Source organism: Cucumis melo, chromosome 8 (assembly GCF_025177605.1).
Source record: "Cucumis melo cultivar AY chromosome 8, USDA_Cmelo_AY_1.0, whole genome shotgun sequence".
Classification (NCBI taxonomy): Eukaryota; Viridiplantae; Streptophyta; class Magnoliopsida; order Cucurbitales; family Cucurbitaceae; genus Cucumis; species Cucumis melo.
The window spans coordinates 32,592,083-32,736,261 of NC_066864.1; the positions used below are offsets into that span (position 1 = coordinate 32,592,083).

At 36.0% G+C, this 144,179-nt stretch overlaps 2 protein-coding genes, 1 long non-coding RNA gene and 2 pseudogenes across 3 annotated transcripts; 1 reads left to right on the forward strand and 4 right to left on the reverse strand.

Moving 5' to 3' along the window:
- Window positions 1–10,674: 10,674 nt before the first annotated feature.
- On the reverse strand, window positions 10,675–89,038 carry LOC103491317 (translation factor GUF1 homolog, chloroplastic). Its single transcript, XM_051089157.1, has 22 exons — window positions 88,687–89,038; window positions 88,388–88,568; window positions 82,511–82,593; window positions 72,223–72,279; window positions 71,958–72,023; window positions 53,808–53,870; window positions 47,431–47,475; window positions 47,186–47,286; window positions 41,777–41,873; window positions 41,590–41,661; window positions 40,053–40,207; window positions 39,887–39,944; window positions 39,304–39,384; window positions 34,057–34,143; window positions 33,256–33,327; window positions 33,039–33,173; window positions 29,016–29,089; window positions 19,969–20,056; window positions 12,960–13,037; window positions 11,266–11,341; window positions 11,061–11,101; window positions 10,675–10,957 (listed from the first exon to the last, which is right to left on the reverse strand). The coding sequence occupies exons 1-22, from the start codon at window positions 88,927–88,929 to the stop codon at window positions 10,862–10,864; spliced, it is 2,049 nt and encodes a 682-aa protein (XP_050945114.1). The 5' UTR covers window positions 88,930–89,038; the 3' UTR covers window positions 10,675–10,861.
- On the reverse strand, window positions 33,265–38,381 carry LOC103491308 (60S ribosomal protein L14-1-like; annotated as a pseudogene).
- On the forward strand, window positions 73,906–77,630 carry LOC103491695 (phosphatidylserine decarboxylase proenzyme 2-like; annotated as a pseudogene).
- An 11,229-nt stretch (window positions 89,039–100,267) lies between the features above and the next one.
- Window positions 100,268–103,056, reverse strand: LOC103491345 (uncharacterized). Its single transcript, XR_007822943.1, has 4 exons — window positions 102,581–103,056; window positions 102,393–102,473; window positions 102,210–102,297; window positions 100,268–101,997 (listed from the first exon to the last, which is right to left on the reverse strand). It is a non-coding gene; the product is annotated as an uncharacterized LOC103491345 (long non-coding RNA).
- Window positions 103,057–107,717: 4,661 nt separating this feature from the next.
- On the reverse strand, window positions 107,718–119,921 carry LOC103491359 (protein FRIGIDA). Its single transcript, XM_008451267.3, has 3 exons — window positions 118,592–119,921; window positions 112,216–112,391; window positions 107,718–109,021 (listed from the first exon to the last, which is right to left on the reverse strand). Exons 1-3 carry the CDS (start codon window positions 119,613–119,615, stop codon window positions 108,179–108,181), a joined length of 2,043 nt encoding a protein of 680 aa, XP_008449489.1. The 5' UTR covers window positions 119,616–119,921; the 3' UTR covers window positions 107,718–108,178.
- Window positions 119,922–144,179: the final 24,258 nt, after the last annotated feature.

Sequence of the window (144,179 nt, forward strand, 5' to 3'; positions counted from 1 at the left end):
AATTAGCTTGTAGAAAAAAAAAGAAAATCAATCTAAGTAGGGAGAAATTCAAATGTGGGGTAAGAAAATGGTTGAAGATATGTCTTTATATATCGTTGAAGAAAATAAATGGTTACAAAGTCATTTGAAATTTTTCATCATTAAATATAAATTCATAACCTTTAGAAATTAAATTATTGAAATAAATAGATAAAAACCTTTCCTATTCTATAATGGAGTGAGAATTTGAAAAGATAATCAACCATTATTATTGATTTTATTCTTTATAATAAATAAATAAAAATAATTATAAATAATATAATTAATAAATTTCTTTTAGAAAACTCATGAAGTATAAATGGCTTGTTTTCTCTCTCTCTTTCTTTTTTTTTTAAATTAAATAATAACTAATATTTATTTTAAAATATAGAATAATGTTGTAAATTTAAAATTTGGCAAAAGGTAGAATCGTCCAAAAATGATTTTTCTCTTAAGCCACTTTTAATATAGTAAAGATAAAGATAATTAGGCCGTTAAAAAACTTAGAATAATAAAAAGTTAGATTTTAACCTTTGTACAAAGTTACTCCAAGATCCAATAGGGCCTGAAATAATAACTCAGGTACAGAGTAATGTTTTAAAACATGAACTTGATAGCTTAAATCAACTTGCAACTCATGATTTGCAACTCATGATTTGAAAACTTACTTGCAAAGCATACTCATCTCAAATGCTTGGGTAATTCTCCTTCTTTGAATCTTAGCAAACAAAGAAATGATTCTTAAACTAACTTATGCTAAGTATAAAAGAATTCTTAATTTCTTACACTTGAAAATCATGCTTTTAAATTGTTTTAAGATAAACTTTGAAAACATTTTGTCACTCATAGCTCTTAGCTAACCCCTTGGCTTGTAAATTTGTCCACTTTCTTTTTTATATGAAATATATGGAATTGACCTTCAATCAACATTTTTTATCTTAGATAATATTAAAAAATAGCTTAGAAACTCCAAAAATATCAAATTATGTTGAAGACAACTAAAAAAGACCTTAGGTACACCAAACACACTACGCAAGCTAGGTTAGACGCATGCCTTGCATGTTGGCCAAGGGGTGCACACAATAACCTCGTAGATGGTAACCCGTGCAGCGCACACATTGCTTGGCCTTGTGACTTTACTTTTTACACACAACACCACCTGGCCACACACTTTTGATGCCTGCCTATGCTGCACACAAAGCCCTTCACGCCTCTCCCTTGGTCACACGCTTGCTTGAGTTTGGATGCAAGCCCTCTAGTGTCATGAGTATGCTTGTCCAAGGTGTTTGCCCATGGCCACATGTCCGGACATCTTCAAACCACCTCATCTTTATGTTTTATACTTAGTTTAGTTTATTGCTTTCATTTTGTTGTCGTCGAGCTAGAGCGTGACATTTCGACATTTTTATATGCAAGCTTGTCAAAGCTAAAATTGTTAAAAATGTACTATAGGGGAGACATAGTAGTTGAATCCCCGACCAAGCCTTCTTGTACTCTTTGCAATCTAAGCTTTCCTTGCAATTGACAGTCTTCAATGCTTTCTTTAACGATGTTTTCAATGACTTTCTTTCTCTCTCATGTTTAAAACCATTTTCTCTTAAAACACGAAGGGAGACTACATCGTACTGCGAGTTTGTCTGCGACTTTCAGATTTTAGATAGCTGACTTGTTCACCAAGTTAGAAAAAGTGCCGCACAATCGCCTGTCCCGTGTTTGAAAGTTGCGATTGTGACAAGTGGTATTAGAGCTTTGTTAGCTCCTTGGCTAAGTGAGACGCAAGTATGTCGACTGTTAAAAAACTATGGAAGTTGCAGTCTGAGCGACTGACTGAGATTGAGGAGCAATTCTTGTATCTAAGAGAATTGCCAGATGAAGTAAGATTTCTCAAGACTCGGCTAGAGGGGTGGGAAGAAAAAGTCAGAGAAGTAGATGCCTTGAATGCCCGAGTAGATAGGCTACCCATAAGTGAACTGGCATTAAGGGTTGATTCGTTCAAATGTAAAACCACCTAAGCAGACAGTTTTGAACATAGGGGTAGCTCTTCGAGTTCTGTTGCACACATGGAAAAGCACATCGAAGAGCTTGACTGTTCCCAAAAGACCATGCTAAAGTTATTCATGAAGGGATGAAAACCCTTTACAGCGGAAAAATTACAGAAACTCAATTTTAATTGGAACCTTAAAAATACAAATACATTGGCAAAAAATAGAAAAAAAATTTATGGTTAAACATGCTTTGAAAAAATACAGTGAAGAAAAAAACTTACAATCGTTGACGACTCAGAATCTACCAATCACCAAATTTTGGGGCACCACCACTTGAAAACCTTCCTATTCTCTGATTGAGATGGTTTGTGGGAACCAAAATTGAAATAAGGGAATGGAGAGAATTTTTTCAGAGAGAATGGAGAGTCTTCTTCGCAGAACTCACTGTTGTGATTGTTACGCAAAGAATTCCCACTTCTTCTGACGAAAGAAGTGGGAAGTTGGAGATAATAAATGGGAACGTGGAAAAACTACCCACGTTCCCCATTAACTTAATAATAATTATTAAATTAATATATATATTAAATTAATTAATTAAATCATATTTAATTAATATTTTCATTTAAATCATATTTAAATGAATATCTCCCACATAACCTATAATTTTAATTTAATTAATTTAATTAAATCAAATTAAACTAAACTATTAATTAATTCTCCAATTAATTAATTTCTAAATTAAATATAAGATATTTAATTTAATCCATAATTTGAATCATATTCAAATATAAATTTCTCTCATAACCTATAGTTTTAATATGTATCAAATATAAATTTCTCTCATAACCTATAGTTCTAATATTTGAACTTATTCAAATATTTTATTCTCTCGTAATTTAATTTTGAATCATATCCAAAATTAAATTTATATAATAAAGTCTAATAAACTTTATATTATAATGTATCAATATACATTATATTAATTCCCAAAGTAAATTTGAACATTTCAAATTACAACCAATATAAATAAATCCATTACTCTTTATGAGCTAGGAACGGGACCTAATGGACCTACAAATCAGAAGCTACAACGATATGAGATTAATTAGCTAAACTCATTAACTACATTAATCAATATTCGTTAACTATGTGTACACTCCACTAAAGACTCACAGCTGAACTCTTCTCACTGTAGATATATTTCTGTGTCCACGGATATAGACCAATACTAGTAAGTTAGTCCTTGACAAGTGTTCGTAACACCAGTTGGGTCAAATTACCATTTGACCCATGGGTTACCTCTAATCCTTAAATACCAGTGCTCCTCTAATGAACAATATGTTTATGGTCCAACCACTAAACAGAAAATCCTCTCGTGCATAGAGAGAGTAGGGCCCTTTGTTCAAGTCCCGGAGACACCATTTAAGGGAACACTTATCTACTTACCCTAAAGGTGGGAAGGAGTGTATTCCATCTTGTGTGATTATGTTCCGAACTCCCCACTCGGTCTTGTCCCCAAAATGATAAGCATATTGAGTCGGTAATTTAGCCACTCTCACCCGTACAAATCAAAGGACAATCCCTCGCAAACAGGATTTCATAATACACTCAGGACTAAGACTAAGTCACCTAGGTCATCCTAATGAAATAGAAATCCAACTAGTTAACGGAGTTACATTTAGTGATTACTATTTTGTGGTCCAGTCTTATGCAAACTCATTGCATAGGATACCCTCACTCGCATGTCGCATACATGAAAACATTGGATCAATGTATTTTTATCAAATACAAAGTGAGTCGTATCCATAGTGTTAACAGGATAAGGTACCCAACCTTAACCCTATACTATAGACCCTTTAAGCTGATCTTGAACATTGATCCCCATATGTCTCTACATACTGTTCAAGACTCATCAAACAGCTTAGGATGTTAGTTTATTGGATTTAGGTTATTAAGACAAAACTAATAATATAATTAATAACACTTATTGAAATTATAATAATAAAACACTTTATTAATGGCAGTCAATTGATTATATTTACTATCTACGAGTTTTAGGACATAAAACTCAACAATTCAGCGACCTATCAGACGACTTTAGAGCAACGATGGAGACGATCAAGGTCGAGATAGCTAAGATGAAAATGCAAGTGAATTTAATGATGCAAGTGGGGAACTGACCCTGAATCAAGTATGTAATGTTTCAAGTAGGATCAAGATCCCAAAACCCAAGGCCTTCAATTGGAACCATGATGCTAATAAGCTTGAAACTTTCATCTTCTATATGGAGTAGTACTTTAAAGTTAGTGGAGCCAATTCTGATGAAACCAAGGTGACATTAGCCTTCATGCATCTTTTTTATAATGGAAAACTCTAGTGGAGGTCAAAAGTGAACGACGCCCAGAATGGTTGATGTACCATTAACACGTGGGAAGATCTAAAGAGAGAATAAAGGACTCGATTCTTCCTTGAAAATGTTGAACTTATTGCTAGAAGAAAACTACGGGAATTCAAACACATTGGAACTATTAGAGAGTATGTGAAATAGTTCTCCAGTATTATGTTGGATTTGGAAAAAGATAAAGTATTCTATTTTGTAGAAGGGCTCAAGCCATGAGCGAGGACTAAGTTATATGAACAGAAAGTTCAAAATCTTACCTCTACTCTTGCTGCTGCAAAGAGACTGTTTGACTACAGTGGCAACCAAGGGTCCTAAAAGAAGAATGTGACCACACTGAATCCTGGGAATAAGATCTCAAAGCCTAATCCTCCAAGAAACTTCATAAACGATAAGAAACCACATACCTCAAGTTCTAGAATGGGTGCATTAAAATTCTTATCAACAATCCAAAAGAAGGCATCTCACTAAATTGCAAAGAGCACCATGGTGGATTCAGGTGCAACTCACAACTTTATTTCTCAATAAGAAGCGCGTTGGTTAGAATTGAAAATCGAGAAGGATACAAGCAAGATGAAAGCTGTGAACTCCGAAGCCTTGCCAATTGTTGAGGTATCAAAAAGAGTATCTCTAAAATTAGGTGAATGGAGAGGAGACATTGACTTAGTCGTGGTCCGTATGGATGATTTTCATGCAGTACTCAGTATAGAATTTCTCTTACAACATAAAGTCATCCCCATGCCATTAGCTTAGTGTATGATAGTAACGAGCAGTAACCCAACAGTGATTCAAAAAAAAGTCAAACAACCGAGTGGGATGAGAATGATTTCAGCCCTAAAACTGGAAAAGGGCCTCAAAAGAGACGAGTCGGCCTTCATGACCATCCCGTTGGTGGATGAGCAGTACTGTCCTAACAGAGATCTAGAAAGTTTTGAGTGAATATGTTGATATCATGTTGCCTAAACTGCCTAAGACACTGCCTCCTCGATGGAGGATCGATCACGAGATTGAACTTATCCTAGGAACCAAGCCTCCAACAAAGAATGATTACCGGATGGCTTCACCTGAGTAAGCTGAGCTCAGAAAACAATTGACGAGTTATTAACTGCCAGATTTATCAGACCTGCGAAAGTGCCTTATGAGGCTCCTGTGCTATTTCAAAAGAAGAAAGATGAGACTTTACGACTATGCATACACTACCGAGCTTTAAACAAAGTCATAGTTCGAAATAGATATCCCCTCTCGATCATAAATGATTTGTTTGACCAATTTAATGAAGCTTAATACTTCAAAAAGCTCGATCTCCAGTTAGACTACTACCAAGTTTGCATAGCACAAGGGGATTAAATGAAGACCACATGTATAACAAGGTACGCGGCCTTCGAATTTCTCGTAATGTCCTCCGGCTTAACCAATGCCCCTGCAACCTTTTGCACCTTAATGAATCAAGTATTTCACGAGTATCTAGATCAATTTGTGGTGGTCTATCTCGACGACATTGTGTTTTTCAGTTCTAGCCTTGAAGAACACCGATCTATCTACGACTAGTCTTTGATAAGCTCTGGCAGAATCAGTTGTATGTTAAGGAAGAGAAATGTACTTTTTCTCAACAATGTATTAATTTTCTAGATCACGTCATCAAAATGTGGAAAGATTCAAATGGAAAAAGAAAAACTACGAGCCATTAAGGAGTGGAGAACCCCCACTTCTGTAACAAAGTTACGTTCTTTCCTTGGATTGACTAATTACTATTGCCAGTTCATTAAAGGATTCTCAAGAAGGATTGCACCATTGACCGGTTGTTAAAGAAAGGTACAATTTGGAGATGGCCAGTCGAATGTCAAACTGCATTTGACGATTTAAAGGTGACAATGACAAGCGATCTTGTCCTCGGATTAGTGGACGTGTCTAAGCTATTTATAGTTGAGATCGACGTGTTAGACTTTACCCTTGGAGGCGTCCTTACCCAAGAGGGTCATCTAATAGCTTACGAGAGTCATAAGCTTAATAGTGCATGAGGTACATTGTCTTCGAGAAGGAAATGCTTGTTGTGGTCCATTATCTAAGGGTCTGAACGCAATATTTATTGGGATCACCATTCGTGGTGAAATCTGACGACAACGCCATCTGTCACTTCTCAGCCAGTCTAAGTTGACTTCTAAGCAAGCGAGATGACAAGAATTCTTTTGCTGAATTCAACTTCAAATTCAAGCACAAAAGAGAACCAACAATCAAGCTGCCAACGCTCTCAATCGTAAATACCAGCATGCGATCCTATGTATGCTAGCCCCCATGCATTCGAGTAAAATTGATACATCAATGCACAACATAATTAGGGAGTTCATTCAGAAGGATCCCTTTGCCCAAGTTGTGGTTTTGCTCTAGCCAAAGCCGACAAAACAAGACTGTTTTGGGTTGAAGAAGACTTGTTGTTGATAAAAGGAAACAGATTATATGTTCCAAGAGCAGGTGACCTGAGGAAAAAGGTACTGCACAAATGTCATGACATGTTGTGGGCAGGCCATGATCCTGGGTGGCAGAGGACGTATGCGCTATTGAAGAAAGGCTACTTCTGGCCTAGCATGCAAGATGACGTCATGCAATATAAAGACATGCATCATCTTCCAACAGGATAAGGTCAAGAAAGTGAAAGTTACTGAACTTCTCAAACCTTTGCCTGTTTCGATGAGATTGTAGGAGAGTGTCTCTATGGACTTCATTACACATCTTCCGAAAGTGGGTGACCTTAAGGTCATCCTAGTTATCATTGATCGATTCTCGAAGTACGCCACTTTCATTCACACTACCAAGCTTTGTTCTATCGAGTTGACTACACAACTATTCTTCAAGCATGTCCTGAAGTTGTGGGAAGTCCCAACGAGCATCGTCAGCGACTGTTATGGTAGGTCCATTATTACCTTCTAGATCGAGTTATTTACTTTCTTGGGGACGAGCCTGAACATATCCTCAAGCTACCACCCTTATACTGATGGCTAGATAGAATGATTCAATTGTATACTAGAGGAATATCTACGCCATTTTATCGATGCAAGACAAAAGAATTGGGTCCTGTTACTAGATGTGGCTCAATTTTGTTTTAATGCTCAAACTAGCTCGTCAATAGCGAAGAGCCCCTTTGAAATTGTGAGTGGAAGACAACCCTTGCTACCTCATATTGTTTACCATCCTTATGCAGGAAAGAATCTGCAAACTCACAACTTTACGAAAGAATAGAAGTAGACTACAGATATCGCTTGAGCTTACTTAGAGAAAGCCTCGAAGCGGATGAAGAAGTGGGCTGATAAAAAGCGGCACCCTCTCGAGTTTTGTGCAAGAGATCAAGTCCTTATCAAGCTGAAAGCAGCACGAATTCAATTTAGAGGGCATAAAAACCAACGCCTCATCAGGAAATATGAGGCGCTTGTGGAAGTCCTCAAGAAGATAGGAAACACATCATATAGGGTGGTGTTGCCTGCATAGATGAAAATCCATCCAATAGTTCATGTAAGCAACTTAAAACCCTACCATCAAGACTTCGATGACAAGCAGCACAACGGTTGTGTTCGACCATCCGTCGATCTAAAACAAAAGAAAAAAAGAAGTCGAAGAGATCGTTGCTGATAGAGTAAGGAAAGGTAGAAGACCTACGAGGAGAATCCACAAATTTCTGGTCAAGTGGAAGAACCTCCCTGTGGAAGAATCAAGTTGGGAACGTGTCGAAGACCTTAAAGCGTGAAAGCAGAAGATCAAAGATTTCCAACTTCGCCAGTCGATAGGGATGTCAACTGTTTAAGTGGAGGAGAATGTCACGAGCATGCTTGCCCAAGGCATTGTTTGCCCATGGCCGCATGCCCGAACATCCTAAAGCCACCTTATCTTTATGTTTTGTACTTAGTTTACTTATTACTTTCACTTTGTTGTCGCTAAGCTAGAGTGTGACATTTCGACATTTTGATATGCAAGCTTGTCAAAGCTAAAATTGGTAAAAATGTACTATGAAGGAGACATAGTAGTTGAATCCCCGACCAAGCCTTGTTGTACTCTTTGCAATCTAAGCTTCCCTTGCAATTGACAGTCTTTAATGCTTTCTTTAATGATGTTTTCAATGATTTTTTTCTCTCTCTCATATTTTATAAAACCATTTTCTCTTGAAACGTAACGGGAGGCTACATCGCACCGCGAGTTTGTCGGTGACTTTCGAATTTTTGATGGTTGACTTGTTCACCGAGTTAAAACAAATGTCATACAATCGCTCGTCCCATGTATGAAACGTTGCGATTGTGACACCCAACACCTCCAACAATTCCAACACCTCCTAAACTTGACAGATATAAGTAATCACTATCCACATCACTTGAAAAGTCTTAGTGGTAAGTTGTCATTTGGTAGCCAAGCTGCGAGCCGATAGTATTTATCATTGCAATTACTACGGTTTTGTTTTTTTTTTCTTAATTTTCCAAGGTTATTTTTTCTTCTTTAACCACCATTTTTTACTTTATCTTCTTTTGCTTTTCCTTTATTTGTCTTTATGTTGGTTATAAAATTGAATATCCTTATGAGATTTTTTCAAAAACATAACAAATCACAAAATATTTACATTGTATAAAATAATTTTGGAAATAGAAAAATCACATAGGCTCACAATGTAAAATAACAGAACTACCCCAGTCAACACACGATAAAATGACCACACGCACACGATACACAATCGTATAGATTTTGATACACGATCTAAAGCATACCATTCCTCGAGATGCCACAGAATGAAAGAATTTTTCTTTTAGTTATTGGATCTAAGGCCTTAGTGGCATTGAGATGACACATAATTCCGCCTTTATTCTATTTGATCTCAAGCATACATTGCCCAAAGATTCCCCATGATGAAAGAATTCTGGCTTTAGTTATTTGATCTCGAACATGCATATGATGCACCGAGATGGTATGAGATGAAAGATAAAAGTGTAGATCTACACGATCCTGTACTTTATTTTAAATGATGAGTTTCAAATTTAAATGATTGTGTAGATCATAATACACAATCTCAAGCCTTAGTTGAACCGAGATGTCTCAAGATTAAAAAATTCTGCCTTTAATTCATTCGATCTTGGGTATACAATGGCCCAAGATACCCCGAGATGAAAGAAATCTTTTTTTAGTTATTGGATCTCGAGCTTTAGTAGCATCGAGATGCTCCGAGATGATAGGATTCTACCTTTATTTATTAAATATCGAGCATACATTTGCCCCGAGATACTCCAAGATGAAAGACTCCCTCCTTTAGTTATTCAATATCAAGCCTTAATTCCACGAAATGACCCGAGATTAATAAATCACAAGGGCATATATGAAATTTTTTTAAAAAATGATTGCATCGTGGACTTCTTTTATTTTGTTATACAAACCGTAAATATTTTTTTGGATTTGGTTTATTTAAATTAACACACTTTTATTATTATTTATTTTTGAAAAAATTAGTTAGCAAAATGAGTCCAACCACACTCTAGATGCATTGATAGTAGCTATATAATCGGCTATGAATATCACGTTTTACCATAGTTTTATCAGTCTCTCAGTATCATTATATTTTTTAACTTAAAAACATTTTCTTGCATGAATCTGATGATGAGAAAAAATAAAAGCAAGAAAATTAAATCAAAACAAACAAGTGACAATAAATTTTGTTTTAACCTAATAGTTTGATGGTCATGTTTAGCCATGTTTTTTACAATATTACAATGATAGAAGACTATCTCTAACTATTTTTGGTTCAAAATTGACAAGAAATAAAATGTCTATTACTGATTTACTTTCATCATTCTATTAATAACATCAAACATCAGTCTGATTTGATAACCTTTTAACTTTTTCCTTTTAGTTTTTAAAAGTTAAGGATTTTAACACTCATTGCACGCCTAAATTTATTTATTTATTATTATTATTTATTTTATTTTATTTTATTTTATTACTTTTGATCATTACTTTAAAACATAATTTAGAACTTCGAATAGAAATATTTTTATGGCTGGCTGGCTAGATTTGCTTACTATTATTTTAGGTAAAACAGGTTTGACCGACCCTTCAATTTATAAATTTATTGCCCCTCTTGAATACAAAAATATAATTTTTTAAACAAACAAAAATATCAGTTATCAATATAAAAATTATAATTTTCAGGTATCCACAATAATCCAACGATCAATGATTTCTAGCTATCCCATTAAGAGATTTTAGTTTTAGGCATATATCTATTATTATGATCATAGAACAAGCCCCGACTCAAATTGGTAATTTAAAGGTTTTTTTGTTGGCGAAAAACGGTACACTTTTTTTTTTTTTTCCTTTTGTGAAATTATATACATAAATTACAAAATAGTTATTGGGAGGGAGGGAAAAAAATTCATTAGTCACTGGAAAATTATATACAATAGCTAAAGAATAAAAATGATCCCAAGGAACAACATTACAAAACCTCCTTTTCAAGTTTCAAAACAGCCATGAAAGCTTCTTGAGGTACATCAACTCTCCCAATCGCTTTCATTCTCTTTTTTCCTTCAGCCTACACATTAGAAGTTGATAGTGTAAATGTAAAGGCAAAATGGGAAAAGAAAATGGATAGTTATTGTCATAATTAGTCTCATAGCTAATAATGTCAAACACACCTGTTTCCTAAGTAATTTCTTCTTCCTTGTAATGTCTCCGCCTGCAAACAAAAGCAAACACGAGAATTTACCAGCTACCCTCTAATATTGTCAACTTTTCGATGATATCAATAAGGACCGAACCCCAAACTAATGAGAAAGCATTAAAAATTAATGCTGAAATATTAAAAATGGATATTCTTCAACTGCAAGAACTGTTTCTCACCGTAGCATTTTGCAAGGACATCCTTTCTAATCGCTGATATAGTTTCACTAGCTATAACTTTTGAGCCAATACATGCCTGTCAGATAACGGGGAAAAAACAAGAAAAGGGGTGCTCCATGAAAATAAAACAAAACAAAAAAAGTGTGATTTCAATGGTTACGTATGACTGACATTTTTTTTCTCTAAATAACGAGATTTCTTTTAACAAGAACAAATCACGTAGAAATGCTAATTGTGCAGTTACCGTTTGAGGTTGACACTGAGGGGCACAAAACCGTTATGTTTTGGCAATAGATTAAAATTAGTCAGTGCTACTTAGATTTGATTTTGTATAATATATTGAATAAATCAAAGTACATAATAACTTTTACGTTGGTGAATAAATAGAGCCAAAATACTAATAAAGGAAAAACAAAAATATGGAAAATATTAAATAGAAATATACCCAATAAACCCTGATTTCCTTTAACAAAGGTGATCATGTTCCACATGATCGAATGGGATTTACTTCTCATAAAATTTCACAAGGAAGCTTGTCAATTCTCTTGGTAGAAAATGGCATGGCGGGACATCATTGGCCACAGGATTTTATTCCCAATCATTGTTCCATTTCCTGATCTGGAACATTAGACTCTGGGGTTGAGGAATCTCCATTTGGGCAATGGAGATCCTTTTAGGGAGAAAACATTGTCTCCCATTAATCTCCTTGATCCTATTTTGAAAATGAAAAACTAATCTAGTTTTCAATATTTTACCTTTGGAAAAAGGCCATGCTCTAGTGAATTTTGAATTATATCTTCCCAGTAGGAGGCTAGAGATTGCTTCCAATAGGCAAGGCATATTAAGATAAGAGAGAACTGTTAGGCCTCCAATTATATTACATTATCAAAGGAGGGGTGAGAAAGAGAATAGAGAATGTAAGTGGGGCCAGAGTTGGTAAGAAGAGAGAAGAGTTTATGTGTGCTGAGAAAAAGGAAGGGTAGTTAGTTAATGATTGAAGTCTCGAGTATCTGAGGATATCAGGCAGATTGTAACTTGCTCGAGGCGAGAGTTTCTTTGCAGTTTCCACTAAATAATGGAAAGGAGAAATGATACCTTTCAGGAACCTCTTTGCAATTCCAAATGCCATTCACCATATCCAACTCTGCATTTGGGTTGTGCACACCTGTAGCCAATGGGTTGATGCATGCCTAACAACAAATGCTGCACCAACAAGTGTCTAGTACATGTCCAACAAGTGTTGTAGTGTGCCTGCACTAACAAGTATCTAGTACATGTCCAACAAGTGTCGTAGTGTGCAACATGTGTTGGACATGAACATGCTAACGAAACTGAAGCGTTTGTACTTCTTAGAAGGAGATACCTTACACATGTTATACAGGGAGTCTAAAATATGTTAATTGCCGTTTGGAAAGGAAATAAAAAAGGTAAACAGGTGGTACATTTGGTTGGGGTTGAAATGCGTTTTTCAAAATAATGCTAGGGTTTTTTTTTTTTTTTAAATAATTTTTTTAAAAAAGGGTACCTCAATCGGAAAAATTCAAGAAATTCAAGAAATTCAAGAAAAAGAAATTTAAGAAGAGTGGAAGAAATTCACGACTTCTACACCAGAAAAACACATAACTAAGTTATAAAACAGTTCATGTCAATCATCAATGTTAGCATGTCACTGCGAAAGGAAACACTAATTTTACCTGAATAGGCACTTTAAACATTTGTCGTGGTATCAGCTCCTTTAGCTTCTGAGTCAAAGCTCTTCCGACAGAATAAGCCTGAAAATGGTATTTATTGTCAACTTCATAGCAGAGCAAGTTTGTCTAAGGCAGATAAGCATTGAAGAATGTAGGTTGATCAGCTGACTGACAAAAGACAATCGCCTAGTGACAATTTCAAAACTAATCAGACAAAATAAAGTCTAAAACCATTGTTATAAAAATTCATTGTCTTCCGTCTAGAACAGGAGGAAAGACAACCAATCTGAGACAGGAGGGAAACCTCCTAAGGAAAATGTTCGAATTATATGATTTGCTCACTAACTATCAAATTATACTGAGGCCGATTCTTGATTAAATGCCCTAATGAAAATTTGTTGACCTTAAACTTTTGGGTTGATCCATGAATTATGGATGTATGATTGAAAAAGAAAGAAGTGAACGAAAGTATTTTTACATTGATAATTGACATCATGAAAATACTACCTTATTGAAGACGTGGAAGCACGAAAGGTCATAACTTTATCAAACCCTCAACCTAGATGGTTCTTGAAGGAGATTTAAGAATTCTTGTGTGGCCCTAAGAATGATTTTCTTCTTCGAAACAGTTTTGATGATTTTGGAAGTACAAGACTTTTAAAGTAGGGTTATGAAGTGTGTAGCTTGGAAGAGGAAAAAAGAACAATCCTTCATCCATATCTGTTCGGGTGTCTCTTGACAGGAGTGGAAATCCAATCGGGCTGGAAATCCTTTCACTAAATGTTGGAAAGTTTCTTGATGAAGCATAATTATTTGAACTGGTATCAGATACATCTCCTGACCTCCTCACAGCTTCCTTCTGAGTCACAAAGGACAAGTTATGCTGAAATGGTGAAGCTTAATGGATCCTTTGATCAGAAGTTGGTAAAATAGAACACTTCTTCCTTGTTTTGACCACAACAAATCAGAGTGCAACTCAATATTGAGTAATAAAAAGTTAAGAAGTTTCAAAGACGACTTTGATAATTTATGGATTGTTTGAAGATCATTTGCATTTAATTATTTGAAGGAAGTTAGAAAAACCTTGGAGGATTTTTTTTAAATAAAGAAAAGTTATTAATCCATGTTTGTAGAGAATGCTTTGATTACATAGGCCCAAGGTTATTGTTAGACCTCAAATCATTTACACCTACTAAAAGGAAGAAGTCAGGCAAGGGTATGATGGGTGTTAGATTTTTGTATTTATGGAAAACTTACCATTAATATTTCTTTTCCTCTTTCTTTGCCCTTTGTATTCTATTTAAGTTCCTCAATTGTACCTCTGTAACTACGAGAAAACAATAAAACAAAACATCGTGGTTTTTCTTTCGGTTCTCGGTTTCCAAATAAATCGGTGTGCTCTTTGTCTTACTTTCAATATGGTATCAGAGCGAGACATTGAACACACCCTAGAAACCCAAGAAAACACAACCAATGATGGAAATCAAATAGAGGAGACAATCGATAGTTTTAGTGCCGTCGTTGCCGTTGTCGTCGCCGTCGATGCTCGGATAAGTGCTGCCATGGATGAATGGTTCCGCCGCATTTAGAAAATGACAAAAATTTCATTCTCGTCAAATCTGCAATCAACCGCACCGCCAACAACCCCTCACTCACCGCCACGCACCACCTACGCGCCGCCACCGGAGATACACGCGTCGGTCCTTCCTCCACAGATGGCGCCGACCAACCCATCTGTGTAACCCTTTTCTTCATCCACGGCCTACACGCCCCGATTTGAGTACTGCCACCTAAATCCAGCTGACAACCATCGCTTCTGCCGTCAAATCTGTATGCCTTACCACCCATTGACCTAAGTTATCATCCCGATGTTAAGAATCCTCAAATTCACTTAACATTTGAGGTTGGTGAATCTTCAGCACATTCCAATCCTAACGTGCAAGCTTCCTCGAGAATAGCTCAACAGCAACTAGAAGGGCTTCGACAACAGATTGCAGCAATTGAGACTATCTTAACGACGATATCCAATACTCATGTAACAATGCATTCTGAGAATCCGATAGCCTCGTTCCCTACTTTATCCTCTCCTTATGTAACTAATACAGTGGCTCACTCTATAGGATATCACCTTTCAAGGAAAAAGTTGAATGACAATAACTATTTCTCATGGTTTAAATCAGTGAAGATGGTCCTTAAAGGACGACATAAATTTGGCTTTCTGACAGGGGAAATACCTCGCCCTCCACCGAGCGACCCACAAGAACGATACTGGAAGGCAGAGGACTCTATTCGTCGATCCATATTGATCAACAATATGGAACCCAGATTGACAAGCCATTATTGTTTGCTACAGCCGCCAAAGATATTTGGGATATAGCCCGAACACTTTACTCCAAACGTCATAATGCCTATCGCCTATACACGTTGAGGAAGCAGCTTCATGAATGCAAGCAAGGAGCCATGGATGTACCATCCTTTTTTAATAAGCTTTCTCTTATCTGGCAAGAGATGGATCTATACAGAGAACTAGTCTGGAGAGATCCCATTGATGGTTTGCAATATTCTAGAATTGAAGAGGTTGATAGGATTTACGACTTTCTTGCTTGTCTTAATCCTAAGTTTGACGTAGTTCGAGGGCGTATACTAAGCCAGAGACCGATTCCCTCCCTGATGGAAGTATGTTATGAAATCCGCCTCAAGGAAGATCACACAAGTGCTATGAATATCTCTGCAACTCCTTCTATTGGCTCAACTGCTTTTAGTGTGAGGTCCTCTACCAGTGGCAATGACAAGCACAATGGAAAACCAATTCCTATCTGTGAGCATTGCAAAAAACAATGGTATACCAAAGAACAGTGTTGAAAGTTACATGGTCGTCCCCAGGAGGTAAGAAACGCCCTCCTAAAGACAAATAGAACACAGGGCAGGCATATGTGAATGAGTCTGCTGGACCTTCTCAACCAGCTGAGTCACGTGGGAACCAGATCGATCACGGTCCCGCTACTTTAGGTACGATTGTCCAATCAGGTATACCTCAATCCTTCGGTCTTATTAATGTTGATGGGAAGAACCCTTGGATTCTGGATTCTGGATTCTGGCACCACAGATCATTTGACTGGATCCTCTGAACATTTTGTGTCTTATATTCCTTGTGCTAGGTACGAAACAATTAGAAGGCTCCTTGGCCCTCATTGTCGGAAAGGGGAAGATTTCTCTATGTGCAGGGCTCTTCTCAAATATCCTTTTAAACCCCATACTATCTGTTAGAATTAGCGGGCTTGTTGTATGTTGAAAGCTCGAAGGTTTTTTAATCTTATATGTTGCCCTAATTATCTTTCATTATTTTAATTTTTTTAAAAAGGAAACAAGTCTCACTATCATTAATATTGAAAAATAGAGAGACAAAAGCTCAATGTACAAGAGGTTATACAATGACCAATTTTGGGGGGATCAACAGGCGCACCTGGACATCTCAACTAGGTTGACACCCCCTTAGCCAATATAGAGATAAAGAAAATCTTTCGTTATTTTAATTAGGCTTATATTGCCAAATAAATTAATGCTACCCTCGTATCATTAGTTTTATAAGAAAATAATAAAAAGAGATTTGCACTGTGGTTTTTCTCCTTGAACTAGGGTTTCCACGTAAAACTTGTGTCTGTTCTTCGTCTCTACTTTCTATATGGTATCAGAGCATGATATTGACCAAACTCAAGACAACACAACTCTTGTTTGAATCCAAACACAAGAGACAACTGCTGGTATTAGCGTCGCATCGCTGCCGCCATCGATGCTGAGATTAGCACTGCCATGGATGAGTGGTTCTGCCACCTTCGAATAACGCCAACCAACATGATTCCGTTACCCTTTCCTCCTTCACGTCTCCACACGCCACCATTGAGCTCCACGTGTCGTCGCCAGGGACCTCCGGACCAACCCATCCATTTCAGATCACACCGGCCAATCCTTCTCTACCATCCTTGTCTTCATCTGCGACCTATAATGTCCCTACTGCTCCATGTCCCCTACCTTTGTCTGTGAAAATTACTGTTTTGGTAGTCTAAGTTGATGACATTGTTTTATCTGAAGATGACACCAATGAGATTCTCCAACTAAAAAAGATGATGAGGGATGAGTTTGAAATTAAAGACTTGGGGAATTTGAAATACCTTCTTAGGATGGAAATTGCCAGATCTAGAGAGGGCATCTTTGTATCCCAGAGAAAATACATCATTGATTTGTTAACTAAGACATGTATGTTAGGATGTCGTTCTGCTGATACACCTATTGAGTTCAATGTCAAACTCAGGGATATAGATGACAAAGTTTCAATTAAAAAAAAGAAATATCAGCGCCTGGTGGGAAAATTGATTCATTTATCTCACACTAGGCATGACATCTCATATGCTGTGAGCACTGTTAGTCAATTCATGCAGACTCCTTACGTGGAACACATAGAGGCAGTAAACAAAACTCTGAGGATTTTAAAATCAACTCCAAGCAAGGGGTTGAGATTCAGGAAAACTAATAAAAGGTGTATAGAGATCTATAGAAATTTTGACTAAGTAGGGTCTATTATTGATAGAAAATCCACATCTGAGTACTGTACTTTTGTGTGACAAACTCGTTACTTAGAGAAGTACGAAAGCAAGAGGTTGTTGCCAGGAGCAGTGTTGAAATTGAGTATATAGCCATGAGATTGGGAAATTGTGAGGAAATTTGGTGAGGGTTTTATCTAATCTTCGTTAGAACTATAAGGTGCCTACGAAATGTTTTTACGATAATAAGGCGGTTATCGGCATTGCTAATAACCCGGTCCAACATGACAAAACTAAGAGATTGGTACACACTTTATCAAAGAAAAATCGGACAGTAGTAGCATCTGAATTCCTTACATACCTAGAGCCAACAAATTGCTGATATTCCCACAAAAGTGCTTCTTAGACAAAGCTTCAAGTCTTGTGTTAGGAAGTTGGATCTTTCTGACACTTATGGCCCAACTTGAGGAGGAGGGTTAGAATTAGTAGCTTGTATGTTGAAAGCCCAAAGGTTTTTTAGTCTTTTATGTTGCCCTAATTATCTTTCATTATTTTAATTAGGCTTCTAATCCCTATAAATTAATGTTCCCTTGTATCATTAGTTTTATAAGAAAATAATTAGACAAATTTTGCATCATGGTTTTTCTCCTTGAAGTAGGTTTTCAACGTAAAACATTTGCTCCAATTAACATTTGCAACTATGGAGTTGATTATCAAGAAACATTTGCTCCAGTTGCCAAAATCAATTCTATTAGAACTTTGTTGTTTGTCACACTTAACTTTGATTGGCTTCTTTATCAATTGGATGTTAAGAATGTCTTTCTCAATGGAGAACTAGAAGAAGAGGTATTTATGGACTTGCCACCTAGAATTGAGGCAGATGTCGGGATTAAAAGAGTGTGCAAGTTAAAGAGATCATTATACAGTCTTAAACAATCTCCTAAAGCCTGGTTTGAATGCTTCAAAAAAGTAGTCAAGAGCTATGGATTTAGTGAAAATCAAGCCGATCACACAATTTCTACAAATATACAAGGAGTGACAAGGTTATGGTTTTGATAGTCTTATCATAACATTCTTACATACAATCATGAGACAATATTGACTTTCATGAAGAAAAAGTTTAGCAAATGATTTCCAAATCAAAGACCTAGAAATTTTAAAGTACGTTCTAAGCATGGAGTTTGCCATGTCCAAAAGTGGCATTCTTGTCGATCAAATGAAGTATATTTTTGATCTGCTAAAGAGACAGGTTTACATGGTACGGTAGCAAAAACTCCTATTGAGCAAAATCTGACATTGGAAGCTGCAACCAAGAATGAGATAAAGGAAAGGGAGAAGTACCATGGACTTGTGGGGAAACTTGTATCTTTGTCACACATGTCCAACTCACTTTGATGCAATTTATAAAATCCCAAGAGTTTGTTTGGAAATGAATTTGGATTATGTTTTATGTTTTTCAGATTCAATGAGTTCAACATATATGTGTTTGGCAGACAATCCAGATTTCATTTGTGAAAACCGTTCTCAGATTCTATGATCCAAACATTCAAATTCCGAAAATAGCTTTTTATGTTTTCATCTTATCCAAAATTTGAATTTTACATTTTAAAAAGTAGAATTATATCTCTTTATCTCGGCCTTCTATATTAAGCTGGAAATTGATTATCAGTATTTTGGTTTTCGTTCTTGTTTTGATTGGGATATGATGTTTTGGCACTAAGGGGGTGTTAACCTAGTTGAGATGTCCAGGTACGCCTTCTAATCCCCTAGTTTTTTGCTCTTTAGGCTTCTTTATTACGGTCATTGTATAATTCTCTTGTACTTTGAGTTCTTATCATTAATAAAAAAGTTTGTCTCCGTTTAAAAAAAAGTAGAATTATATTAAATACATATAAAGAGATTTAAAAATACAATATCTCATGTTATAAACTCAATTCATTTTTTTAATATAATATAAATTATGTAATATATTATAAATTATATAATAATACAAAATAAAAATTACATAAATTTTTAGGCTAAATTACAAAATTGGTCCCTATGAATTGAAAAGGATAGAATTTAGTCTCTATAGTTTATAAATAGAAAGTTATTGAAACTAGGAAATGGGAAACTCTTAAGCCACCCGTTTACCAAGAGGCTTAAGCTAGTGAGTAAAAGAAAATTTAATTATATATCACTAACGCTCCCTTTCCCTTGTGGGCTTAAAATATTTTGAAGTGAAAATCAATTTTAATTGGGGAGGAAACAATAATGCAGGGGTTTCTCTGATACCATCTTAAATTGCTGATTTACCTAAAAGTTTAAGCCAGTAGATAAAGAAAAATTTAATTATATATCACCAAAAAAAACTATATATTCTTATTCACTGATGATGAGAAAGACTCAATTAATAGAACTGTCAATTTACAATAGAATAATTTAGCAATATTTACCACAGTTTTGACAGCAAGTATTGTTCATATAAGTATTACCTTATTGTTGTGCACTATAGTCGACAATGGTTCCACTCGATCACCATTTATCTGAATGTCCAGTTTTATCAATTCACTTTCTCTGTACCTGAAAGTTATTCCCCCCATCCACCCCACACACATAAAAAGAAAAAAAAAAAAAAAAAACCAATCTTAGCAAGTGTTACGTACTGGAAGATACCTGCACATCTTTTTTATTTTGAAAACAAGATCGCCCTCGTTATTAAAACTAAATCAAAGTACAAGAAAACTATAGAATGAGCAAAGATAAGAAACCAAAATAAGGATTGAGGAGGGCACCCGGACATATAAACTAGGTTGACACCTCAACATATCAAAGAACACACCAAACATGGAATAAGAGTGCATAGACACTCCTAAGAATACAGAATAACCCTCCTAAGAATACAGAGTAACCCTCAAACAAAACAAAACAAAGAAATAACAATAAAGCAGAAACATGACAGCTTCAAAAATTGTTCAAAAAGAAAACTCAAATGGAAACAATGGAAAAGCAAGAAGTAGGAGGTCTTCAGCGATTTCTTCATGGACCTTGAGGATCTTGGTCTGCCAAATTAAGACAGAGATCTGAAAAGCACCGAAAAAGCCAAGTACAACAACTGTAAGAGCTATGAAGGTTCTGCGATGAAGGACAGCCAATTTAAGCACAAGTCCTCAATGAAGTAGTTATTGTTGGAATAAATGGTTATTGTTCGTGTTTCTTCATGAACGGATGTATTATGAATGGATGCATCACTTCATGAAAACCGATAACTATTTGTGTTTCTTCATGAATGGATGCATCAAGAGTGAATGCATCGCTTCATGAAAAGTGTTACAGAAAAAAGGACACGACTTTTCGAATGGCCACGAATAAGTCTATAAATAGGTCCTTTTCTATTTGGTTGTACAAAGAAAAATTTTCATTATCATTTGTCTTCTTCCAAAAACTATTTTCTCTCCATTATCCACAATCTTCACGTTCGGTAGATCCACAAAGTTTTGTTCGCTGATCTTCTAGACGGAGTGCTACTCTTAGAAAAAAGGTAATCCGTTCAATCAGGGAGACAATTACTCTAAAAACTCAAGCACTAGAGTGAGTAAATTTGTCTTAAGGAGACAACGTGAATTCGTTGGGCTCATATTTATATATATATATGTTTTCCTATTTTGTTGTATTGATAATTTTCATAACAATCTTAAGACAAATTTAGTATATCTTCTTTAGTTCGAATTTCAAACAAAACAGATATTTCTTTTTTTTATTTTCTTCATAGTGGTCTTATATGTGTCGATAATGGTTCAATTACAGTGACGTAATTTTTCTTTCTATTAGGAATTCTTCTAATTTTTTTATTCATAGTTATTTTCCATCCTTCACACAGCAAAACACTTCTGTTTTTTTAGGATACATCCTTTCTGTATTATTTTCTTTTGTTTAGATTTTGTTTAATTTTTACTTTGTTAAATATCTTTGTTTGTTTAATACATAAATATATATAAATAGTTTGTTATATATATATATATATATATATATTGTTTAGATTTTTTTTTTAATTCAAAAATCACAGTAGCATATTAACTTAAGTGCTTTTAATTTGTTTCTTTTTTAATTCAAATATTACTAGCATATTAGCTTGAGTGATTTTTATTTTTTTCTTTGCATTAGTTTGTATGTGAGAGATTTGCTTTAATTACTTGTTTAAAATTTTCTTGTTTTGAAGATATGACTTTAACAAACTTTAATTCAGTTCCTGTAACTGGTGTTGCTCATAGGGAGAAACCTGAAAAATTTGGTGGTGTTGATTTCAAACGTTGACAACAAAAAATGTTGTTCTATCTCACCACTTTAAATTTGGCAAAGTTTCTCACAGTTGATGCTCCCATTTTACCTGCGGGAGAAACTGACAAAGAAAAGCAACTTTCAGTTGATGCATGGAAACATGTAGAATATCTTTGCAAGAATTACATTCTGAATGGATTGGACAACACGCTGTACAATGTGTATAGTAGTGTTGATTCAGAAAAAAAATCTCTGGACTTCATTAGAGAAGAAGTACAAAACTGAAGTTGTTGGTGCAAATAAATTTATCGTTGAAAAATTTCTGGATTACAAAATAGTGGACTTCAAAACTGTAATCAGTCAGGTTCATGAAATCCAGGTAATCCTACATGATATACATGTTGAGAATATGACTTTGAGTGAGCCTTTTCAGGTAGCATCAATAATTGAAAAATTGTCACCCTCATGGAAGGACTTCAAAAATTATCTCAAGCATAAACGCAAAGAGATAAAGCTTGAGGAACTTGTAGTTCGACTTGGGATTGAAGAGAATAATAGAAAGGCAGAAAAGTGTACTATAAATAATACAATAGATCCCAAGGCCAACATTGTGGAAAATAGACCACAAAGTAACAAGAAAAAGAAATTTTCTGGTGAAGTGTCAAATAAAAAACCGCGATTCACGAAAAAGTTCAATGACAAGTGCTTCAACTGCAATAAAATGGGACATCAATCTAAGGATTGTCGTAAGTCAAAGAACTTTAAGAAAAAACATGCTCAAGCTCATATCGCAGAAGTTGATGAAGTGTCAGATGGTGTTGCAGATATTGACCTTTGTGCAGTCATTTCAGAGTGCAACATGGTGGGCAATTCCAAGAAATGGTGGGTAGACACTGGTGCTACTCATCATATTTGTGCCAACAAGAATATGTTCACTGTATATGTGTCAGTCTCTAATGGAGAACAATTATTTATGGGTAACTCCTCTACGTCAAAGGTCGAGGGACAAGGAAAAGTAATTCTTAAGATGAGCTCTGGGAAGGAACTCATTCTCAACAATGTGCTTCATGTTTTTGACATTCGCAAGAACTTAGTTTCTGGTTCATTACTTAATAAAAATGGCTTTAAGTTGGTCTTTGTATATGATAATAGGTTATCTGAGTGATGGTCTGTTTAAATTAAATATACTCGTACCCAAAAGTATTATTAATAATAAAGTATCTACTTTTGCTTATATTGTTGAGTCATTTGTTTGGCATGACAGACTAGGACATGTCAACTTCAATTCTTTGCGTAGGCTGATTAATATGAACTTGATTCCAGAATTCACTTTTGATACAAATCATAGTTGTGAAGTATGTGTGGAATAAAAAATGATCAAAACACCTTTTCATTCCACTGAGAAAATGACCAAATCTTTAGAGTTAATTCACAATGGTATTTGTGACTTGAAATTTGTGCAAACTAAAAGTGGGAAAAATTATTTTATTACTTTTATAGATGATTGCACAAGATATTGTTACGTTTATCTGCTGAAAAGCAAATATGAGGTAGTTAAAGTGTTTAAGTTTTATAAAAAATGGGTCAAAAATCAACTTAGCACAAAAATTAAGGCAATAAAAAGTGATCAAGGTGGTGAATATGGTTTTCCTTTTGAACAATTTTGTTCTGAACATGACATTATTCACCAAACTACTGCTCCCTACTCACCTCAATCTAATGGAATCGCTGAACGAAAAAATCGAACACTTATGAAAATGATGAACGCAATACTTATAAGTTCAGGTTTATCCCAAAATTTGTGGGGAGAGAAGCTTTGTTGACAGCAAATTACTTATTAAACAGGATACCTCATAAGAAGTCACAAAATATTCCTTATGAAAAATGGAAAGGAAGAAAACCTTCATACAGATTCTTAAAAATGTGAGGGTGCCTAGCAAAGATTGCAGTGCCTAAACTCAAAATGGTTAAAATAGGACCAAAAACTGTTGATTACATATTTATTGGTTATGCTAGCAACAGTTGTGCATATCGATTCCTAGTTTATCAATCAGGTATCTCAGTTATACATGTTCATACGATCATGGAATCAAGGAATGCAACATTCTTTGAGAATGTTTTTCCACACAAAATGTCTTGTGAAGCAAGGTTACAAAAACGTTCTTTTGATGCTATAACAAGTGAATATCAAAATAGATTAAATGATGAGTTAAACAAGGATGAGGAACTTAGACAAAGTAAAAGGATGAAGATTTCAAAATCATTTAGGCCTGATTTTTTAACCCTCAAACATTTAAAGAGACCATGTCCTCCCCTAAAGCTCCATATTGGAAAGAGGCTGTGAATAGTGAAATTGAGTTCGTTATGCATAACCAACTTGGGAGCTAGTTGATCTTCCATTAGGAAGTAAACTACTTGGTTGCAAATGGATTTTCAAACGAAAGATGAAGACCGATGGGTCAATAGATAAATATAAGGCAAGACTTGTTGCCAAAGGTTATAAGCAATAAGAAGGACTTGACTATTTTGATACATACTCACCAGTTACTAGAATTACTTCCATTTGCATGCTCATAGCAATATCAGCTTTGCATGGATTTGAGATACATCATATGGATGTCAAAACAACATTTTTAAATGGTGAGTTAAATGAAGAGATCTACATGCAACAACTTGAAGGGTTTGTTTTCCCCGGTTAAGAAAAGAAAGTTTGCAAATTAACTAGGTCTCTTTATGGACTAAAACAAGCACCAAAACAATAGCATGAAAAATTTGACAATGTAATGATGGCCAATGGATTTAAAATCAATGAATGTGACAAATGTGTATATGTCAAAAGGAATCAGAATGACCATGTCATTGTGTGCCTGTATGTTGATGATATGCTAATTATAGGTAGCAATATCAACATTATTAAGACTATCAAATAAATGTTTGCCAATAAATTTGAGATGAAAGACATGGATGTTTCAGACGTTATTCTAGGTATTAAAATTTCTAAAACCCCACAAGGGTTAATGCTGTCTCAATCACATTATGTTGATACAATATTGAAGAAATATAAAAAATATGACATTGTGATTGCAAAGACCCCAATTGATGCTAGTCTCCATTTAGGTAAAAATAATGGAGATAGTATAGCACAATTAGAATACTCTCACATCATTGGTAGTTTAATGTACATTATGAGTTGTACACGTCCTGATATAGCGTATGTTGTAAGCAAGTTAAGTCGCTATACAAGTAATCCAGGTCAAGATCATCGGAAAGCTATCTTGAGAATTTTAGGATACTTAAAGCATACTAAAAATTATGGATTACACTATACTCATTATCCTGCTGTACTTAGAGGTGATAGTGATGCCAACTGGATATCAAGCACTAAAGACTCTAAATCCACAAGTGGTTACATTTTTATCCTTGGCGGTGGGGTTGTATCTTGAAAATCTTCCAAACAAACATGTATAACACGATCTACAATGGAATCTGAATTTATAGCTCTAGACAAGGCTGAGGAAGAAGTAGAATGGTTTCATAATTTTTTAGAAGATATTCCCAATTGGTCTAAACCGATGCCTGCAATATGTATACATAGTGATAGCCAGACAGCTATTGGAAGGGTACGAAATATTATGTATAATGGTAAGTCTCGATATATACGATGAAGACATAATACAATCAGACAACTACTCTCTAGTGGAATTATCACAATTGACCTTGTGAGGTCAAAAGATAATATTGTGGATCCACTTACTAAAGGTCCAACTAGAGAGTTGGTTGAAAGTTCATAAAAAAGAATGGGATTAAAGCCTGTAACATGAAGTTACCTAAAGAGGCAACCCAACCTAGTTGACTGGAGATCACAAAATCTAGGTTCAATGGGAAAACCGATTTCTAGATAACATAATGAGCACTGCATTAACATCTTTCACCCATTCTACGAACGATGAAGTAGTGCTAGTATGAGTTTAGGGTAAGCATCGTGCTTTTAGTGATTTTTATGAGTGATAATTATTAATAATAATAATAATAAAAAGAGCATATACGATGTTCTGTACAGAAATCACCTATGTGAGTGTGAAGGGGCTGCTTCTATGAGAATTTTAAGGCGAATTCTCTAAAACACTCATGAGACTAGGCGGTGTTCAAGACCAAAACGAACACAATCATGAGAACAAACTTTGTTATAATGAGAAGTTGTGTGATATCTATTGTTTTAGTTTACTCTAGAACGGTTAACAGTTCAAGGCATCATGTCCACTGATTAACCAAGTAAACTCGATTGATGTTCACTAGGGAAAGTTCAAAGTTTATACTACTTATCCTCATACAAGTTCTCCATTAGAAAATACCGAACGCTTATTTTCTTCCATTTGCCAACTTACCATTTATGGGAGAATTATTGGAATAAATGATTATTATTCGTGTTTCTTCATGAACGGATGTATCATGAATGGATGCATTACTTCATGAAAACCGATAACTATTTGTGTTTCTTCATGAATAGATGCATCATGAGTGGATACATCGCTTCATGAAAAGTGTTATAGAAAAAAGAATACGACTTTTCGAATGACCACGAATAAGTCTATCAATAGGTCCTTTTCTATTTGGTTGAAGAAGAGGAAAATTTTCATTATCATCTGTCTTCTTCCAAAAACTATCTCTCCATTATCCACAATCTTCACGTTCGGTAGATCAACAAAGTTTTGTTCGTTGATCTTCTAAATGGGGCGCTACTCTTAGAAGAAAGGTAATTTGTTCTATCCTGGGAGACAATTACTCTAAAAACTCAAGCACTAGGGTGAGTAAATTTGTCTTAAGGAGACAACGTGAATTCGTTGGGCTCAGATATATATATATATATATATATATGCACATGTTTTCCTGTTTTGTTGTATTGATAATTTTCATAACAGTTATTAAATTCCTTGTTCAAAGTGCCCCAAGTATCAACATTTCTTTTACCAATATCTAGTCGTTCAGGCCAGCCCATTGCCATGAAGTGGAAGATTTGTTGGTTGCGTTCAAACTAAAGTTGCACGAACAGGGCTTTAGACATGTTATCCCAAATAATTCTCAACCTCTTCATCAAAACTGGAACCCTAAACAACCGAACATCAAAAACCCAAGCAACTTTGAAAAGAGAAGTTCCCCCAACAGTTAGCTGAATAAGAGCAATTAACTGAAAAACTGCTCGCTGGATCTGATGACCAATGTCTTCTGTCATCAGAATCTAACACCCACTTATGTGAGAGTAGGTGAAGCAAAGATTGGAAGCCTGAAATTTCGTCCTCTTTTAAAAGTCTTCAAAAAAACAATTCACCAAAACATGGTGGAATGGTCCCACTGTGCAGCGACAAAAACCACTTGGTAGCAATTCTAAATAACTTTAGAAATTGAAGACCAAGGGGAATATCATCGAACCAAAAATCAGACCAGAAATCGTTTTTGTTGGCCCTTTAGAGCTTGAATAAGGCCAAGGATTCCACCTTCCTCGAAGCTTTTGAGATGCTAATCCACCTTTAGTAATCACAAACATTTCCTTTCCTTTATTTAGTGACATTTCTTGCGTATCCTTCAACAGCTTCTCGATGTTTCTACTCATGATCAACATTGTTAAACGGTAAAAAAAGAAAACACTAGGTTTATGCGGAAAACCCTAGAACAGGGAGAAAAAACTACGATAAACACTTTTTATTATTTTCACATACTAGGAAAGATCCAAAAAGAGACAACTTTACAGGCTCTAGCAAACCCTAATACAAAAAAGAAATAAATTTACTAATACAAAAAAAGAAATAAATTTAGGGTAAAGTAAAATACTAACATACCTTCGGAACTAAAAACTATATACAAAGCCCCTTATTTCCATCAAACATCATTTCTTCGAGGATCTTGACCTCCTCATTCCTGTCTAATCGTTGTTCCAACTGTTTTTGTGTCATTCTCATTTGCTTGGGATTAACGTGCTTTCACCCAAAAGCTTAAGCTGGTGGTTGAAGGCCCAAAAGCTTAAGCCGGTGGTTGAAGCAAATATTTGAAAAGCCCAACAAGTGAAAATCAATTTTACTTCACTTGTGGGCTTGAAATATTTGAAAAATCCAACAAGTGGAAATTAATTTTAATTGGGGAGGAAACGACATTATCTCACTTGTGGGCTTGAAATATTTGAAATGCCCAACAAGTGGAAATTAATTTTATTTGGGGAGAAAACAACAATGCAACATGTTAGGACCTCCCTAGACCACTTGCTCTGGTACTATATTAAACTACAAATTTACCCAAAAGTTTAAGCTGGTGGTTGAAGGCAAATTTAATTATATATCACCAACACCAATTATTAGGTTTTCACCTATTAGAACTTGGAAGCGTGTGATGAACCCTCCAAATAAATAATCACCAAATAAAATATTTGAGAGGAAATAAAAACACTTATTGGAAGACTTCAACTCTTTTTGTGTGTATTCTACTTGTACACTTGGATGATATAGATTACAACATTTCAATCCTATTTATAGGATTGTCATGAGCATAACTCATACCACAATTAAACACAACAATTTAAATCCTACACTTAATTAATGCGAAACTCTCACTAAATTAACTCTAACATTTGAACTGACATCCTTTAATTTTTTCCAAACTCTCATAAATCAATTCACATATAACTTATTTACTTAAAACATGTTTAATTTTCAACACCACCGTAACTTCTGCACTAAGAAAAAAGCCATCAGTGCAAAAACAATAGAGGGAAAAAGCTCTTTTGGATGATTCGAAGGCACTAATATCCTCTCCTCCAAGCAAACTTCTATAGCCAAAATGAACCCTGCATAAACCTCACCCCTCCCCCTCTTCACAAACTTGTACGTTCTTCCTTTCGTTCCACTAACGATACAGTCTGGTTTCCACTAACCATCTGTCAAAGGTGAAATTCCTTCTGACCCCGTCCTTATTCCGCCTCTCATAGATATGCAAAATAGGAGACCTTGCAATTTTCTGTAGAAGCCCCCTCTTTTATTCCTCCATTCTATCAATTTCTCCATTGCAATTACTTCGTTCCTTGTTTGTAGGAATGGGCTAATTTCTATATCGTTGTCAATTAAGGAGGATTCTGATTTCTGAATATAAGAAATGTTCAAAATACTAATTCTATTATGCGAATAAGCAAAAACACACTAGGAACAATGATTGCGTCCTTCTGAAAAAAAGAAACACACTCGAATTTAGAAAACTGTATACTAAAATTATGTGCTTTTACCCAATAAAGGAGTACTCCATGCTTGCATAACCTTTGCTTCTGGATTTCAGTTGGTCAAAGAAATCACCTACCATCTGAGGAGAGGGAAGTAAATAAATATAAATACCTACCAGAAAAATAAAACAAGAAAAAGAGTGAAAAGATGCCGGGATAATGAGAATAAAATTTTTATAGATGTTGAAATTTGCAGTTTCTTTTAATTAAAATTACTTTTATCATTTTCATTTCTTTTTTAAGTTTCTTTTAGTGCTATTAGATTTAATTTTCAGTGTTTGTCTTTCCACTTCCAGTTTTACATTTAATATTTGTTAGAATTAGTAGGCTCAAGCCCGAGGAAAGATATGGATATTCTTTCCTTTTTTATAATAAGCTCTTGTTGTCTATTTATTTTCCCCCACTGTATCTTTTGTAAATATGAGAAAATAATAAGAAGAATTTGTTCGTGGTTTTTCTCCTGGTTCTTGAATTTCCACGTAACTAGGTGTTATTTTTCCTTTTTACCGCTTTCAATATGGTAACAGGGAGGAATAATGACGAAACCCTAGACATCAGTATTGATGGAACCCAAACAGAGGAAAACCACGAGACAGTCGCTGTCAGAATCAGCACCATTGTTGCCGCTGCCAAGGACAACCTGCTCCGTCAACTTCAGACACCGTCGACGAGCAGTCCTAACCTACCCTTACAGCCAGCCATGTCGTGTAGTGGGGTTTACCAGCCGCACACGCCAAGCAGATCCGTCCATGCACTGCCGCTGCCAAACGCATTTGTCCATGCACCACCGCCGATAAACTCTGTAATTCAGCCAGTGCAATCCCAACCGTATTCCTCTGTCCAGCCGCAACACCCTTCTGCTCTGCCGCCAATCCACACACCACAAACCCGCCCCTGCCAAACACGTTTGTCCATGCGCTGCCGCTGATTAACTCCGCAATTCAGCTAGTGCCAGTCCAGCGGCAACACCCTTCTGTTCAGCCGCCAGTCCACACGCTGCAAACCCAGTCGGGACCATATGTCCATGAGCTGCTGCTGCCTTCTGTTCAAGCACCTCAGCTGTGTATCTCATAAATCGAATGCCAACTAAAGTTTTGAATTTCAAAACTCCCCTGAATCACTTCAAAGATTTTTTTTCCTGCTGTTTACGTTGTTTTCTGGCTTACCAATAAAAGTTTTCAGGTGTACAGCTTATGTTCATACTCCTACCCCTACACTAACTAGACTTGATCCTCAAGTTGTTAAATGCATTTTCGTCCATAAAAAGGCTTACAAATGTTTTCACCCTTCAACTAAAATGTTTCTTGAGAGTATGGATGTGTCTTTTGTAGAAAATCAACCTTTTTTTAGCCCAAATTTTCTCAAGGGGAAGACATCTAACCTTGAAGATAATTTTCGGAGCATTTCCCCTCCCTCAAACATCACTAGTCCTGAAATTATGAGTTGTAATCCTTTCATGCCAAGTGTGGAAAGGTCTTCTTCGAGGGGAGAAATACTCATAGAAACCTGAACTTTGGGTTTATACTAGAAGAAACTTGCCTCAAAATAACCGAGAACAAACGGTTGATCTTTCACAGAACCAATATAATTCTCTGATGAATGATTCTACAAATCTAGGTAACATACATTCTCCTCCTCATGATTCATAATTTTCCTAATCCTCCTCAAAACTTCTTAATTGATGTCTCTGATCTTGACATTCCAATTGCCCACAAGAAAGGTACCCATCAATGTACAAAACATCACATTGCAAACTCTCTTTCTTATCACAAAATGTCTCACAGTCATAAAGCTTTCACATCCAAAATAACCGACATATTTGTTCCAAGGAATGTACAGGACGCCTTAAATGATTTGAATTGGAAATTGGCAGTAACGGAAGTGATGAATGCACTGAAACAAAATTGCACATGGTACAAAAGACAAGAAAATAGTTGGATGCAAGTGGGTGTTCACTGTAAAATGTGATGCTGATGGTAGTATTGAAAAATACAACGCCAGATTGGTTGCTAAAGGGTTTACTCAGACCTATAGAGTTGATTATTAAGAGACATTTGCTCTAGTTGCTAAAATTAATTCCATCAGAATTTTGCTATCTGTTGCAATTAATTTTGATCGACTTCTTTATCAACTGGATGATAAGAATGACTTTCTCAATGGGAATCTTGAAAAAGAGGTATCTATGGACTTGCCACATAGTTTTGAGGTAGATCTCGGGATTAACAAAGTGTGCAAGTTAAAGAAATCAATATACGATCTTAAACGGTCTCCTAGAGCCTGGTTTGAACATTTTGAAAAAGCAATCATGATTTATAGATTTAGCCAAAGTCAAGCTGATCGTACTATGCTCAACATACACAAAAGTATTGGTTATGGTTTTGATAGCTTACGTTGATGAAATCATTCTTACAAGCAAAAATGAGATTCGACTGAATTTCATGAAGAAAAAGCTAGCTAATGATCTTTATTAATAGCCAAAAGGAAAGATGAGCTCAAAGTACAAGAGAGTTAGACAAGAGCTAATGATTTCCAAATCAAAGACCTAGGAACTTTAAAATATTTCCTTGGCATGGAGTTTTCCAAGTATAAAAGTGACATTCTAACCAAAGGAAATATATTCTTGAGCAGCATAGCTGAAACTCTCATCGAGCAGAGCCTAAAATTGGAAGTTGCTACTGAAAAAGAAATAAAAGAAAAAGAAAAGTATCAGAGATTTGTGGGGAGACTTATATATCTCTCTCACACACATCCTGACATCACTTTGCAGTTACTACGGTAGGTAAGTCAGTTCATGCAGGCTCCTGAACCAGCTTATTTTGATGTTGTTTATAGAATCCTAAGATATTTGAAAGATGCTCCAGGAAAAGGCATATTGTTTAAAAAACACGACCACCTATAAGTGTCGAAGTGTACACTAAAGCTGATTGGACAGGTAGTACAACTGACTGAAGATCCACTTCAGGTTATTACTTCTTTGTTGGAGGAAATCTAGTTACTTGCAAAGTGAAAAGCAGAGTATGGTTGCAGGAAGTAGTGCAAAAGAAGAATTTAGGGCCGGCCCACGGTATTTGTGAGGGCATATGGATAAGAAGACTATTGGAAGAATTGACATTCTCCTAGACAATGCCTATGAACATTTATTGTGATAACAAGACAACAATTTCCATTGCCCACAATCCACTCCTTCATGATCGGAAGAAACATATTCAAGTTGATAAACACTTCATAAAATTGAAGATTGTTCAAGGAATAATATGCATTCCTTATCTTCCAACAACATAACAAATTGCAGATGTGTTAACTAAAGGTCTTCCAAAATGGTAATTCAATAACTTAATTAACAAGCTAGCTATGGATGATATCTTCAAACCAGCTTGAGGGGGAGTGTCGATTATTTCTTTTGTTAATTCTTTCCTTTATTGTTAATATTTTCATTGTTTTTAAAGATATATTTGTGTATTTATTAATTTTTCCTTATTTTGTATTTTCCTACTTTGTATTGGGTATTTCTTCTATTTAAGAAAACCCTTTTCTTTCTAAGTGAAATAAGAGAAAATACATTCTACACAAGAACCAATTACAAATAAGGAAAACATAATTTTCGCAAATATAATACAACCAATCCAATCAAATATAATGCAAAAAAGGAAATAATCAACATGTTCCATGTGTTCATGTTGAAGAAGTATATTCTGAATCCTTCGCATCTATTACAAGCACAGCCAGTGAGATTGAAGGAGAACCTGTCCTATGAGGAAGAACCAGTGAAGATCTTAAACAGAAGGGAACAAGGGAATTAACTTAACTTTCGCCCAATTACCCAATTTAACCCCTTTCTACTTACATCAACAACCTACACAAGTTCAACAACTGAAGGATCTGAATTAAAATTCCAATGTTCCTGAAATATTACATGATACAACACAAGATGATATGGACAGACACATTGATGTAAGGAAAGTTGTTCGCTCATTACAAATAAAGAATGAGAATAATAATAAAAACGAAAAATATTGACAATAAACTTACTTCTGCTAGTGGCAGTGCATAAGTGATTGACGCTCTAACTTCTGTAATAAATTTCATTTCTTGAAACTCTCCTCTTCTTTCCTGGGCTAATTCCATCAGGGGTCCAATATACTCTTTTGGTGTAAGCATCTCAATCTATGATTAGATTGAAACAACATATCATATTACTACATACAATAATTAGATATGATAAGTGCGTCCGAGCATAGAAAAAGACCTTCACAAATGGCTCTTCAATTGACCTCCTTTTTCCAGGCTCAGGAAGTAGGGATGGATTTGAGCATTCAACCTTAAGAAATGAAAATTTTGTCATAAGGTTAGCATGAGATAACAAAAAGTTTTAATTTCCAAAGGTCAATAATTATTTGTCCCATCTTAAGTTATGCGCACATACCCACATATGCAGTTGCATTCAATGAACAAAAACATTAGAGGAAGGAGCATTAATATTTCTACATTGGTAAATGGAGAAACAAGTAAAGTGTAAAAGTTTAATCTTAATTTTATAGAAGTGTCAGTTAAATTGAAAGCTGGAGTGGAGCAAACATCAGCTATCACCAAACACCATTAAAGTGTCACCGTAAAAAAAAAAAAAAAAAAAAAAAAAAAAGTAGATAATAAAAATTAATTCACTCTTTAATTGAAACGAATTTCTCTTTAGCTTATTTTTATAAAAGTGAAATCTCTTCTTATTTCTTTGATTTATTAGTTGCCTCATTGGATTAAAAGTTCCAATATTTTTGTCATGTCCTCTCCCCACCACGTTTTTCAAGATTTAATTGATCCTTCTCGTAAACATGCAAAGGAACATGAACGCTAAGGTTGTATTCAACCCAAGCTTTTGGGTTTTGCAAACAAAGTTTTTTAGGTCATCAAGTTTTTTGAGCAACTGAATAGAACTTTAAGTAACATGTTGCTCTAGATTCACAATAAAAACAAGTAGTATGACATACTATTTCCATTCTTCCAACTACTATAAAATAATGAAGCATAAGCCTTGGAAAAGAGGAGAAATTACAGTATCACCGTTTACACAGTTAACTCTATATACAACACTTGGAGCCGTTGTTATCAGGCTTAGGTTGTATTCCCTTTCAAGTCTTTCCTGCATAAAAGAGCCATTTGTAAGAGTGATAGCTAGTGCAAAATAAGAAGGCATTCTCTCACTTCATTCTATACAATAGAATTCAATACATATAAGCATACGTGGAGACCCTAAATAAGGACTAGCAAATTACAATAAAGGACAAAAGACTAAAACCTTCCATAATTACATATACATACCATAACACTCACCCTCAAGTTGGAGCATATTGAAATCCAAATAAGAAATAGGCGTAATAAGATTAAAAATGGAAGAAGTTGAAACACAATGACTTAAGGCAATAATAATAATACAAAAATGTTTGAACTATAAATCAACAACCTATAGAAGTTAAAAGAAAGTCGTAAGAGCAAAATGAGAAAATCCCTTCAAACAATGAACCTCTAAGCCTCGGCCTCCTTCAACTTTGCAAGCTCTTGCCTAACCAATCCAGCCCTTTTAATCTTTGCGAACATAAGCTTGAACCTCCCGAAGTCATTGAATGAGGCTCTTCTCTTCTTAACAATCAAATTTCTGCCCCAAGAGATTCTCCCATTTCTTCTGAACATCCCCAGCTTTCATGGCTTCAATCAGTTCCTTCTTCTTCGGGACCCGCTTAATATCAATTTTGATATCGGTCAAGGAGAGTCTCTTAAAGTTCATTTGAGAACACTCCATATCAAGGGCATCGACCAAAGCCCGATTCTGGTGAATTACATCAACGATTACAACAAGCTTCCCGTAATCCTCACCGTAGTTGATGAGGGCAATCCTCCCGATCTCAACATACTGCTGGAAAGGCATTTTTGGTGGCTAAGGGTTAGCAACTACGAAAAGCAGTGGCGCCAATGGAGCCCCCTCAAGCTGGAGCATATATAAATATATTAGTCATGTACAGCTTGTTGCATAGGTACTCTACTCGAAATACATTCAAAGTTTTTGTAAAAAATCCTAATTTTTCTCCGATCTTCACACATCTAGTAAACTCCAGGCCTTGTATTTTTCCCGAAGAAAATGACTTGTACGAAAGTGTTCTCCTCTTATTTCTCTTAGAAAGAACAGGTTTTCTTAAATAGAAGAAATGGCCAATACAAAGTAGGAAAACACAAAGAAAGAAAAAATAAATACATAAATGTCTTAGATACAATGGAAATATTAACAATAAATGAAACAATCAACACTCCACCCCAACCTGGTTTGAAGATATCATCCATAGCCAGCTTGTCACTTGGACTCAAAAAGACAGGGTGCAGCTTGTGGGTTCATTACTCTGAAGCTAAGATCTCTTATTAGATCTTCCTTATGCAACTTGGGGTTCACAGTAACAGTGAGGTGTTTTTTATTCTTAAAGGAAACAAGTCTCTTTATTAATAAAAACAATGAGACTAATGCTCAAAGTACAGGAGGATTACACAATGAACATAAAAGAAATTTAGGACTCTTGGACATCTCAACTAGCTTGACACTCCTTTAGTGCCTTCATCACACCCCATAAGAAAGCATAGTAAAGAGTACAATAGTTTTGAAGCCATACAAACAAAAAAAGCCAAACATCCAGCCACAGCTTGTACCAAATCTAATCTAAAAAGAGAAAGCTAAACCAGAAAATACAAGGAACAGTGAGGTGTTTATGGAAGATTTCAGCAACCTGTGGGTCACTACTCGGCTGTTTTTGTTTAATAATTGGAAAGACATCGTAAAAACTTTGGAGGATTACTTTCACACGAAAATTATCATAAACCCATTGTCTACAAATAAAGCTCTTATCAGATCTTCCTTATGCAACTTTGAAGAGCTGGCAGAGAACCCAGTAAGTGGCAGAGGTTTGGGTCATTTCACTTCTTCTTGAGAAGTGTAACAGCTTCAAGAATAGTAGATAGGAAGTAGTAAAAGGGGGTGTGGCAGCTGGATCTACATAAAAAACCTACATTTGTATTAGTGGAGCATCGGAGTTTAGGGTTTAGGGTTGACTTTGGAGGCCTCAAAAGCATTTCTTTAGACACTTTGAATATGATTAATTGCTCGTAAGCTAAAATCGAGGTTAGTCATAATCTCTATGTTTTTGCCAGCAACAGTTGAATTAAGAGATGAAAATTGGGGTCATATACTACTTAATTTTGAGGCCATTTAACTGCTTAAGATCCTAAGGCTATTGAAGAAACATTGTTTCTTGAAGATTTCACTAATCTGATTGACTAGGAAATATTAAATTAAGTTCTTGTTGACAAAGGGGAAGAGATGAATTCTTTGAAAGCTGAATGGACTTTTCTATCTTCGACATTTTCGAAACCAGGATTTTCAAGGAATCACTTATTGGGACGTCAAAAAGAGGAAATATTGAGGAAACTTAAAAAAGACGCTTGAAATGTTTGAGTGGTGTTCCAGGCAAAATGGGAGAAGTCAACCATTTGCGGTGTTAATATTGAGGACAATAAGATCTCCTTGGCGGCATCCATGTTGAATTGCAAACTAGAAGAACTCCCTTTGATGTACCTATATCTTCCTTTGGGAGGATATCCAGAAAGTGCTCCCTTAGACTTACTCTTTGCTCATCTGGCTCTCCAATCTACCCATCTGCTTCAGGTCCAGTTTTCTCATGCCAGAAAACATCTAATTCTATTGAAAGAACCATGAGGAACTTCTTTTGGGAAGGAAACAAGGGCAGAAAATTGAACCACCTAGTGAAATGGAATTTATCTCCAAACCCCAAGGAGATGGAGTATTAGGTTGGACAAGCTAAAATTTAGAAATATGGCTCTCCTTGCCAAGTGGGGGTGGAGTTCCATAGTAGAACAAAATTCACTTTGGTGTAAGGTGGTTCGTAGTATCCACAGCAGTAGCAACTTCCATTGATACACAAGTGGAAAAAAGAACTCAAGTTTAAGTCCTTGGATAAATATTACTAGGGTTAGACGAGCCAAGTCGATTGGGTTGGAAAAATCTTTTATAACTAAAGCACCTTTAACTTTTATCGAGGGTTCCAAACATTCAATATATCCAAAATTAAAAAAGATGTTACCTCTTTTTTCATCTGAATTTCTATAGTAGATGGCATAAAACCACATAAATTTTTCTGAACATGAAGTTTTGCTTCAGCAACATTAACAACGTTCAATGTTTCATTTGCCCTAGGGACTAGTCCACCAAAATATGATGCAATAGCTTCAAAGGTATGCTGGCTCCAGTAATATAAAGGTAAGTTTTTAATCGAGATCGACCCGCCATAACCCTTCACTACTTTCGGACCATGTACCTGCTTGTTCTACCTTTCAAATTCTAAATGAAAAATGATGACAAACTTGCCATTTCCTCGAGTATTCAACAAAACCGTCCAACTCACCTTGATCCAAAAAGAGCAAATCACTTGCAGAAAATGGATTGATAATGACATCAAATTCAAAGTAGAATTTTAGAGTGCTAGCTATTTCTGTCCATTCGTCGAACCAAAACAGTCTTGTAACAGTCCAAAGATTGTTGAAACCGATTTTACAAACTTCAGAATTCTAGATAATCTAATAACAACTTGTACTCCGTTTTTTGGGTGCTAGAACAGAGAAATGAATGTAACTCATTGGCTTCACCTTCTCTGCATAACTATCTTTCAACTCCTTAAAAGTTTGCTCCTCAATCTTCTTGTTGCTGATTGATGACTTAATTGAGACGAGTTCATCTTTGATTAGTTTGTTTGGATGACGTTGTCTTTTGCTTGTTTTACTCTTAATATAATACTCTTGTATTTTGAGCATTAGTCTCATTTATTAATAATAAAGAGGCTTGTCACCATTTGAGAAAAAAAATTGGGTTGAGTACCAAGTCATGTATTCATGTTTTGACTTGAAGCCTCCTAACATTTTGCTGAAGAAAACCCCAACCCGCCTTATCTTGACCTGAGGGAATACAAATGAAGGATGTACCACTTGTACGGGACCAAACAACCCATCTCATTACCCAACCACACTGAGCTCTGAATTTAGAAACTTCAACCATTCCATTTTCAACTGTTCCATTTTTGAAATAAGAATCTATCTTCTGGTTTTTGGCTCAATTCTGAAATGGCTTTGTCAAACTATATAAGCTGGGGGATTGATAAGGGCAGTTTTATGTTGGCTTCAACATCTTCCACTTGAAATGATCCATCCTCGTACGAAATGCAGAAAAACAAGTTATCAATATTACAACTCTCCACTTCCAGTCTCAAAACACACTCGCTGGGAAACTGATAGATGAGTGGTGTCGAAAAGGGGAGGGAAGGGGAAGGGAGAGCGGAGAGAGAACTTACCTCAGTTATCAAGTGATTCCCGTAATTGAACTAAATTAGACATCACTATGGGATCATATTCGGCCATAGGATAGTAACAACCACACCCTGAAGCCACACCAAACGAAATGAACAAATAACAGTCAAAGAACGAGCATAAAATAGCCACAAAATAGAACACAGGCACAACCCCTAGAAACAATTAAATTTCTTTGAAATATCATGACACCCAAATGGATTTGAATGGAACCAAAGGCACAAACTGACCGGAACAAAGATCTGAGATGCACCCAACCAAATTGGAACACAACAAACCCAAGCAAAAGAGGGCATTTTTCCAAAGAACCTCACACCCGTTTAGATTTCGGAGGAACCAAATGCACGAACCAAATGGAAAACACTAGTGGAGACAAACTCAGTCGATGCGCTTGTGTGTGGGGGACTAGGAAGTGTCTTCTACCAGTGCATGAAGCTCACACCCAGCTTCTTCTGGCGAGCAACGAACTCAGATAAGGGCAAACAGTGAAAGCACCTATCTGAGGTGGACGGTGTCAACAGACAATCACTTGAACTCGGTGACACAAACTTAAACCCTACCGAAATGAAGTTTTCAAAAAATAAACAAATAGACGCTCTAAACCCTAGATGTCTCTGATACTATGTTGTAGTTAGAGTGAAATATGAAATAACACCCTTCCTTCCTTCTATAAAATAGAGTTCAATGTATATAGGCATACATGGAAACCCTAAATAAAGACTAGTAAATTACAGTAAAGGACAAAAGACTAAATAGCTCCTATAGTTATATATTCTATGACAACTATAACAATAAGAAAATTTATCTTTCAACGCTGAAAATACATACTAAGGATAAGGATAAGAAGCAGATACATTTCTTTATGAAAAGATAAAAGAAAACGAACCTGGACAATTTCCATGTGGAGAAGACCCAGGAAACCACACCTGAAGCCAAAACCCATTGCATTCGATGTTTCAGGCTCAAACTGTATGAAGTTGAAGTGTCAGAATGATTAAAATTCATATTAGATATTGTTGCAACCAATCAGATTGGTGATTTCCCATCCTGCTATAGTATGAATAATAGGTGGTGTTGATTGTAAATAAGATAATTAGCTGTAGAAACATCAAGGGCTTTATTTTATTCTCAATATAATTATTTCCTTTTATGAATAGCCCTTCTTTCTCCTATATACAAAGGCTATGTATCTTACACTTGAATGTTGGAATACAAAACGAAAAATGATTCCCTGATACAAAAAGAATAGAAGTTTGCTATAAAAAAACCTATTGTCGAACTAAATGCTAAAAACCTCCTTTGGCATAAGAATATGAACTAGCTAATCCTCCCCTGTAAATATTTAACAATTTCTACACCTTCTCGCCGATCTAATCGTATTAAGCAAATCAAATCATCGAGCAATTTAAACTATGTAAAGAATCAACTTAAAACTGAAATATACAAAATAAAATAGATGGCTCAATAACCTTCAACGCAGCATCATTAAGTTGTAGCTTTTCAAGGGCATCACGTAACTCTGGGAACCTGAAAATGCAAAGCACAAAAGTTTAGATTAAGAAGAAACCAAGCCAACCATGATTTTGTAAATTTCAGAACATAGTAAATAAATGAGAATAAGTAGGGGATTAATACTGGTCTGCATCAACTGGAAAAAGGCCACAGAATACCATTGGTGTGGCCTCTTCATATCCAGGTAGAGAGTCTTCGGCTTTTCTACCATGGTGAGTAATGGTGTCCCCGACTCTTGCATCAGCTACTGATCTTATAGAAGCTGAAAGATAGCCAACCTGAAAATGAAAAGGGCAAGAAAATAGAAGAATAATATTGAAATGAGCATCAAAGTTAGATGGAAACATAAAGAAAGAAAAGGTAAGTTCTCTCCCCTCTCTCCTTTCTCCTCTCTCCTCATCATTCCTTTCCAGTAGTCTGTCCTTTCCAATGAGCATCAAAGTTCAGAAGGAAGATTGTCTGTTGTAAAATCAATCGGTCGCATTACTGATGGTAATTGTATCATTGAAGATGTGGAAGCTAATAGATCTATTTCTATTTCTGATGATCAACTCCGATGGACTCAGTCTGCTATATCTATATCAAAACTCCTCAGACCTCCAGTTGATCGATAAAGGACAGCTGAAGGTTTCCATATTTCAAGCAAAGTCCAGGTGGGTCCTTAGTTGTGATCATTGGCCTTATTCAGGTCACCAATTTAAGGGATGAATCAACAAAAAGTCCTTGATCATATTAAGAAATGAAGACCCATCCTTTCTTATGACCTGAAAAGATGTGAAGAAAGGAGAAGTCCCTATATCCCTTTTGTGCTACACACCTCATGAACCACCCTGAAGGAGTTCGAAATTTAGTTAGCCTTGCTCATTCACGTCCTTCATTTCTGTTGTCCAAAAAGAACTTCCATTCTGGTTCTTTCACTAGATTCGCAATAGCTTCCACAAACCATTCAAGTTGGAGCTTAGACACTTTGAGAATTTTTTTGAAATCTACATCCTCAATATGGAAATATCCTCTTTCAAACCATATGCAGTAAAATGAATCTTGGATTTTGCAGCTTTTCACCTCCATGTCTGAAACTATTTATCTTTCCGGAATTAGAGGATGCTGAAGCCTGGGAGAAGCCGTGGAGTGGGGGAGGAGGAGAGAGGACTTACCTTCTCATTTTTGCCAATAGAAGTTGCTGCATATTCTTTTCCAATTACCAACTCCATTTTCTATTTCCTACTTAACCAACAATATGTCTAAAAGAGAAGTTTCCAGCAAAACCACGGCACCCATTCTTTCGGGCATTCAGGAAAGCACATAAGCAAGCTTTATTTTGCAGTCCTAGTTCACAAAGAATTTCAATTATAGCCTAACTTAGTTAACCACCTATCTTCCCTTTGTTCATTTAAGAACTCAAGAGCTTTTTGATCCAATATCACAATGAACTTTTGCCCCAGCAAGTAGTGGAGCCATTTTTGCGCTAACAATGCCTCAGCCATCAGTTCAACCTACTCTCCTTATCGACGACTTACTTTAGAGTTATAAATTAGGGTTGTATCATGTTTAAGGTATACAATAGATTAAATTTTTAAACCCAACTATGAAGAACAGTGAAATAAAAAAGAAAATTGCAGATAATTTCAACAGAGAAACAATAGTTCAGTCAATCATCTACCTCTCCAGCATAAAGTTCCTCCACTTCCAACTGATTGGGAGATAAAACTCCAACTTCATCAGCAAAATAATCCTGTCAGTATAGTGGTTTTAAATTAAATGTATTAGAGAAAAGGAACTCCATTAACTTAAAGTGTAGGAAGAAAGCAAAGGTGGGTAAACAGTTTTTTGAGTATCTAGAAAATTACCTTGTCACTTGCCATGAAATATATTCTATCGCCTCTCTTTATTCGCCCATCAACCACCCGAAAATAAACTATAACACCTCTATATGGATCATAATAACTGCACAAAAACAAGGTAGCCTCATAAAAGATTCAGTAAGTTCATCAACATTTAGATTTTACTGGCAGAACAACGAAGTCCAAGCATTTTTATCAGCAAACTATTTAGTTGAAATTTCTTCTACTTGTGTGTATATTAGTTGATAAAATTTAGTCTTTCTCTATTAAATCACTAATTGACTCAAAATCTGATGTAAACTACCAAAGGGATTTCGAATGAATATTATTCTACCTGCCAAAGGGAGGGCAGTAGAAGATTTAATACAAAGTTAGTTACTAAGTAACTAAGTAACTAACTGGTAACTAACTCAATTGTTTACACCATAATCCACCCCTTTAACACTAGACTTGTCCTCGAGCTGGGTCAGCAAGCTAGAACTCATCGGGGCTTTAGTTTTGTAGTGTTGCTGGGATTTTTCTTTTGAAACGGAGATAAAAACCTCTTTATTAATAAGAACTCAATGTACAAGAGATTTATACAAAGAAAGCAATAAAGAAGTAGTAATCAAGGGAGTTCTATAGGGATCAGGAGGCACACCCGGACATTTCAACTAGGTTAACACCCCCTAATGCCAAGCATCATATCCCGAGTACAAACATAAACAAACCAACATAGAAACAATAATAAAAGCATCCAGCTTGCGACAAAGGTCCAGAAAACAAAATGGGACTAGAAAAAACAGCAAGAAACAAATGGGGAGGCCCAAAAAAAAAAACAATCTCAAAATTAACGACTAAAACAGGGGCAATCCTTCAAGTCTTAAAAAGCAATAGAGAGCTTCAGGTTGTGTAATCTGCAAACAATGAATCTGATGCAGTAACAATTAGGCAAGTTGAGAAAGAAAAAGCAGCCTAGTTAGGGTAAATGTAGTGTTGCTGGGATTTATTTTGTATTTATACATTTGTTTTATTACTTTTCAGCTTTGCATCTGCCTACCATTAGGTATTATATTGTTACTTTTCGATCTTTGCATGACCTTAGCATTGTTCGTTTAATTTGGATATGATAAGGATGCTAAGGGGTGTCAACCTAGTTGAGATGTCTGGGTGCACCTATTGATCCTCTCTCTCTCCCATTTCTAGGCTTCTCTATTATTCTCACTATATAACTCTCTTGTACTTTGAGTTTATTTTTAATAAAGAAGTTTGTATCTGTTTCAAGAAAAAATAAGTCACCCACATTAAAAACTCGGTTGATATTCAACTCTTCTGATAGTTCAATCTTGCAGGCATTAGTATCATATTTTGCTAGCACTTTGCAAGGGCATCTGCTTATCTTTCAACTTTCCGTAAGTTCGGGCTGGGAACCTATCTTATCTTTAGTGTGCCATAACAAGGTCTCCCGCTTGGAAGTGAAGATCTCTTCTCATCTTTCTCTTCTTTATAAAATGCTGTATTTTTTATTAAGTGATCATAATCATATTTATGAAGCATCTGTACACGGTCTGCCATATCTTCTGCTTCATTTTGTATATCCACACCAATATGTAAGTTGGCTATATCAAAAGTGAGTCTAGGAGATTTAGTATAGACAACATCAAAGGAACATTTGAAGGTGGTTCTGTCCTTTTTTTTTTTTTTTTTTTTTTTTTGAAATGAGACGGCCTCTTTAATATAATAATAATGAGACAAAAGCTCATACAAGAGAATTATACACTAAGCATGTAACCATAGATCAGGAGGTGCACCTAGCAACTCAACTAGGTTGACACCCCATAGCACCCTCATCATATCCAAAAAAGCTAAAAACCAAAGGAATAATGTCCAAAGGCAAAAAAAAAAAAAAAAAAAAAAAACCAAAAGAAGTACAAAGAAATACAAATAAAAAGACTAAAAGACTATATCAAACTAAACATCCATCAACTCGCACTGAGACAAAATCGAAATCCTTGGAGAAGGAACACGAGGAGGCTAAAAGTTGATGACTCAGATGTTGGTTTAGGATGGTATATTCATTTAGGCTCATTCTGTAATGAGGAAGCAATGATCTAGGCAAGAGATAAATACTATGTTGAATATCCTGCAAAGATGGGAGCTTTGAAGGTTCATCTTTGATACTTGGATATTGATCCAATAGATCTTAGTTTTTTAGAGGAATATTTCCAGAGGAGTCATTTAAAGCATGGCCTGCAATAACAAGACACAAAATATTAGTTTCTTTCTCTATATCAAATTGCTTTCCACTTACGGTGATGAAGAGGTGGTTGCCCAAATGCTTTGCATTGATCCCATCCTCATTCTTTTCAATGACCGGAAGTAAAACTATTTTTTTGTTCATCCACATGTTCTCTCGCCTTATGTATTGAGTGTCATAGTCCATAACAAGCACATCACTCACAATCTAGTCTTTGTAGCTTCCTCCAATCGATAATGGAACTGAGCAAATTTCATTTACTTGTGTGTCTCATCCCTTCTTGATCCAGCCAATTTTACAACAGTTTAGATGAGGTTCCGTTTTGAGGTTAAGTGCAAAAATCAGCTTCTTGGCTACAAATCTCACTGCTGCCACTATCAATTATCACATTGCAGACTTTAACCAGAATAGTGCATCTAGTTTTAAACAGGCTATGCCTTTGTTGGTGAGAAATATCTCCTCTTGGTGCTATGAAGACTTCTTGAAGAACACAAAAAAGTCTCTCCCCATCATTTGATTCAAGGAACTCTTCTTCTTGTTGAAGAACATCCTCTTGATCATTGTTTGACTCTTCTCCTTCATTCGTTGATGACAAGAATTAGAGAGATGCCCTGTTTGCCCACATTGAAAACACTTGCTTAAATGGGGCAGTTGATAGGGATTCTCAACCTGCTTCTTGGATGTAGTTTCGGCCTTCTTTCCATTTAGATCAAGGGTCTTCTCCTTCTCCTGGTCTTTCCTGGATTGGGGATGAGGAGTATTACTCTTTGCTAATACAGATCGTCTACTATTCAAGTTGTCCCATGGACTTCGCCTAGTAGTCATTATCTAAATTGTCTCAATCAACTCTTTTACTGATTCTGTATAGCTGATAGCTTCAGATAATGTCAGAAATGGCTGAAGCTTAACCTTCTCCTTGATGTCAAACCATAGTCCACCAACAAAACGGGTAACCAGTTGTTGCTCATTCTCCATCAGATTTATACGGGCTCCCAAACGGTGGAATTCTTCAATATAATCAGCCATAGCCCAACCTCCCTATCGACAGCTTCGATATTGATTATAAAGTGTGTGTTCATAGTTAGAAGGGAGAAATCTTGCCTATATCAGTTTCTTCATTTTCTCCCATGCAATAATAGGTCTTTTACCATTTCTTCTCCTATTCATCTCTACTTTCTCCCACCATGCTGATGCGTCAACTTTTAGCTTTAGTGCTACTAAGTGAACCTTCTTTTTTTCAGGCATATTCATATAGTTGAAGAAGTTCTCGATAATCTTTAGCCAATCCAGAAAAATGTCATTGTTCCTCTTGTCATCATAGCTAGGTAAATCAATCTTCAACTTATATTCAATGGGTTCTTCTCTCTTTTCACCATAATGAGCTTGAAATCTTCTCCCATAGCCCTCGTTTTCTCTATCTTCCTCCTCATCATTCGAAGAACTCCAATCTTGGAATTCTTGGTTGCATTCTTGGAATCTTGGAAGTGATTCTTGATGTTCTTGATTGGGTCTTCTTCGATCTTGAGTCCCGTAACTTCCTTCTTGATCATTTTGTCCCAATCTCTGTTGTCCAGCTCCACAAACGTCACGTTGTCCCAACTAATGAACCATCTCTGGTCACTCTTCAGGGATTTCTTGGAGCGGAGTTGTCGCATCTAACATTTGCAAGGCCTCATTAAATGCTCTCTCAATTCTCCCCATCGAATCTTCCATGGACAACAAGCGTCTTGAGAAGGTTCTTGGAGAGAGGGCGGGGGTATCTTCCGCCTCGAGCAGGTTACTCAATTGCCACCAGTTGCATTCCATGCCGAATAACCATAGGTCCCGAGAGCGTAAATGCTCTGATACCAATTTCATGTAAAGTACTATTAGTTTATGAAAAAATTAGTTATAGAAAGTTTACCAAAAATATTTTTTTCTTTTTTTTCTTTTATCCTTGTGTATTCTATTTAATCTCCCTTGTTGTACCTTTGTAATTGATCAAAAAATAATAAGAACAACATATCGTGGTTTTTCTCTCGGTACTCAGGTTTTCACATAAATCGGTGTGGCTTTGTCTCTACTCTCAATATAGTATCAGAGCGAGACATTGAACACACACTAGAAACCCTAGAAGACACAACCAATGATGGAAATCAAATAGAGGAACAGCTACCAGTTTTAGTGCTATCGTCGCCACCGCTGTCAATCATCGTATCGGTGCTGCCATGGACGAATGGTTCTGCCACCTTCAAACAACGCCGGAAAATGTGATCCAGTTGATTCCATCATCGTCCGCACCTCCGTCAGAGCTATACGCGTTGGTCCTTCCTCCTCAGAAAGTGTCGGCCATCCCATCTGTGCAACCCTTTTCTTCTTCCACGGCTTATATTGCTCCCCACGCCCGATTTATGTATTGCCACCTAATTTCGATCGGCCACCACCACTCCTGTCGTCAAATCTGTATGCCCTACCACCCACTGACCTAAGTTACATCCCGATGTTTAAAATCCTCAAAGTCACTCAACATTTGAGGTTGGTGAATCTTCGACACATTCCAATCCTAACGTGCAAGCTTCCTCAAGAATAGCTCAACAGCAACTAGAAGGGCTTCAACAACATATTACAGCAATTGAGGCTATCTTAGGGACGACATTCAATACTCACGATGTATTTTGAGAATCCAATAACCTCGTCCCCTACTTTATGCTCTCCTTATGTAACTAATACAGTGGCTCACTCTACAAGATATCACCTTTCAGGGAAAAAGTTGAATGGCAATAACTATTTCCTATGGTCTCAATCAATGAAGATGGTCCTTAAAGGACGACATAAATTTGGCTTTCTAATGGGAGAAATACCTCGCCCTCCACCAGGCAATCCACAGAAACAATACTGAAAAGCAAAGGACTCTATTGTTCGATCCATACTGATCAACAATATGGAACCCTAGATTGGCAAGTCGTTACTATAGGCTGCAACAGCCAAAGATATATGGGACACAGTCAAGACACTTTAATCCAAACGTCAAAATGCTTCTCACCAATACACGCTAAGGAAGGAGGTTCATGAATGCAAAAAGATCCACCAAATAAACAAAAATGATAAAGCAGACCTCAAATTAATAATATCTAGGGTAAAAAAGAGTCATTTGATCATAAACATAAATAAAGTAGAGATAACCAAGCTAGTTTATATACCTATCAAATATTAATGCTCGGAGTGGTCTATTAGCGGTATTACGTGGTGGAGGAACTCTTTCAACAATCGCATTTAAAATTTCAACTATACCTATCCCCTCCTGCAAAAGAATAAAAGTCATAAAAAGATTAATACTTTTAAGTAAGCAGTATTAATTATTCACCTCTATGGAATAGCAATAACAAGTTATTTACTGGTCAAGCGGAGCAACCACAAATAATAACAAAAATATTTGAAAACTAACCTTTGCTGAGCATTGGATTGCATTGCTACAATCAAGACCCACGATCTGCAACAATCGTGAAACAATAAGTTCAATTTTGGGAAGACAATATAATTACTACCCTTCTTTTCACAAGTGAATCAAATACAAATACAAATTAGAAATAAGGGAAAAAATATATACAACAAATTCTTATTTACGACTTCGAACTCAATGGAGGTGATGTGTCGTATTTACAACTCTTATTTTTGGATATAGTGTGAGAAGAACATGTTTATTATTAAGGACTCGAGTAATAATCAGAGGATTTCCCTTCTTATCTCTCATTTGTATTGGTTTAAACTAACCTGGATAATTTCTAGTAGGATCTGGCCACATGTTCTTTGTTAGGCAACCTATTATATTGCAATATTGTAGGAGAGGTAACAAGGGAGAAGCACGTGTGATGGGAAGTGTGGCTGCTGAGGCTGGGTCCCACTGTTAGTTAGGCTTGGGAAGTGGTTTATATTGCGGGAAAGGTTGGTAGGTAGGGTCATGTTCATTTTGTTGTGGTAAAGTCTTTCTCTGGAGAGTGAGAAGAGGTGGAAGAGTCTTATACTTGGTTCCATTGTTGAGAGGAGGTAGGAGAGTCTGGTGCTTGGTTCCATAGGTAGGCCTGACTTCTTGACATTTGCCCTCCTTACCAATGAAATCCTCAATTGAAACTTGATCCAAACTCATCATTGCCTTCTGAAGCAAATTATGCCAAAAATCTGCTATGCGCTGCAGTTACTGTTCAATATATTTCAAGACTGTATAGGTTTCTATCTCTTCTCGCTGGCCAACCTTCAAGTGGCTTTGTATTTGAGACAGCATGGGCAAATTTTGTCATCAATCTTTTGACCTTTATGTTGGCTGGTCACATTGTTGGGTCTTTCTGGATTGAAAAGCAAATAACAATATCCAGGAAAGTTCTCTCCCTTTCTCTTCCCTTCTCTTTTCTTCTCCCCTCGTCGTCATCTCTCCCCCTCCATTCATCCTTCTCAATTCTCCAGCAAGCGTGTTGCCATTTTCCCTCGACCGCTCCTCCAGATTCAAAGATGGAAATAGAAAGTTGCAGAATAGTTGACTCGTTTTATTATATTTGGTTTTTTTCAACAAGAAACAAGCCTCATTTAGATAATTATATCAAACTTAATGCTCAGAGCACAATGGAAACAACAAGCATAAAGATACGAATCAGGAGGTTACCACGAGCATCTTAGCTAGGTTGACATCCCCTTAGCACCATCATCGCCTCCAAAAAGAAACTTACAAATAACTAGATAAAGACTTAAAAATTACGATCATTGCCAGGAATAATCAAAAATAACAAAACAAGCCAATGGATTGTAGTTGAGGAAGAGAGTCATCTTATCCGTTGTTGCTATCAACGTGGAGGCAAACTTCTTTATTAAAGTAAAACTCAATGTACAAGAGAGTTATACAATGAATGTAATAAAGGAGCCTAGAAAGCACTAAGTAAAAGAGATCAGAAGATGCACCCGGACATCTCAACTAGGTTGACACCCCCTTAGCACTAAAACAGCATATTCCAAAATAAAGCAAGAATAAAATTAAAGCCAAATACAATGAAAACAAAGTCCAGCTTGGCTGAGACAGAGAAATAAATGAAGGGAATAGAAGCAAAACAGTACAAAGACAAGCCTAAAACAAAACAGCTACTCTGTAAACAAAACAAAATGAAAACGTAAGCTATGCTCTAAAAAAGGCTGGCCAAAACTGGGAAAGACAAAGCTGTAAAAGTGCAGACAAAGTCACCAAAACAAAAACTAGGCCTAGGGGACTGGTTGAGAGAGAAAGACTGCCCCGTTGAGACAAAGATTCTGAGTGGAGTAATTCACAAACTCCTTGGTTCGAGAGCACCAAGCAGCTACGTTGCGTCTGGGATAGAGATAAGATGAGGACTCCCAACCATGGACCTAAGCCATTGTATTCTACTCTTCCCTTCTTTTCCTCCACTGTTACTGCCAGGAACGACATAAATTGGTATGAAAACCTCTACCTTCTATCTCCAGCTTATCAATCTTAGGGACACCTTGTAACACTGATGAAGTCTCAGCATAGGTTGGCTCAGTTGATCTTCCAAATGAATCTATCACAATGCACTCACATCTTAAGCAATGACCAATGTCTTCAAGACGAACTTTGTAAGAACACGAGCGTTTTGTAGGTAAAAGCTCAAAAGACTTGGTATCTCCTACTTCAGCTGAACTGGGCCATTGGTACGTTACTTCTTTTATATACTTATTCCAGACAAATTGCTAATGATCACCCTTTGGGATCACTTCTACTACGGTTAGGACTTCACCTACAATTGCCTTTCCTGTGAGAGCAAGCATTTCCCCATTAGGAAGCTCCGGAAGAATAATGCCTGTTGGATCAGACAACACAAGTTCTCCAACAATAGAATCTGAACGAACTAGTGTGAACCCAAATATCAAATGGCAATTATAATCAGCTTCAGTGACTTTATAGTTCAAAGATGTTGCTCCCTTAATGAGAACGAATGTTCCATCAATCTTCTCTTGATACCAACTAAAGAGGCTTGCTCCCTCATGACCACCAAAATATTTACCTTCTCTAGGATAAATACCAAATGACAATTCTTTGACACAAACACCAGAAACCACTGGTAAGGCTGGGATTACAGATGAACTTGAAATTGCGACTAATGGCTTTCTACATTTTTCATCTACACAAGTGGGAAGCCAATACAAGGATAAATATGTCCCCCACATTATTAAGAGATGGATTATATGTTAGCGTCTTTTCACATATGACAGCATCTTCACAAGAATTCAACGACTCCCCTAATTCGAACTCTTTCAGCTTATGCCTTATCCTGTACCAGATATACTGTCCAGCACCTTCATGCCCACCAAAATACAACTTGATTGAAACTACCCATTCACCCTCGCAGCAATCTGTATTCCAAGAAATTATCTTCATGGGACTAGATGAGCGAAATTAAGACTAAGCTATCTCTTTAGATCAAGATGATGCCACAGTCGTTGACTAAGGACATAAGATCCTTAGGCAATTTCAAGGGGACTTGGATTGGAAGGGTGACAGCTTCATCAATAAGGCAGTAAGGTCTGCCCCTTCAATTTCTACATTACTCTTGTGATCAAAACCATTAGGAAACCCACAGACTCCTCACTACTGACGCTGAAAGGTGAATCCAAAGTCTCGGTCGATAGCTTCTCAAAGAAATTGGTAACATGACGAGGGGAGCCTTGCAACAAAGTTATTTTAGTGTTAGAGTTTGGAAGCTGTCAAAATGCTTGGTGGGAGAGACTGAATGTAAGACCTGCACCTAAGTGGGTCGTTTTGTTAAACAGGAGTTTTGGAGAAGGTTTTTGAAGAAGTATTTTGTTGAATCGTGTAGGAAAGCTGAACGATTATGTGAAAAGTTGAATGATTATGTGAAAAGTTGAACGATCATGTAGGAAAGTTAAACGATCGTGTAAGAAGTTTAACAAAAGTTTAAAGAAGTATTTAGTTAAACGATCGTGTAAGAAAGATAGACGATCGTATAAGAACAAAACGATCATTTTAAAAGGATAAATGATCGTGTAAGAGGATTGAACCATCGTATAAGAGGGTAAAGGATCGTGTAAGTGGTTGAAAGATTGTGTAGATAGCTAAACAACTGTTTAGGAGGAAATAGGCATCTCTGATGTTGTTTTGTAAGGAAAAAGTCGGATGATAAAAAGTTGGACATTTCGAGAAGATAAGTATAACATTTCAAGGCAATGTCAAATTTTGCATAGTTTGATGAGTTATAAGCCGACATGTGTAAAGTGTAAGTAGAACGTGGCAAGCTAAGAGAGCAATCGATCAAGCAGCTAAACGATCGAACTGGGAACTAAGTGATCGTTGAGGGTTGAAGATTGTGAAGGTGTTTAGCATTTCATTGTTGAGATCTTGTATTAAGAATGTTTGTATTGTTGTAATTGTAGAAGGCATGAGTTTGAGTTAATAAAGGTTATTAAAAGTGAAGTATAGTGTTCTTTTTCCGCTGCATATGTTTGGTTATGGTTGTATTCTTATTCATTTAGTAGTGTTAAAGGACCTAAGCGAGCTTTCTGACATTTCGTTTAGAGGTGTCAGGATTGTTCATGTTGCTTTTCGTTCCACATGGTAGGGTTAAGGACGAATGCAAGGCGGGGCATGACACTAAATTTACTGGCTAATGAAGCATTTAGGGGCCTGAACTTTAGTGTTGTACCCCTCTAAGAGATTCGGGTTTTTATCAAAAATGGAGAGCTTGATTGGGTGATTCCGAAAAGAAGCTGAGGAAGGAGGTTTAAGGACACAAACCCCATTTAGTTCTGATTTTAGTAGGGCGGTCCAAACATTATTGAAGGAGGTTTGCTTGTGGATGTAATGCTTGAGAATTTTTGGAGCATGAGTGAGTTTACTTCCTTTGTCAAACTTGAAACGGTTGGAAAGTCCAGAATCTAGAGAAAGTTGGGCCACTAAACTAACAGAATGTGAGTTTTCAATTGGAGAAGCATTTTGTAACGTTTGCTTTAAATGTGATGAGTTGTCATTGGTTATTTTGGAGCAAATTTCGAAATTACTCTTAACAGTAATTAAATGGGCTTTTTTTCTTTATTCCTCTCAATTGATGGCTCTTTGTCTACCGGAGTTTTAAAAACAAAATCAATAGAAGTGGGCCCCGCTGCCATTTTGGAACAGCAGTTTATCTTGGGTCCAGCAATATTCAAAGAGGGGGACTGTTCAGATGCTCGTGTAATTAAATCACTATCAACCGACCTCTGTCTTTTTCTCCAGCGTCGGTGGTATGGCCGGAAAAAGCTACAGAATTTCAAAAGGATTTCTATTCCTGGGAGAGCTACAAAAACTGATTTCAAAACATTTAAAACTAATGGAAAGGAGGAAAGATCAAAATCTTCATCTAACAAGACATCTCCGATTCTCAAACGATCAATAGAATTTTTAAAGTCATCCAACAAAAGAGGAACTTTGGAAGGTCTAGGAGGATTTAGAAATTCAAAGCCACCAAAATTTGTTAAATTCAGAGTTTTAGTGGCTACGTCAATAAGACCTCCAAAGTGATCTCCAAAAATCTCAAAGGTGCTTCTACACCAATAATCCAGAGAAGGTTTTCGATTTTGAGTGAACCATTGTGGCCTTTTAAAACAAGTGGCCGATGTTGCCCCATCTTTCGAATTTGAGGTGGAAATTCCCCCAAGCCTGCCATTTTTCTTCCTTACGGATAAAGTCTATGATGATCCTTGATCAATACTAATGAAGGCATTCTCATCGAATAGAGGGTTTATTACGATTTTCGTTTGGAAAAAATCTTCCAGCCTCTTACAGATCAATCTCCAGTCATCTGAAGCAGATAATTTTGATATAATCCAAAGGTTTCAAAGTTAACCTTAGCAACTTCATGGTTCTTGATCAACCATTGGTTCTGTCTTGGAGGGGAAGGATGATTGGGTGCTTGCAGCTTCCTTTTTTCGCTAAAATCCTGGTTGACTTCTATTTTGACGAACCTTGGAGCTGGGAGTTTAGAGCTACTGGACTTGGCCTTATTAAAATAAATTGCTGCTGTCAACAATTTAAATCATGGAAATGAGAGCACTCTAGTTTAAACTAATATCTTGACTTGAATAATCAGCGCCTTGGAGAGGGGTCCAAAGGGATGAGCTGATTCAAATCTAGTAACCCAAGGAGTTCCCTTGTCATGGAAGACAATTTAGTTTCTTTCAAACCACAAATCAGTCAGCACAGTTTTCACCCCATTACTCCACAGGATTTGTTGATTCTTCTTAAGCTTTGGCCCTGCCAAAATCTGAAAATCATGGCCTGCGGCTGTTTTTCCAAAATCTTAAAGTTTTCGTGATTGAAGCAGTGGGATACTTTTCAATTCTTAGTTCGTTAAAATTTTAAGAGTTTTCTTATTTGGAGATACTCAAAGTGATTGTCACTTTTAGCATTAGCCTCTTTCCATTTTTTCAACAAAAAATTTAAATTTTTTTCAATATATATATTTCTTTATTGAGAGTGGTGTTGTAATATGTATCCATTTTGATTTTTGGGCTGTTTTCCATATCTCCACAAGTAGGAGTTTCACGTTTGTACATTTTCATTTCATCAATAAAAGAAATTTACGTTTTTCCTTTTAATAATAAAATATTTTTAAAAAATAATAACAAAATTTTTAAAATGGTTAATGGATCGTATTGTTCCATCATTGCTTAAATTTCCATTGACAAAATCCAACATAAAAGTATTTCGACTTAAGAAAAGAATGTATTAATATAGGCTGAGCAAAGGTTGCATCAAACAAAACAATTACTTTCTTTTTTTCTGGTACCAACCTCTTCAATCTCCTTCATAACACGAAGTGGGTCAGCACCCGGAAGATCTATTTTATTTAAAACCTACAACATATTAAATCAATAACCCATCAATGAAATTATTACATTCAAATGCAACAAACAGAACAAATTGTTAACAAAAAGTTAATTTTTTTTTAAACGAAAACAACCCTCTTTATAAAAGATAATGAGACTAAAGCTCAAAGTACAAGAGTATAATACTAAGAGCAAAAGAACCAAGGGAAAATACAAGCTAAAACTAAAAAAAATCAAAGACTGTACTTGGGCAACGTAAGTATGATGGAAACCTAAAAACGAACCCGGACAGAAAATAAACGAGCTAATCAAAGCTACTCAAAGATAATCCATTAGTAGAAAGCTAAATACAAAGTAATGCTTAAACTCTCTCAAAAATAACCCACTCGACTTGAATCAAAAATCTTGCACACCCAAACCTTCAAGATGAAAGGAGAAAGAAAAAGCCAAGAAGATGCGAACAGCTGCCTCAAAACTAACTTGCCAACGCAATCCAAAGCCCAGAGGACCTCGAAGTAGTTTTGCAATCCACAAAAACTTGCCAGCATTGCTTTCAACGCATTACTCCAGTTATCAAAGAGAAATCAGCTTTAGCAATGTCAGTTTCTGAAAAAACCTTCAACCCACCTTGAAAGAAAGCCCACGAAAATCCTTAAAAGCTTCCAACTAAAGCCCAGCCAACATCATTTGGCCTCTATACGTTTTTTATGAATTCTTTAACGAAGCTATCTCTTCTAGAATCTTGAATTAGTACTATGTCGGATTAATTTCTTTACAAAACTTCTAAGAATCAGCCAAAATGGTTTTTGTCCAAATCCTCACATAATTCAACAGCTAATCTTCCATTTTCAACCCTGAAGGATATCCATTGAATGACCTGTTTTTCTTTGAATTAGGCTAAAGATATTTCACAGGTATCCAATATGGAATGCAATTTTTGAGGTATGTCTTCCTTTTCCAGTGGAGTAAAAGGGAAGCTTTCCTTAGTGGAAAGTAATTGAACCTCTTCATATTGGAATAAAATACCAAAAGCCTTGTTCATATCATCCGGCATTTCATCTGTATTTTCTATATCCTCATTATCTTATCTTTCCAGTTCTTCACTGCTCAAACTTGCCAACGACTCTTCATTAAAGTCTTTAGAACCTTTATGAGAAGTTGTCAGAAAAGTGCAATGTAATCCTTGCACAGAAGAAGGATTGAAAGACTCTTGGGAATTACATCCAGAGTGGGAACAGGGTTTATTCAAAAAAGGTAAAGAAGCTGAGCTGTTTTGATTTAGTCCAGGGACTTGGATCTTGACACAACACGCCTCAAGCAAGTCAGGGTTTGTGAATTTTGTCCATGAATTGTTAAAAGAAGTCCTCTTCCTGGCGAAGTGTTTTTGGAAAGGCTTAAACAAATAAGAACTTCCACAATGAAGAAATCTATATATTGTATTTAGCAGTATGGCTCATAATTTTCATTAATTTACTTATTTATCATTTGATAAGAACCAACTTTTTATCATTTTCATTAATTTACTTTATAGCATTTGGTTAATTCCATCTAAAGATTGAGAAATGGAACAAGATGAAGCATAGCCGTCCAGATGTGGTGTGCGTATATGGGGGTTAGATATCTATACGAAATTTACCTCTAGACTATTGGTGCAGAAAGACATTTGAAGCCATAGGAGCTTACTTTGGAGGATCAGAGGCTATTTCGATAGAATCTTTAAATCACACCATGTAGCTAAAGCAAAAATTCAAGTCAAACGGAACCTTTGTGGTTTAAATACCAGCAACAATCGGAATGGTAGATAAGAATTGTGAAACTTTTGTCTTAAATTATGGTGATATTGAAGTTCTTAATCCTCCTTCAAGAGTCAACAGTGATTTGTTCGTAAGTGATTTTTCTTACCCCATTGATTTAGTTAGATTATTACATGTTAAGAAGGATGAAGAAGGTGAAGCTCCTGAGACTAATCCAGAATGAACATTCGGATCCAACAGTGTTGATGATGTTACTGAATCAATAATAATAGGTCGAGCTAGGAGATCAGAAGCGTATTTAGCTTGGGGCAAGTACTAACCATCAGAGTGGGAAGAGACCACAAGGCCTAGGAAGTAACTGAGTGGTTCCAAATCTTTCATCTCAAAATGTTCCCTCACATAGAACAAGACAAATATAGCTTGAGGATCATCACCTGTAATTATCGTATCATCAACAAATAGAAGCAGAAGAACAATACCCCGAGGGGGTTAGGGTGTAAAAAGAGTTGTGACGTGGGGACCAGAAGTAAATCCAAGTTGGGTGATAGTGGAATTAAAGGTGGCAAACCATGCTTGTGGAGCTTATCTCATACCAAATAAGGCTCGTCAAAGAAGACATACTTTCTGAGGTGGAGGAATCATATCAGGCAAAGGTTTCATATACACCTCCTCAAATAGAGTGCCATTGAGAAAGGCATTTTTAACATCCATCTGCAAAAGGGGCCACTTTTTGGCAGTTGCAACAGCTAAGAGACTGCAAACGGATATCATTTGAGTATGAAACCTCTGCCTGATTGAAGAAAACGTAAAACGATCCGGAATTGAACGAAGTTCAGTTTCACTGTTGGAAGTTAGAGAAAACTGAAGAGGAGGATACTCAATGAGAATACTAAGAAGAAAATAAATAGGAATACGTTAAAGATCAACGGCCATTGGTGGTCAAAAGTTGGACGGAGGAAGATGTAAGACCTCCTATCATAAATACGTATAAACGTAGAGGAAGGAAATCCATTATCCATATAGACAGCCCGGCCCAAGACAAGAATGAATAACGAATAGGCTGAGAGAAGGGGAGGGACCCACTAACAAAAAAAAGAGGGGAATATTTAAGGGATGTTTAGGGATTGCTGAGGACATGTTTTTTTTGAGAAAAGACTGTTGTGGAGGCTGAAGGGAGACACCAGCATCTCAAATTGCTGGAATTCTGCTACTGTTTATTTCGTTGTTATTTTCTTTCCGTTAGCTAGCTCTTTGTTTGAGTTGTTTAAGCTTTCTTGTGAACTCTTTCTCCCTTTATATAAATAAAGAATCCACAGAGTGCTGCCTCTGTTTCTTGTAGTTTGTTGGGTTTTTCTGAGTGCAGGTGAAGGTTCCTAACAAAGTGGTATCAGAGCCACAAACATCCTGGGAAAGACACGAGCCATGGCTCAAAAGGAGTGGGAAGATAGATTGAACATGAACGAAAAGGAAATAAGAGAGATGAAGGAAATGATGCTGAATCTACTTAAAAGCATGGAGAGTCTGACGGAGGAAGTTAAGGAAGGCAGTCGGGCGAAACTCAGGGAGGAATCAGGTGCCTCCGAGGGGTCCGTACTGAAAGGTAAAGAAAAAATAGGAGAGACAGAAACGACACCGGGCTTCGCCGTGGGGTCATCGGACAGAAGTAAGTATAAGAAACTGGAAATACCAGTGTTCAATGGAGAAAACCCAGAAACGTGGATTTATCGAGCCGAACACTATTTCGATATCAATGAGTTGGTGGATGAGGAGAAAGTGAAGGTAGCCGTAGTAAGTTTTGGGCCGGACGAGGTAAACTAGTTTCGTTGGAGTAACAATCGGAAAAAGGTGAAGACGTGGGAGGACCTCAAAAGAAGAATGTTCGAACATTTTAAGTCACCAGGAGAAGGAAGTCTAGGAGCGCGTCTCATACGAATTAAACAGGACGGCTGTTACAGCGATTATCTGAAGAAGTTTCTGGAGTACTCGGCCCCATTGCCGGAGATGGCAGAGAGCGTCCTCATCGACGCATTCGTCACCGGTCTAGAAACCAACCTGCAGGCGGAAGTGAAAAGCCGTCACCCAGTGACGTTAGAAGAGTGTATGCGGGAAGCCCAAATGGTAAGTGATCGGGATCTAGCCATTAATTTAGCCCTAGATGATTGGAGAGGTAATGGGCCAAAGGTGGTGGGGGCCCAAGCCCACAAAGGAAAACAGATCCTAACAAACCTAGAAAATAAAGAAGGCAAAAGGGCCGATTTCGCAATGAAGCAGCTGACCTTGCCGATTAAGGGGAATTTTGTAAAAAAAGAACCACAGACGTCGGTGAAGAGACTATCCGATAGCGAGTTCCGAGCAAGGCTGGACAAGGGGTTGTGCTTCCGTTGTAACGACAAATATTCGCCAGGGCATCGGTGTAAGGCTAAAACGAACCGGGAATTGATGTTTTTTATCACGAATGAAGATGAAGAGCTCGGAACTGAAGAAGAGAAAGAAGATGAGGTGACTGAAGAAGCAGAGCTGGGATCCCTGGTAATCAAAGGTGGGTCCGAAATATCGCTCCGAACCATTCTGGGGTTCACGTCGAAGGGAACGATGAAAATACGAGGGACGATCTGTGACCGAGAGGTAATCATTCTTATCGACAGTGGGGCAACCCACAATTTCATCCATAGAGGGGTAGTGGAGGAATTAGCCTTACCGCTGGAAAGAAGAAATAAATTTGGAGTGACCATCGGCGATGGAACAGCCTTGGAAGGAAATGGGATTTGCAAAACAGTGGAGATCAAACTACCGGAATTAACAATAGTGGCAGACTTTTTGGTGATTGAATTAGGAGGAGTTGACGTGGTTTTGGGAATGCAATGGCTGAGTACTACAGGATTTATGGAAATCCATTGGCCATCAATGACAATGGTATTCATGGTAGGATCGTCGCAAGTAATATTAAAAGGTGATCCTTCACTGACCAAAGCAGAGTGTTCTTTGAAAACGATTTCCAAAACATGGGAAGAAGAGGATCAGGGATTTTTGATAGAGTTTCAGAAGATCGAGATTGAAGCCGGCTCGGAAGTGGAGAGTGAAAAAGAAGAGGAAGGGGAGGAATCCAATCTGCCTATGATCAGAAACCTGTTGGCAAAAAACAGAATTATATTTGAGTTGCCCAAGGGATTACCACCGAAGAGAGCAGTGGACCATCGAATACTAATTCCGGAAGGACAAAACCCAATCAATGTTCGGCCCTACAAATATGGATACATACAAAAATGGGAGATAGAAAGATTGGTATCAGAAATGCTTCAAGCGGAAATTATCAGACCCAGCCGAAGCCCATACTCCAGCCCAGTTTTATTGGTAAAAAAAAAAGACGGAGGGTGGCGATTCTGTGTTGATTATCGCAAGCTGAATCAGGTTACTATCGCCGATAAGTTTCCCATCCCCGTCATAGAAGAACTGTTAGATGAGCTCCACGGAGCGGAAGTCTTTTCAAAATTGGATCTACGCTCCGGTTACCATCAAATTCGGATGAAGGAGGAAGACATCGAAAAAACGGCTTTTCGCACCCATGAGGGACATTACGAGTTCTTGGTAATGCCATTCGGGTTGACCAACGCGCCAGCCACTTTTCAATCATTAATGAATCAGATTTTTCGGCCATTCTTGCGGAGATTCGTTCTGGTATTTTTTGACGACATACTAATTTACAGTAAGAATATTACGGAACATGAGAAGCACCTGGGAGTAGTTTTTAATGTGATGAAGGACAATCAGTTATTTGCAAATGAGAAGAAGTGCATGATCGGGCATTCAAGAATTAACTATCTGGGTCACTGGATATCAAAAAAAGGGGTAGAAGCCGATGGCGAGAAGGTGAAATCCATGGTTAATTGGCCTCAGCCCACTAGTGTCTCGGAACTAAGAGGGTTCCTTGGGTTGACGGGATACTACCAGAGGTTCGTCAAAAATTATGGAAACATTGTTGCGCCACTGACCAAATTACTACAGAAGAATGGGTTCCATTGGGGTGAAGACGCTACAGCAGCCTTTGAATCGTTAAAACAAGCGATGATATCAGTACCGGTTTTGGCCCTTCCAGATTTCTCATTACCATTCATCATTGAAACCGATGCTTCAGGGACAGGTTTGGGGGCTGTTCTTTCTCAAAACAACAGACCGATAGCCTATTTTAGTCAGAAATTATCTCCTCGAGCCCAAGCAAAATCCATTTATGAAAGGGAGTTAATGGCGGTAGTGATGGCTGTACAGAAATGGCGCCATTACGTGCTAGGCAGAAAATTCACGATTATTTAAGATCAGAAGGCATTGAAATTCTTATTGGAGCAGAGGGAGGTGCAACCACAATTCCAAAAATGGTTAACAAAATTGTTGGGATATGATTTTGAAATTCTGTATCAACCCGGTTTACAAAATAAAGCGGTTGATGCCCTATCACGAGTGAAGATACCGGCCGAATTCCACTCTTTAATGGCTCATGGGCTGCTAGACATTGACATAGTAACAACGGAAGTGGAAAAAGATGAGGAGTTGCAAGGTATCATTGAAATCTTGAAGGAAGACCCGGAAGGCAAAGCCAACTACCAGTGGAAAGCGGGAAACTTATTTTACAAAGGAAGGTTAGTTTTATCCAGAAAATCCACCCTTATTCCATCACTACTGCACACCTTCCATGACTCGGTATTAGGAGGTCATTCGGGGTTTCTCCGAACATACAAGAGGATGAATGGAGAGACACAGTGGATGGGCATGAAAAATGACGTTAAGAAGTACGTAGAACAATGTGAAATCTGTCAAAGGAATAAAACCGAAGCGCTAGCTCCAGCGGGATTGTTGCAGCCACTGCCGTTACCCAATCTGATTCTTGAAGACTGGACGATGGATTTCATCGAGGGTTTACCTAAGGCTGGAGGTTATGACAGTATCATGGTTGTAGTGGACCGGTTGAGTAAGATGGCCCATTTCATTATCTTGAAACACCCTTTTTCAGCTAAACAAGTGGCAGAAAAATTTGTTGAGGAGATCATTAGTAAACACGGGATACCGAATTCAATAGTAACTGATCGAGATAAGGTTTTCTTAAGTCATTTTTGGAAAGAACTGTTTACCGCCATGGGGACATCTTTGAAAAGAAGTACGGCTTTCCACCCGCAGACCGACGGACAAACGGAAAGGGTAAATCGCTGCCTAGAGACCTACTTACGGTGCTTTTGTAACGAGCAAACCACGAAATGGCATAAATGTATCCCGTGGGCAGAGTTGTGGTATAATACCACTTTTCACGCATCGGCCAAAACAACACCATTCCAGGTAGTATATGGCCGACCACCACCACCGCTGGTACGTTATGGAGACATAAAATCTAACAACAACAGTGTGGAACAGCTGCTGAAGGAAAGGGATCTGGTTATCAGCGCCTTGAAGGAAAATCTGATGATGGCACAAAATAGAATGAAAAAACAAGGGGATTTACACCGTAGAGAACTGAAATTCAAGGTAGGAGATGAGGTTTATCTGAAGTTGCGACCCTATAGGCAGCGATCATTGGCACGGAAACGTTGTGAAAAATTAGCCCCAAAGTTCTATGGACCTTACCGGATTGTTGAGGAGATTGGGGAAGTAGCTTACCGCCTAAACCTTCCACCCGAGGCCATCATACACAATGTATTTCACGTATCACAACTTAAATTGAAGCTGGGAAATTCACACCAAGTGCAGCATATGCCACCCGCGTTGACCGAAGAATTTGAGTTACAAGTTGAACCTGAAGCAGTTTTGGGAATCCGTTGGAATACAGATATTGGAGCTAACGAATGGCTAATTAAATGGAAGGGGTTATCGGACAGTGAAGCGACTTGGGAACCCGTTGGGACAATGAACCAACAATACCCTTCTTTTCACCTTGAGGACAAGGTGAACTTTGAACCCACCGGTATTGTAAGACCTCCTATCATAAATACGTATAAACGTAGAGGAAGGAAATCCAATATCCATATAGACAGCCCGGCCCAAGACAAGAATGAATAACGAATAGGCTGAGAGAAGGGGAGGGACCCACTAACAAAAAAAAGAGGGGAATATTTAAGGGATGTTTAGGGATTGCTGAGGACATGTTTTTTTTTAGAAAAGACTGATGTGGAGGCTGAAGGGAGACACCAGCATCTCAAATTGCTGGAATTCTGCTACTGTTTATTTCGTTGTTATTTTCTTTCCGTTAGCTAGCTCTTTGTTTGAGTTGTTTAAGCTTTCTTGTGAACTCTTTCTCCCTTTATATAAATAAAGAATCCACAGAGTGCTGCCTCTGTTTCTTGTAGTTTGTTGGGTTTTTCTGAGTGCAGGTGAAGGTTCCTAACAGAAGATCGAAGCTATCTGAAACTAGTAGCAAAGGTCAAAGGTTGAATGAGAGAGAGATGAAGAAACAAAGGGTTCAGAAGGTTGGGTTTAAAACAAAGGCAAATAGCGGCTGGATTTGGAAGAGAGGGGAAGACTAGAGTGATCGGGGGTAGGCTGGAAAGGGAAGGAGAGATCTTAGGTAAACAATAGTGTTTGGAGAAAGGACAGAGGAGCAAAAGGTAAGTTCTCTCCCTCCTTTCTCCTCTCTCCCCTCTCTCTTCTCTCCTCTTTCCCATCCTCTTCTCCATTCACTCTGGCCATTGCATCTCCGATCATGTCTTCTCCTATCTCCCTAAGCGACCACGCCCTCTGCCCTCACTCCGGTAACGACTTCCTCAACAAGTCCCAACTCCATTTTTTCCAGAAATGGAAGTTAAAAGTTGCAAAATTGTTGACCCTTTCAACTGCATATGGTTCAAAAGGGCTGTTCCACATTGAAGATGTAGATTTCCAGAAAATCATCAATTTATCCAAGACTCAATTGGAATGGTTCATTAAATCAATAGCGGTTCTAGTCAAAGAACCAGCCTAGAAGTTCTTCAGCAAATCTAGGAATGATGATATTGGAATAACAAGACTATCCAAGTTCCGAACTCCATCTGGATGGTTCTTAAGGTGTATTGTTCGTAGAACCTCTGAAATGCAATCCTTCATCCATATTTACTCCGGAGAATCGTGGCAAGGTTGGTTTTCCTTTCATAATATGATCAGGTCCTTTTTTATGACTCATTATTACACCTCATGGCACTCCTCTCTCCACTTCGAATCTGCCCATTCAAAACTGCAGGCCTCCTTTTCCCAAAATCAGGTTCAAGTTATGCAGACAAAGTGAAGTTCCCAAAGAAAAATATACACTCTGTTTTCACTCCAGGAAAACAGAGCTTGTCCTTTACCTCTAAAAATCCTACCCTCTCTTAAGAAAAATCCTACCCACTTTCTCCAACCTAATATAGCAGCTGGCAGTCATGTTGAAGAAGAATTGAATGCGAGGCAAGCTGTACAGGCCCAATTCTTTAATTTTGATGACCCAAGTCAGACAGCTGTAGCAAAAAGGCAGTGGGGTCCACTTTCAATGACTCTATTTTTATTATTCCAGCAGTTGAATAACTCTTTGAGTAATAACAAATTTTGCCCAAGGGGTCAAGTTTCTTCAGATTTCAGTTTTTCTAACCGTTTCAAGAATGCCAAAGGTAGTAAAGCCTCTCACGTTCCAAAAATTCTTAAGCATTATATCCGCAAACAAACCTCCTTCAACAATGTGTGGACTGCCCTTCTAAAATCTGAATTAAATGGGGTTTGTGACCTTAAAAATCCCTCTTTGGAATCTCTTCGAAACCACACCACCAAGCACTCTGATAATTACTCAATATTTACTAAGATAATGGCAAAACAGAGGCAGCACTCTGTATTTATATATTTATAATGCCAAAATATAACAGTCACAAGCTCAAACAAAGGAAACAACAGCTGAAAAACAAGAAAGAAAACATACCACCCCTCTCTACAAGCTAGGGTAGCCCATCGGCCTCAGCCGCCTTTACTACAATAGTGACCTAAAAATTATATTCCTCCCCAATGCCCAAAAGACACTATTTATAGGTACCAAAACATTCTCCTACTAGGGCTCACACTTGCACGTTCCCACGATCCAATTACTGCTTTTCTATTGCCACCTGGATGTCCTGTGAGTTCCCTTTTTTGCCCCTTCTTTTATACACATCAATAATGGGAGGTCTCACAGTGTACAGCTCTAAAATTCAGGTCCCGGAATGCTTCATCAGGTCAGTAAATGTTGATTCTTCTTTGTCTCAATTTTTCATCCACCACCTCTAATTCAAAGGCATCTTTTCTGCGAGGCTCCCCATGCAAAGATGATTTTTCTCTCAGAAACCAGTTTGAACTTTCCTCTCCAATCAGCATTAGTAGTGAAGATTCAATTGATTCCAACAATGAGGTTGACCTTTAAACTAGACTCAGAAATCGAAGGGACGGACCTAAATGCTTTGTTCAATGATGAGGATTTTCCCTCTAATAAAATTCCATTGGATTTGCTTAAAGATTTGGAATCTATAGTGAATGATTGTGGTCTTATTCTGGCTTAATTTAGAAGTGCAGCCACCTTTTCCTTGTCCCAGGCATTACGAAGACTGTCTCCTGGAACACTAGGGGTTTAAATGATTCCTCTAAACGTGCAGCACTCAAAAAGTTTATCCAAAATTGTAGTCTAGATGTAATCATGATTCAAAGTCTAAGAAGGATACCTTGAATTTGGTTTTCATAGAATCACTGTGGAGTTCTAAGGATATTGGCTATGATTTTGTGGCTTCTGTTAGTTCTTCCGGCGAAATTCTTACCATGTGGAACAGCAGTAAAATCTCAGTAACTGAGGTTATTAAAAGACACTTCTCTATGTCCATCAAATGCCTCACTTCGTGCAAAAAGGTTTGTTGGATCACAAATGTCTATGGCCATTGTGGATACAAAGAAAGGAAATTGGTTTGGCCCGAATTGTCTTCCTTAGCTGCTTGATCACAAATGTCTATGGCCATTGTGGATACAAAGAAAGGAAATTGGTTTGGCCCAAATTGTCTTCCTTAGCTGCTTGTTCAACTGTGGCCTAGTGTGTAGGTGACCACTCGTTGGGCCCATGAAAGATTTCCAATTGGCAGGAGCACTAGAGGAATGTCATTGTTCAATAAGTTTATTGATTCTGTTACTCTCATAGAAATTCCATTGCAAAATGTAAGGTTCGCTTGGTCTAGAGATGGTATTTCTCCTTCCAGATCTTTATTAGACAGATTCTTCATAAATCAAGTGTGGAATGTTTGTTTTGAAAATTCTCGGGTATCATGCAAAGCACGTATCTTCTCGGATCACTTTCCTTTAATCTTGGAGGCTGGTGATTTTCTTTGGTGTCCCTCTCCTTTTCGGTTTTCGTAACAATCGATTGCTGTTCAGTGAATGTAATCAGATTATTGAGTAGTTCAAACTTTCGTGGATGGGCCGGTTTCATTCTTCATGAACAGTTAAGATCAGTTAAAATGACAGTAAAAGCTTGGAATATTGCAGCGCAAACCAAGGTAAAAGAAAGAGAAAATCTTGCTGTTAGAATTAGGAAAATATGATTATGTGGCTGAGTAGATTGGGTTAAAAGAAGAAGAGATGGGTTCTAGAACAGCATTGCAAGCTGAATCACTTAGCACTTCCAACATGAAGAACGTAATTGTATTCAGAAAAGTAAGCTCAACTGGCTGTCTTTGGGTGATGAGTATACAGGTTTCTTCCACCGCTTTTTAAATGCAAAGAAAAGAAGGAACCTCGTAACAGAATTAAAAGACGATAACGGGTCGCTTCAACTTCATTCCGCAACATTGAAAGGCTTGTGCTAGAATTTTCTGAGACACTTTATACAAGAATTCCGGGGGACAGATTTATACCTATTAATAGCGATTGGTCTGGTGTTTCCTCAATTCAATATGTGGCTCTTGTTGCCTAATTTTCAGTGGGGGAAATTTTTAAAGCTTTGAAGGCACTTGGCAGCAATAAAGCCCCAGGCCTAGATGGATTCACAGCGGAGTTCCTAATCAAACACGGGTCTAATTTCAAGGATATCTTCAAATCCTTAATGGCTGATTTCCACAGAAATGGAAGATTAAATGCTTCTATTCAAGAGAACTTCATTTGTTTAGTGCAAAAAAAAAGAGAACGTGACTCTAGTTAAGGATTTCTGCCCAATCAGCCTCACTACCTTAACATACAAGGTAGTTGCAAAAGTTCTATCTGAACGTCTAAAACAAGTTATGGATACAATTATAAGTCCTACCCAAAACGCTTTTATTGAAGGTAGGCAGATTCTTGACCCAATATTAATTGCTAACGAGGCAATGGAAGATTATAGGGCAAAATGGAAAAAGGGTTGGATTTTAAAACTTGACCTGGAAAAAGCCTTTGATAGGGTGGTTTGGAACTTTTTAAAAAAGACTTTCTCTAAAAAAGTTTAGTCCCTAGTGGATTTCATGGATAATGGGCTGTCTAAAAAATCCAAAATTTACAGTCTTCATGAATGGTAAGCCAAGAGTCCGAATAACAACATCTTGAGGTATCTGCCAAGGGGATCCCCTCTCCCCCTTTTTATTTCTCCTAGTGAGGTTCTAGGAGAAATCATAAACAAGCTTCATAGTAAATCATAAACAAGCTTCATAGTAACGGCCAGTTTGAAGGTTTCCTTGTTGACAAAGACATGATCCACCTCCCATTGCTTCAATTTGCCGACGACACTCTTCTTTTTTGTAAGTATGATTTGAAGATGCTTCTTAAGCTTAAGAATGCCATTAGGTTATTTGAATGGTGTTCGGGGCAGAAAGTAAACCGGGAGAAATCAGTCCTTAGCAGTGTCAATATGGGAGAGGATGAGTTGATTCAAACAGCAAATCTGCTGGGGTGCAAGGCAGAAAAGCTTCCAATTACTTATTTAGGTCTCCCTTTAGGAGGTTACCCTCGGCAAAAGATGTTTTTAGAGGCGGAAGATATACCTTATGCAACTCAATACTGGTTAGTCTTCCCACATATTACCTATCTTTTTTTTCTATACTTGAAAGTGTGGTTGCCTCTTTGGAGAGAATCATGCAAAACTTCTTTTGGGAAGGTCATGTCGGTAGCAAAACCAACCACCTTGTTAAATGGAACAAGGGTTCAACTCCTTTAAAAGATGGGGGGTTTTGGCCTAGGAGGAATTAAAATTCATAACACTACCTTGCTCGCTAAATGGGGTTGGAGATTATTAAAAGAAGAGTCAGCTCTTTGGAGGCAAATAATTAAAAGCATCCACGATAAGGAACCATTTGATTGGTTCACTAAAGAGAAGTTCGATAATAGCCTAAGAAGCCCTTGGGTTAGCATTGCTAGAGTGTGGAGGTCAGTTGACTCATTAGCCTCCTTTAACCTTGTTAACGACCGGATTCAAGAAATGAAAAAACACTACTACAAGAGTTTAATATGAATGCCATGACACTGCCTCTGGTCTAGCACGTTTGGCTGCTCAACTTCAGCAGCTATTTGCCCTTGATCTCAAGGAATCAATTATTCATTTGCAAACAAGATGAAAACCATCTTTTCAAAAGGTAAGTTCTCTCTCCCCTTCTCTCTTCCCTCTCTCCTCTTTTCTTTCTCCTCCTCCTCCTTCCCTTCAACTTCATTGCTGGCCGATTACTCTATCCGATAGACACTGCTAGTCGTCGCCTTGTTCTTTGACATGACCCTGGCTACCATTCTTAGTTTCTCAAAGATGGAAGTAAAAAGCTACAAAATCGACAACCTTTTTTTCTGCATTTGACATGAAGATGAAGCTTTTCACATTGAAGATGTTGAAGCTAATATTTCTATGACTTTATCAGTCCTTCAACTTAGATGGTTCATTGAAACAGTGAAACATTTGAATAAGAATTCTGAAGAAGATTATTTCTATAAGAAAGAAAAAGTTGAGTGTGGAAGGGTTGAAGCTTCTAAATTCATATCCAAAAGTGGGTGGGTTTTGAGATGCATTGCATGGCCTCGTACGGGAGGGAGATCATTTATTCATATCCCCATTGGTGAAGATAAATGGGGTGGAAAAGTTTTGGAAAGTTTTGGAAAAATGTTGGGAGACTTCAAGGACATCCATGATGACAAATTCTGGTTCTCTACCCAATCCATGTTCAACACCTTTATGAAGCAACCAAATAGAAGTATGAAAGGAAGCTATGCGGAGATAGCAAAATCAAAAGAGAAACAAAAGACAAAATATCTCTTTTTTTGATACCACAAAACAAAGTACAAGCAAATGTTGGGTGATTAAGATTCCGGTAGTCTTCAAAGCGGATTTTGATAATCTTTGGGTTGTTTCAAAACTTTTTGAATTTGATAGTTGGATAAAAATTAATGAAACATTAGAACTCTTTTTCGACTCAAAAGTTACCATCAATGCATTATTTGCAGACAATGCTCTGATTGAATTCGATCGTGGTCCTTTGAAGGAGTTTTTTGAAAATCCAGGCAAATGGCAATTTTTTCGTGCCTTTCATTTAAAGTTTGAAAAATGGAACAATTTCATCCATGGAAGACCCTTATACTTGAAAGGCTATGGAGGGTGGATTACAATAAAAAATCTACCACTTGATTATTGGTGTAATAAAACTTTTGAAGTGATTGGAGCTCATTTTGGACAATTAGAAAATATTGCAGCTGAAACTATCAACTTCATTAATGTCTCAGAAGCCAAGATTCAAGTGAAGGAGAATCAGTGTGATTTCATTTCGACAACCATTGAGATTTATGATGAAAGAAGAGGAAATATTTTCTTGAATTTTGGGGATATCTCATTTTATCCAATCCACCCAGCAAAGTACAAGGTGATTTATTTTCTCACGATTTCTCTAATCCGTTAGATATTATTAGATTAAGCCAAGTTATGAAGGACGAAGGCTTTATGGAAGGTTCATTTAACTCCAAGTTTGACTATCTCCTTCCTTCGAACTCCATCTCAAGTACGAAAAGGAACCCTTATGAGTTGTCTGAAAGGCTGTTCAAACATCGTCATCAGAGGCCAACACCATTTCTCCGAAATTGTAAAGCATCGACATATTCTGAGAATTCTTCCTTTCAACCTCCAGCAAACGTTAGTTCCGTTAGTAAACAGTGGGCAAAAGACAATCTAAAGTCTGAAAATTCCAAGAGCCGTTCAAAATCAGAACCACCAATCAGGACAAACTCAGTTTTCCCGCCAAAGGAGACTTAATTTAATTTTATCCCATTTGAAAAATCACTTGTAGGAGCCCAACAATCACTTATTTGCAGCAATAAAGATAATAATGATGTTGTTTCTATGATTAAGAGTGCCAGCAAGACTTTAATCTCCACGAAAGCCAATAACAAAAATAATAAAGTGCAGATGGGAGCTGCATTTACTTTGCTAGAAAACGAAAGTTGTTATTAAAGAAGAAAGAGAAGGGTGCAGAAGACAACTGTGTTGTTAATTTAGTGGGTCCCAAGCTCTTTCTACCGTCTTCTAATTTTGAAAAATATGGGATGCGAGAAATCAAAAAATGGAGAGCAAAGGTCACCCATCTCTAAAAATAAAAATTAAAAAAAAAAAAAAGCAATTGTATTTTTCCTATTGATAACAGTGACGCCAGCAAGTCAGTCAACAAAGAAGTCATATCTTCTCCTCCCTTGTCTGCTTGGTTTAACAAAGCTAAAAAGATTTCTTGTCCCCCAAAGTTCTTCTCGAAGCATTTTATAAGAAAAGGGACTTCCTTCAACAATGTTTGTACTGCTCTTTTCAATTCCGAAACTTTTGGAGCTTGTTCATTCAAGGCTCAAGAGAAGCATTCCCAAGGTCATCAATCTCTCAAGTCTTCATTCACAGAAGTAAATCCGGATCTTTTGGAAGTTTCCAAAGCTCTAGTCCAAGCTACTGGTTACAATAACAAGGTAGGTACATTTAACTCTACAAAAGTGTGAGCAAAATACAAATAAGGTGCAATGTGGGATTACTAATCCAGAGGAAGATGGCAGTCTCAAAGATCAAGACTCAAATGTTGAATCAGTCCCAAGTGTCAGCAATGAGGAATTAGAAGAGTTTAATGCAGGGGAAAAGGTTGACGATTATGAGATTTTGGAGAACATAATTAGCAATGTTTGCGGATTGTTCATGGAGGAAAGTGTAGAAGAACAACCTTCTCTTCAGAAATTCAAAGAAGAAATCCCTTTGTATTTGAATTTGTATTTCTTTGTACTTCTTTTGGTTTTGTTTTACCTTTGGACATTACTCATTTGTTTTGGTTTTTAGCTTGTTTGGATATGATGAGGGGGCTATGGGGGTATAACCTAGTTAAGATGTCCAGGTGCACCTCCTGATCCTTGGTTACATGCTCATTGTATAATTCTTTTGTATTATGAGTTTTTGTCTTATTATTATTATATTAATATAAAGGTCATCTCCGTTAAAAATAAAATTCTTGGTAACGGCCGTAGAATTGGCTTTTGGTCAGATCCTTGGATTGGTAATGCCCCCATCAAGGAGCAATATTCTAGGCTCTTTAGATTTGCTCTTTTGCCCATTGGTTCAGTTGCAACACATTGGACAATGATACTTCTTCCTGGTCATTGGCCTTTAGAAGAAGTTTGAAGGATGATGAAATTGTAGATTTTCGATCACTACTTTCCCTCCTCTCTTCTGAAAAAGTGGGTAACTTTGACGATTATAGATCATGGTCCATTAATCCTCAAGGTCAGTTTTCAATTAAGTCTCTTTCAGCCCATTTAAAATCTACCACCCCAATGGATAAACGTCTTTTTTCAGCAATTTGGAAAATAGGCAGCCCACGGAGAATTAACATTTTGATTTGGATTATGGTCTTCAGGTCCGTCAATAACTTAGAAATATTGAAAAAGAAAGCCCCTAATAAAAGCCTCTCACCCTCGATTTGTCCTTTATGTTTGAAGGCTAGTGAGAATCTTTCTCATATTTTCATAAACTGTCCTCTTTTCATTCTACTTGGTAAGGATTTTCTCCTTGTTCAATTTAGCTTGGGTATCTGACCATTCACTAAGTGCTAGTGTGGCTCAACTTCTGACGGGTCCAAGTTTGCCCAAAACATCAAGTATCATATGGAAAAATTTGTCAAAAGCCTTACTTTCAGAATTATGGTTTGAACGAAATCAACGTATCTTCCATGATAAAGCATGACCAAGAGCAGAAATTATGCATGCAGCAAATCTTAATGTTGCAGCTTGGTATTCCCTTGAAAAGAAGTTCGTTAATTATTTCATCCAAGACATTTACCTTAACAGGGCTGCTCTTCTTTCTCAACCTGCCTAATAATTGCTGCCTCAGATTCAATGTTTGCAGATTACACAATCTAAAGCCCTCTATTGCTTTTTGAAGCCTTGAAGGATTGCCCCTATTTTAGTCTTTATTTTTAAGATTTTTTTTTCTTTGGGCCTCCCCATTTGTTTCTTGATGTTTCTTTCGGTCCCATATTGTTTTCTGGACCTTTGTAACAACTGGATGCTTTTATTATTGTTTCTTTGTTGGTTCGTTTATTTTTGTACTCGGGATATGATGCTTAGCGCAATGAGGGTGTCAACCTAGTTGAGATGTTTGGGTGCACCTTCTGATCCCCTAGGGCTACTTATTTATTGCTTTTTGTATAAATCTCTTGTACTTTGAGTTCTTCTTAATAAAGAAGTTTTTGTCTCCATATTTTTTTTTTAAACGGAGACAAACTTCTTTATTAATAATAAAAATTCAAAGTACAAGAGATTTGAGATTTATACAAAGAGAGCAATAAAGAAGTTGTAATCAAGGGATTCCTAGGGGGATCAAGTGGCGCACCAGGACATCTCAACTAGGTTGACACCCTTTAGCGCCAAGCATCATTTTCTGAGAAAATATAAAGGAAAAAAACTAACTGAGGATCAATAATAATAAACGTCCAGCCTATTACAAGGGTCCAAAAAAAACAGGAAAAACATGACCAGAAAAAACAGAAAATGACCCAAAATAAACAATCTCAAAGTTAAAAACTTAAGAAAGATCGATCCTTCAAAACTTCGAGGCTTCAAACTGAGAAATCTGCATAAAAAAGTTTTTTTTTTTTTTTTGTCTCCATTTAAAAAAAGAGAAAGAACAGAGGGGCGACTTTGGTCGGTTGGCTAGGTTTTTTCCTAGGAGAATTTCTCGATAGTTCCATTCCTGAATCTAATTTTTTTGAACAAAAAACAAGCCTCTAAAGGAAGATAATGACTTACGACTAATGCTCAAAGTACATTGGAAACAAGCATAAAGCTACGACGAATCTAGTTAAAATAAAGGACAACTATACATAAAAATATATATTAGTACATTAAATAATAAAACTACAATAAAAACAAAAATGAGCATTAGTGGCTACAGCAGTATAATGATGAAACTTACGGGGATAATTTCTAAGTTGTTATCAAGAGCCAAATAGACATTTGCCAACGTTTGTGCTTCCACGCCCTAATACATATTTGCATAGGAGTTAAACTTAACAAAAGATAATATAAGTTCAACTATGACAAAAACTAGAAGGTTCAAAGAAACATTGCTAAGGCCAAATTGCACACAATTAATGCATATAGATTCCAGACATGGGTAGCAAATTGGAAGAGAAATAATAAACTATGCTAACACAAAGTAACCATCAAGAATGATTTACCTGTGAAGCATCTACAACAAGGAGAGCACCCTCACAGGCAGCAAGAGATCGAGAAACCTAGAAAAAAGGGGAAGTTGAAATATTGTGGCTATTTTTCTCTTTATAGAAAAAAAACTTTCATGGAGAAAAATAGGAAGAATACAAGGACATACAAAAAGGCAATCCCACAGTAAAAGGGGGAATCCCAACTAAGAGACTCAAACTTTACAAAATAGCACCAATAGAATAATAATAAAAGGTTTCAAAATTAAGACCCAATAGGAAACATGAGATATATACTATGAGTGAGACCTAGAGATCAAAGGATGCACCCAGACATCTCAACTAGGTTAACACCCCCTAGCGTCCTCGTCATGTCCATACAATATTAGTACAAAAAGAAATTATAATAAAAGAGTATATTAAGGTAGAGTGCATTGTATGATAAAAGCGCACAATTCTAGTCAACTTAAGAGGTAAAAGCCGACCAACTCAAACACAAATGTTCAATAGCATATGCGCTAAACTACTTGTTCAGAGTGCACCAAGCAGCTGCATTTCCTTTTGCAATGTCCATTCGTTCTGACCAACCGATATCTTTTGGTTACCTTCAAACCATATTTCTGCATGCAGTGCTTTGGACATGTTAATCCATAGTAATCTTGGCTCCCTTTTTATGAACTGACTCATAATAATCTGACTAACATTGAAGCTGAATATGCCATCAAAAACCCAATCAACTTCAAATAAAGAGACCAAACTGCCCCAACACTTAGCTGAATATGAGCAGGAGAAGCACAAGTGTTGCAGATATTCCTCTTTTTCAAGGCAAAGAAGCCATACTGAGGGCTAGAGGCTACTGTTTGGAACCCTCCTTCGCATGACCAATGAACATTTTAATAACCCAAATAACATAATCCATACTAAAATATCAACTCTCCTAAGGCTGTTGGATTTCCATAAGGCTTTGTAAGTCTCAATTCATCAGAGATGAGGGTGAAAGTTGAGCCACAAGAGATTTGACTGAAAACTTGTTGGATGGTTCTAAAGACCAAAGCCTTCTAACCTGAGATTCTGCCACTCGCCTTTGCGATAGAAGTTGAAACAATTGTTGAAACTCTATGATTTCATCTTCTTTAAGTAGTCTTCTAAAAACTATAGACCAAGATAGAGTGGGTAGGTATTATTTTTATTTTATAAGGTAAGTTCTCTCCTCTCTCCTCTCTCTTTTCCTCGTCTCTCCCAGCCTTTCCCCTCAGACATTTTCAAATGTTTGTTTCTCTGGCAAGAAAGCAAGGAATGGAAGTACAAAGTTGCAGGGTTTTTGTCTCTCCCTACTGCATATGGCACGAGCATGATTTATTCCAAGTTGAAGATTTGGAGGCGAATAAAATCCTATCATTATCAAGGTCTCAACTTAGCTGGTTTCAAGAGGCCATCGAGGAACTCTATCAGAGTGCTGAAAATCAATATTTCTACAAGAAAGAAAGAATAGACAATGGCATAACAGAAGTCTCAAGATTCAGATCAGAGAATGGTTGGGTGCTGAGATGCAATTTTTGGCCAAAAAAGGTGGAAGATCATTCATACACATTCTTTTGGGAGAGGACAAACAGGGGTGGAAAATATTTCTCAATATGTGGAAGAGTTTCAAATCAAAGCACGATTACATAAATATGGTATTCAAAACAAAGCAAGCTGAAAATGTGTCCTCTTGAAGAAGCAAACAAACCGCAAGAAGAGAAGATGGAAGGCTATGTGGATAAGGTCCAGCCAGAAAAGGAATACTCTGTTTTGGACCCGACAAAGCAGAGCAATCATCATCGGTGGATAATCAAGAATTCGAAGGTTACCAAAACAGATTTTAATACTTTATGGGTTGTCACTCAACTTTTTGAGTTCAATAGTCAGGTAGAGATTAAAGAACATTGCAAACATACTTTCAGTCGAGAGTTATCAACAATCCGTGGTTTGCAGGGAAAGCTCTAGTTGATATAGATCAAGGATCATTAGAAGAACTTGTGGAACAACCTGGAAAATGGCAGAAATTTGGCACCTATCATTTTAATCTCAAAAAGTAGGATATGCTAGAACACAGTAGAGCTCTGTATCAAAGGCATATGGTGGATGGATTTCGATTAAGAACCTCCCTTTAAACTACCGGAGGAATCAGACATTTGAAGTTATTGGGGCTTATTTCGAGGGTTTGGTAGACATCTCCATGGAAACTCTTAGGGGACGTTTGGGGCAAGGAATGAGTTATAATAGTCTGGGCATTATGATAGTTTGAGGATTATAATATTCTGCATTTGAAGTGCAAAGTTTTATAATCTGGATTATTATAGTCTATGTTTGGGGTGCAAACTATTATAGTCTATCTAAATATTAGGGTGCAAACTATTATAATTTGGGTTTTCACTACTCTTTTTTGGCATACATATATGTTACACATGAAATACACATTTTTCTTCGATTGATTTTATCAAATCTGGTTAATTAATATGTTCATTTAATAAATTTAGCTTCAAATTGGGTTTTTCACTATCGTGAGTGGCTAATTGGTGCCAGTACATGGAATTAGACAGAGGAAGGGTCAACAAACATAAATGCTAAAAAAATAACTCAAATAATAATATTTTCTTTTTTATGAAAAACAATAATTAGCGATAAAAAATAGCCGTTAAATAAGTCAAGGAATTTAATACATGATATGTCACAAGAATATTGGGTTAATAGCAATTTTATGACCATTTGGTGAGCATGAGATCACCTTTGAGAATCCTGTAAAGATAAAAAGTGAAAATAGGACTAAGAATGTTTAAATGCTATTTTAATTAATTAATTTCACATATTTATTTATACTATTTAGGTTTTCAAAATTTCTGTTTAAACTTCTAAACTTTATATATTTTACTTTGACTATAAGTTTTGTTCATTTAAATTTTAATAATTTTGATTCTAATATCATAGTAATATTATTAACATTCTTTAAAATTTTGGAAACTTGTCATTTTCCTTTTTAAACTTATGAATTTGTTCTACAAAATATCATTTAACTTTAAACTTTGTCCCTTCAACAAAAGAAATCTCAGACCATAAGAGGGCTAACATCTTTCTATACTATGGTGATTTCAAGTTCTTAAACCCACCTAACCCCAGAAAAGCCCCCAGCTTGCAAGATAATTTCAATTAACTCCATAGACCGGCTGCAAATAAGGGAAGTTTTGAATAATGAAGGGTTTTATCTCTCCTCTTTTCCACCAGTTTTAAATGTACCTAAATCTGCATTTGCTATCCAGAATCTTTTTTCGGTCAGCTCACTGGCACCGAAGAAGGAGACGGGCCGGCGTACATTTGGCTGATGACTTAATTGGTAGGGCATCTGAACAGTCTCTGTTAAACGCCAATCCGTTGCAGCACAGCTGTCTCCAAAAGAATATGGAGCCCATTGGATTAATTTAAACCTCCTTAATACAGTTGTTAGTGAACCAATTAGAGAGAGAAACAAAAATAGTGCCCCCTCAATTTCTACCAAGAGTAATAATGATTTACCCTTCACAGTAATTAAGGTTTCAGCCACTCCCAATCAGCTGCCAATCTTTGAACCTTCCAATACCATTCCTCTTACATTCTACCCCCGGATCCACCAAGAATCTGGTATCTCCAACAAGTTTAATTAAAACAAAAGAGGTAAAACCTTTCAAGCACCGAAAATACTAAAACACGATATCAGAAAGCAAACCTCTTTCAACAACTTATGGACAGCCCTCTTGAAATCAGAACTGAATGGTTTTTGCTCCCTCAGAGTTCCAGTCCTTGCTCCTTCACAGATCCACCGCATAGAGCCTTGTACCTCAGAAGAAAAAAAAAAAAAGACCTGATCTTCTGGTTGTTTGCAGCACCAAAATTCCCTAGTATTTTCACTATTTCAAGCTCTCCAACCCCAACACTAATGTAACTTTATTGCAAGGTTCCCCCTGCCATATTATCAATTCATCTAAGAAGCATCTTGATGAGGCTATAGACTCTCCTTTTAGTGAAGATTCAGTGGGCTTTCTAAGGGATTTTGATCAAAATTACCTCAGAGATAGAAGGGACTGACCTTACCGAACTATTTGATGAATCTTCCATCTCCCTTTCAAAGTTCCCTCGGAATTGCCTAAGGACCTGTTGTCTTGTAGTCAATGATTGTGGCATAATTCTGGTCTAAGGGGTCAGCTTGCTATTTCCCCTCACTCAGCCCCTTTAAGATTATTTATTGGAATTGCAATGCAATAAAAGACATCTCCAAGAGAGCAGCCCTCATAAATTCATAAAAATTGCAACGCAATAAGAGGAGCTCTTTAAGGCAGCTGACAAGAATGGGGATGGTGTTGTCACTCTTGACGAGTTGGCTGCTCTTCTTGCTGCTCAACAAGAGGAGCCATTGATGCACCGTTGTCCTGTTTGTGGTGAAACTCTTGAGGTTTCTGATAATCTGAACAATATGATTCACTTGACTTCATGTTTTGATGAAGGAACTGGAAACCAAGTTATGACCGGAGGGTTCTTGACTGATAAACAGGCTGCATATGGGTGGACGTTTATTTTAAGCGAATGGGCGCATTTTTTATCTTATGATGTAGGTACAAACTCTGGTTCAAGTGCATCTCATATTGTCGTTTATGATCGGCAGGAAAAAGGCTAGTGGAAGAGATAATCGATGGAAGGATTGTTTTGTCAACGAGGGCCATCTATCAATCAAAAGTAGGTCTCACTCCTATGGATAAAGGGGGGAAGGAACTCTTACATAGCATTTCTGAAAAGCAAGGAAAGCAAATGGATTCAGTTGAATCTGCAAAAGATATTCCACGTTTCATTGAATCTTAACAAAGTAGTATTACTGAGGTGAAGCACCCTTTGGATTATTTCAAGACATTTAATGAATTCTTTATAAGTGAGTTGAAGCCTGGTGTTAGACCAATTGCACATGTGGAAAGTGGTGATGTTGCAGTATGTGTTGTTGTTTGCTGACCAATGGCACTTAAGTCATTTGATGGCAGCCTAAGGGGCGGAAGTTTTCAGTTCAAGGTCCTTTAGGGCAAGACATAAGTGCAAGTTATTTTAAGGATGGGTCATTGGTGATATTTCGATTGGCACAACAAGATTTTCTTCGCTTTCTTTTTTCAGTCTCAGGTTTCATTGAACAAATTGTCAACATGCATGGATGCCTGTATATTGTTAATCCAGTTGCGGTGAATAGCAAGTATTGCAATGTCCTCACAGAGAACAAGAGTTCAGTAGCTATAATTTCAACATCTGATTTTGGCAAGGTTGCTTTCGTTGCAATTGGAGCTACCTTGGTTGGCAGCTTAACCTTCAAAAAAGGGTAGGGAGATAATGTGAAGAAAGGAAAAGAGTTTTCAAAAAAGGGCAGGGAGATAATGTAAAGAAAGGAGAAGAGTTTGGATATTTCTCTTTGGTGGAAGTTCTGTAATTTGTGTCTTTGAAAAGAACGCAATGCAGCAGCTTGGTGCTCTCTAAACAAGGAGTTTGTGAATTACTCCACACAAAGTCACTGCTGAGCAGTCTTTTTCTCTCAACCAGCCCCCTAGGCCCTGTTCTGTTTTTGGTGTCTTTGTTTTGCATTTTGACAGCTTTGTTTTCCCCTCCGGCCTTCTTTGGACCATAGCTTATATTTTCTTTTGGTCTAGTTCACACAGTAGCAGCTTTTTCTTTTGTTTATAGGCTCAGCCTCTGTACTGCTTTGTTTGCCCCATTTCCCTTTCTTTATTTTTCTTTATTTCTCTGGCTCAGCTCTCTGTATTAGGCTGGACTACTGTAATTTGGCATATTTATTTCTAGCTTTAATTGGGATTGTTGTGGTGCTAAGGGTTGTCAACCTAGTTGAGATGTCCTGGTGCATCTTCTGATCCTCCCTCGCCTCTAGGCTTCTTTATTACGCTCATTGTATATCTCTATTGTACTTTGAGTTGTTATTAATAATAAAGTAGTTCTCCATTTCAAAAAAATAAAAGAAGAAGAAGAATCTTGCACTTTTCAAGCATCCCAAGGTCCAGGAAGTCCATTAGGGATCAAACTTCTTGTTGTACAAAATCTTTTCTAGGAAGCCCCAATCCACTCTATCAAAAAACAATTTCAAGATTGAGTTTCAATATCCATCCTTTCTTCGTTTCAGCAAGACAGTCTTCACAGCCTTATTTGCAATTATAACCAAGTCTAAAATTTGTCTTCCCCCAAATGAAAGCACTCTGAAAAGTGCTTATTATTGTGTCCAGAACCTGCTTTAACCGTTCAGCTAACACTTTGACCACCACCTTATAAGTTAAAGTGGTAAGACTTATAGGTCTAAAATCTTTCACTAAAACTACATCCTCTTTCATTTGGGTCAAGCAAATGATATTTTCTTGGACACAAGCACTTATTTTTTCGTTGATGTAAAACTCATCGAATAGATTTTTGAAGCTACTCTTAATCTTTGCCCAATGTTTGATGAGGAACTCAGCAGTAAACCCATCCAGACCTGGGGCTTCGTTTTTCCATAGGCTTTGACTGCCCTAAGAATTTCAGCATCTAAAAAGCATCCTATAAGTAGAACATCTAAATTGGTGTGACGCGTGGCCATTCCACATTTAGAGGAAAGAATCTTTCACCCAGTAGCCTTTTGTATAAGTTAACATAAAATCCCAAAATCAGCCCTACAATATCCCAGACTGGCCTTGTTACTGCCCCATGATCATCAACCAGCTCTGTAATAAAATTCCTTCTCTTCTTTGCATTCAGGAAACGATGAAAGAAACCCGAATTCTCATCCCCCCTCAGCCAACTAACTTTGCATTTCTAAATTTGGTGACTTGGAGAAATAAAAAACAGAATGGCCAGAACGTGTGTTGAAGCAGAGTTTAGAGACTTAGCTCATAGAATTTGTGATGGCATATGGATCAAAAGGGTACTTGAAGAGTTGAATATTTCTTTATCTACACCTAATACAAATTTTGCGACAATAAAGTTGTATTTACATTGCCCATAATCCAATTCTACATGATAGAACAAAACATATCGAGGTTGATAAGCATTTTATTAAAGAGAAAATTGAAGCAAGAATAATACGCATTCCTTATCTTCCTACATCAGAGCAAATTGGAAACAATTTGACTGTTTAATTGAATAGCTGTGATAAGCAAATAACTAGTATTGATTAGCTAATGTATAAAACGAGTAACTTTCAAGCTAAACTTTCAGCCTTTAATGACGAGTTGGAACTTCAAGAGTTGCTTGGATACCCAAGGGTCACAATGAATCTATAAATTCATATTCATTCACATCTTTAATGCATTCTAGATTCATTCACATCTTTTTTGAAACAGAGACAAACTTCTTTATTAATAATAAGAACTCAAAATACAAGAGAGTTATACAAAGAGAGCAACAAACAAGTTGTAATCGAAGTAATCCTAGGGGGATCAGGAGGTATACCTAGACATCTCAACTAGGTTGACACCCCTTAGCGCCAAGTGTCATTTTCGAAAAAACATAAGGCAAAAAAAAAACCCACGGAGGAACAATAAAAATAAACGTCCAACCTATTACAAGGGTCCAGAAAAACAAGAAAAACATGACCACAAAAAACAAAAAAGGACCCAAAATATTGCACCACCCTCCAAAAATATTGGAAAATGGTCCGAGAGTATATGAGATTTCCCAGGAACATGGGAGTTTTCAAAGAGGTCGTCCAAGTCCTTGTTTATGAGGAACCTGTCTAGCAATGATCTGGAAGGGGAGCCATTTTCTCTAGACCAAGTAGATCTCCCATAATGTAGAGGAATTTCATAAAGGTTGGCCAAGCCAATGAATTTGTCGAAAAGGGGAATGCTTCTACTTCTACCAAGGGGAAATCTTTCATGAGCCCATCTATGATATTGAAGTCTCCCTCTCAAAACCAAGCCTCAGCCAAACATGGGGAAAGGGAGGATAGTTTAGGCCAAATCAACTTTCTTTCTTTATAGCCACAGGGCCCATACATATTAGTAACCCAAAATTTCTGCTTACATAACGAAAGGCATTTTATTGATAAGGAGAAACGCCCTTTGATTACCTCAATAACCATAAGTGAGCTGCTGTCCCACATAGACAAAATACCCCCGAAGAACCCATTGATTCCACAAAATCCCAACCAACATCTTTAGAACCCATAGAGATTTTATAAATGTAGCATTGATAGCCTCCATTTTAGATTCTTGAATCGATACTATGTCCGGGTTACAGGCTTTTATGAACTTTTTGAGAGCTGCTCTCTTGGAGGTATCTTTTAGACCTCTTGCATTCTAGGAAATAATCTTCATGGGGCTGGATGAGAAAAAGTAGTAAACTGACCCCTTAGACCAGAATTATGCCACAATCAGTAACTAAAGATACTAGGTCTTTAGGTAATATCGAGAGAGCTTTAGAAGGGGGGATGACAGATTCCTCAAATAATGCAGTAAGGTCAATCCCTTCTATCGCAGAGGTAAATTTATGATCAGAAACCTTTAGAAAGCCCATTGAATCTTCGCTACTGACACTGAAAGGAGAGTCTATGGTCTTAGTAAGATCCTTCTCTGATGAGTTGAAAATATGTTAGGGGGATCTTCACAATAAAGTTACATTAGTGTTGGGATCGGGGAGTTTGTAATAATGAAAAGAGTTGGAAGGAAAGCCTGCTGAAACAGACCTTATGAAACCTCAGAGGACTGTATTTTGGTGCTGCAGACCTCCAGAAAATCAAGTTTTTTTCCTGAGATGGAAGTTCTGTGCGGGGGATCTTGGAGCTGAGGTAGGAGCTTTGAGGGAACAAACTCTGTTCAGTTCTAATTTTAATAGGGTTGTCCAAATGTTATTGAAAGAGGTTTGCTTTCTGATGTAATGTTTAACTATTTTCGATGCTTTAGAAGATTTACCACCTTTGGAAGAATTAAAATTATTGGAGATACAAGATTCTCGGAGAATCACAAAGCAGAAAGTAGAATCACGATGGGGCACAGGGCAGAATGAAAAGGGAGTTGTAGTTGCAGTGGGCAGTTTAGAGATTGGCTGCTGAATGGGGTTGTCTGAGAGCTTAATTAATGAGGAGAGAGGCTCATAATTACTCGTGGAAATAATTAAGGAAGCTTTAGTTATGTTTCTCTCTCCAATTTGATCATTAGCAGCTGTATTAAGGAGGTTTAAATTAATTTCAGTGGGCCCCATAATTTATTGGAGACGGCTGTGCTGCAAGGGATTGGCGTTTGGCAAAGACTGCTCAGACGCCCGCGCAATTAAATCATCTTCCAGCTGTGCACCGACTTCTATCTTCTTCTCTGGCGCCAGTGAACTGGCCGGAAAAAACTTTTGGCAACTGAATGGATTTCTATTCTTAGGAAGAACAACAAAAACTGACTTAGGTATATTTATGACTGGTGGAAAAGAGGATAGGTCAGAACATCATTCAAAACTTCTCTTATACGCAGCCGGTCGATGGAGTTATTGAAATTCCCTTGCAAATTGGGGGCTTTACTTGGATTAGGTGGATTTAAGAACTCAAAATTGCCATAGTGAGATTGGTTGATTTTGCAACTAAAAACCTCCATTCTAAGAGATTTGGTGGTGGCTAGAGGGGGCTGACTGCCGGGAAGGAGAGAGGGGAGAGAACTTTTAGAAGACCTAATTTGCATATATTCAATAAAAGAAAAAGGAAATTGATATTTATTTTCCTCTAATTTCTACAAAAGAAAATTAGGTCTTTACAAAATTAGGTTTATTCCTAATTATTATTTTCCATTTATGTATTTTTCCTTTATTAGTATTTTGGTTTCTATTTATTTACCAATGTAAAAGGTTATTGTTATGAATATTCAATAGATTATATAAAATTATCATGGGTATGAGAGCATTAGGTTTGTTGTCAAGCGATCGTCGGCAGTGGCAAACCCACGTGTAGATCTGCCACTTCACTCTTTGCTCCGATTAGATCACCCACCTTCCATCAGAACGTGTCCACCGTGGCATTTTCCTCTATTACCCATTCTTACATGAGAATTCTCAATTGGAGGCTTAGCAGATACTAGAGTGATTACTTCTTTTTGGTGAACAATGTATCTCCTTTTTTCTAATTGTATGTTGGCCTTTTTTGGTCCACTACTCGGAGCGTTGGACCTACATTTTAGCTACTTTCAGAATTAATTTATTAAATTGTTGTATATGCAATTGGAGGCTTAGTATATTGCAAGATAGCCATCAAATGCAATTATAAAATATGAGCATTGCAGAAATCAAAAGACTTGCACGAAATTACCTCATAAGAGAAGTCAACATGGCCAGGTGTATCAATCAAATTCAAGCAGTATGCCTCATTCTTATACATGTAACGCATTCGAGCTGCCTGTCAAATTGATTGTTAAGAATAAACAACGCAAGCTAAGATGTTGGAAATCATAGCCTTTTGCAAAAGATAATTATTATTATTATTAATTTGGATTAATTGTTGAGAAATTTATTTCGTCTAATGATGGTACAATAGAAAAATAGATGTCATAAAGACACAATTGCACCACTTGAATAAAAGCATTCCAATTAAGACTAGTATCTAGAACTGAAAATCAGAATTTATTAATCTTTGGTCTAGGTCCGGATATGATGAGAGTGCTAAGGGAGTGTCAACCTAGTTGAGATGTCCGAGTGCACTCGTTTATCCTTAAGACTTAGGTCTTGCCTCTTCATTGTATTTTATCTTTGTATTGTCTATTCATTTTCTTAATGACGAAGTTCATCTCCCTTGTTCAAAACTTCATTGGAAATCTCGAGAACCTGATGTACGAATAATAATATTAAAAGGTTCATGACTAGAACATTTCTCCTTATTTAAATGAGGAAGAGATAGTACAAGAATCTGAAAAGACCTTAATTGCCTTGGAAAAAACCATTTTGCCATTAATTTCCTTTTTTTAATAAAGAAAATTTCATCGATCCGCCATTAATTTCCATGAGCCTTCACCCGCATTTAAGATTATTAAAACTGACAAAGACAAGAACACCGAGTTACGTGGAAACCCAAGTACCGGGAGAAAAACCACGATATTTTGTTCTTATTATTTTCTAAATACAAGAGGGGGAATAAATAGAATAATACAATGAGATAAAAAAGGAAAGATTTTTTTGGAAAACCTTCCATAATTTCCCTACAGGCCAAGTGTTAGACCTCCAATTGTATTTAAAAATAGTACAAGAGGGAAGAAGGATAGCACACGTGCGAGTGGGGAAGAGCACTAAGGATGGGGACCACAATTAGTTAGAGAAAAAGAAGTGAAATAGGGAAGTTGAGGGAAGGGAAAAGGGGGGAATCATTTTGAGAGAGATTTCTGGAAAATTCCTTGAGAGAGAGGAAAGGCAGAGAGGGTAGTTTCCTTTTACTTCTGTTCTTAGTTTTCTGCAATTTCATTCCAAAATTGAGATTATAAATTCTGTCTTGTAATCATTGAAGTTTTTTTTTTTTTGAAAAGGAGACGAACTTTTTTATTAGTGATAAAATCTCAAAGTACAAGAGGTATATACATTGAGAATAATAAAGAAGCATAAAGCAAAAAGCCCTAGGAGATCAGAAGGTGCACCCAGACACAACTAAGTTGACACCCCCTTAGCACCAAAAAATCATATCTCATATTTAAACATGAACAAAACAAAGAAAATAAAAAAGAAAAAGTGCAAATTATGAAAGTCCAGCAAAATAACATAGGCCGAGACTAGGAAAGAAGACTAAAAAGATGATGTAAAGACAAACAAAACTACAGCTGTTGAGTGATACAAAAATGAGGTTGGAAACAATGCTCGATGAAAATTAAGAGGCTGGTGTTCAATCATATTGGTATCAAAGCACTAAATACCTGGGAAACGAATCGCAATGGCATAGAAACGGGTTGAGGAAAAACTTGAAGCATTCAATCAGGACATTTCTGGAATAAGAGTAGTACTGCATACACTGCCGGCGATCAAAGAGAATTTATCATCGATGGCCAAGAGCATCGAAAGGCTAGGCCTCCAAGCAGAAAACCAACAACAGCAACAGTTATTACTGAAATACATCAAAGGAATTGTGAAGGAGAAATCGACAATGACCGAAGGGATGGAAGGTTCATCAAGTAAGGGACGTCCTTTTGAGAGTATTCTTGAAGGAGGTGACACGACAATGAAAGAGATCGAGTCTGAAGTGAGGATTAGTAAAGCTGAAGGAGAGGAACATTCAAACGACCGGAGCAAGTTAAAGAAGGTGGAGATGCCGGTCTTCAGTGGCAACGCAATCCAGACTCCTGGTAGTTCAGAGTCGACTGGTACTTCCAAATCCATAAGTTGACTGACTCGGAGAAGTTGATCGTAGTCGTAATTAGCTTCGATGGGGCGACATTGGACTAGTATAGATCAAACGAAGAGGGTAAACCCTTCCAAGATTGGGTAGACTTAAAACGAAGATTATTAATCCGATTTCAATCGATAAGGGAGGGATCCATCTATGGAAGATTTTTTGCCATTAAGCAAGAGACAACCATAGAAGAATATCGTAATTTGTTCGACAAGCTGGTTGCGCCGTTACCACACCTACAAAAAGAAGTGTTAGAGGAAACGTTCGTGAATGGGCTGAGCCCATGGATCAACGTGGAGGTGGAGTGTTGGGAACCCACTAGGCTGGCTCAAATGAAGAAATTGTCCCAGTGAGTTGAAAACAAAGAAATCACGAGAAGAGCAGCCAGCCTAAAATGTAATCCCGGAGGTAAGGCCCAAACTACTATACCTATTGCTAAAACTAACTTGTCGTTGAATATGAATGAATCATAAACGAGAAGGAATTTGCCAACGAGAACCATAACCTTGTGAGGTGTGGCCACGGGAGAGAACCGATGAGAAGGATCGTCGAAAAGATTATCTAATGCAGAATTCCATCTAGAGGGAGAAAGGATTGTGTTTCCGTTGTGAAGAGAAGTATCATGTTGGCCATCGTTGTAAGGTGAAGGAGCAAAAAGAGTTAAGAATGTTGGTGGTGCGATCTTATATAAAAATCATGGCCATATGAACATTGAATATTTTTCAGATGCTGATTGGGCAGGATCAGAAGAAGACAGAAGATCGACTTCTAGGTATTGTGTTTTTGTTGGAGGTAATTTGGTTTCGTGGAAGAGTAAGAAGCAAAACAGCACCTGGTTTTGATTGCTTTTTATCAACATCTAATCGTTAATCTATTTTGGAAAATGGCTTTTGGACACTGTTTGTCTCCTTTAATCTGCACTTATGCTCTACCGCTAGTGACTCTTTACAGCACCTGGTTTTGATTGCTTTTTCTTAACCGGTTTGCATTGTTTTCAAAATTGTGCTCGGAAAGATTCTAGAGATTTTTTCAGAGCAAGCTTCTCAGCGTAAGATCCTAATGGAGTCATCAATTTTCAGCCTCCTCATGGTCTTCCTTCTCCAAGGATCTCGTGTTTGTCTTAATGCGAGTTTTAAGCCTATTCGGTCGTCTTTTCTGTAGAAGGATGTTTAGTCTATTTTAGTTTTTTAGTCTTTTTATTTGTATTTCTTTATACTTCTTTTGGTTTTTGTTTTGCCTTTGGATATTACTCCTTTGTTTTGGTTTTTAGCTTGGTTGGTTATGATGAGGGTGCTATGGGAGTGTCAACATAGTTGAGATGTCCAGGTGCACCCACTGTCTATGGTTACATGCACATTGTATAATTCTCTTGTACTATGAGCTTTTGTCTCATTATTATTATATTAATAAAGAGGTTGTCTCCAATTCAAAAATATATATATAAGTACAAGAGCTTATTACTCTATTGTTCTTTATTGTAATTTACTAGTCTTTAGTTAGGCTTTCCATGCATGCCTATATATATTGAACTCTATTGTATAGAATGAGTCAAAGGGAGTTATTTCATATTTCCTCTAACTTCAACAAGTTTTTTATTGGAATCAAGATAGTTCTACTCTTTCGTTCCATCCTCTTGAGATGCATCTTCTTCAAGTTTCTCAAAGAATTCATCTTTCATGGTTTTTTTTTTTTTTTTTTTTTTTGCTCTCTTTTGTTTTCCCTTCCCAGCATCTCAACTGTATTGATATTTTTCAGCTGCTGTTTTGGTTGTTTTTCTGCCTTGTTTGGAGTTTGTTAAGCTTTTGGACCTCGTTTTGTTGTTCATGTATTTGATTTCTAGTTTCTTTGTCCCTTAGAAATTCAAGCTCTTTGTATATTCTCTTGTACTTTGAGAATTAATCTCATTTAATTATCTTAATAAAGAGGCTCATTTCCTTTCAAAAAAAATCTATATTGGGTTTTTGGAGCAGATTTTAGAGAAAATGTGAGAATTTTATGTTAGACCCCCTTTGTTTTGCAATGTAGTAGGAGGGGGCAGAAGGAGGGGGCATGTGTGATTGGGAGTGTGAGCATTAGGAGGGAGGACCACAGTGGTGGGGACCACAGCTAGTTAGAAGAAAAAGTGGTTATATGGGAGGGAATTCGGAGAGGAGGGGGGAGATCATTTTGTGAAGACTTTTCTGCATTCATCCTTGAGAGATAGGAGAGGCAGAGAGAGATAGTTTACTTTTGTTCTTTGTTTGCTGTAATTTCAATTCAGAATTGATTCCCTATCAATTCTTTTTTCTGTAATCATTGAAGTAATATCAATTGAATAATAACACATCTTCTTGGTGTCCTACATTTTATTAAGAGGTTCAAGCTTGAAAAAGGAGCTACATTACTTTGGGAAAATGTGGTGAAAGATATTCTGGCAGAAATTTAGCTTGAAAGGAACCAAAGAGTTTTTCATGATAAATCAATGGGTTGTTTTGATCACTCTGGTACAGCACACAGAAATCCCTCCTCCTGGTGCACCCTCTCAAATCTATTCGGAAGCTACAGAATCCAAAATCTCAACTTAAATTGGAGAGCTTCTATCTTTGCACCTCAATTTTGTTGCGCCTATTTTATCCTGTTGTTACTTTCTCTTCTCTTTCTTACGGTTACTTCTCATTGTACTGAACTCTTTATTATACATGACCCAGTAAAGATTCATTATCTCTTTTTTTTTAAAAGAAGACCTAGTAAAGATTCATTGTCATTGTACTGAACTCTTTACTATACATGACCTAGTAAAGTTCATTATCACGGCTTAGTATTGAGCTTTTTTGTTTTTGTTCTTATGGATATGATGAGGTCGCTATGGTGTGTCAACCTAGTTGAGATGTCCGGATGGACTACTGATCCCTAATTTTCATTAGCTCTAGTATAACCCTCCTGTACTTAGAGCTCTTGTTTCTTTTTATCTATTAATAAAGAGATCCGTATCCGTTTCAAAAAGAAATACAAGCTGGAATAAAACCACAAAGATTCCTCTTCACTAGAATACAAGCTCTTGTGCAGTCCAGAAGAATTGAAGCTTTGGTGGAAATACTAACCAACTCCTCAAATGGCCACAAAGACATTTTTTTTATAAAGAGTTCAACAGTAAATTGGTCACTGAAATCCAACAATGACTTAAGGTATCGAATGCTTTATCTCTGGACCATTTCTCAATCTTTACATAATAATCACCAATAATTTTCCATTTGCCTTCAAAATCCAAACCAACTCTTCCACCAAACTTCATAATGGCCTTATCAGCCACAAACGGGTTTAAGCTAATTCTGGTTCCAAAATAATTTTCTAATGTTGAATAAATATCACCCCAACAGTTGTGTTCACACAACCTTCAACGTTTGAAGAACATTTTTTTACTAGTAAAATTAAAATTAACTGTTGGGCTGAAAACAGTCTTCAATTGGAATGTTACCTAATCACAACAGGGAAGAGAATAATGTATTTCCGCATGAAAAACCTAATTATAAACTTTTCTTATATTTTTTTTTTCTTTTTCTTTTTCTTCTTCTTCTTCTTCCTTTTCTTTTTTTTTTTTTTTTTTTTTTGGCGGCTTAGCAGCATGGGAACAGTAAATTTCCTGGGTGATAGGAATTGACGAGGCATATAGTGGTCAGTTTAAAGCGTGCTCAACTGGAAATGTTCTACTTCTACCCATTAGCCTGGAGTAACGGACTTATAATTTAGCTCGGTGTAAATACTTAATTTTTCCAATTCTCACGACAGCCTAGAATCTGAATAAACAACTAATTGCATCAAAGAGAAACAAAATGAGTAAACTGGCCTGTAGTTTAATTGTGATGCCTCTTTCTCTCTCCAAATCCATGTTATCAAGAAACTGATCCTTCATTTCTCGAGTCTGAACGGTACCGGTCATCTGAAGCAATTTATCGGCCAAAGTTGATTTACCATGATCAATGTGCGCAATAATGCTGAAGTTTCTGATGTGCGATATAGGAACCTGCATTTTTGCGACATAGTTACCGAATGTTCGGATGAGCATAGAAGAAGCAAATTCAATCGAGCAAAAAGAGAATAAAAGACGGATAAAAAAATGTGAACATAGTGAGGGAGAGAACCTTCAGCAGTCGATCTTGACCGGCTTCAACAGCGTTTTGAGCATCGAAGAAATGCGCTCCAGCAGTCTGACAGAGGACCTTGCCTCTGGTTGTGGCAGTTGAAGAAGAGAAAGGGAAAGTGGAGAGGGATAGAGGAATTGGAAGTGAAGGGAAATGGAAATGGATGTTTGTTCTCGATTGGAAAGGACGAAGATGTTGAGTGCATGTGGATAAGAGAGGCGCGAAAGAAAGCTGTGCCGCCATTGCTGTTCTTAGTTTGTGTTTGTTTGTTGGCCCAAAATAGTTAGACCGAGACTTTCGTGGTGGAGTGCGATGTTTCCAACCACATAAATTCGAAGGTTGTGCCGTTTTCCCTCCACTCCACACATCCTTTTGCGGGTGTAGTCTTGAGAAACCCAAAAAGAAAATAAAAAACCGATGTTTGGTTCGGTTCTATCCAGTTTTAAGTATAAAGGATTATTTAATGCATTTATTGGTTAGCGATAAAAACAAATAATTGAGCTGAGTTGATAATAATTATAAGAAAATTATTAGGGGGACACAAATAAAAATGCAAAAAATATGAGTATTTTAGTGAAAAATGTAGGTTTATGCAAATAACGAGATAGTAAACTTCTTTAATTATTGGTGAACCAAATACGAGTTTTTCTTTTATCCACCTAACCTAACTCTCCTAAAGTATTCAAGTTGTCCAACACCCCCTAATGTTTTGCTCAAGAAAGATTGTACTCAATCATAACATTGCTATTCAATCTCTGCACAAGAATGATAGAAGGGTAATAGAGAGCAATAATGAATATACTTCAAAAGAGTGTCGTTAATTATCATGCACAAGACTAATGCACGATAATAAATTAATAGTTAAATATTAGAAAAGGTTGAGTTTGAAAGAAGATACTGGGATATTAAGACTCATAGATATATAGGTAGAACTAAATCAATATAAGAATTAAAACAATTAATTTAATTACTTCATTAATGGATCATTACTTAAGAACATGTTTTTGTCTAGTTTTATCATTGAAAGGAAGTTTTTGGAGGATTCATCAAAGATCAAAAAAAATACAAGAATTGATTCTAGTGTACAAAGAATTGACAGTAAAAAGAGAATACAATAGTAAAAGAATCCAATTGAGTAAAAGAAAATTTCGCAACCTAAAAAATCTTTCAAAGAATATACCCAACTCACTATGAAAAAAAATTAATCACAAAAGATCAGTAGGATAGAGTAAGAAATGGTCAAATTTCAAAGAATTTCGTAGATCAAGAAACCAAAAAAACATTAGAAAAGAATTCAAGAATAAGTATTTATGATTTGAGGGGAGGGTTTTGGTTGCAAACCAGAAGAGTAAACAAAGCAATAGATGTTCTTCTTTTTCTTTTTCTCTCTCTTTTTTTTTTTTCCTTTTTGTGACCAAGAATTATAACAACTAAAAAATATAGATTTTCTCAAACATTAAAGGATGGGAATTTGGTGCTTAGCAACATTCTTATCATTGAACAAAAACATAATTGCAATTTTAATCGATCATCAACCAATTGGTCCAAGAACTAATTGTCCTAGATTAGTGAACTAAGATATACATCAAAATTCATCATAACCAAGTACTTTTCATCTTGGTGGTTTCCACATGCTCGATTAAAGTTGCATAAAGATCAAGGGAATCAAATTGAGACTTCCTAAAGCGGGAATACCTCTATCTAAAGGAAGATTGCTTTGAGAATTTTCTAATTGACAATTTAAAGACAATTCAATAGGATATTTTCATGCTAAAGAATCAATCTAAAATCATCAAACAATCATGCTTTGACTAAGTGCTTTGCGCATCTAAAATTAAGATTAAACCCTAAATTTATTAGGTGATCAAGCCAACTAATAAATGATTTTTATTTTATTGAAAAGTGATATAGGAAACAACTCAAATCTTGATTGAGAAAATCAATTTAGATATGCATTGTCAAAGAATTATACTAAAAACACCAAACTCTCAGGAAGTTTACCTTTAGTTCCTTATAGTCTTTCAAGTAGTCTCAAAGATCGGAAGAAATAAGATAGCCATTCTTGAAGATTCTTAAGAGAACTTTATTGAATTTTTGGAGAGACTTTACAAATGAATTGAGAGAATTTTTTATGTAAAACTAAAAAATGATCACTTGGTTGAGTTTACCAAGGAGAAAATGGCTTAAAGAAGCCAAAATGGAGGTTGGAAGGGGGAGGCACGTGCACCTTCATTTTTTTCGTCAAAGTTCGGAGCGCTACAGTGCTTGACGAAATTTTGCATGAGCGTTGTGGCACTTGAGACAAATGACGTGATGCTACATCGTTTCGATGCTACTACCTTCAAGCATCGTTCTTCAGGGTTGCGGCACTAAGGGTGGCACCCGACTTTTGTTTTGTTACAAAAATGCCATTTGACTTGTTTGGGCCCACTCTTGCTCGTTTTAGCTCCTTTTGAGCGATTTTCATTGCGTTAGACTCATTGTGATGTCGAGATGATATTTTCTATAAAATAGTAAATTTAGTAAATAAGTGGTGCGATAAGGGGAGAGTTGACCTATAAAATGTAAGTCAAATATAGTCCTAACAATCATATTTATCATTATTTATTTATTTTCCTAGGTTTAGATTATAGTTGTCACACCCCCTCCCGGACTACTGGTAGCTTAGACCAAAAGACGGCGTGAAGCCGACCGACAACGATTTTTCTTTACCTGTATCTGTTGACTCTGCTTAAAACTTTAATGTGGTGAACTTGCCAATCTAATATATAAACTATTATACATGCAACAAAACACAACAGATCCTAGGCTAGTCAAACACATACATGAAGTGTACTTCAGAATTAACTGATTTCACTAGTAAACCTAAAGACACTTTAATAAAAATATAACCAACAAAAATTTACACAACTGCAGCTCCTAAAGCTTAATAAATTGTGGAGTATCTATAACATACAAGGGTGTATATATATCATAACACAACAGACTCTATGCCCAACTCAAAACACATACTAGTAATCGATAATTGAGCTTCAGCAGACTAAGGCAGTCTATCAGGCACCAAGAACTTGATCTCTACCTGGAAAGTGTGTAAAACATTTTGGAAAGGTAAGCTATAAAGCTCAGTGAGTGACTTAGTTTAAAACTATAAATTTAAAGATAAGAGCACGTGAAAACTTTACACATAAATCTGTTTATACAAGTCGTAAATGTAAACGTGTAGTAGTAAGAATAGCTTTCTCAAATACTAAGCATGTACGTCATTGAAATCTAACAAGGCATATCAAGTATATCGAAATATTTTAACTAACATGACAAATCTACGTTGTGTAGGGTACACCCAGTACAACAACGTTTACAAGCTTTACGATGTAGTGGGGCCCGCGCAGCACTCTTATCGTCTTTGTCGTAGTAAGGCCCACCCAGCACTCACGACAGCATCGTTGTCATGGAGTTCACTCAACGTCAACAACGGAATCTAACCAGTGTGCACACGGTAATCTCTAGCCTCAGGCTTAAGATCTCAGTCATGTAGTTAATGAAAATTTCATAAATCATCTAAAAATATTAAAACATGCCTGCTTATAAATCTTACACAGAGCTCAAACTTTACTCAGCTCTTTCGTGGAAAACTATAGTTCTTATAACAAAACTTCTTACTAATTCATGCTTTGCTTAAAACATTGTGGTTTAAATATTTTCCAAACATTTAATATCCACGTGCTAGCATAAATTTCATTAAGAAATCTAGTCTCCAAATATATACTTGAAAATAGTCATGAAATTCAAATACCTTTCATGGCTTCGTAAATAAACATTTATCGTATTCAATCATAAATAACAGTTATGGAAAATATTTCAAAATTGGTTTTGTCACTCACAGTCTTGGGTTAGATCCTTGATCTGTAAGCTCGGTTTAATTCTTCTCGGTCTACCAACAACCCACCGAGTATTAGAACTCTAAACATTCTAGTTTTCTAAAGATATACATAACATGTCGCACTAAAGATGACGCTCACGAAAACAAAGCTTAAGAAATAAAATCCTATTTCAATAACTCTCGAAAATTTCCAGATTTCTAATATAAACTTCAAATGACTATAACTCCCTCAATACTTAACCAAAATGATTGTTCTTTATATCAAAATCTTCATTATCATGTCTTCTATAATTTACCTGAAGGAAAGAAAATACGATTCCCAATAGATTGCTACAGAAATGACCCAAAATAGAGAAAGTTCAAAAATAGAGTCTTCTGCTATCCCCTGACTTGTTTCTGAAATTAAGCTTACTTCCAATCATATTTAGCTCACAATTTCTTCATAAAAGTTGTAGAAAATTGAATAAGCTTTCCAACCATACTAAATAGAGATCCTAACTCCATTGGTACTCTCAGCAATATAAGAAAAACAGAGACCTCCTGAATTCGCTTGAAAACCAGCTACCCTATTTTTCTTCATAAACAATTACCCAATGAACATCCGAATGTGCCCAAACTTTCTTCTTAAAATTTGCTTGAAATTGAAGTAGCTTTCAGTAAATGTAAACCTCACCTCTTAATTCTTTTTGAAGAGTTCAAACCGAATTAAAAACCAGTGATGTGCAGAATGAACCAAGATTTTGTCATGGATACACTTTGCTTGAGTTCTCCTTCTCTTCTTCAACCTCAAAACTCTAGTAAAATTTCTCTTTTTATTCCTTCCAAACTCTCTCTTAAATTTTCTCTGTAAATTGAAGGAGAACAAATGGAAGATGGATGAAAACTTTTTGAAGAAAAAGTTTGGCGGTGAAGGGAAGAGAAGAAGAAGAAAAGAAAAATGAAATTTTTTTTTCCTTTTATCCTTTCTTTTCTTTTTTTCTTTTCTTTTCTTTTCTTTTCTCTCTCTTTTTTTTTCCAAATTTAAAGAACTTAAACTAAGAACATATTGGGTTTACAATACTAGTGATTATCACAAGTTGGATTGTTGTTTTGAAAACATGTTTACTTGTTTGTCATGTTCTTTGATTAGGCAATGAGCTATTGTTTGTGATAAATGATAAATGCATGGTAAGAGGTTGTTTGATGGAGTGGAATGTGGCTTCTTTTACTTCTCTAGGAAGAACAAGCTTTCGTTTAGAACTTTAATGTAAAGTTAAGAGGTTGACAAGGGTGGATTATGGATGGAATTTGATGAACTTGAGCAAATTTCTTGTTAAGAAGTCTATATTAAATGTTTAGCTATTGAGGGCTATTTATAGGTGTCGAAAGGAATGTTTTGATCTTCTTTCCAATGATTCTAATACCTAACATTTAATTTCATGCCTTTTTGCGCCGATCATTTACTGGACATATTCATTGTTGGAGCAGGACATATTCATTGGTTCTAGCACGTTTCAGTCAACAACAACAACCAACTTGCTTTCATTTGACAGTTATCACCCAATTTTGTTGTTTTTTTTAATCTTTTTGTTGCATTCTTCATCTCATTGTATGGTTTTATTTGTTGTGCGCCAGTTTGAGTAGTTTTTTGCTATGTTCCGTGTTTAAGACTACAACTTTTCTTCTTCGCTTGATAATTGCTTCCTGTTATTCAATCTTTCAAACAAATATGAAACTTCGTAATTTCCATGATATTGAATTTTGCAAACATGTAATCACTTAGTTCATAAATTTCTCATGAAATCATCTCAAGTTAATGCATCTTTGCCTTTTTTTTTGTTAATTATTCTAAATAAAATACTATAATAACTCGTATTTCTTCTAGTTATCTGTTAGAATTTATGTGCTAAAACTCGTAGTTTGTAGTTTAAAATTATATTCTATTCAATAAAATAGTTATCGAGAATTTATTAATAAAAACTGAATACTATAATCTGGAATCAAATAAACTATGATCCCAAAGGCTATTTAATGTAGACTTGAACTTGATGCAAAGACATAAACGTGGATCAAGTTTGAGTATATAGCTCAAATGGTCTACAATATATCAATAAGGTTGGACAACTTATTCTGAGGATATTGTGGATGAAGTTCGCTTTGTAGTTAGTACAAATGATGTGATCTTGAATCGTTCATGTGGACACACTTTTCCAATTGCTTTGGCCAAATGAAATGGAAATACCACTCTTTTCAAATTTAATTAATCGATATGTTTTCAACATGCTTAACCTTTTTTACACGTCTTTGGCCGAAAATTAATGTCTTGCATGTTTAACACCTCCTACTTGCCAAAATTTAAGTTTCTGTATGGCTATACACCTGGAATCCAACTCCATTGATTTGATAATTACAAAGCTTTCAACCAACATAACCCTAAAGACTTCTTAAATTTTTCTTTCCTGCCTACAACCTTCTACACAATCATTAACCTTTCTACATAATCGTTCAACCTCTTACATGATCATTTTGCTTTCTATACGATTGTTTACTCTCTTACACGGTCTTTTAGCTTCCTATACGATCGTTTACTCTCTTACACGGTCTTTTAGCTTCCTATACGATCGTTTACCCTCTTACACGATCATTTTAGTTTTCTAACACGATTACTTAGCTTTAACCTTCAAACATAGCTTCCAACTCAATCGCTTAGCTCCTTAACTGATCGCTTAGCCGATAGCGGATCAGCTACCTTCCTAATTGATTACTTACTTTTAACTTGATTGCTTAGTCTTCAATTCCTTGACACTTAGCCAAACTTCCTCTTTTCCAATAATCATGACATACGTTCGATGAAACTTTTGAACCCCTTTTATATTTTTAACTCTAAACAACACCTTCTTCCAAGTTCTTCAAAAAACTTAAATTTCTTTAAGGTTCGAGGTTTACATCCAATCCACATGTACTTGAAATATACATTTCTAATGTTTGTTTTATTTTTGATAGAATGTCATCATTTTTCTTATTTAAGACAATTAAAATATCAAATTTTCATTGTTTATAAGAATAAAAATTCTCATTGCAGTATAAAGATAGGGTTTTTACTGTGAAACCCTGATATGAAAAAGAGAGTCTTGTTGTAAAGGACCCTTGTTGGGAGGTTGTTCTGATAAGTGTTGAGACAACCCGCAAGAAAGGATGCGAAAAGAGAATAGGCGACGTGAAGAGAAACACGTAAGTCAAGAATCTATGGCATGAAGATGAGTAACGCGATGAGGATGGTTGGCGAGGTTGGCATTGCGTTAGGCACCAAGAGTGGGGCATTTTGCAAGATATTGTGAGAGAAGTACATGCGCCCAAGAGGTTGAGGTGAGGAAGCAAATGTCTTGTCAAGGTGACTTGACAACTCGTTGTAGGAAAGGAAACAACGGTGACTTTTCGAGAAGAGAAAAGGACAATCAGACAATGAAGCGTTTGGCTTTTCAAGGAGATAAGGTGTGTGTCTTAAGAGAAAGTCAAATCACCACTGACAGTTATTTTGCGTGTCGAGTTCAGATTGGCAACATACCGTAGTGTGTTAGTAAAGTGACATGTGTAAAGCGCAGAAATTTACATTGGATGTGAAAGACCTCTATAAATATGGTCGAAAGCCAAAAGAAAAAGAGATTTTTTTCTCCAGAAACTCTAGATTTTCTGATGAAAGTGAGAGGAGAAAGTTATGAATGCTAAACGTACAATTCCTTCAACCGTCAGACTAGAGGAGAAAGCCGGAAGCTGAAAAGAAAGTGGTTAAGGCGAAGTATCTTCTGTAAGTGACAAAATGAATTATACGTTTTGTTCATGAATGATCAAATGCGCTTATGTGTTTTGTTGTTGCAGGTGTTAAGATCTATTTTATACATGATTGTGAACAATTAAACGTCTTCTATATTGAAATATGGTTTATGAATGCTCTTCAGTTAACGATTAAATGCTTTCTATGAATAGATATGAGTATTCTTCTAAAGGTGATAAAACGAGATTTATATACGTTTGTGAATGAAAAATTGGATTTCGAATGTAACTTCTAAACTTTTGATCCTCATTTTGGAAAAGAGATGATTTCTAAAAGTGATTTGTGAGTATTCTTTCCTCTGTAATTATAGTCATGTGATGTCTTATGGTTTTATGATGATCTGTGCTAATAGAAAAGTTGTGAGTTGTTGCTCCCTTATTGTATTTGCCTAATTGTGAGTTGTGTTGTATTCGTAAGGCTGGACGCTAGTAGAAGTCCCAAGTAACTGGTGTGACACTCGTGAGTGCGAATCCTAGGTCTAGGCAAGGGAAGAATCGTAGGTCTTAGAGTCGAGCTTGTTGTGAAATGAACCCAATGTATGTCATAGTTCTCATTGTGCAAGGTTTAAGGAGGATGGTGATGAGACACTAGTTAAGTGTGACTCCCAGGTTTGAGATGATTGAACGAGGGAAGACGATGGTCGAAATCCCAAGTAACTCACGTGATACTGGTGATTGCTAATTCCAGGTCTAGGCAAGGGGAGAATCCCAGGTCTCAATGTTGAGCTCGTTGCAAAATGATTCTAGAGTATGGTGTTGTAGTGCTTACTGTAAGGTTGTTTAAATTGTTATGGTTAACGCGATGTGCATTATGACTTGATGCATATACTTTGCATGATGTGGTTTGACCTTATTACTTGTGATTCAATGTGTATTCCCCAAAAAGATTTTCTCAAAATCAATCACTCACTAAGTTCGTTTGACTTATATTTTAAGTTTTTCCCTCCCAAGATTGTCAAATGTTGAAGACATGTAAAGGTTGGTTTTAAGGCATTGTAGCCTAATTGAAGAGGGAAGGCAGAGTTACTTTGTAGTCTTACATGGCATGCTAGCCATGACATCTCTTCATAAGTTTAAGGAGTCGGATGATAAGGTTTTTGCTCCTTAACATCAAAACCTTAGTTAAGTTGGGAAAAGAGCGCGGGAGAGTCGAAGGACTGAGGCAAGGAAAGGAAGCCCTAAAGACTGCCTTCTAAATTAAGGTTGTTGGGTGAACGAGGTAAAGAAGGGAAGGAGAACTTCACACCTCTAAGTACCCCGACTCAAAGAAGCAATTGAAGCGACGAAGAAGAGAAAGGAGGATCTTGGAAGATGTCATTAAGATGGATTATGGATGACAAAAAGGGAAAGAGGACGGGATCAGAGTCTTACACCACAACACCAAAGATTGTAACTTGGTGGAAAGAAAAAGGATGTAAGAAGATCAGAGTTGGTTTATTTTATGCAAAAAAAAAAAAAGTTATAGATTGTATTTTGTATTAGCTAACTTTTGTAAGTGTTAAGTTAGTAAAGACAAGAAGTTTAAGTTATTTCGTTGTACTGTCGCTTGAGGGTTAAAGTTAAGTTTTGTTGTAAAAGTGTTAGGCGATGAAGCCATGTTCAAAAGTTGTTTCCGTTGTAAATGTGGTGAAGGCCTATAAGGCTCAACAGAAGAGCTTTGCAAATAGACAAGAAGAAGAGTTGTTCCGCTTACTAGGTATTCGGAGTGTTTGATCTCGCAAGGGGTATGCGTTGAATGTCTAGGCAGAATGTCCTCCATTTGGATGGGTGGTGTGACATTTACTCTTTTTATATATAATTAATTAAATAAATAAATAAATATAAATATAAATATATTTATATTTGTATTTGTATTTAATTATATATATATTATTAAATTATTTTTTTCTTTCAGAGCGGGGTCGGGGAATGTATTCCTTGTCCCCATCCCGAGTTGCCGATAAGGAAAAAAACTCCCCACTCCTTCCCCCATTCCTGTAAATTCAGGAATTCTCTACCATGTTCGGGGTTGGGATGGGTTAAATGGATACCTTTACTTAGAACAGTATGATGAAAGAATTCAAATTGTTCAAACTACATAAAGAGAGAGAAATCGACAAATATATGTGACATAAATGTCGATTATTAATTTGAGATAAAGCTTTATGTTTAAATGTGATTTAAATATAAAAAATATGAATGCAGATTCATATTCGGAAGCTCGAAATTGATGAAAAGTCAAACTAAAGTCAGACTTTGTCGACTTTATATTCAAAATGCAATTTGAATTTTAAAAAAATGAATGCGGATTCATACTCGAGAGGTTGGAATTAGTCAAGAATGATAAAATGGTAAAAAGTCAAAGTTTGATTTTGACTTGAACGGTAAAATGACGTATTTCTCTTAAACTAAAGATAATGGAAAAATCTAACATTTTATTGGATGATCTCACTAACACTTAGTGAGAAAAGTGGCTACATGGTATGTAAATACCTAGCCTACTAAATTCCACTAATGGTTAGTGGAATGTTAGGTGTTGACATTTGGTGATTAATTACATGCAAATTAGGTTATAAATAGGCAACATTTCAAATAAGCAAAAACTTTTGGTACTTTTTATGTTGTTGACTTCCAAATAACAATAGAGTTGGGACGGTCTTTTAGCAGCTAAAAAAGTTTAAAATGGATTCCCTGGGGATGATACTCAAGCATAGTCATTTTCACTATATTATTATTTGACATGTGCACTTGTGTGTAATAGAAACCAAACTTGAAAATTAAGTATTAAATGAATAATTACATATCGGTATCTAGAGATCAAATGAAAACTAAAGCCAAAACCTAGACCAAAAGAAGTATTTTTTTCCCAAACAATATCTTTTAACATATCATTTTGTATTCTTTTGACACAAAAGCATTAGAAAATATTTAGATTGTTCAGAGAAAAAAAAAATTTAAAAGGTCATTTTCATAGAAGCTTTTTAAAGTAAAGCATTTGTGTTTTTGTTTACATTTCATCAAAAGTATTTCTATACACAAGTTCGTTTCCTTCAAATTTAGAAGGAGCTTCTAGATTTTATTAAGGTTAGTTTTCATAAATATGATTTTATTAAGGTTAGTTTTCATAAATATAACAAAACATCAAAATATTTATGGCCCGTGTAACAAAATCAAAAAGCTTAAGAAGGCTGTCATTTTGTTAAAAATATTTCAGGTTTGCTTTCATCTTCTTTCTTCTTATACAATTTTTCTTTTATATATATTTTTTAAAATCATGATCTTTGTTTTCAATCAATCATAAATTTTGCATTATTTTATTTTTCATATTGTTATTTGGTACACGATCGTATACTAAATCTAAATGATATTGATACATGATCATGTACCGAATATAAAAGATTTTGAAAAAAATTGTTGGGATATTGGTACAGATTTGGGTACACGATTGTGTAGCCAAATCTAAACGGTCATATACCAAGTATAAAAGAATTGACAAGGTCGTGTAATTAAATCTTAATGATCGTATACGGAATATACAAAATCTACAAGATCGTGTACTAGATTTATATTTAGTACACGATCTTGAGAAAAACCGTTGAGATATAGATACACGATCGTTTAGATTTAGGTACATGATCGTATACCAAATCTAAATTACGCAAGCAAGTGGCCAATTAATTGCGTGTGACTATTGTATTTTTCATTATGAACCTTTGAGCTTTTTCTTTTTTCAAAATAATTCTATACAATATAAATATTTTATCGGTGTGTTATATTTTTTAAAAAATCCCTTTAATTAGTTCTCAATGTTACATGTATTTATAGATTTTACTCTAACAATATTCTGCCATGCAAAACAGAAAAATACAGAAATATAAACAAATAACAAAAGATTTACCAAGAGAGAGAAGAAGAAGATTTACAAAGAGAGATTTTGTTTAGTGAGCTATCTTAAAATCCCATGCAAGCCAATGGATGAAGTTGGAAGAACATAGAGCTTGAAATGTAATCTGAGAAAAGATTGTGTAGAAATGGCTTCTATAAAGATAACATCTATTTAAGCTGATGCTGGAAGTGGTAGTTGTTGCATATCAATCTTTTTAGCCAGGAAGGATCACGAACAAAGTAGATGCCAGTTTCTACACGTTTGGTTCTTGCATAAAGTATTGGATTTGCATTGAGATGAACAACACTGAAGTTATTACACCAGATCATTGGGGCTTGTTTTACAAAAAAATTCAGCTAATTAAGTAGAGATTTTAACCACAAGACTTCAGCAACTCCAAGAGCCAAAGCTCTATATTCTACTTCTGTACTTGATCCAGAGATGATAGATTTTTTTCAAAAGCCATAAACAACAGGATTATTTCCAAAAATTATACAAATACCATAAGTAGATTTTGTCATATGGATCAGAGGCCCAATCAACATTGGTTGTCACACCCCCTCCCAAACAACCTTCTCTTAGTCCAGGAGACAATGTGAAGCCAACAGATACAATTCTCCTACAAATGATACCTGTTGACCCTACTTGAACTGAAACTAAACTTAACCTTGAACAAAAACATGTAAGATGCATACATTTACAACGGAAACCAAATAAAACGTATACAATAAAGTAGTGTAGTCCAACCTATAAATAACAAGTTTAATAACTCTTACATAGACATAGAACTCAAGTACAACCTACTCAAGTGACCAACTCTTACAACCCACAACCTACTCAAGTGCATTAAGTACTCATATACCGAACATATGCACAAATGGTAATAAGACATACTGAAAAGATAACTCACACTCTAACCGATAGGCAAAAGTAGTCAACTACCAGATCGTGTAGGAAAACATTTTTGTAAAGGCTGAGCTGAAGCTCAGTGAGTGACTAATTTTTAAAACAAAACATGGTTTACAGATCAATGAGTAATAAATAACTTAGCAAAACATATAAAAAATTTATCAAGCAAATAGTTTCAAACTCTTCTCTTCCTTGTTATACCCTAAATCTCTGTATAACTAGAGATAGAAAACTAAGCACTCATCTGTGCCTTTATCTCGATGTAATTGTTTGGAGATGGGTAACTAAGCATTCATTGATGCCCTCATCTCATCTAGTCTTGTGATGAGAACTCTTAGGCATATACTCAATGCCCTCATTATAATCGACCTTTGTGTACATGCAAACTCCCTCATAGAGTTACTAAGAACATGGGGGTAAGATAAGACATTCTTTCAAATCATAAACTTTAGAATCAACAAAACAACATGTTTAAACATACTTTTGCAATCAGCAAGTCTCAAATCTATAAATCATGCTTTTGCTAACATTTTTAAGCTTAAATACTTAAAAAACAGTATAATTCATGCCTTGCTTGGAAATACTCTTAAGTCTAATAGTTTAATAGTAATAGTATCCCATTATCAAACTCATGCTTTTCAAACTTTTTATCACCTCATGCTAAATTCATGCTTTGCAATCGAACTTTCTGAATCAATAAACAAATATACTATAGAAATCTCAAAGCATGTGCTTGGAAGCATTTAACCAGTAAATATGTTTAGAAATCATCATTCTAATCATTTTTGCCACTCACAAATTGAAGCTAGACTCTTGGATCTATAAATTTGTCCAATCTCTTCTTGACCTGAAAATTCAAACCACAATTGAGTAATCAGACCTCCTAGTCTTCTTATTTCACTTTTATGACGAGTAAATAATGATATACAAAAGTCTGGCTTCAACATCTAGCTTGAGAAAATTTTTCTTATTTTGGTTAACTTTTCGATTACATTTCGGTTTACCCTAACATCTGATTCCCAGTCAAAACAATCAAGCTAACCTATATGAACCTCTTACCCATAGAGTGAGCAAGTTTGCCTAAAAAATTAGGCATCCGAAACGCTCTCGAATTCCTCCAAGCAATGAAACTTCCTACACGAAGAACCTGCATTTTACAGCAAACATCCACCAACACATGTTTATCTTCCTCATTTCTTAACCAAATTAACTCAAATTCCTTTCATTGAACTCATAACTAACCTGTGAATTTATAGTTTTGGAATTGCTTGGATTGATAAAAAAAAAAAATAGTCTTCTAGTCAGCTTGTTGATCTGTTTTACCTGAAATCCCGCGGATATTTAAATTCCTTATATTCCAGTCATTTTGAGCTATATTTAGCTATGACATCCTTCATGAAAAATGTAGAGAAGACCTTTAACTTACTAACCTCAAAATCTCAGCTCCCCAACTCTTTTTCTATAGCTCAAAACACTTTAAATATCACAGGCTACTCTAGATTCGCGAATTACTCAATCCGTTGTCTTCTACCTACAATTTCATCTCTTTTCCGTCATTTCCAACTCAAGCATCCTTCACAAAAGTTGTTAAAATTAAAATATATTTGTAACTTGATCCATCTTAACTTCTAACTCCACTTCTACAGCTCAGAACATCAAAACATCAGACTATTGCTGAAGGATTTGAAATCTACTTTTGTTCGTTGTTATCTTCCACTTTGCTTCAGCTTCCTGAGAACCAATCTTCACGGCAGCCCAGATCCACCTTCATCAAACTACCCTCCATTTTTCTGTGAAGAAAGAAAATTGAAATAGGTTGAAGAAACACCTCCATCGATTGCCTCAAAATTATTACTCATTTCCTTCATCCATGGCCGACACCTTCATCTCCATTTCAGCCTTTTGCTTCCACCTCCTCCTTCCCTTTATTTTAGTGGCCACTCATGTTTTCCACTTAAAATCCTATTTATTTTACTTGACAACATAACTTGGAAAATTGCCAAAAATAGGTTAAAAAGGAGGGTTAAATGACTTTGGGACAACTTTTCAAAAGGAAGAGTTTTAGGACAATTTAGGTGTGAATGGGCAAAAATGTCATTCATTAAATTTCTCTTTCTCTTTTCCTTTCCTTCTTCCATGTTTGTTTTTCCTTCTCTCCACAATCGTTTTCGCTTCTCTCCACAATCGTTTTCCCTTCTCTTTCGCGTAGAGTTCCCTTTCCCTTCTCTTTCGCGTAGAACACCTGAAGTAAAAAAAAAACAAAACAAAACCGCTGTGCCATTTGAAGATACTTCGGATATTCGTCGATTGCTGTTCGTCGCTTGCCGTTCGTCGATCGTCTAGTGCATTTCGTTGCTTCTCTTCGAATCATTCAATCAACTTCGAGCGTTTTCTCTTATTTCGGTGAGTTTCATCTCTAACCCATTTTCAATTTATTTACTGTTTGGTTGGGGTATTTGTTGCTAGTTTCATCCGTAAATGTCTGGTTTTTGGAATGAACTTATTTGCTGTAAATTAGTTTAGTCAAAGTTTGGTTTAGGTTCTTAGAAAATTCAATGGGTAGTGAAAAATGAATTGAATAAAAGGATTTAATTGGGTCAAATAGAGAAGGAGTAAGCAATAGGAATAGAAAGAATAAAGGTTTTTTTTTTTTTTTATCTACATTGCTTTCTATTTTTTTTATCTACATTGTTTTCTATCTATTATGTATTATCTTATATTGTGAGCAATTTTTCATGTTTTTATGCATGTTTAGTAAGTCTCTTAGGCCCTCATAGTTTATCTCGCACGTATCTTGCACCCATTTCGCACCTTCCAAACTTTCATTATTTATTTCAAAATCAAATTGGTACACCTCCTAATCCATTTACAGCGATTCTTTGCATATTTAGTAAGTCTCTTAAGCCCTCATGCTTTATCTCGCACATATCTCGCACGCATCTCGCACGTTCCAAACTTTCACTAGTTATTTCAAAATCAAATTGGTACACATCCTAATCCATTTAGAGCTATTCTTTGCATGTTTAGTAAGTCTCTTAGGCCCTCATGCTTTATCTCGCACGTATCTCGCACGCATCTCGCACGTTCCAAACTTTCACTATTTATTTCAAAGTCAAATTGGTACACCTCCTAATCCATTTAGAGCTATTTTTTGCATGTTTAGTAAGTCTCTTAGGTCCTCATGCTTTATCTCGCACGTATCTCGCACATTCCAAACTTTTACTATTTATTTCAAAATCAAATCGGTACACCTCCTAATCCATTTAGAGCTATTCTTTGCATGTTTAGTAAGTCTCTTAGGCCCTCATATTTTATCTCGCACGTATCTCGCACATATCTCGTAGTTATTTTTGTTATTTCTTTGCATCTCACAAACATCTCGCACGCATCTCGTAGGTTCTTAAGTTCAAATCAATTTTTGCAAGAACTAAAAAACTTAAGGTAGTTTAAGGATGTCACATGTTCGGATTTTAGTGCGTTAGGTTGGTGCATGGGATGAGGGACAAAGAGAATATGAAGAAGAAGTATTAAAATGCATTGTTGTCAGTAAAGAAATAACACACAAAGATTTACAGGATGAATTATATGACATTGCAGAAGTTAACCCTACAAAGTTCGACATAAAGATAAGATGTATATATGAGATAAAAGGGGAAAATGAAGCTCCTCCACTTGAGTTAAGCAATGACCGTGATTTGAAGTTTTATACTTTTAGTAAAAATTCATTGGAGGTCCCCTTATATCTATCATTTGAGCCTATAAGCAATCGAAGGAAGAAAGTGTTAAACAAAGATTACAATTCAGTATCTGGGAGCAACCAAGTTCAAAATTTAAACTCTCATCCTCCAATTGGAATGGATACATTACATGACAATGAAGTTGATATTGGTGAAGTTCAGGTTGCCTTGTGTGATAACATGATAGGGACCAATTAGGCTATATGGGAATCATATGAGTGATATGATTCAAAAGATGATACTTTTACATGGGAGTCAGTTGAGATGAACAATGAATTGTTTGACATTCCACAACAAAAAGATGCTCCTACAAAAGATTGCAAAGAAAAAGATAAAGTTGACTACAGCTGCTTTAGTCGAAAGTTGAAGACAAAAAGAAGTGGTTGGTCCGAAGAAAGCTCTACAAGTGAGGAGTTGGATGTAAGACAAATATTTTTTTGCAAGAGAGATTTATCAATGAGATTATGTGTGTTGGCTATGAATTTTTTTTTTCAGTTTATAGTAAAAAAGTCTACAAAAGAGGTTCTTTTTGTTAGATGCATCGACAACAAGTATGGTTGGAGATTGCGAGTGGTGAGATTGAAGGATTCAAATATATTCAAGATTAAAAAGTATTTGCCTAAACCATTTCTCTCGACCAAACACTTCTTTCCCAAGATCTTTTAGGCAAAACTCTTAACCTCTTCTCAACTTCTTAGCAAGTAAATGGGATAGGAGATACAGGTATCACATTTATAGAGTATAGAAATTTGCTAGATGTTAGAGTTTGTTTTAAAACATGTGATTCTAGTTTGAGAGAAAGTTTTAAACCTTGAGATTTGAAAGCATGTTTTAGCTTATTCTTGAGATATCTAGAGATTTATAGTAACCCTACGAAGAAGTTTTTTTGTGCACAAAGGTCTATGATGAGGGCATTTAGTAGATGCCTAGTTTTTCCATCACAAAGACTAGGTAGAGATGAGAGTCTCTTCAGACACCTAGTTTTCCATCTCAATGTAGTTATATTGAGATGAGGGCACTACTAATGCCAAGGTTTCCATCTTAGATGTGATACATAGACTCGAGTTATAGCGAGAAAGAGAAAAGTTTGAAAAATTATTTGTTTGATTTCTAAGTTAGTTAATCATTGATTTGTAAAGCAATTTTTCATTTTAAAAGCTAGTCACTCACTGAGCTTTAGCTCACCCTTTCCAGAAATGTTTTCTTACTTTCCAAATAGAGATCGCGGACCCGAAGTCTAATTCATTATTGCCTATATGCTAAAGAGTTTTAAGTTTTTCATCCAGGTATGTCTTATATTTGGCCAATGCATGTAGTTTGTATATGTGTACATAGCTACTGTTAGACTAAAGTTGTGGGTTGTTCAGAGTTAGTCTTTTGGGTTGTTTATTCTATGGTTTGTATACATTGTCTATGTCAAACTTGTCAGAACTTAATAGTTATAGTATGGGTTGCACTATTTTGTTATTTAGTTTGTTTCCAAGTTTTCTTAATGTGTGTGTTTATGCTTTCAACATAAAAGTTAAGTTTTAGTTTCTAGTTAAGGGTCAATAAGTATTATTAGAGGTGAATAGTATTTGTTGGTTTTATGTCATCTCTTGAGCTAAGAGAATGTGATATAGGAGGAGGTGTGATAGTTTCTACAACATATAATAATTTGAGTTTGTTATTGGAGTTAGTTGTTGAAAATGATCGATAGAGTTGGTTGTTGGAGTTGACCACCAAATGTTATCGTCGAAGTTAGTTGACAAAGGCGATAGTTGTAGTTGTTCACCAAAGGTTTTCTTTATTGAAGTTAGTAGGCAAAGCAATTATGAGGTGGTTGTTGGAGTTGACGTAAGAGCATGTCGTCAAAGGAGGTAGCATTAGAAGCTAACAATAGTTGTTGCTGGGGTTGGTTACCAGCAAGTGCAATCATTGAAAATAATAGAGGGAGGAAGAGTTGGTTATTTTAACCACCGAATTGTAATTAATGCTATTGAGTTTTAACTAACCTTTAAAAGAAAAAAGAAAAAAAAGTTGTAAATAATGTTACCATGGAAAAACAAGAGGTAAAATAACTCTTATACCTATTATCTTAACACATTCCTCAAACATGGGGTGAGTTATAATATCCAACCCATTCCAAATTAGGAGCACAAAAACCCCATAGTTCATATGTTTGATTGAAATAATAACATTAAAAGGCTATTTTGGGTCAAATTAAGTTCATACATCTGGAATTATATGTTTGTGGTCTGTTATGTGCGGGGTCTCTGAGGTGTTGAATTGCAATTTTATGTTCAGGGTGTTTGGTGCTTAAACATCCATCGAAATCCTATATTTGATAAATATGTTTGACAACTTCCAAAAAACATTTTTCAAAAAATCATTTCCATTTAAACATTTTTTAAAAAACTATTTAACATAAAAGTACTCATGTTTGTCTTTAAGAGTGTTTTTATATACAAATTTGTTTAGTTTGATATATGCTAAAAATGTTTTTTTAATTAATGTCAAATTACTATAAATAACAACTATAAATTGATAATTTAAAATAATTTTCGTTACAATTGGTGGAAGTGGTCTCCATTGAAAGTTGTCGGAGTTTGCCGTTGGCAATGGTGGTCAAATGTGGTTGAGGTTGGCTACAGTGAAAGTCATTGAAGTGAGTCACCAAGAGATGGCAGCTGAGAAGTGGCAAAATAAATATTAAGAAAAGTGATGATGAGAGCTGAATGTATTATTGATAGACACGTATAAGATATCAATGACATACAAAACCAAGCCTCAATATACTAATTTGAGTTCATATTTCAACTTATAGAACTCATAACCTCACCTCTACTAATTTGAATCAACCATTTTCTTCCTCAATTAAGAGGAGATGGAGTTTATTTATAGTGCAATGGTTACAAGCTCTTAGAATAACAACCAGCTGTTTTAACTAGCTCACTCTTGACACCTTAACAAAGGGTTTTCACTTGGTACACTATTTTGCGATATTTAAGAGTTTAATAACATCCATTTAGAATCTCGAGGGGTTGATGATCAAATTATAAATACAAGGATGTGATTGTAACAAACCATAAATAAAGAGTTGTTTTGAACAGGAATAGATGAAGAGCATTGTTCACGTGCATAAGTTGAGCAAAGAACGTTCTGCCAGCCAGCCTGCCTAGCAAATCTAATGACTAATAATACACCCAACGCTTTGCAGCTGAGACAAGAAAATGTGTTTCAGTAATCCTATCCAAAAAACGAAGTCAACCCAGCTGTTTTCATTATATAATGAAATGAAAACATTTAGGATCAATTGTAAAAGTAGGGAGGATGGTGATTATGGGGCAGCCGAAGGCGAGACAAAGTGCCAGTTTGACTGGTGCTGTTCTTGGGCAGATCATTTTCGAACACAGCTGCATCAGCAAAATGATAGAGATCAAAATTATTGCTCGTTGAGTGTCCCATGAACCCATCTACAGCTGAATAAGGCTCCACGGTTGTTGGCGGTGGCGTAGGGGTTGTTGCAAGTGTAGGCATAGCTTGTTGAATAAAGCTTTGCCCAACTGATATATCTTTATAAGCTAACTCACGAGTTGGCCCCATTTTGTAAATGGAAGCCTCGTTGCTGTCCCTTCCCCTTCCCATTCCTCTGGGGAATGAGGCAGCAGCATTGGTGATACCACTACCAATATCCGCAGGCAAAACTGTAGTTTCAAGCAAACCAGGTCCACGCAAAGACGAAGCAATTTGGTAATTACCTAACTGAGAAGCACGTCCACCATCCAATAACTTTTGTGGCATTGAACTACTACTAGTACTGAAACAGCTCTTGTCCTCCAAAAACGTAGCTGCATTTTGTTCCAACAAACCATTGACTGGATAAGACATAACAGGGAATCCTCCCTTACTTGCCAATCGCGACCGCTTTATTTCCTGACTCAGATACTTCTGTGTGGAAGCTTCGTCTGTTTTTCTCTTCAGACTCGCATTATCTTCCATTCTTTTCCTAAGTTCCACAATATCCTTCTCCAAGTTTTTTATCATTTCGTGAATTTTCCATCCAGGAAGAGACTTCACAGGATCCAACTTGTGATCTTCCAAACATTTGAGAACACATTTCAGAGAAGCTAATTTCTCTTCACTCACCCGTCTCTGTCAAAAACAACATATCTAGAAGGTAAGTAATTACAATAATAGGGAGAAGAACAAGTTAAAGATGTTGGAGCAGAACTTGCTGAGAGAAACCTCAGGGAACATAAGTAAATTCACCAAGCAAAACGAGGGCTTGACAACAAAAACTAAACATAACCTCACATTGAGAGAATCAAAAGTAAATGAAATAGAATATGCATTACTCTAATCTTGATTTTCTGACCACTTCAAGGGTTTGAAAAACCCTCTCCAAATTCCAAATTTCACCCAATTAACTATGCATTTATTCCATCTCGTCCATAAACTTTTGAAATTTTCAATTGAACTTTTCATTAGACTCCCAGCTCAAAATAAATCAAATGTGGATATGGTACGGAAGATTATCTTCAAACATTGGCTAATATGTTTTTTAAAATGAAAACAAGTCTCTTCATTGAATTTTTTCTGATAAAATGAGGTTTTCCCCCTTGATTGGGCAAGTGAACTAGGGAAAAAATGTAAATGACGTGGGATTAAAAAGCACGAAGGTGCCTCTTTCCACGTAGACGGGCAGACTTGTATTTGTTATACACAATAGCTAATGTTTTCAATTGGTCTGGTTGGTCGTGAGTTCATTACTTCAATGAAAAGAGAAGTTTCTGTTTAAAAAGAAAACTACGGATATTATTTGCTTTCATTATTGTTTATTTGATTAAAAAAAATCCAGACTAAAACCAGGGTTGTTGAGGCGCAGACAGGTGCTTGCCTGAGGTGAGAGGCAAGGCAAGGTGAGGCCTTAACACCTTGTAAGTACCCAAGGCGAGCACCTTTCGCAAGGCGCTCCTCTTTTATGCTTTTCAATCGCCTTGAACATTCGTTCAAAAGCGACCTAGGCACTTGGCTTGTCCAATTGTTCAACTTTTTATTTTTTAGAAGAAAGAAATTCATCTCCAATACTTTGATTAAGACTAGAGGAAATATCCAAGTTTGTAAAGATAAAATTAAAGAAAAATCAAAGAAAGGGAGAAGAATTGAAGCAAGAAAGAGTCAAAAGAAGTAAAAACAAAATAGGAGATGTTGTCTCTCCTTCCTCTTTTTTCTTCATTCATTCATCAGCAGTTGGGGAAAAATTGAACATAGGGCTACCAAATAAAAAATTGCTAGTGCATGCTAGCCAAATTGTCAAATGACAATATTTCTAATCTAATAAAGACTACTCATACCACTATCTTCTTTCCTATTTAAAAAGCATTTTTATTTATATATCTTTTTCAAAAACGTTTTCCTCAAGATTATGAGTTAATTTCTTTGTTCTCTCTAATCTTGAGTATTTTTTATTTCTAATAATATTTTTTATTATTTTCATTAGTGTGCATCCCTTCAATCAGATGACGCCTTTTTGTCGCCTCTTGCCTTCATGCGACTAAAAAAATTTGTCATCTTAGAGTGCGCCATGCGCCTTGAAAACACTGACTAAAACTACTTTTGAGGATATAATTAGAAATTGTGAAAATTACTTTATCCCCACCCCCACCCACCAACCAAAAGAAAAAGATTGTGAAGATTACAATGAGTGACATCTGACAAAAGAAGAAAATAACTAAATAAAATCAACCAAAACAAAAAATTCAGAACCAATAAAGCATCAAATACAACTCAACCCACATAAGTACAACTCAACCCACATACTCCTTAGGCTTACGATAAACACTAGCCAAAACAGCCTAAGAAATATATAATTTAACCTCAAAAAATCCTATATAAGTAATAGTATTACTGTTTTATTTTTGTTTTTTCATTTGTCTGGATGGGAAACATAGAACTTTAAAAGGAGAGAACATTACAAATTAAATGAATAGCAAATTAAATGAATGGCAACATCTAAGGGAGAATTTGGAGCAAGGACTATCTTTAAGACTATAATAACCACTAATTGCTACGGGGAATATTATTTTATACTCTCCAATTAGCTACGATTAACATTTAACACTATTTCTAGACCTCCATTTGCTACGACTGGTACTATTTTACATTCATCATTTTTTATTCTATAATACATTGTTTATCATTTCCTTCTCGCTCAAACAATATTATAACTCAAACTAAAATAATCTACCCCTCAAATGTAAACTTGTTTTTTTTATAACCCACCTGACCCTACAACACTGGGATGTCAAGGAACTTGTAGAAAATTCCTAGGTAGGTGACCACCATGAATTGAACCCTTGACCTCTTGGGCATTTAACAAAGAATCTAAAAACATAAATTTGAAAGCAATGAATTTAATTAAAACAAAGTTGTATTTTATATTTTCAGATATGTGTTTGGTGACAGATAAAAAATTGAATTCTAATTTTGAAAAATGTTCAAATGTGTTTCGTATTATATACTTATAAATAATAAAACTAATCTTACTTTATCCACTAATATTTAGTTGACAATAAGCTATTATTAATTTATTTATGAATATAGTTTATGTTTAAAATTTTGATTAAATTGCAAAATTAGTCACAATGGCTTGGAGAAAGTTGGAGTTTATTCTATGACTCTATAGTTTGACAAAATCTCATACATAGTCTTTGTGATTTGAAAACCTTAATTTGTAATTTAACCTAAAAATTTATGTAGTTATTATTTTGTAATATTATATAATTTATAATACATTACATAATACATATTATATTAAAAAATATGAGTTTATAACATGTCATATCGTATTTTTAAATATGCTTATATGTCAATATAATTCTGCTTTTTAAAATGTAAAATTCAAATTTTGGATATAATGAAGATATTAAATTGTTGGTTTCAGAATTTGCACTATTTGGATCACAAAGTCTGAAAACAGTTTTCGAAAACAGAATCCGAATTGCCTGTCAAATGTATGTCTGTTGAACTCAGTGAATCTGAAAACATAAAACACAATCCAGATTCTCTACCAAATAGACCCTTGGTTATCTTTTTTATCACTAGGTCAACCAAAAACTATTATAACCCAACTATAACAACCTAAGACTATAGTAACCAACTCCTTCTCCAAATGCCCCTTCAAAGAATCCAATCCCAACTTACAAAGGAAAGAGCTTCTTGGTATACTCTTTCCAAATATTTCACAAATGAATGAAATGTTATGTTAAAGCAAAATAAAAGAATGAAAACATGCATTGTAATTTATAAAGACTAAATTAATGCCCATAGGTCGAGATAAACTATACCAGTTGCATGGTTGAACCTCGTACTTCATTTATTCTTTTTTTCCACGTTTCATCACACTCTTGGAGAAATGACAACAGAATTTCCTGTGGTGGAAATACATCCTCCATACCAAAAGCATAAATAATATCAACAGCTTCAATATTCTTACTGCTCTTCGTCATCCCCTTTATAATGTCTATTATAAGTCAAGCAGCAAAATGAGAATGACAATTGATCTAAACCAGCATAGGCAATCAAAGCAATCAGACTCCAAGGTTGACCAAGCAACTTACAGCTATTAAGGAAATTGAAATATTTGTTACCGTTTATGCATTTATCAGCATTAAAATACCTGAAGGTGGAATTCTTAATTGTGAAGAAAATAAAATTTAAAGTTGACTCGCTTCTAACAACCTTACATGAACAGGATTTGTTCTATAGGTTGTACAATTGTGTCATTGAGTTCTAAAGTTGCCTCGCTTTTATTATTTATTATCTTTTTATAGGAAACAAAAACTGATGAGGTGGAATTACAAAATGTTAAGGAGGAGAAAAGTCAATCCCCAATCCAAGGCAGATTTACAAAGAACACTTCCAACTGGACAAATGAGAAAGCGCTGTAACTCTGAAATTGAAGAAAGTATACATACTAGGTGAGGACAAAAAGGCAAAGATTTGAACTATCAAAAGTTTTGTTCTTTTCATTGAGCATTTGATGGCTTCTTCCTTTCCAAATGAACCACATTAATGTCCTGATGGATGGGCGAAAGGGCAATGTGAAACAAGATTAATAAATTTTGAGGGAAAAGTCTATCATTTCTAAGGCATGCATAAACTTGATTTCGAATTTCTAAAGAAAATTGGAAATGGTACTCCAGAGGAAGCTGGCAGCCCTGATGTTCAAGGAATTCAAGACTCAGACGTTGAGTCAGTTGTAAGTGAAAGTAGTGAGGAATTAGAAGAGGTTGAAGCAGGGGAAGAGGCTGAAGATTCTGAGAATTTGGAGAACATTATCAGCAATACCAGTGAGTTGTTTGTGGAGGAATGTGTATAAAAAAGAACAACCTCCTATCCAGAAAATTAGAGAAGAAATCCCACAGCATTTGAACGGCATCATTGAAGCTTGTGGTTTATCTTTCTTTTGAGCTCTATAAACTTTATTTCCAGCAGTTAAAAGTAGTCTTGTATCTGGTAGTGCAATGGAAGTTCTTTCGTGCAATACAAGGGGGGCACGAGATAAATCGAAGAGAAGATCGTGGTCACTGGCTCCTTTTAGAAAATTTTTTAACATGCATTTTTGAGAAATTAGGGGCTAATAGAGTGTTTATAGCCTCAAGGGTATTTGCGTAATTTACTGTACTGTAGTTTTATTTACTTTTTTTGTTAGGGCTTATTATGACCTGTATGTATTCTTCCCTCTGATACTCTTTTAATTACTAGAAAATAATAAATCTCCTATCATGATTTTTTCTCTCTGTACTAGGGTTTTCCACGTATACCTTGCGCTTTCTCTTCTTACTTCTTTTTCACTATGGTATCAAAGAGGAGAACAATGAAACCCTAGCCGTCTCATTGATGAAAATCAACCAATGGAAAACCCTATCACTGAACCCTTGACTACCAGCAATAACCTCACTGCCGTTGTTTCCATTTTTCCTATTGGAGCCGCCACGGCCATTTAGGCCGCCATCGAACAGTATCTCCAGCGCCTCTTACCACCATTCACACAGTTGCTATTAGATCTGAACAGCACCACTGTCTGTCTAGGAACAGCTGATCGACCTCCCCTTTCCACCAACAGGCCCCCATGGCATGACTGCCTTCCAACCGCTGGCAATCCCACCAACCACACTTTTCATAGCCATCGCCAACCACACCTCCATCCCTATCGGACCAGCAAACTTCTTCAATCCGGCTACCGACACTTTTCAAGAGGTTGAAAGTGGTGAGTCTTCTGTCCACCATAAAGGTAAATCTCCTTGGGATGGTTAGAGTGATATTTCCTCGGTGATGGTTCAACAACTGACAAATCTCCCAATGAATTTTCAGCAACAAATAGTTGCTCTCAAGGCGGCTCTAAGTGCTTCCATGTCCACAAATTCTACTATTCCATCAACCTTACCGATGTATTTAAAGAACCTAGTAACTTTCTTTCCTTCCATAACCACAACAAATTATTTATCTAGCTCCATGGGAAATTCTACAAGTGTGATTGGAGGGGAGAAATTGAATGGCTAGAAGTATTTCTCATGGTCTCAATTCATTAAGATGACATTCGAGGGGCATCACAAATTTGGGATCCTCACAGGAGGGTACCACCTAGACCGAGAGACCCTCAAGAGAGAATTTGGAAAGAGGAGGACTCTCTTCTTCGATATGTGTCAATTAACAGTATAGAACCTCAAATTAGGAAACCTTTGTTGTATGTTGCTACAGCTTGGGACACATGGGATACAGTTCATAAGTTATACTCAAAGAGGAAGAATGCATCTCGCGTTTATACTCTATGTAAGCAAGGGACAACGGATGTCACTTCATATTTTAACAAGTTGTCCCTGATTTGGTAAGAGATGGACTTGTGTCGAGAGATTGTCTAGAACTGCTCTTATGGAGGTGTTCAGTACTTCAAAATTGAGGAAGTTGATCGTGTATATGACTTGCATTTCGAGTTTGACTTAGTTTGTGGTCGTATATTGAGTCAGAGGCCTATTCCTTCATCGATGGAGATATGCTTTGAGGTTCGATTAGAGGAAGACCGTACAAGTTTCGTGAAGGTCACATAATGGCAGTAAGATTCCCCACGTAGTTAAAGTGGAAATAGTTGATAAATCTACTACGGATTGTGGGCTTGGGTTAGGTGGTTTTAAAGCAAAAAAGCTAACCATTCTTGCTAAATGGGGGTGGCCGTTTTTAGAGGAAGAGGATTCATTGTGGCACAAGGTGGTCAAAAGCATTCATGGATCGGATACATATAATTGGCACACCGTTGGAAAAGATGGAAGGAGTTTACGAAACCCTTGGGTCAGTACTTCCTGAACTTGGTTGAAAGTGGAAGCTTTGGCCAAATTCAATTTGAGAAAAGGGAGTCCGATTGCACTTTGATTAGACACTTGGGAGGATGAAATTCCTTTTAATACTCAGTTTCCAAGACTGTTTTGAGTTGTCTTACTTCCAAAAGGTTGAATTGCAGAGCATTGGGATTCCGAGTTAAACTCTTTGGCTATTTATTTCTGTCAACTTCTAAAGGAAGAGGAGATAGCAGAATTTCAGAATCCAATTGATAAAATTTCAGAATCCAATTGATAAAATTTCAGCAAGAAGAATCTCAGAGGCTTCCAATAAAAGAATCTGGTCACTTGATTACATCAGTTTTGTTTAGTAGTTTTTCTGATAAATGAATTTGATCGCTTGAATACATCTTCCACCGACACAAATTCTGCTATTCCATCAGCCTTCCAAATGAATTTTCTTTACTCTCTGTCTTGTTTCTTTGTTTTCCTGTGGCTGCTTGTTTTCTGGTTTATTTGGGACCTATATGTTCTCTTGTTGTTTCTATGAGATATGATGATGGCGTTAAGAGGTGTCAACCTAGTTGAGATGTCCGGATGCAGCACATGATCCTATATTTTTAAGCTTTTCTATTAATTATGTACTTTGAGTTTTATATTAATAAAGAAGCTTGTCTCCTTTTAAAAAAAATCTTCAGTTTTGCAGCTAAAATTCTTGTTCGGATTTTGCTGATTGCGCACATGAATACATTTTCAGTTTTGCAGCGCAAATTGCCGTCCAGCTGCTTTTCTCCCTCAATTTGTCCATTTTGTCTTCAACATGGAGAAGATCCGATTCATCTCTTTTTCTTGTGCCAGTACTCTGCTAAGTGTTGGGAAACTCTCTTCTCTATTTTCAATACGTCCTGTGTGTTTAAAGAAGATCGTAGAGATTTGGTAAGGCAACTTCTAGGAGGTCCTTGTTTTGATAAGACCTCACGATATGATTTAATGCAATAAAAACAATTTTGGCAAAATTATGGTTTGAAAGGAATCAAAGGGTTTTTCTCGACAAACCGCTAGATGGCTAGATCATTATGAATTTACTCACAAAAATGCATCATCGTAGTGCATCCTCATAGAGATTTTGACATCTACAACATCTCAGATTTTAACCTAAATTGGAGCACTTTTGTCCCTTAAGTTAACCATCAATTGGTGTAGATTGGTTATCTTGCTTGCTTTTTGATAGCCCCTTAACAACAAAAGATAGTTGTTGGAAGTTATATCGTCGACCACCAAATGGTAAGAAACATCTGCCAAATGACAAGCATAATTCTGGTACTTTTTCTCTTGGAGCTATTGCACAATTAGGTACACCTCAATCTTTAAGTCTTATCAACATCAATGGGAAGAAATCCTAGATACTTGATTCAGGTGCTACAGACCATTTAACTGGATCCTCTGAACATTTTATATCATATCTTCTATGTGTTGGCAATGAAAGAATTAGGATTGCATATGGGTCCTTTGCTCCTAGGGTGGGCAAGGGTCATATTTCCCTTCCCCTTTGGATGGTCTAATTTTATAGAATGTGTCACATGTGCCTACGATGTCTTACAATTTATTGTATATTAGTAAGATAACCATGGATCTACATCGTCAAGTTGTCTTCTTACCTAATACTGTTTCTTTTCAGGACTTGATCTAGAGAAGATGATTGGCATTGTCCAACATAGTAGGGGACTCTATTTCATCATCTATCTCCTCGATGATGAAGCTTCCTCTAGGGATTGTTATAGGACTAGTCTATTCTCATCTTATTTTTCTACTTCTTAAAGAGATTATATGTTGTGGCACTTCTGTCTTGGCCACCCAAACTTTCAATACATGAAATATCTATATTTTTCATTTATTTTCTAAAGTGGATATCTCTTCTTTGTCATGTGACGTGTATTCATGCAAAACAGCACAGAGTACCCTTTCCGTCTCAACCCTACAAAACCTACCCAACCATTTACACTTATTCGTAGTGATGTTTTGGGGCCCTCACAAGTCACTACCACTTCGGGAAATGTTGGTTTATAAACTTTATTGATTATCATATCCGCCTCACCCAACTCTTCATTGATAAATTTGAGATCTCATCAATATTTCAACAATTTCACACAACCATTGAGACACGATTCATCGCCAAAATTGCTATTTTACAGAGCGATAATGGTCGTGAGTTCTTGAATAATACTCTTTGAGACTTTCTATCCTTTGAATGGATTGTCTACCAGAGTTCTTATGCCTATACCCTGCAACAGAACGATGTGGTTGAACAAAAAAAACGACACCTCCTCGAGGTTGCTCGCTCCCTCATTTTGTCTACTTCTCTTCCTTCCTACTTATGGGGGGATGCAATCCTCACTACAGCATATCTTATCAATAGAATGTCATCTTGGGGCCTCTACCTCCAAACACCTCTTGAATGTCTTAAGGAGTTCTAACCTGTCACACGACTTATTCTTGATGTTCCTCTCGATGTGTTCGGGTGCATTGCCTTTGTTCATAATCATGGGCCAAACGGCACTAAGTTTGCTCCTTCGTCCCTTTGTTCATAGTCATGGGCCACCTCTAACTACAATCTTCAACAACTATTTTCAGGAGACCTAACAACAGCAACCTTCAACTGACCATTTTCTCAACAATTGTTGCCACCCAATTGCCGACAAGCATTTTTTTATAGCCACCATTGACCAATTTTTTAAAATCATTTTTTGGCAACAGTCATCAAACAACTTTTTCCCACGTCTCTGTCGACTGTTTCCCGACAATGATCGACGATCAACTTTTAGTGACTATCTTCCCAGTAGCTTTTTCCAGCCAACCTCTAGTGATCGTTTTTTGACAATCGTCCTCAGCCAACTTCCAATGACTATTTTTTGGCAATCATTGTCGGTAGTGTCCGACCATTGTTTCTCACTGACCACCTCCATCCACTATCTTCAACGATTGTTTATAGGCGACCATCGACAACCAACTTCAGGTGATCATATTCCCGACATCCGTTTTCGCCCAACTGTCAGCGACCGTGTTTTAGTGACCATCGCTAGCCAACTTTGGTGACAACTGCTGCTAACATATCAGACACAATGGCTGAGAACACTCATCGAAGACATTTTACGTAAGGAGTAAGGAAGTAGTCTAAACTTACTAACATATCAGACAAAATAGCAGCAAAATTTAACAAAACTAAAATCAGATATAAACAAGACCGCAAAGTAAAACAGTTAAAAAGAAAGGAAGCAAAATTCAGTTTTTAAGCAAGGCAATAAATCAGGTAAACGAATCAATTAAGAGATGAACAACAAGGGAAAAGCATGTGTTCTTTTGATAAGTCATGAGTGTTGAAATGACATACCTGGAATGCGTGTACGAAGACAATGTGAATGGCAAAGGGCATTCGATAGCCCCTTTGAGTTACTTGATCGTAAGAGATCCCTTAAATCATCGTTTGTAAATACAGTAGGAATTCCAAAAGACGCAAGAAAAAGAAGCAAACCCCTGGCATCTATATCGCTAGCCTGACAAGAACCACTTTCAGTAATAAGTCTTTTCCTCCAGGCAATGGCAGCAAGGTCAGCTTCCACCTTCAAGGAGGACTCAATTTCTGTTCTTTTGTCATTTTTGGTCTCAGCTGCACCTGAGATCAGAAAAAGTTCTAGGATGAGGATGGAGGCTTGTCTAGCAGGAATCATAGGAGAGTCCTTGGTGTAGGCTTTGCTGCCCTGAAGATAAAAGCGGCCAATGCAATCGAACACGAGTTTGGCCGGGTTAGGAGCACATTTTAGAGCGAGCGGAATTTCATGACGGAGGTTAGCGAGGTCCGATAGATGAGAAACTATGTACTTGCGTAGGCCACGGCTACACATGGTTTGGCAGAGATGCTCAAGCTCGGAGAGAGAGGAGGATTCTGTTTGCTTATCAACGCCTTCTTTACCATCAACTTTGCCAGAATAGGTACGAGTTTCAGGGAGATTGCTTCTAGGACTACGCGACGGATGGGTGCTCGAATAAACAGGATTTCGTCCACTTTCTGCGGTTGGGACGAGAGTAGAAGACTTGAAGGATAAGGAAGATAGCAGTTGTGAATGATTATCTAGCAGAGAGTTGGATGAGGACATATGTTGTTTCGAACGTGCATCTATGGCGTTGTGAATGAAACATAGATGGTCTTGCAATTCATTAAAGCGACATTGGAATGCATGTATTGCAGTCGATAGGCTGCCAAGTTCATCAAAATATGAATTTTTCAGAAGCTTAAAAGGAGGTTGTTGAGGGTTTGATTCTGAACCGAGTTCTCGTAATTGGCATGGGCCTTCCACCAATCGTGAAACAGCCTCTGAATGCTCTTCGTCCTTGAAGGAATCGACAGTAGCAGCCATAAGTGAAATTGATTTCCTTGGGCTTAAGGACCCTTACTTTAGCTTCTGGGTTGTGGGGAAAAGGCCATATTGCGAAGGTGAATTTGAAGAGGTTGAAGGTTGAAGTTTAGAAAGGTAAACTAAAGCCCAGTTTTTGGCAATCTATCAACCAACTCTAAATTCCAAAACTGCTTATTTAATATGCACTCGGGGAAGAAAACTGAGAATGGGCGCCGGAGGAACAGAGAACTGCACAAGATTGGAGAGAAGAAGAGAGGAAAGATGAAGGAACGGAAACTGGGAAAACTATTCAAACTAACCTACAAGAAGCAAAATTAATCTTACGGGCCGTTTAGGCTAAACGATTATGATAATCCAAAGGGCTGTTTGGGGTCTTGGGATTGTGGGCTTAGGTTAGCCCAACCCTAAACCCCGTTTGGGCCCAAGGTTAAGGAAACTCTTCCTTAACACGTTTTCGTCTACCCCTTCCAACGTCGATTCGCGTGTTCCCCCGTTTTCGTTAATTCGGTTTCGTCGTTCCCCTCAATCCGTGTTTTATTTTCTCGTTCAAACCGATTTCAATCTTCTCCTCAACCTTTCTTCATCGAAATTTTTTCCGTTTTTCTCTTCTTTCTGTCATCTCCCTCAACAAATCGATGTTTCGTTTCGTCTTCTCCCTCAACGAATCTAGGGTTTGTGTTGGTTTTGTGTTGTCCGGTCGATTTGGTTTTTTTCGTCTTCATCCTTTAATCCATTCCTTCCTTTTGTATCGTTTTGTCCATTTCTTTCATCTCCCGCAACGAATCGACTGCATGTTGTTTTCTTTCGTCTTCTCCCTCAACGAATCTAGGGTTTCGTCTTCATCCTTTAATCCATTCCGCCGTTGCGTTTTCGCGATGAAACCGGATTTCGTTACGCCGAATCTCTCTCTGCATCTCTCTCATCCGTCTCTCTCACTCCCGAAAGGACTTCTGTGTTTGTTGAAGCCGACGATTTCGTTGGCTCCGAACACGATTTCCTTTTTGGAATCGTGGGTTTTGGCTCCTTCTTTACTCCTTGCTGCTCGCGGTTCCATTGTGCTGTCAGGTCTTTCGCTTGGCAATAAGACAGATACTTCACTCTGCCATTGGATGCCGATGGAGCTTGGTAGGGAGGTATTGGAGTTTTGAATCCACTTTTTTTTTAAAGCCGATGATGAGTTCGAATTTGTGTAAAACTGAATTCTTTTGTAATGTATGTAGTTGTTCGCATTCTGTTGTGTCTTCTGTCTTATTTGTTTACATTTTCCGGCAATGTGTTATGTATTATTCCGGCCATGTCGTTGCTTTACCTTTGGCACCCATGTGTTCTGTGTTATTGGTTAAATTTCTCCGACCATGTGTTCTGTATTCTTGCACCCATGTGTTCTGTGTTATTGGTTAAATTTCTCCGGCCATGTTACAATTCTGTTACAATTGTGTTATGTCTTCTCTGTATTCTTACCAATTTTGTTACAATTGTTGTATTTTTTTACAATTCTTCTATTTTTAGCTCTCTGTACAATTGTTGTATGTCTTCTCTGTATTCTTTTGTTACATATTATTTTCTTAAAAATTTTGTTACATTTCTTCTATTCTTATCTCTCTGTATTGTTAGATTGTTCTATTATTTTCATAGTGTATTTTTATCTCACCGTATTGTTGTCATGTCTTTATTGCTTTAACCTTCCAGTGTTGTCTCTTCCATCTGTTTTTATTGTATGATTTTGACTTCATATTTGCTTACAAAATTTGTTACAATCCTTCTATTCTTATCTCTCTGTATTGTTACATTCTTCATTTACTTTCATACTGTATTGGTCTTCCTTTCTGTCCAGTGTTGTCTCTTCCATCTGTTTTTAGTGTATGGTTTTGGTATAGGTTTGAGTATATAGCCTTTGACTCTTTGGACTTTGCTATGCTTTATGTCAATTGTAGCAAAAAGATTCCCTGTCTTTTATTGATAGATAGGTTGCAGTCCATTACTTTAGTCTTTATATTTTGGTTTACCTCCCTTCAAGTCCTCTCAACTTGCCCCATCTTTCCCCTATATATTACCACGTTTCCTCTTTTGATTCACTGCATTCTTGTCTCTCTTTGTATCCTCTCTGTGGTTCTAACTTATCTTTTGTAAGTTCTCTTTTTCTTTTTCTCTGTTTGTTGATTCTTCATTACTGTTAACATATATGTTGTAATTTCCCTTTTCCTATATCATTCTGTTCTCCTTTTTATATATGTTTATGCACAACTTTTCTTTTAGGTTGGTGTCCTTTTCTGTTATGTTTTTGTGATATGCTTTGTATACCTTTTTGTCCTTTATTTTTTTATCTATAACTATGATGGAATTCCATTCATTATTTTGAATGGAATCAAAACTCTAAGGCTACTAAATTAAAAATAAACTTATTCTTTTGGTTTCCCGATTCAATCTTCATTTGGAGTAACATTTGTCGTCATAAAAGGTATGTATATGTAATATTTTTTTTCATACCTTCTATATTGTGTGTTATGTACAAATAATAATCATCTTCTTGTCTTATGTAGGACGTTGCGACGAACGAGTTGGAAAATATTTCAAGAGGTACTCTTGTAATGACCGTTTGTAGGCTTTCTATAATGTATTATTTATTTATTTATTTATTTTTTTTCGGTTTTGTATAATTTTATAATTAACATTTTGTTTGGGTTTATAATATGTATATAGAACATTCGATTTAATTTTGTTACATATTGTATCCTATTAATTTTCTGTTTTTTAACTATTTTTTTCTATATAGTAATAACAATTTTTTTTCTATTCAGTTTAATTTTTTTCTATATGCAATTAATAATAGTGTTTTTTCAATATCATCACAATATGATAATAAAGGGGATTTCAATATCATAAATCGGTTTAAATTTAAGTAATGCATATCAAAAACTCCATATGAACAAACCATTCCCGTATTACGACGAACTTACATATGTATTCGGTCGCGATAGGGCCTAGTGGACGTGGGGTCTAACGAGCCTAGTGGCGGATATGACAGATTTGATATGGGGGATGGAAACGAGGACTTCCCGCCCGTGTACAACTAGGAAATTGACCTCTCGCAGGACGATGTACGTGCATCCCGACCTTCTCGCGCTTCAGAGGGTAGGACCGGATCAAGTGGATCGAAGAGGAAGAGGGGAAGTCAGCGAGACTTCGAGCTTGAAGCGATACATCTGGCGCTCGACCAAACAAACGAGCAACTCAGGCAGATTGCGGAGTGGCCAGCACGCAACCTTGCAAATGACAACCACGTGCGCACGGAATTTTTTCGCATATTGGGTGAGATGCCATAACTTACGAGTTTGGATAGGGCGTTATTGCAAAGGCATCTTTTGTCTTGTATGGACGACCTTCGGGGTTTCGTACTCATGCTTGAGGATGAGAGGGAGGGATTTTGTAGAGTCCTCCTACGAGACATAGAGAGATAGTTTATGTTTCTACTGACCTGGGTTGCTTATTATTTCCTTACGTTTTTTTTGTATGATGTTGACTATTTATGCATTTCCTATTGTCAAGAACTTATTTTCCTCCTTGGTAATGTTTATTTTAAATTAAGGAAAATAGTCACAATTTTCCAAAAGCGTTATAACGGCTATTTATATAGGTTTAAAATTGGATGACTTCGCTATCGCCGATTAGAAATATTCAATAATTTTTTTATCTTTCTAAAAAATTAATTGTAATAAATTTCTCACAATATGTTCACAAATTTATTTTAATTTGGGCAACTGTATGTATTAATTTAATAACATTACACATACAACAAATAAAATAGGAGAATAAGACGGATTCGAGGGTTTCGTAAAAAAGTATGCAATAATTTTTTTATGATATTTACAATTTAATTTAAAAATATTATACCACATAAAAAATTAATTAACCCAACCCATTTAACAATTTTCCCAAATAAAATTTATCACAAAATCCACATAAACCTACCCACCTAACCCTTCCCCCAAACACATTTTATCATAAAATTTCCATAAAACTACCCACCTAACCCTTCCCCCAAACACATCTTATCATAAAATCCCCATTAATCCTCCCCACCTAACCCTTCCCCCAAACACATTTTATCATAAAATCCCCATTAACTCTTCCCACCTAACCCTTCCCCCAAACACATATTATCATAAAACTACCTTTTTAAACCCTTCCCTCAAACAAGGGTTATGATAAAACTATGTTTAACTTAACACTAGTTTTATCTTAACACTAACCCTTCCCTAAATCAACCATTCCCCCAAACGCACCCAAAATGTTGGTTATGGTAACATGAGTTTGGAAAATAATTATGGCAAACAATTATGATAATTATTTTTTATTATTATTAGGGCAAAAATATTAAAAAAATATCGAAATATTTATAACAATTCCAAAAACAGAAAAACAGTAAAATACCAAAAATGTCTCATCAACCACGACATGAATAACGTACGCTATATTTACGATCGTTTAGATTTGGTTATTGTTTGATACGCGATCGTTTAGATATTGCTACAATTTACCCGTTCAGATATAGCTACAATTAATGGGCGATCGTCTAGATATGATTCAATTTATGCAATCGTTTAGATATGGCTACAATTTATACGTCATCGTTTAGATATGACTACCATTTATCTTTTCAATTCTATCGTTTAATTTTGTTACACGACCGTTTAATTTTGTTACACGACCGTTTAATTTGATTACGTTTAAATTTGGTTACACGATCGTTTAGATTTGGGGACCCAAATCTAAATGATTTTATTTTCAAAATTTTGTACACGATATTTTTAATTCTTTTGGTACACGATCGTTTATATTTCTTTACACGATCGTTTACTTGTTTTACACGATCCTCCAATTCAAATGATTTTTTTCAAGATTCTTTATACACGATCTTTTATTTTTTTTACACGATTGTTTACTTTTTTTTTTAGGAAAAGTTACATAAATGTAACAAAACTGTAAACTATTTACGACCTGTATATCAAAGCCCATAAAGTTAGTCATTTTTAAAATATTTCAGGTTTTCCCTTCCATCTTTCTTTTCTTTCTCGCGATTCGCCTTCCTCTTGTTATTTCGTCTTCCCCGTGTTCCCCTGCAATTTCGTCTTTCTTCTTTTCTCTTTTTCTTTTCTGCGATTTCTTTCCATTATCTTTCTTATTTTTTAATTTTTTTATGTCGTTTAATCTTTCTATCGTTTTTCTTCTTTTCCTCTTCGTTTTTTCACTTCGATTTCTTTCCATTGTCTTTCTACTTTTTCTTTTCTTTTTTTCGCTGCGATTTCTTTCCATCGTCTTTCTTCTTTTCTTTTTTGTTTACGCGTTTACATTTGGGTAACCAAATCTAAACGACTGTGAATAAGACTGTGTACAACAAAATAGCAAAATATAGAAGATCGTGTATAAAGAATCTTGAAAAAAAAAATCATTTAGATTTGAGTAGCCAAATGTAAAGATCGTGTAAAAAAAATAAAAGATTGTGTATAAAGAATCTTGAAAAAAAATCATTTAGATTGGAGTAGCCAATAGTTTAAAAAAGTAAACAATTGTGTAAAAAAAATAAAAGATCGTGTATAAAAAATCTTGAAAAAAAATCATTTGGATTGGAGTAGCTAAATGTAAACGATCGTATAAAAAAAGTAAACGATCGTGTAAATAAATCTAAACGATCGTGTAAAGAAATCTAAACAATCGTGTACCAAAAGAATTCATATTCTCCTATCTCAAGAAGTGTTTGCCTAAACCATGGGTTTGGGAAAGAGTTCTCCCTTGCTACATCTTTCTCTCTTCCATGGGTTTTCTTTTAAAAATTTATAGAAAAAATCCTCTAAAACAGAACTTCTCAATATAGAACCTAAGACACTTATGTGTTTCTACTACAAACAAGTTTGACTAAGGTCTAACTTTTGAGATATTTGAATTTGAACATCGTCTAATGGAAAAATATGGATGATGGAGAATATGATGTCTAAGGAGTACGAATTAGGAGTGGAAGTGTTCATTCAATTTGGTTTTCGTAATGGCAAAGGTTTTAGTACTATCAGGTGTCCATGTTTGAAATGTGGAAACCGTTTGCCACATGAAGAATCAATAGTCAGATATCACCTATATGCCAATGGGATCGATCAAAGTTATAAGATGTGGTTCTAGCATGGCAAAGCTTTTATAGCAAAGAGTTCAAACAATCAACAAGATAGATATGTTGCATATGGGACAATAATTGTATAACTTACATAGTTTGTTACTCATTATTAATGCTTTCGAACTTGCGAGAAAGAAGAAGCCTCTTTGGAAGGCAATCAAGGTATGAAGGGTAGAGATTTAGTAGAAGAAAGTGGTAAGCGTGCTTTATGTTTTGCAAATGTAACATAACTATTTTGTTCTTTTTCTCTGATGGATAGTGTCCAAAGAAAGGTGGCATTATGGAGTGCGGGTATTATGTCATGCGATTCATGCGTGATATAATATTGTCAAGCAATAAGGCAATCTTGAAGTAGTAAGTATTTCATTTTACAACTATTGCATATTAATACATTTTTAAATGATGAATAGATGGAATGATCAACCTTGACATACTCACAAAATGATTTAGATGTCGTAAAATCGAAGTGCGCTGAATTTGTTGGCTTGCATATTTTCTTTTCTCAAAGGTAAAATTTGTAAAACAGATAACTTCATATGTTTGTTCATGTGAATTGGATTACATAACGTGTTGTTGCGTTGACTATCCTGCAATTATGGTAGTCATTAAAAAGCTATTTTGCTCGATCCGCTTAGACATATGTTTTAGGAATCGTGTTGACCATACTTAGGAACTTGATACTTTGTTTTGTGTTGTTATAAACAACGTGACTTTGTTTGTTTGTAAAGTTTTATTTGTAGCGTACGTGTTTGTGGATGTGGAGGTGGAGGTAGAGGGAAGGGGGTAAGTCTATGTTCAAGTTTAATAATGACCTTGGAAGTGGGGAGGGGGCCCCGGGGCGGGTGATACTCTTAACTTTAAGTTTAATAATGACCTTGGAAAGGGGGAGGGGTAGTAGGAGTGCTAAGTTTATGTTTAAGATTAACCATGACTTTAGAAGGGGTGAGGGGGTGAGGGGGGTGGGGGGAGTGATAAATTTATGTTTAATAATGACCTTCGAAGGAGGGAGTGGGGTGTTAAGTTTATGCTTAAGTTTAGTAATGACTTGGGGTATGGGGGATAAGGGTAAGTTTATGCTTAAATTTCAACTTGATGCAAACTAGAATATTGCTAGGTTTGTAAAGATTGAATCAAAACTTACATTTACAACACTTGTACACTATGATTATGCTTATATAGTCGGTGTTTTTGTTTATTTTTTGCATTCCTTATGAGTCTTGACTTATTTTGAAAAGTTCATTTGTCTACTTATTAAGAAGGTGTTGTTTGGCATTACTTAATGTTTATGTTTATGCTTAAGCATTTTTTGTAATGAATGTTGGCTAAGGTTCATTTTCTTTAAATTTGCAGGTAGTTGAAGAATCCGTGGACCATGGTATCAATCAAGTTCATTTATGCTTTAGTTTGATTAGATTAGGTCACACATACATGTAATATTGTAGTTAATTTATTTTTTGGATTATTGTAAAACCTTTACTGACAATGTAATTTAAAATTTTTTATTATCAGTATAAAAATCTTTCTAAACATATGTGGGTAATGTTAAAATTTAGTCTTTAATTTTTTTTTACAGGAGAAACATATGACAGAAAATATTGTTTCTAATTTAAAAATAACGACCCAAATCACATTTCTTGACAATATATTGGTGCCGAGTTATAGATAAAAGGTAACATATTTAAAATATCAATATAAGGGAATTAACGACAACATATTCATGTCGAATTATAAATAAATGTGACATATTTAAAGCATCAATGTAAGGGTATTAATGACAATATATTCGTGTCGAGTGATAGATAATAGTGACACATTTAAAGCATTAATGTAAGAGTATTAATGACAATATATTCGTGTCAAAATATAGATAACGGTGACACATTCAAAGCGTTAATATAAGAGTATTAATGACAATATATTTGTGTCAAGTTATAGATAACGATGACATATTTATTGTGTCAAGGTAAAAGTATTAATGACACAATTTTGATGTCATCTATAGATATTTAATGACACATTTTCCAAAGTGTCATTAAATAACTTTTCTAAACAGGAACTTCAATGATGCAAAAATTGTGTCGTTGAAACTCTTTATGACACAAATTTTGCGTCGCTAAAGCCCATATTTGTAAGTTATATATGCTATGAGGAGCAAGCATATGACTACAAAACAATCAACTTTTATGCTTGACTTACTTTAAGTGTGGATGATTATGAGGTACATTATTTGATAAATAATTTCTAACTACATAACCAGAAAAGCAACAGAGGTTGCAATATATTTGAAGAATAAATCTTGATTGTTGCATATCTAGTGTCAAGTGTGGAAACTTATATTCGAGGGCCTGAGCAATGGCATGACCTTAACAGTTCGACTTAATTTTATAAATTTGGTATTAGTTAGTTTTGGTTTCTCAATTTTTTTTTTTGAACTAATAATTTAGTCTTGAACTTTAGCTTGTAACTTGTAAGTTTCTAAATGTTAGTTTGTAATAATTCAGTTTGTTTATTTCAGAATTTGAATTAGGCTTATCATAAAGTATTGTTTAGATTTAATGAGTTTTTACATATACATATTGATAAACTAATTGAAAACGAATGTGTACGACAAAATTGTGACAAAATTTAAAGTACATTGAATTGTTACATACTAAAGTTTAGAAACTAAATTGTTATATATCTTAAAGTTTAGAGACTCCTACTTGTTTTCATTTTTCTTTTTCCATCAATGATGTTTTTTGTTCACTTAACAACTTAAGTGTTTCCATCCGTGTGCCATTTATTTTATTGAAAAAGATGTAACTTTTCATTGATAATATGAGAAGTACATATATAGAATAGTTAGCCTAGATGATGTTAGTGTGCTCTAGATGAACTAATCAATAGAACCTAATTCGTAGCTTTATATATATATATATAGGAAAGAAACCTGCACCAATTGGTTTTAATGAAAGCAAGCTATAATTATTGAAGAATTAAGACTTAAAGAGAGGTCGGTACACCAATTATAAGCTAAGAGAAGCCTAAACTTACTCCCAGTCCTATTGTTAGTAAGCTTGAGCGCCTTTAGATGAGAAAGTCATTGTTTCTTGAAGTTGAGTTTTGTAGCTTTGTAGTTTTATAGTTTATTCAACACGTACATAAACACACATAAGTTGTCTTCTATTTGATGTTGTGCATTCATCTATGTCTTTTGAGTTTACTGCCTGTCAGAGATAAGCTGTGTTGGTTATCTAGAGTTCTTAACATCCTTTACGTATTAAATCTTCATTAACAACTCTCTACATATACACAAAGGATTGTTTTTGCTTCCCCTTTTTCAGCCCATTAAAGAGCTTTTTATCCAAATTCATTGGTAAATTATAATTAATGTTAAATGTTATCAGGTTAGCATGAATACTGTTCTTGGTTCAATTGAACCTCCTATTGAAAGCAATTAACAACAACCCGAGGCTTACGTGGAAACCCGAGAATCGGGAGAACAACCACGATACTTTAGTTTTTATTATTTCTCTTATTAATGAATACAATAGGTATAAAGGGAGAGAATAAATAGAGTACAATAGGAGTAAGAAAGGAAAAGATTTTGGAAAGATTTTGGAAATAAAATCTTCTATATTATTCTTTCCAAAAATACTCTAAGAGCAAAGCCCTATTAATTCTAACACTCCCCGTCAAGTTGGGACGTAAATATCAATGAGTCCCAACTTGCTAACACAAAGGACGTAAAGTCAGAGAAGCCCTTTGGTGAGAACATCAGCAACCTGTTGGCTTGAAGGAATGTACGAAATGCATATGCTTCCACTGTCAAGTCTTTCTTTGATGAAATTTTGATTAATCTCAACATGTTTAGTTCTATCATGTTGAACTGGGTTGTTAGCAATACTAATAGCGGCTTTATTATCACAAAAAAGCTTCAATGGTGTCTCACATTCTTGATGAAGATCTGACAAGACTTTCTGGAGCCAAATTTTCTCACATATTCCCAAACTCATAGCTCTGTATTCAGCCTCAGCACTGCTCTTGGAAACAACACTTTGCTGCTTACTCCTCCAAGTTACAAGATTGCCCCAAACAAAGGTACAACAACACTTTCCTGGCAACAACACTTTGCTTCTTACTCCTCCATTGTTTCTTGTAGTGCTCACACACAGGGATTGACTTCCCATTATCCTTGTCACTATCATGATTTGAGGACCGAGCGTTAAAGGCAGCAGAGTCAATGGTAGGGGTAGTCAGTACACCCATGGCATTAGTGCGATCTCTCTTCCAAGCGGACTTCAAAACAAACTTCCATTAGGGAGGAAAGAGGTCTTTGTTCAAGTTTATGACCACAAACAGTATCAAATTTGGGATTAAGTCTTGCAAGAAAGTCAGAAACACGGTCAGCCTCTTCAAGTTTAGCATATTGTGTACCGTCATTTGGTATGTCCCAAACTGCCTCTATGCACAAATCCATCTCTTGCCAGAGGAGAGAGAGTTTGTTAAAATAGGTAGTCACGTCCAAGGTCCCTTGTTTGCAATTATGTACATGTTTTCGCAGTGTTTACAATCGAGAGACATTCTATCGTTTCGAGTAAAAAGTTTGAGTTGTATCCCATAAATCTTTTGTTGTGGCTGCATATAGTAGAGGCTTTCCAATCTGTGGTTCCATACTATTAATCAACATGGATCGAATAAGCTAAGTGAGTCCTCCTCTTTCCAGAGTCGTTCCAAAGCGTCTCCTAGTGGAGGACATACAGTCTCTCCAGTTAAGAAGTCGAACTAGTAGCGACCTTCGAGGAACATCTTTATTGATTGGGACCAAGAGAAATAATTTTGCCCATTTAATTTTTCACCTGAAAAATTCCCTGTAAATGAACCCAAAGAGCCAATTATATAATTTGACAGTAAATTAGGGAACGAAGTTACCAGATTCTTTAAATACATCATTAACTCGATTGGTTTGGAATGCGTCGAAGACTCACCCACTTCAATGTTCGATCTGTTCTGGGGTTGATCAATCCCGTTACCAGAAAACAACAGTTGCTGTAAAGAGTCAACATATAGCGGATGCTTACTGTATAGATTTGACAGATTTACAGTTGAGGGTTGTTGTCCCGAGCTCATAGACAACGCGTGAGGATGCGGATGATCGGAAGGATTTGACGGTTGGACATTCGACGACGCGTAGAAGGGAATGGACTGAGCGAGGAGATAAAAAGGCGGCGGCGCGTGGGCCCACGCACTGGACAGGAGCGGTGCGTGAGCCTACACACCGGACAGGAGCGGCGCGTGGGCATCTTCTGGTCTGACGACGGTGCGTACGGCTGCGACACCACTCCCGTTGGGTAGATCAGCGGTTTCTGTAGGTTTTGGAGCAGTTTCTCCATGGCGGCGTCCACGGCAACGACGGTGGCAGTGACGAGTTCAGTTTTGATCTTGGTTTCTCCTAGGTTATTTTCTAGGATTTCGTTATTGCTTTGCTCTGATACCATATTGAAAGCAATTAACAACAACCCAAGGCTTACGTGGAAACCCGAGAACCGGGAGAAAAACCACAATACTTTAGTTTTATTATTTCTCTTATGAATGAATACAATAGGTATAAATGGAAAGAATAAATAGAGTACAATAGGAGTAAGAAAGGAAAAGATTTAGGAAAGATTTAGAAAATAAAGTCTTCTATATTATTCTTTCCAAAAAATACTCTAAGGGCAAAACCCTACTAATTCTAACACCTCCTTTAATTGTAAAGATAGTAAAAGCTTTTCTATTTAGTTCAAAAGACACTTTCATTATCGGTAGTCAGGTCTGATAGTTAATATTTTTCATATTTACTTCATTGTATTTGAATCTTATAATTATAAACTGAAAGCGTTCCATTTAATTCAAGTGTTTGTTTTGATAAATTAGCATCACTTCATTTGCTAATTATTATTATTCTTTTTTTCGGAATTATAGGAACTCAAGTTTGATCCTTTGACTGGCTTACATATCTTGGATGCTTTTTCCAAGACCTTTGATGTTGGAAATTATGTCTTCGTGTTTGGAGCAATTCATTTTTCTTATAATTTTATTTAGTACATGCTTTTGGAGTTTATCCCAAACCAATTGGGAGATGGAAGCCGTGTAATAGAAAAAATGCAAAGGAGAGAAGATCGCCAACTTGAGTATAAGAGGAAAAAGTTGCTTTTCATGGACAGAAGCCTGCGGAAAGAAGTGGGTCAAGGTATGTAGCTAGAAATTCATTTCATTATACTGCTTCTTTACTGCTAAATGAACTTCTACATGTTTAATTGTGCTTAATCTCAAAGGTTATGAAATCAAAATTAAAAGAATATGTATGTGCTATTATTTTTTAGTTTACATTTTGTAATGACTAATGTTGGTTTGTTTGGTTTGAGGACTAAACATGTGTAAGTTATATAGTAATGCTTCAGTTCAATTAAGGTTAAGAGAACTATTGTTTAAAATCTAAACTTTGCTACTTAATGTGGTAAGAAATTTATGATTAATTTATTATCTATATTTGTATGTTACTGATCTTTTTAACTTGTTATCCTTTGATGGCCCCGTTGATAATAGTTCAGCAGTGTAGTTTCCACAGATGATAGCGCATGGGTTGGCTTCCAGTGTATGACTTTAACTTTTCCTTGCATGAACATTTTCAAATATTTCAAAATTTTTTAGATTTATGTTCAATGTTACAGCAGCTGAAGAAGCATTGTCAGCAAAGAAATTTGGATCAGCAGAGAAATTTGGAACAACAAAACCAATTGAAGCCACTACCCAATCGTAAGGAACAATTTGTCATCAACATTTTAAATCGGACATGTTCATGTCGTCAGTGGGACCTTGATTTGATCCCTTGTTCACATGCATGTATAGCATTGTCCACAAGGAATCTTAATCTCCATTTGTACATGATAAGTTCTAATATGTCTCAAATTTGATAAACTTGTACAAGAAGGGGACGCGTCCTATTGGTAGTGTAAACCAAATTAGGAATACGCATCAAGGTGGCAATGATGGAATACTTCCACTGCAGGTTAAACGTCCAGTGGGAAGACCAAAAAAGAAGAGGTTTACTTCATTTTTAGAGAAGAAAGCCATTGTTCGTTGCAGCAAGTGTGGTAAAAAAGGTCACTATTGTAGGTCTTGTAAAGAACCCATTTAGTAATTGCCATGTTTAAGAAGTAAAAGGGACAATTAGTTTATATTTCCTTTCTAATTGTCTATATTCATAGTTGTATTTTCTTATCAAGTGGGTTGAATGATTCGTTTAAATAAGATTGGTCTTTTGTTCATTTAAATACAAAGTATTTCTTAGGTATGTTGACTAAATACATTACATTGTATTGACCTGTTTTAAATTCAACTACAGTTATGTTCAAAATCCAATGTATTTCAACTTACTTAACAATTATCAAATAAGCATGAATTTATAAGTTTTATAAAAACAAATATTTTAGTTCAACAAAAACAACGAATATTCCAATATATTCTAGACCCCTAACAAAAAAGCATAAAATGAATATATCAAGTTTGACTTAGATGCAGATCAAACGATGACCATTCTGAGGATGAATTCTCTTTATCCTTCCTTGGTGCAACTACTTTTTCTCTTAAATCATCTATCCATATTCCCGTTGAAACTGGTGTAACCTCTCTATACTCTTTAACATTTGATCTTTTCATTTCAATCCCTTCCTTTGTGTTGTTCAACTAAAAAAAAGAAAGTCCATGAATAGGATAACAAGTTATAAATTACGTATAAACTAGATCATATGCTTACATGTTTTAGAACAACCCTCGCTGATGCTCTATTTTCCACCATATTTGAAAGCCTATCATTACTCGGCATTTTGCCTATAATCTACAAGTTATTGGCAAACCAGACTCTATATTAAGTATGTTATTACCATTTTTGAAATGTTGAACCGACATTTATACTAGATATGTTATCACCTTGGTCATCTATGGTCTATGTTTAATTTTTCCAAATGATGGTTGCACATTCCTCAACATTCTTGGGGTTGAATTCAATGAACATTGACCATGTGCATTCTTTAATATTCTCAGGTATTAGTTAAAGATACCATTCATATATAACAATTCACAACGTTTCTAAGGAATAGGTAGTCAAACCACACTTACAGCCATTCACATCCTTATAGGCCACATTTCAGATACAGCCTACTTGTTATCTCAATTGCCTAAATACAATAGTCATACACTCATTCAATATTATACCTGTCCATCCATTAACTGATCTTCATAATGTTAAATGTTTCACAGCAAGTCATTCAATGATATTCATAATGATAAATGATATTCAATGATATCCATAATGATAATTATCCAGAATAACACTATAATCAACATATACATAGTAATTACCAGCATTCATTACAAAAAACAGTGGCAACTTGTAGATAACCCAAAAAAACATTCATGTCATCGATTGCCACACACTTAAACTAACAGTCAGCCTACTACCACAGTTAAAGGTACAAATTCAATGTAGTTTATATTATAGTCATTAAACTAACAGTCATTTAGTATAATAAACATACACAGATCCACAACTATATCGTTTTTCTCTTCTATTCTTTCATCAATTGACCGTATCAGCCTGTTTATCTCCTCATCTCTTTCCTCTGTGGCCTATTACAAGTATGCACATATTAGTCTATAATATGTATTATACACATCTTCAACATTTTGATTTTTTTTCTTTACCTTATACGGCGAAGAATCTTTATCTCCGGCTGTTTGTGGTGTCTCTGATTTTGCCACTTTAGATTGACCACCATCTTGCCCTCTCGAACTTTCTGCTCGACTTTCATCCATAAGCCCTTTTCCGTCTTTGTCTTCATCGTCATCCCTTTTTCAAACACCGTTCGATTGCTTGAATCCAATTTCAAATCTTCAACATCATCTTCTTCTTGATCCTCCTTCACCTTGTCAAGGTGCTCTTCAAACGCCCTTGCTCCCTGCGCAACAAATACAAACCAGATACACTGTATTTGTTAAGATTCTGTTACACGCACATAGATTATTAAAGTCTACACAACATGCTTACCATAAATTCTTGGGTGTATTGGCCATCCGAAGAACTACATTGTTGGCTCCTTATTGCTTCCATTATTCCTTCATCTTCTGTAGTTCTTCAAACCGATTATTCATTTTCAACTCCACACATTTAAGAAGCTCAAGAATACCTTCCACATTTGTCTCCATCCTCTGTTGGCTATTCTCAATCTTCTCTACCATTTTCCTCAGGACATTAATCTCACTTGTAGACGGCATGCCTCTATTCAGCGAAACATGGGCTATGTGGTCAGAATTCTTGGTCTTTCGAAGCTCATCTTCTGCTTCTTTGAGTATGTCTTTTTCTGTCTCGATGAATGGTGCAAAGAATGACATTCTCACTTCAGTTGGGGTTGCGAGCATTGGAGACACTTCAAGCTGTTTCAAAAATGAACAAAATACTCTATAAACAAAATTATTATGAATATATGAACTACTACAAATTACAAGATTTACATACCGTTGGCGAATCGAACACTTTCTGTTTTAAGTCCTTCCATTTGGGTTGTGTGTCAGCTGCCCAATTTAAAATCATAGGGACTTCACCGGAAATCCTTGTTGCAAAGAAGTTGGGCGGAGTACTTAATGTTGGGATTACCTCGTAAGCCCAAGCAAGAATGAGGAAAATAAACCCCCCATCGAAATACCCGTTTGCCCCTTGCTACAAACGACCCTATTCATGAAGTCCACTAAGAGTTCAAAAGTAACTCTACCCTACAGGTACCCATCAAATACTTCATCATCATCTACCATAATGATATGATCCCAATCTACACTTAGACATTCTTGCTTAGGGATCAAAAAACTATCTAGAAAGTACAGTTTGGCCATTTTTATCCTATCATCATCCATTCCAGCAATACTTATATTGAACATAACGTTCAAGTATTGCCTCGTCACAGTTTTAAGATTTTCAAAATATACCCCTTTTAGCCGCCCACCACCCTTTATATCCCCATGATTAATATAAGGAATCTCATGACATTTTAGGCTGGTTATAAGCGCAAATTCTCTCAATCCAAACCTCAGAACTCTTCCTCCTATTAGAAATTGAAGCTGACTAGTCGATTTGGATTTACACATTCATTGAATAAGGTGCAACAACAATTGGGAGGATTGGTTTGTTATGGAGAGGTTTAGAAAGTGCCCAAATATACCCTCCCTAAACTTATTAATCAACCTATCTCCAAGATTTTCCTTAATTTTGTCTACTACTGTGCTCCTAAAGTGTAGATTGATTTTTAAAGGCTCATTTCTTCTTTTGGAACACATTAAGTAGACTGAGTCCTAACATTGATTTGAAAAAATTATCAGTAACCACACATATATCTATCACATTTAATTGATTAACACTAAAGATATATTGTAACTAGCACAAACTAAACTCAGACCATGAATACATTCAATGTAACAATGTAACAGAACATGGTTTACATTCGTAATAAAAAAATATTGCTTGATTGGATGCACCATATACACATATCTCATATGCACTAAACTGATCAATACACTGTCAACATAAAACACAGTCAACATATATAATTGAATACACTATCAATATAAGATAACATACAACACATTCACACTTTTCATTACCAATTTACACATAACTGTAATTAACCGCATCCCATACAATCAAGTACCCCAACATACAAAAGACAGAAGCCACAAATTCCAAACACATACAACAGAAGTACCATACAATACATTTGCAACACTACAAATACAGAGTATCTAAATTACTCACATACAACAGCAATACATACCTCATATTTTTCCGGATTCATCGGGGCTTTTTCCTTTCTCCTTCTATCTTCTCTTGCCTTTTCTTCTTTTTTAATAGCCTTCACCTAGTTTATAAAACCAAAATTTGAGGTATGTACGTAAAATAACAGACACCAAATGGAAATTACTTGCTTACTTTCTTTCCCTTTTCTCTAGCCTTCTTCATTTTCTTAGTATTTGGTGGTATTTCGCTCGTCAATGAATTTGAATCTTCACCCACGGGGGTCTCGACTTCCTCTTCTTCATCATGTTCTTCTTTATATTGTTTTTCTTCATCTTCTTGATCTTCAGCTTGTTCATCTTCTTCTACTTCTTCATCTTCATGTACTTTGTCCTCCTTTTCGCTTTCGCTTTCTGTATCCTCCTGTTTGTCAAATTTACAATGAATTTATACAATACATAATTCATCCATAACAAATGTTTGACTGTTATACCTTTCCTTCAACCTCTTTTTGTTTTGTTCCTTCACCTTTCCCTGTATAAACTCGCCTCCTCGAAACCTAAACAGAGAACAATATAAATAAAAGCTTATTTGAAACCTAACAGACCACAAGTCATTGGAGAATAGATCTACACTTTACCAAACTTTTAATCCGTTGTTTCTTCTGGACAGTGGCCTCCTCTTTTTTCGTTTCAGTCCTCACCCTCTTTTTTGAAGTTTCTGGACTCTCCCTCTTGCCCCTAGAGCCTTCTGCCATGATATTTTCTGTTCTCTGACATTTATAGAAAAACATATAAACATCTATAACTTGTGTATAATTACAGAAAACATGCATTTGTACCTCCTCAGAAGAACTCGATAGATTTTGAATTCCAGTTGTCAATGATTTTCTAGAACCAGTGATCCCCGCGGCTCTTAACCAATCACTTGTTCTTGTTTTGGCATCTCTCTTCCCCTTTTTCATCTTTATCTTCTATACAATTTAAAAAAGTTCAAAAGGCAATATATATTTATATATAACTTCAGAACAAATCCTAAGTAATACTCCTAAAATAAAAAGCGTATTTGTTCACATTTTATGCCCTTTATTTTAGGAAACATAAATTAAGGAATTAAAATATAAACATGACTTTCTATAAATTTAACATGACTTTCTATGCCATTTGAAAGCAATTTGAAAATTTGTACTAAAAGAAGAAGGTGGAAAGCGACAGTGCGGGTGGAAAGCCATTTGAAAGTTTTAGGAATCTTAGAACCGAAGAAAACTTAAAGAAAATTTTGAGAACTCGGTATTTTTTACCGATACATGCAGAAAACAGAGCAAGAATCCAAAGGTTGAAGAAGGAACAACTCATCGATACTTTGCACAATGGGTGGTGCAAATCGATTAAAAAACGAAGGACGTGTAGACGGCAAAAAAGCGACAGTGGAAGATAAATCGACTGTGGAAAACCGATGAAAGAGAAAACGACTGTGGAAAAACGGAAGAGGAAGCTATGGTGGAAAAACGGAAGAGGATGCAAGGGTGGAAATGCGTCGGGAAGCCTTTAAAAAACGGAAGTTCCTGGAAAGCTTTTAAGATGTAAAAGGGAAGGAAAAACTAGGGTTTTATTAGAGATGTGGAGTGGTTGCATGTAGATGATGTGATGTTTTTAGAGTGGAGGGTATTTGTTAAAAAACGGAACATTTATCCTTTAAGTACAGGGTATTTGTAATTCTTCTTACTATTGTATTTAAGAGTCTATATTGTAAATTAGGTAGGGGCATTTAAGGCATAGTTGTCTCATCTATTATGTGAAAATTAATTGTCTTGCTATTTTGACAATTTAAAAAAAAATTGTCATTTATCCAAAGTAAACGTTAGATTTTGCTATTCTTCTTGTCGCCCCTTAAATCAATTGGCTTAAACCTAACAAATTTAAAAAAATAGAATAAACTCAAATGACAAGTTGAAGCAATGATAAATTCAATTAGCTTAAATCTAACAAAATTAAAGCAGTAAACTCAAATGACCTAAATGTAACCATTTTGAAGCATATTGAAATTAATTGGTGCTAAATTTGAAGCAACAATAAAGCACAATAAATGCAAGTGGCGTAACCCTAACCCATAATAAAATTAAAGTCATCATAAAATCAATTAATCAAATTCCAACAAAAAAAAATTGAAAAAAATACACCGTTCACAGTCTCAGAAGGGAAGGGAAAGAGAGGAAATTAAAAGAAAAAAGTTAACTTTGAAGACGAATTTGACAGAATAACTCTTCCAATTGATCTCAATCTAACATATCCTTTAAAAAAATTCACCTTTGTTTTTATAGAGTAGTGAGATAGGGCAGGAATCGTGTTTTTAGAGTGGAGAATATGAGAAAGTCGTGAAAATGGAGAGGGAAAAAATAGTGGGAGAGAAACTTTGGTGAGTTGATGAAAAATAAGGAGAAGACTGATATTCATTTTTTTTAAACGAAAAAATTAAATTCAAATTCAAATCCAACTCTCAAAATAAAATAAAAATAAAGTAAATAAATGAAATAAAAAAGTAAATAAAAATAAAAAATAAAAGTAAATAAAGGATAAAATGTTGTATCTACAACCTCTTCAAATATTACCTTCCCATTTGATAAAAAAAAAATTGATGGAGTTTTTGGGAGAAAAATGGCAGAATGAAGAGGAAAGAGTTCCAAAATGAAATTTAGAGAGAATTTGAACAAAAATTGGAGTTGGATTGATGAATTTTGAAAAGGAAGTGGTTAGTAGAAAAAATAAAACATAAAAGAATATGTAAGGAATATTAAGATAATTTGTGACAATAATCAGATGCAAATTTAATTCACAAACAAAAAAGTAGAAATAAAGGAAAGAAATTGAATACTCATTGCCCTCTTACCTCTTACAAGATTATCCTTCCATTGGAAAAAAAAATTGCTGGAGTTTATTCTTATGACGCAAAATTTATGTCAAGAAAAATTAAATAACGACGCAAAAACTGTGTCATTAAAAATTTTGCATTTGTTATTTTTAAGGACACACTTTACTTCCACACCACCCCTTTTTTATTTTTAATGACACAATATTTTGATTACTAGTGTCGTTAAAACCTAAATATATATATTTCTAAACATATGTTTGCAATGCTGAAATTTAGTATTTAATCTTTTTAACAGAATAAAAATATGACAGAAAAATAGGTGTTGCGAATTGAAAAATAACTACGCCAAACAAGTGTCGACATAGAAGCCTTTATTAAACAAAAATAGTGTCGTCAAATCACTTTTTTTTACAAATAAAGGTTAAAAATAAATGTGACACATTTGAAGCGTCAATGTAAGGGTATTAATGACAACATATTCGTGTCGAGTGATGGATAATGGTGACAAATTTAAAGCATCAATGTAAGGGTATTAATGACAATATGTTGGTGCAAGGTATAGATGACGGTGACACATTTAAAGCGAAAATATAAGGGTATTAATGACAATATATTCGTGTCAAGTGATAGATAACAATGACACATTTCAAGTGTCAATGTAAGGGTATCAATGACAAAATATTTGTGTCAAGGTATAGATAACGGTGACACATATAAAATGTTAATGTAAGGATATTGATGATAAAATATTGGTGTCGCATTATATAGATAATGGTGACATATTTATTATGTCAAGGTAAAGGTATTAATAACACAATTTTGATGTCAACTAAGCATATTTAATGACACGTTTTCCAACGCGTCGTTAAATAGCCTTTCTTGACAAGGGCTTCAATGACGCAACAATTGTGTCGTTAAAACTCTTTATAATGCAAAATTTGGGTTTGATCGACGCAAAATTTGGGTTTTAACGATGCAAAATTAGAATTTTAACTAAAGGCTACCATAAGTGCAAGATAGCCAGAACCAATAATCAAAATGCAAAAATTAAGTTTAACTAAAGGCTACCATGACTACAAAATAGTCAAAACCAATCATTTGAAATAAATTTATCTATCCTAAAAAAACAATTAGAAATTTAAAAAAATACGTATCTAACATTCAAGGTCCTCTTTGTACTCGTGTCATTTCTTCAATCATTGTTTTCAAGTTCTTTAATCTGAGATTGCGAGCTCTCAATGGTATTTCTTAGTTTCATCACCTCCATATCGTGCATTTCTTGAGACACTAAACTCGTTGCAAATACACAAAGTTAAGCTATGATTTGTCTTTGATCATCTTAAATGGTATATTAGTTACTTATCCTTAATTAAGGTGGACAACCTCTCGATGCTTTCGCCACACACAGTATCCTCTCGGTAATGTATGCAAAGGATGATTTTGGTGACAAGATTACATTGCTACAATCTTCTCACCACTCACTTAGATAAAGGCGGTTTTCACTTGTCAAGCGATTATGATCTATATCATTGCTCTTCTCTCGAATGCACAATGTTATGATATTCGCGTTTAACTTAGCAAAACTCCTAGCACATCCATTCTGATCATTCTCTAAGTATAAAAAACACAACTTATTACTAGTTAGCTAACCAAACAGATTGAACATAGAAAGAATAAGAAATATGAGAGAATGGAAGAAGAAATACATTGCTTTAATATAAACAACTTTAGGCCTCTTGGTCATGGCGTTCATCTTACAAAACAACACAACAAAACTACTCTTTTGCCTATTGATGAGGGGGAAGATGGAGGAGATGATTCTCTCTCTCTTTTGTTCTAAGCTCTCACCTAAAACTCAAGGGAATTTTGTTCTGGAATGAAAGTTGATGTTGATGTTGACAGGATGTCACGCGCCATTAATTCTTTTGAAAAGATGCAACGACGTTGTGTAGACGTCCTTTTGTCATTTTTTTCAAATTTCCTGCCAACCACTTTTGTTAGCTAGTGCATTAGCCACCTAGCTTATACTTCTTTTTACCGCAAATTAAAGGTTGAACGGGTATTCTCGCGTAAGTATGATATCGCCAAGCTTTACTCTTTTTTGCCTAAAATCCCACGATAAGAGGACTAAAACGTAGTAAACAGGATGAGGTTATTTTGTATCATGCATTTCCTAGAATAATCAAATCGCCTACGTTTTCCTTTATTTTCTTCTATTTTCATGCAATAAGACTTCGTTATTTTACTTAAAAGGCTATAATAACTTGTATTTCTACAAGTTATCATTAGCCCATTAAGTTTCATTAATGGTTAGTAGAATGTTAGATGTTGAGATTTGATGAACTAATTACATGCAAGGATATTTAAAGGTCCTTTTTCAAATGTTTTAAGACTTTTGCAAAAATTTGTAATTCTGACTTACAAAATTATTCCAAATTTATTTTTCTCTCTTAACTCTTAACCCAAAATCCACCTCTATTTTTCATCTCTCTCACTTAATTCCTTCACTTATTGGGTCCCACAACCTGGTTCTAAGTTCGAAGAATAGCGGATAAACATTAGTAGTGGTTCCGGGTTCGTGTTCATAAGGAGATTATGAGGATTGAGAAGTTTCAAAGGTATGACTTTCTTTTAACCTTAATTTCACATAATCAGGGTTATATAATGCTCATATCGAGCACGCACAGGAATAAAATTATGTTTATCCCTTAAACATAGCCTATCTACATAACATATATAGATTTAGAACTAACTCACAGCAACAAAAATCACTTATTGGCATAGTAGACTGGAGACAACAGTCAAGCTCTCGGATCACGATCTCTACCGAAGAGTGGTAAAACATTTGGAAATGGTGAGCTAAAGGCCCAGTGAGTGACTATTTTAATAAACATGCTCTTAAAATAATTTAACTCTAAACTTTATCCTTGGCATAAATAAATCATAAAACATTAACATCAAACATAAAATCTTTAAAATCTCTTTCTTGACAAACTACTCTTTCTATCTTTCAATTTTTATACCATATGAATCACTAGGATGGTATCTAAGACACTTTGGTGGGCTCATTCTGTGATATGACGGAAAGTAGGCATCAGTAGTGCCCTGTCTCGTTATAGCTACAATGAGGTGGAAACCTGTAGATCTTCATCTCAAGGGATGACAAAAACTAGGTATCATATCTGTAAAATCCTCATCTCTGTCCTAGTGATAAGAAATTAGGTACCTACCGAATACCTTCATCAAAGGAACCTTTGTGCACAGGTAATAACCCCGAAAGATTGCTATATATATCTTAGAAGATTGTAGGTATAGTCTAAAACATGCTAAAATCATTCTTTAACTTAACTACTTTGAAAACTTATCATAAACATACTTGCTTGTAAATCTCATGAGTAAATTCATCAAGAAATACATGCTTGTCAAATATTTCTAATCTCATGCTTTGGAAATACTTTATAAATCAGTATACTTAAACATTTGAACATCAAAGCATGCTTAAAATATTTGCTAGTAAATCATGTTTAAAAATCAACTTTAAATTCATTTTTGTTACTCTTAGATGGTAGCTTAAACCCTTGGCCGGTAAATTTGCCCTTTTTGACCTAAAATAATGGGAAATAATTCCATTTAATTCTCTTAAGTCATAAAAATATCATAACTTCACTTAAAATTCCTTAAAACACCAAAAACAGTCCAAAAATCACTTATTGGCATGGTTGGCACGCAGTGGGTGGGTGGGAAGGCTGGTACCCACGCGCAAGGCCTAAAGAGGCCTTGCCGCATGCTAAACTCACAAGGGCATGCCACACGTGCCTCACTTGACAGCGTGCCTTGCGTCTCTCATGGCCTTCCTCGCACGTGCAGGGCTTGTCACATGCGCCTTGTGTGTGGCTTGTCTTGCACGCAGGCTGTGCATCCAACACAAGCGCAAACACACCATGCTAACCTCTTTCAACCAAATTCCATGTCCATCTTGCCTACCACAGCACACTACTCGGCCAACCTCTTCTACTGCCCAAAACTCACTTTCTTGACCAGAACACAAGTCTCACTTTAGAGCTTAATATCTTAAAAACAGAACTCAAATGAAAATATTTCCCTTTGCAAGTTGCTGGAAAAGTGTCTTAACTTTGTATCTCAATAATGCAACAAAAAACTCCACGTAATGTATTCTGTAGCCTTCTTGGAATGAGTACTGCTCAAATTTCCTCTAAGAATGAAATTTCTTTCTTCTTTCAACTTAAACTCAACCTTCCTCTTTCCAAATTAAACCAGAAGCTTCAACTTAGAAAATAAACTCAAATTTTGAACTATTGAGATCAATTTCAGCAAAAATGCACAAGTAATTGAGGAGAAATTTCAATCTGAAGCGACCTATTTATACTTAGCTTTGCATGAAAATTTTTTGACACCTCCTACTTGCTGAAATTTAACTTAAGCATGCACATGACACCTGTAAGGGACTTCATGGACTCCACCTCTTCATCATTTCGCCTAACCTTACTCAAAACATCAAACCAAAACGCTTTTAGGCCTTGAAAATGCCTTATAAACCTCACTTGACATGGCCGCTAACCTTATCTTGCATGGTCATGTTTTCCACGCCTCACTAACTTCTATGTAGGCTTCCTCACGTGGCTTAAACGTCCAACTAACCTCTAAGGACATCCTTCTCGCCTAGTGAAGTGGCATTGTGATTTGGACTGAGCGTTTAATGTAGTTTTGTGTG

Bases quoted from the DNA above. Each gene is read 5' to 3' on its own strand.
- LOC103491317 (XM_051089157.1), bottom strand. From the start codon at position 88,929: ATGGCGGCACAGCTTTCTTTCGCGCCTCTCTTATCCACATGCACTCAA. The intron at 33,174-33,255 runs GTCTTTTTCTAT...ATCTAATCATAG, and splicing joins TTGAAGAGCCATTTGTGAAG to ATTGAGATGCTTACACCAAA. The intron at 29,090-33,038 runs GTAAGTTTATTG...CCCTCTCCTCAG, and splicing joins ATGCACTGCCACTAGCAGAA to ATGGTAGGTGATTTCTTTGA.
- LOC103491359 (XM_008451267.3), bottom strand. From the start codon at position 119,615: ATGGCTGCTACTGTCGATTCCTTCAAGGACGAAGAGCATTCAGAGGCT. The intron at 112,392-118,591 runs GTATGTCATTTC...GACTTATAATAG, and splicing joins TCTTCGTACACGCATTCCAG to ACATTATAAAGGGGATGACG. The intron at 109,022-112,215 runs GTATAGTTTATC...TGTTTTTGACAG, and splicing joins GAGGTTCAACCATGCAACTG to AGACGGGTGAGTGAAGAGAA.